Here is a 144,179-nt window from a genome sequence, read left to right as displayed (position 1 = left end):
GCACTAGCGATAATGACCTTAGGTTCGAAACGAATCCGCGGTCACGGGATGGTAAACGTATGTTCTCGCACAGTTCAAGTCTAACTCTTTGTTAACTAGATGTGTGGTATTCACTGGTTGTAAGGCGGCACTGTCATTCGTCGATGAGATCGTACCAAAGAATGCCTCTCCGTCTCGACGATGTCGTCGAGGAAAACTATATTGGGTGGGTCTAAGGATATGAGATCCTCGGATTCGTCAAAGAAAGCTTTCGTTCCAAAGGAGAGGGAAATTAGCGCTATTGCTAATTGGTCGATCTCCATATCGGCGTTTTGAAAGAGATGCTGGCCGCCCTTGAGGGGAGGTTGTTGACGGGGGGCAACGCTCGTGGAGGATAGGTTTCTCCTATCTTCCCGTAGTTGCAACAAAGTCTATTTGACGGACTTCGCTTGACTAAATCTTAAGATCTATAGCGGGTCCTCACGTTAGCTAAACATACGCCGCAAAGGCATGCCGACACCCGGCGATCATCTTACCCGGAGGACAAAATCTGCGTGTGGCGGGCCGCGGGATAGAAACTATTGAAGTATTTACTGCCACGTGTCGCTACGACCATTTCTTTTAAGGAGAGGTATAGAGTTACTCTGTGCCTTTGTTAGATAAAACGTTCATCCCTTTGACCGCGGCTACGTTCGGCGACTGATTGTCGCCTCGAGCCCAAGCTCATGATCATAAATCTCGAAGAATCGGAGCGGCATTTGTTTAATCTAAGTTACAGAGTTGCGGTATTCCCGCGAATCCAAGGAGGAGCTCCGGCGTTCTTTCATCTCCGACATATATATATATATATATATATATATGTATGTATGAAGGGTTGTCCTTTGACGTAGCCGGTCGTCGTATAATCACACTGTATCCTTCCGAGTGTATGCGATTCGTATCATAATAAACTTGCCGATGTCGTCGTAAAATCGCCAAACGTATGACTGATATCCGGATTTCTAAAACTTCACCGTGGCGTGCGCTCTCCTTCTTTGCCTCGGTTAGTGAAAATCCACCGAATGCTGCCCGCTGACGATGCGCTGTCTGCGGTGGGTAAATATTACCTCGCAAAGTCACTATCACTATTCGACGAGGGGAGTCTTAACTGGCCCTCCACGGAGGCCCTCTCCCCCACTCCTTGGTTACCCAGGTAGCCCGCACGGTGGCGCTTCGGTCGCGCGACCCAAGATGGCCTCCGCTCTGTCCCTAACCTCACTTTTCACACACAGCACTTTCTATCACTTCTCTCGCTTTTATTCCAGCGAGCTCCACTATTCCTTATATTCTCACTCATTCCAGAGCACTAGAACTTCACTTTCATGCACTTTTCCGCCCGAATTCTTTAATTAACCCAGATATTTCGGTTATGCCTACGGAGCAACGTGCACGCGTCCGTTCTGCTTGCCGCCATCTTTTGATCGCCCGGCTACATCACTCTTGGCTTGGTCATCGTCTCGTATTCTGTCACCTGCTTTGCGCGTCGATCGGAGGTAAGGTGTCCAGGTTTGCTGAAGATGGAAGGGCCGTTCCGTGTTCGTTGTAGCGGTAAGTCCAGCTTGCACAGTCTTAGATTCGCGATGATGGAAGTCTCTCGGTAGTGCTATCACGGTCATACCTCTGTTTCGCTGTCGGTCACGTCGGGATCACCAGTTTGAGGTGGTATTTGTTGTCCGTGATAGTTGTACTTGTTGGGCCTCGTCCGGAGTAATTGTCGCTAGGGGCTGTAGATGTCACAGCTGGGGTACTGCTGATTTTTCCTCCGTTATTTGGTGCGTGGAAGAAAAATCGGACTCCGGTCGCCGGGATTCGAACCCCGGTTCCAAACGTTCGTAACCTAAAGCGCTAACCACTGCGCTGCCGTTGTCCGACACTAGTTAGTGTCGAGTGGTGATATTTGGCTTGTCGAGTGCCACCACAATTCTACCTAATATTATAGTCAGCTATAACTCAACGGTACAATTTAAGCTTTAATTTAAAATGAATTTTATAAATCCCAGGATCATGTCGAGCGTCTTGTTCAGCGGGTTATGGAGCGGACAAAAAGCGTCGCGAATGCATTCCATGTCCACCCGGATGTGCTACCTGCTCCATGTCAACCTGCACAAGTTGCGATGAAGGCTGGAGCTTGAACGAAGAAAGCCTCTGCGCTCCTGAACATCGTGATCGTTGTAATACATCGGAATATTACGAAAATGGCCACTGCAAGCAGTGCCATACTTCATGTAAAACTTGCGCTGGACCTGGTGAAGATCATTGTGTCTCCTGTCAAACATCGCTGCTCCTTCAAGGGAAACGCTGTGTGTATCAGTGCGACGATGGTTATTATTCAATGGCGCAGCCCTCTAGACCCGTCTGCGTACCTTGCATACTTGCAAAACGTGCGTGTCTCGACTGAACTGCACTGCTTGTCAAGATGGATTGCAGCTCCAGAGTGGAGAGTGCAGGTCCTCTTGTGCTCAGGGGTAAGTTTGCTTTAGAAAAATCAAATATTTTTCCTGTTTTCTTTTACCTTTCGTTTCTGGTCTATTCGTTGAGTTTTTATTTTGTTATATATTAGTTTTTGGATAAGGAATTAGCAACTGAGAGATGATCTTCTATCTATCTAAAACGTTTTTACTAAATTATCATAGAACTTGAAATATTTCAACCCCTTCCTTACAGAGAAATCTAAAATTCTAAAAACTTCTACGAACTTATATAACATGAACGTCGATAAATGCATGAAACGAAAGATCTTGTTTCAACGCAGATATTACAGCGATCGAGGTTAGTGCGCGAAATGCTACCTGTCGTGTAAAACGTGTTCCGGACCCAGAAGAGATCAATGCGTGATCTGCCCTCGTGGTTGGCAACTAGCAGCGGGCGAGTGTCATTCGGAGTGTCCCGAAGGATTCTTCAAATCTAACTTCGGCTGCCAGAAGTGTCACCATTACTATCGTACTTGCAAAGGTATATAAGAGAAATACCAGCGTGTTTCGGTTTTTTCAAACATGACAAAAAAATTCTCATGAGATATCATGGTTAATTTTGTGTATTAAACAATTGAAATTTATATATGTAAATTTTCATGAAAATTGATAAAAAGCAAAAATTAAGAAAAGTATATCAATTTTTATCGTAATTTTTAAACTGCACTTAAAAGTGAATCTTTTAAGAAGATTTATAAGTTAAAAATTGTTAACTGTTATATAAATACTGTATTCTATAGTTGGATATTATCTTTAGCCATTCATTTCTCATTAATTTATGTACTTTACCAATGTACGTGTACTATGTATCATCATAAATCAGTTAAAATGTCTGCATATTTATGAGCAGTAGTATATCTCATATAAGTGTGTCTGTGTGAAAGAAAGATTAACGCGTGAATGCATTACAGGAGAAGGGCCGATGGAATGTACTTCTTACCCACCCCATTCGATGCTAAAGGGTGGCCTCTGTATGGAATGTCTTGGAGCGCAATACTACGATCCCCTGACGCAGTTCTGTAAAAATTGCCTTTCCGATTGTGGAAGATGTACTGGTCCAGGAAAATTTAGTTACGCGGCGTGTTCGCAACCATTGCATCTGAATAAGTTGAACAATCAGTGCGTTCCTTGCTGCATGGGTAACGAGAAGGGGGCGCTGGCTGAAGAGTGCTGTCTTTGTGATCCGGAAACTGGCAAGAGAAATTAGTCATTATTGGACTGAGGAATATTAAATAACTTGAGAACATAAATTTTCTAAGGTTTAAATTCATGAATATAATTTCGAAATCAGAAAAAAATTCCATGAATGTACGCACTACAATATTAATAATAGCCTAGTACAATTGTGGTAAGGAATTAGTAAAAAATCAAATTCAATTTTGAATTGTTTTACAGAATTTTATTTCGCTCAATATGGATTTAATCAGCGTTAATCAGTTAATCAATGTTTTTCTAAACGTTAATACAGGTGGCTGCAGGAATAGCTCACCAGCTGGTAAAAGAAGAGTGCCAGGAACAGAATTTGCCTCGGCTGACACAGCTATTTCTGAAGTGTATGCAAACTACGAAAGAACGACCGATAAAAGCGATTCGGCTTCGCTGGCGATAACAGCGACTACGACTATAGCTGTCGCCATTTGTCTCATATCTGTTGCTCTGTTCGCTACCATATTCGTCGCTCTTCAGGTATGTACCTGATTTATGTTATGCGAAAGTTCAAATCTATCTCTTTATACAACCAATCTATCTATTATATTATTTTCATTCTTAATTCTTGACCAAATGCCTTTCCATTAAATCGATCCTCTAAACCAATCAATTATGAAAAAGCATCTAAAGTATTAATCATATGCTATTTTATAGTTCTTAAAAATACGTTATAAAAACAGCTCTTGCTGTATTGGAGAACAAACAAAAATCGAAAACAAATTAATAAACGATTTTAATCTTACATTTAAAATATTATTATCCGTTTTGCCATCAAAGAACCGAAATTATAAATATGCTCTTCAATTTGTAGGCAGTTTGCTGGTGAGTGCCGAAGCGTGCAGACCTGTGTCCAGTGCCCTGCGAAGTTCACATAACAGCACGTGACCATCCAGTTGCTGCTAAGTGCCGAAACGTGCAGACGTGTGTCCAGTGCCCTGTGAAGTTCACAAAACTCCACGTGACGCCCATCTGTCGAAAGCGAATCCAACAAACCTAGCTAAGGGTTAACAGCCTCTCGACTAGTTCTTTCATACTGAATTAACTAGCTCGATGATGGCTCTAACATTCCAAACAGACTCTCCGGAGCTAAATAACACCGCCGTTTTTCCTCCCCCGTGGCAAGGGGGCAACACATCTCTCCTGGTAAACGACCATCACTCAAAAAAACGCAAGCTGGAACCAACCAAGACAAATGTGAATATGAGTCAAGCTAAACCACCAGCCAGCCAGGTGACCACCTTCAATAGATTCTCAATACTGGAGATTACGGAAGACACCATGAATACAACCGAAACGGTAAATAATCTCCATACCCAAAAAATTTCCCCTCCCCCGCCAATATTCATTGACGACGTAATCGACATACAGTCAATGATAAGGACCATTGAAACAGATATCAGCAAAGAGGACTACAAGTTAAAAATTAACAACAACCACGTGAAAGTTCTGCCGACCCACGCAGATGCCTATAGAAAGTTAACTAAGTTGCTAAAAACTTTGAACGCAAAATTCCACACATATCAGCTCAAACAAGAAAGACCCTTTCGTGTGGTGCTACGTAATATCCACCACTCAGTCGATCTAGACGAACTAAAGTTCGAACTTCAAACACTTGGCCACGAGGTAACCAACATCGGCAACATTAGACATAGAGTCACAAAAAATCCCCTATCGCTATTCTTCGTAGATTTAAAACGAAAAGCAAATAACAAAGAAATCTACAACGTCAACCGGCTGATGAACTCCATAGTTAAGTTCGAGCCACCTCTTGTAAAGAAAGAAATAGTACAATGTAAAAGATGCCAAAGGTACGGCCACACGCAGAAATACTGCAATCATAACTTCCGGTGCGTAAAATGTGCAGGTAATCACCCCAATGACCAATGCACTAAATCCCCTGAAACCCCCGCTAAGTGCATCCACTGTCAAGGAGAGCATCCTGCGAACTACAAAGGATGCTCAGCCTATAAAACGCTACATAATATCAAGTATCCAAAACAGAGAACCAAGGAGATTACCATACAGGAACCAAGACCCCAAAAACTCACCACACCATCAGTATCCTATGCGCAGGCAACACAAGGAAACGTAAACAACTCGAAAACCCACAGTGAACACACAGAAAATAGTGCTCCCACCCCACAAAACACAGATAACTTCACCAGACTCGAAAAACTTATCGAGAAGCAATCTGAGCAAATTAACAACTTGCTGTCACTTCTCACACTCTTCATGGACAAATTCATACGCACAGAAGCAAAATAAAACCAATGCGAATAGCTCTGTGGAACGCCAACGGTCTAGCTCAGCACAAATTTGAACTAGAACTATTCTTAAAACAACAGCAAATAGACGTGATGCTCATATCCGAAACCCACTTCACCGACAAAAACTACCTCAAAATACACGGCTACAACTTCTACCACACCCAACACCCCAGCGGAAAGGCCCACGGCGGCACCGGAATCATCATCAAATCCAGCATTAAGCATTACGAGCTTCCATCATTCCAGAAAGACTACCTTCGAGCCACAAGCGTAGCAATAGAAGACCGCCATGGTACAATCACCACTTCAGCTGTATACTGCCCTCCCAGACACTCCATCGCCAAAGAAGACTTTGATAACTTCCTGGACACCCTGAACAATAGAATCATAGCTGGAGGAGACTATAACGCCAAACACACCCAATAGGGCAGCAGACTGGTTACAGTAAGAGGCAAAAACCTCCTCAACAGCATAATAACCAACAACCTCAACTACCTTACCACATACGAACCCACACACTGGCCCACCGACACAAACAAAATACCCGATCTCCTTGATTTCCTCATAACTAAAAATATCTCGTCAAGACACGTCCAAATCAATTCCTCGACTGATCTCTCTTCTAACCATTCCCCCGTGATAGTAACAGTCAGTTCAACTATCATCGAGAATACACCTAATGGCTCCATTCATAACCAACACACCAACTGGCAGCTCTTTAGAGAAATCTTCTCACACACAACTTCAGCCTCAACTTCACTAAAAACCAATGAAGAAATCGGAGCAGCCACGGAATACCTAAACAGGAGCATATTAAACGCTATTCGCTTCTCCACACCGGCAAAAACGTCCATCAGCAAACACGAATATCCCCAGTACATATTAAAAAAAATAGCAGAAAAACGTAGACTAAGAAGAATATGGCAGACCCATAGAACACCGGAGGACAAACGCAAACTAAACAACGCAACTAGAAAACTATCCAAAACCATAAAAAACTACAATAATGACTGTTTTCACAAATATCTCGCCAGCTTGTCCCCCGCAGCCGACTCCAACTACTCACTATGGAAAGCCTCCAAGAAACTCACGCGCCCCCCACAAATAATACCTCCAATCCGCAAGGTGGATGGGCGCGTAGCCTTATAGAAAAAACCAACCTATTTGCCAAACACTTGTCTGAAGTATTCAAACCCCATTCCTCCATAGCTGCTGCGGACGTTACCGAATACCTGCACACTCCCTTCCAAATGTCCCCTCCTATTGAACCCTTCACTTCTGCAGAGATCATAGAAGCAATCAGTCGCCTAAACTCCAAGAAAGCAGTAGGTAACGACCTAATAGGAAATAAAGCATCCAGGAACTTCCCATAAAAGGGATTGCACTCATCGCATCAATCTTTAACGCTATCCTCCGCTTTGAACACTTTCCCAAGGCTTGGAAAATCTCACTGATCACCCTCATCCCTAAACCCGGTAAACCAATATATGAAACCAGCTCCTATCGCTCAATCAGTCTTTTACCTACTCTGTCTAAACTATTCGAGAGGATGCTCACGAATCGTCTCCTTCCACTCCTAGAAGAATTGAAAACACTCCCAGATCAACAATTCGGCTTCCGAAAACAACACTCAACAGTTGAGCAAATCCACCGCATAACCCACATGATCAGCCAATCCCTTGAAAAGAAAAAATACTGCTCAGCGGTATTCCTAGACATCCAACAGGCATTCGACAAAGTATGGCATGAAGGGCTACTATACAAGCTTAAAAAGATCCTACCCCACCCATACTACTCCATCTTAAAATCCTACCTAACCAACAGACAATTCATAGTTAAATGCCTAGGCGCCACTTCCGCAACATTCCCAATAGAATCCGGCATACATCAAGGTAGTGTATCGGACCCCTACTGTTCTCCATCTACACTGCCGACTTACCTATATCAAACGAGGTAACAATAGCAACATTTGCCGACGACACAGCACTATTAGCTACCCACGCAGACCCGGCAATTGCCTCATCCACTCTCCAGCGAAGTCTCGACTCCATGGAAAAGTGGTTCCAAAAATGGGGCTTCAAAATAAACGAAAAAAAAAATCCTCTCATGTAACCTTCACGCTCCGAAAACAAACCTGCCCCCAGGTCACCATTAACAACACAATAATCCCAAGCAAGGACTCCGTAAGATACCTGGGCATGACCCTGGACAGGAGGCTAACTTGGAAAAAACATATCTCAGAAAAAACAAAGCAATTAAAGGAAAAACTAAGAAAATTCTATTGGCTCACGGGCCGACGTTCCAAACTAAACATACAGAACAAAATAACCCTCTACAAGGCCGTAATAAAACCTGTCTGGACCTACGGAATCCAACTATGGGGAACAGCAAGTAATTCCAACATTGAAATACTCCAACGCTTCCAATCGAAAACGCTAAGATCCCTATTAAATGCACCCTGGTATGTTACCAACGAAACTATCCACCGTGACCTCAAGATACCTACAGTCAAAGATGAAATACACAAGTCCAAAAGCAGATATAATACAAGAGTCAACAACCACCACAACCCACTACTGGACACGACGGACCAGATCCGCAGACTAAAAAGAAAATACCCTCTAGATTAAATCCTTAGTTTCTACTAGAACCAACAATATAAAACTATTATAATCCATGTCATTGTATCACGCCAAACTAAGTTACTGAAAATTCTCAACGAGAATTGATTGTGAATATTCTAATAAAAAAAAAAAAAAAAACGTTGTACCATATAATGTTGTACTACATTACGTTATGCGTTATATCGTAATAGTATTTGACGTTATACGTTATAACGTTCTACTACATGACGTTATACGTTATAACGTTCTACTACATGACGTTATACCTTATAACGTTATGCTACATAATGTTATACGTTTTATCGTAGTTGTATTTTCGAGCTATCGCGGGGAGACGCGATCGTTAGATTACGCGTCAACGGGAGTCGTAAATTCTCGTTACGATTAGAATATTCGACACCTCGAATAGTTCACTCCTGCTCGGACAGCCCAGGAGGACGGACGTGTCTAGACGGTCGTCCTCTCCAGGTATAAGTGAATAGGGAAAAAGTGCTGGAAAGTGATAGTGAGGAGGAAATAAAATAGCAATGCAGATACCAACTATAAACATGGCAACAAAGGGGGAAACATATTATATAAAAAACAAACAAATTAACATGGAGACAGAAGAAACAAAAGAGCATCGGGGACAGGAAGAAAGCAATTCAGAATATGAAAGATACTATCAGGACGAAAGCTGGAAACTAGCGAAGGCTAGCAAAAAACGCAAAACAACTACAGACATAAGTGCCATAGGAAACCCAGCTACAGAAAAGCAGCGATGGCTGCAAGAATTACCATTAAGCAACTCCTTCAGCTCACTAACAGAAGAAATAGACGCTGACCCCATAAATAAAACCACAATCCAAACAAATCATATTACAAAACCACCACCAATCTTTGTTGAGGCCCAAATAATAGACCCGCTCATCGATCTACTAAATAATCTAGACGAGAAAAACAACTACACAATAAAACAAACAAAATTGGAACAAGTAAAAATACAAACAAACACCCCAGAAACATTTAGGAAAGTTATAAAAGCATTAAAAGAAAAAAATGCTATTTACCACACGTATCAGCTTAAAACTGAAAGGAGCTATAAAATTGTCATAAGAGGATTGCATCCTAAAACGAACATACATAAACTAAGCGATGAGTTAGCAAAAATTGGTCATCAAACAAGAACAATAAACAATATAACAAGATTCAACATAAAGCAACCATTACCACTATTCTTAATAGAACTGGAACCCAGAAACAATAACAAGGAAATATATGATATCAAACAAATACTAAACACAATAGTAACAGTGGAACCACCACGACACAAAAAATTTTCTTAGTAGAATTTTCTTAGTTTTTCCTTTAATTGCTTTGTTTTTTCTGAGATATGTTTTTTCCAAGTTAGCCTCCTGTCCAGGGTCATGCCCAGGTATCTTACGGAGTCCTTGCTTGGGATTATTGTGTTGTTAATGGTGACCTGGGGGCAGGTTTGTTTTCGGAGCGTGAAGGTTACATGAGAGGATTTTTTTTTTCGTTTATTTTGAAGCCCCATTTTTGGAACCACTTTTCCATGGAGTCGAGACTTCGCTGGAGAGTGGATGAGGCAATTGCCGGGTCTGCGTGGGTAGCTAATAGTGCTGTGTCGTCGGCAAATGTTGCTATTGTTACCTCGTTTGATATAGGTAAGTCGGCAGTGTAGATGGAGAACAGTAGGGGTCCGATACACTACCTTGATGTATGCCGGATTCTATTGGGAATGTTGCGGAAGTGGCGCCTAGGCATTTAACTATGAATTGTCTGTTGGTTAGGTAGGATTTTAAGATGGAGTAGTATGGGTGGGGTAGGATCTTTTTAAGCTTGTATAGTAGCCCTTCATGCCATACTTTGTCGAATGCCTGTTGGATGTCTAGGAATACCGCTGAGCAGTATTTTTTCTTTTCAAGGGATTGGCTGATCATGTGGGTTATGCGGTGGATTTGCTCAACTGTTGAGTGTTGTTTTCGGAAGCCGAATTGTTGATCTGGGAGTGTTTTCAATTCTTCTAGGAGTGGAAGGAGACGATTCGTGAGCATCCTCTCGAATAGTTTAGACAGAGTAGGTAAAAGACTGATTGAGCGATAGGAGCTGGTTTCATATATTGGTTTACCGGGTTTAGGGATGAGGGTGATCAGTGAGATTTTCCAAGCCTTGGGAAAGTGTTCAAAGCGGAGGATAGCGTTAAAGATTGATGCGATGAGTGCAATCCCTTTTATGGGAAGTTCCTGGATGCTTTATTTCCTATTAGGTCGTTACCTACTGCTTTCTTGGAGTTTAGGCGACTGATTGCTTCTATGATCTCTGCAGAAGTGAAGGGTTCAATAGGAGGGGACATTTGGAAGGGAGTGTGCAGGTATTCGGTAACGTCCGCAGCAGCTATGGAGGAATGGGGTTTGAATACTTCAGACAAGTGTTTGGCAAATAGGTTGGTTTTTTCTATAAGGCTACGCGCCCATCCACCTTGCGGATTGGAGGTATTATTTGTGGGGGGCGCGTGAGTTTCTTGGAGGCTTTCCATAGTGAGTAGTTGGAGTCGGCTGCGGGGGACAAGCTGGCGAGATATTTGTGAAAACAGTCATTATTGTAGTTTTTTATGGTTTTGGATAGTTTTCTAGTTGCGTTGTTTAGTTTGCGTTTGTCCTCCGGTGTTCTATGGGTCTGCCATATTCTTCTTAGTCTACGTTTTTCTGCTATTTTTTTTAATATGTACTGGGGATATTCGTGTTTGCTGATGGACGTTTTTGCCGGTGTGGAGAAGCGAATAGCGTTTAATATGCTCCTGTTTAGGTATTCCGTGGCTGCTCCGATTTCTTCATTGGTTTTTAGTGAAGTTGAGGCTGAAGTTGTGTGTGAGAAGATTTCTCTAAAGAGCTGCCAGTTGGTGTGTTGGTTATGAATGGAGCCATTAGGTGTATTCTCGATGATAGTTGAACTGACTGTTACTATCACGGGGGAATGGTTAGAAGAGAGATCAGTCGAGGAATTGATTTGGACGTGTCTTGACGAGATATTTTTAGTTATGAGGAAATCAAGGAGATCGGGTATTTTGTTTGTGTCGGTGGGCCAGTGTGTGGGTTCGTATGTGGTAAGGTAGTTGAGGTTGTTGGTTATTATGCTGTTGAGGAGGTTTTTGCCTCTTACTGTAACCAGTCTGCTGCCCTATTGGGTGTGTTTGGCGTTATAGTCTCCTCCAGCTATGATTCTATTGTTCAGGGTGTCCAGGAAGTTATCAAAGTCTTCTTTGGCGATGGAGTGTCTGGGAGGGCAGTATACAGCTGAAGTGGTGATTGTACCATGGCGGTCTTCTATTGCTACGCTTGTGGCTCGAAGGTAGTCTTTCTGGAATGATGGAAGCTCGTAATGCTTAATGCTGGATTTGATGATGATTCCGGTGCCGCCGTGGGCCTTTCCGCTGGGGTGTTGGGTGTGGTAGAAGTTGTAGCCGTGTATTTTGAGGTAGTTTTTGTCGGTGAAGTGGGTTTCGGATATGAGCATCACGTCTATTTGCTGTTGTTTTAAGAATAGTTCTAGTTCAAATTTGTGCTGAGCTAGACCGTTGGCGTTCCACAGAGCTATTCGCATTGGTTTTATTTTGCTTCTGTGCGTATGAATTTGTCCATGAAGAGTGTGAGAAGTGACAGCAAGTTGTTAATTTGCTCAGATTGCTTCTCGATAAGTTTTTCGAGTCTGGTGAAGTTATCTGTGTTTTGTGGGGTGGGAGCACTATTTTCTGTGTGTTCACTGTGGGTTTTCGAGTTGTTTACGTTTCCTTGTGTTGCCTGCGCATAGGATACTGATGGTGTGGTGAGTTTTTGGGGTCTTGGTTCCTGTATGGTAATCTCCTTGGTTCTCTGTTTTGGATACTTGATATTATGTAGCGTTTTATAGGCTGAGCATCCTTTGTAGTTCGCAGGATGCTCTCCTTGACAGTGGATGCACTTAGCGGGGGTTTCAGGGGATTTAGTGCATTGGTCATTGGGGTGATTACCTGCACATTTTACGCACCGGAAGTTATGATTGCAGTATTTCTGCGTGTGGCCGTACCTTTGGCATCTTTTACATTGTACTATTTCTTTCTTTACAAGAGGTGGCTCGAACTTAACTATGGAGTTCATCAGCCGGTTGACGTTGTAGATTTCTTTGTTATTTGCTTTTCGTTTTAAATCTACGAAGAATAGCGATAGGGGATTTTTTGTGACTCTATGTCTAATGTTGCCGATGTTGGTTACCTCGTGGCCAAGTGTTTGAAGTTCGAACTTTAGTTCGTCTAGATCGACTGAGTGGTGGATATTACGTAGCACCACACGAAAGGGTCTTTCTTGTTTGAGCTGATATGTGTGGAATTTTGCGTTCAAAGTTTTTAGCAACTTAGTTAACTTTCTATAGGCATCTGCGTGGGTCGGCAGAACTTTCACGTGGTTGTTGTTAATTTTTAACTTGTAGTCCTCTTTGCTGATATCTGTTTCAATGGTCCTTATCATTGACTGTATGTCGATTACGTCGTCAATGAATATTGGCGGGGGAGGGGAAATTTTTTGGGTATGGAGATTATTTACCGTTTCGGTTGTATTCATGGTGTCTTCCGTAATCTCCAGTATTGAGAATCTATTGAAGGTGGTCACCTGGCTGGCTGGTGGTTTAGCTTGACTCATATTCACATTTGTCTTGGTTGGTTCCAGCTTGCGTTTTTTTGAGTGATGGTCGTTTACCAGGAGAGATGTGTTGCCCCCTTGCCACGGGGGAGGAAAAACGGCGGTGTTATTTAGCTCCGGAGAGTCTGTTTGGAATGTTAGAGCCATCATCGAGCTAGTTAATTCAGTATGAAAGAACTAGTCGAGAGGCTGTTAACCCTTAGCTAGGTTTGTTGGATTCGCTTTCGACAGATGGGCGTCACGTGGAGTTTTGTGAACTTCACAGGACACTGGACACACGTCTGCACGTTTCGGCACTTAGCAGCAACTGGATGGTCACGTGCTGTTATGTGAACTTCGCAGGGCACTGGACACAGGTCTGCACGCTTCGGCACTCACCAGCAAACTGCCTACAAATTGAAGAGCATATTTATAATTTCGGTTCTTTGATGGCAAAACGGATAATAATATTTTAAATGTAAGATTAAAATCGTTTATTAATTTGTTTTCGATTTTTGTTTGTTCTCCAATACAGCAAGAGCTGTTTTTATAACGTATTTTTAAGAACTATAAAATAGCATATGATTAATACTTTAGATGCTTTTTCATAATTGATTGGTTTAGAGGATCGATTTAATGGAAAGGCATTTGGTCAAGAATTAAGAATGAAAATAATATAATAGATAGATTGGTTGTATAAAGAGATAGATTTGAACTTTCGCATAACATAAATCAGGTACATACCTGAAGAGCGACGAATATGGTAGCGAACAGAGCAACAGATATGAGACAAATGGCGACAGCTATAGTCGTAGTCGCTGTTATCGCCAGCGAAGCCGAATCGCTTTTATCGGTCGTTCTTTCGTAGTTTGCATACACTTCAGAAATAGCTGTGTCAGCCGAGGCAAATTCTGTTCCTGGCACTCTTCTTTTACCAGCTGGTGAGCTATTCCTGCAGCCACCTGTATTAACGTTTAGAAAAACATTGATTAACTGATTAACGCTGATTAAATCCATATTGAGCGAAATAAAATTCTGTAAAACAATTCAAAATTGAATTTGATTTTTTACTAATTCCTTACCACAATTGTACTAGGCTATTATTAATATTGTAGTGCGTACATTCATGGAATTTTTTTCTGATTTCGAAATTATATTCATGAATTTAAACCTTAGAAAATTTATGTTCTCAAGTTATTTAATATTCCTCAGTCCAATAATGACTAATTTCTCTTGCCAGTTTCCGGATCACAAAGACAGCACTCTTCAGCCAGCGCCCCCTTCTCGTTACCCATGCAGCAAGGAACGCACTGATTGTTCAACTTATTCAGATGCAATGGTTGCGAACACGCCGCGTAACTAAATTTTCCTGGACCAGTACATCTTCCACAATCGGAAAGGCAATTTTTACAGAACTGCGTCAGGGGATCGTAGTATTGCGCTCCAAGACATTCCATACAGAGGCCACCCTTTAGCATCGAATGGGGTGGGTAAGAAGTACATTCCATCGGCCCTTCTCCTGTAATGCATTCACGCGTTAATCTTTCTTTCACACAGACACACTTATATGAGATATACTACTGCTCATAAATATGCAGACATTTTAACTGATTTATGATGATACATAGTACACGTACATTGGTAAAGTACATAAATTAATGAGAAATGAATGGCTAAAGATAATATCCAACTATAGAATACAGTATTTATATAACAGTTAACAATTTTTAACTTATAAATCTTCTTAAAAGATTCACTTTTAAGTGCAGTTTAAAAATTACGATAAAAATTGATATACTTTTCTTAATTTTTGCTTTTTATCAATTTTCATGAAAATTTACATATATAAATTTCAATTGTTTAATACACAAAATTAACCATGATATCTCATGAGAATTTTTTTGTCATGTTTGAAAAAACCGAAACACGCTGGTATTTCTCTTATATACCTTTGCAAGTACGATAGTAATGGTGACACTTCTGGCAGCCGAAGTTAGATTTGAAGAATCCTTCGGGACACTCCGAATGACACTCGCCCGCTGCTAGTTGCCAACCACGAGGGCAGATCACGCATTGATCTCTTCTGGGTCCGGAACACGTTTTACACGACAGGTAGCATTTCGCGCACTAACCTCGATCGCTGTAATATCTGCGTTGAAACAAGATCTTTCGTTTCATGCATTTATCGACGTTCATGTTATATAAGTTCGTAGAAGTTTTTAGAATTTTAGATTTCTCTGTAAGGAAGGGGTTGAAATATTTCAAGTTCTATGATAATTTAGTAAAAACGTTTTAGATAGATAGAAGATCATCTCTCAGTTGCTAATTCCTTATCCAAAAACTAATATATAACAAAATAAAAACTCAACGAATAGACCAGAAACGAAAGGTAAAAGAAAACAGGAAAAATATTTGATTTTTCTAAAGCAAACTTACCCCTGAGCACAAGAGGACCTGCACTCTCCACTCTGGAGCTGCAATCCATCTTGACAAGCAGTGCAGTTCAGTCGAGACACGCACGTTTTGCAAGTATGCAAGGTACGCAGACGGGTCTAGAGGGCTGCGCCATTGAATAATAACCATCGTCGCACTGATACACACAGCGTTTCCCTTGAAGGAGCAGCGATGTTTGACAGGAGACACAATGATCTTCACCAGGTCCAGCGCAAGTTTTACATGAAGTATGGCACTGCTTGCAGTGGCCATTTTCGTAATATTCCGATGTATTACAACGATCACGATGTTCAGGAGCGCAGAGGCTTTCTTCGTTCAAGCTCCAGCCTTCATCGCAACTTGTGCAGGTTGACATGGAGCAGGTAGCACATCCGGGTGGACATGGAATGCATTCGCGACGCTTTTTGTCCGCTCCATAACCCGCTGAACAAGACGCTCGACATGATCCTGGGATTTATAAAATTCATTTTAAATTAAAGCTTAAATTGTACCGTTGAGTTATAGCTGACTATAATATTAGGTAGAATTGTGGTGGCACTCGACAAGCCAAATATCACCACTCGACACTAACTAGTGTCGGACAACGGCAGCGCAGTGGTTAGCGCTTTAGGTTACGAACGTTTGGAACCGGGGTTCGAATCCCGGCGACCGGAGTCCGATTTTTCTTCCACGCACCAAATAACGGAGGAAAAATCAGCAGTACCCCAGCTGTGACATCTACAGCCCCTAGCGACAATTACTCCGGACGAGGCCCAACAAGTACAACTATCACGGACAACAAATACCACCTCAAACTGGTGATCCCGACGTGACCGACAGCGAAACAGAGGTATGACCGTGATAGCACTACCGAGAGACTTCCATCATCGCGAATCTAAGACTGTGCAAGCTGGACTTACCGCTACAACGAACACGGAACGGCCCTTCCATCTTCAGCAAACCTGGACACCTTACCTCCGATCGACGCGCAAAGCAGGTGACAGAATACGAGACGATGACCAAGCCAAGAGTGATGTAGCCGGGCGATCAAAAGATGGCGGCAAGCAGAACGGACGCGTGCACGTTGCTCCGTAGGCATAACCGAAATATCTGGGTTAATTAAAGAATTCGGGCGGAAAAGTGCATGAAAGTGAAGTTCTAGTGCTCTGGAATGAGTGAGAATATAAGGAATAGTGGAGCTCGCTGGAATAAAAGCGAGAGAAGTGATAGAAAGTGCTGTGTGTGAAAAGTGAGGTTAGGGACAGAGCGGAGGCCATCTTGGGTCGCGCGACCGAAGCGCCACCGTGCGGGCTACCTGGGTAACCAAGGAGTGGGGGAGAGGGCCTCCGTGGAGGGCCAGTTAAGACTCCCCTCGTCGAATAGTGATAGTGACTTTGCGAGGTAATATTTACCCTCCGCAGACAGCGCATCGTCAGCGGGCAGGATTCGGTGGATTTTCACTAACCGAGGCAAAGAAGGAGAGCGCACGCCACGGTGAAGTTTTAGAAATCCGGATATCAGTCATACGTTTGGCGATTTTACGACGACATCGGCAAGTTTATTATGATACGAATCGCATACACTCGGAAGGATACAGTGTGATTATACGACGACCGGCTACGTCAAAGGACAACCCTTCATACATACATATATATATATATATATATATGTCGGAGATGATAGAACGCCGGAGCTCCTCCTTGGATTCGCGGGAATACCGCAACTCTGTAACTTAGATTAAACAAATGCCGCTCCGATTCTTCGAGATTTATGATCATGAGCTTGGGCTCGAGGCGACAATCAGTCGCCGAACGTAGCCGCGGTCAAAGGGATGAACGTTTTATCTAACAAAGGCACAGAGTAACTCTATACCTCTCCTTAAAAGAAATGGTCGTAGCGACACGTGGCAGTAAATACTTCAATAGTTTCTATCCCGCGGCCCGCCACACGCAGATTTTGTCCTCCGGGTAAGATGATCGCCGGGTGTCGGCATGCCTTTGCGGCGTATGTTTAGCTAACGTGAGGACCCGCTATAGATCTTAAGATTTAGTCAAGCGAAGTCCGTCAAATAGACTTTGTTGCAACTACGGGAAGATAGGAGAAACCTATCCTCCACGAGCGTTGCCCCCCGTCAACAACCTCCCCTCAAGGGCGGCCAGCATCTCTTTCAAAACGCCGATATGGAGATCGACCAATTAGCAATAGCGCTAATTTCCCTCTCCTTTGGAACGAAAGCTTTCTTTGACGAATCCGAGGATCTCATATCCTTAGACCCACCCAATATAGTTTTCCTCGACGACATCGTCGAGACGGAGAGGCATTCTTTGGTACGATCTCATCGACGAATGACAGTGCCGCCTTACAACCAGTGAATACCACACATCTAGTTAACAGAGAGTTAGACTTGAACTGTGCGAGAACATACGTTTACCATCCCGTGACCGCGGATTCGTTTCGAACCTAAGGTCATTATCGCTAGTGCTACGAGTGCTTAATCTTGTTAATAAGCCCGTGCTAATAAACTCTCCGTTGTATCACGACAATGGCTAATTCTAATGAAAATTCATTAAACGCCCATCTCCATAATCCTGACTTCAATCCGACATATATATAAAACAATATGGACAAGTTTTATAAGGTAAATAAACTTACGGCTCAGGGGGTTTCGGAGCTTCCAGGCCCCGTCGGTGATTCGAGTAGCGTCCCAGGCTCGACCCGACGGTCACCCAACGACTGGACGAACGGCGAGGGGAAGGTCGATCCCAGGGCCTCCCCTCGTTCGGTAAACACGACCGGAGACCAAGAAACACCCGCAGTTGTCACGGAGGAAAAGATGTGCAAGAAAACCACAAGAAGATACCTTGAATTTGACGAAGATATCGCGGGAATCATCGAGGAAGTCGAGATGCCGAGGCAGGCAAGCAAGGAAAAGACTCCACCCAGCGAAAAGGCGACCCGAATCGCCAAGGAAAAATTCTTGAAAGGTGACAAGATCACCAGATATATGAGAAAGTCTCCAGTGGAGGAGAGCGCGTGCAGGACAACGAGAAGCCTGGCCAGGAGCCAGCCGATGGCAACGAGGGACGAGGCAGCCAGCACCTCGGAGCTAGACACACCGGCGGAAATGTCGGACAGCGGCAGCATCAAGGGAATGTCTCGGGAGGAAGGCCATGGCGAACAGAGCAACGGCCGAGATCAAAAGCAATGACGAGGACAGTATCGTCATCAAAATGAGCGAATGGAAGGCGATGACGGAAATCATCACAGAAGTCTTCCGCGAAATCCAAGGTATAGGTAACAGACTTTACCTCATGAGCAAAAAGGATGCCGACATCAAGAAAAGGAGGGACGCTATCAGTAAAAAAGCGATCAAGCTCCACTCGATGCTGGACGAGATGAGGCTCAAGAAGAACGCTAGGATAGTCACGGCCACCAGGATGACCACCCCTCCGGGGAGGAGCGAGGAGAAGGAAGGAAAAAGGAAGGAGATATCGCCCATCGAAGGGAAAGGAGACACCAAGAGAAAGAGACCAACGACCGTGGAGGCCTCCTACGCAGGAGCCTGTGCCGGCAACAGCTCGGCAAAAGCGACTACGGACCGCACGGACAGCGATGTAAGGGAAGACTGGATCCCTGTCCGCGGAAGGAGAGGAAAAAGAACGGACACCCCGGCGGTGGACAGGAAGGCGAACGCAGGAAGGGCGGCATTGGACAAGCCAAAGAGGCCGGAGGGACCGAAGAGGGTACGTAACAATCCCGAAGCCATCCTCGTCAAAGTAGGACAAGACAAGGAGTGGATCCAGGTCTACAAAGATTTGATGGAGGCAAGGGAGACCCTAAAAGAGAGCAGCGGAATTAGAAGGACCAGAACAGGAGACATTCTGATCGAGCTGAAAGCAGGTAGCAACGCCAAAAAGACCGCGGCGGATATGAACACGGCGCTACGAGGCAAGGTGAGAGCACTACCAATGCGCGACAAGACCTCCGTGGAGATCAGGGATATAGACCCGCTCGTAAGCAAGGAAGAACTAGCCAAGGAGCTAGTAATGCAACTAGGCATAAGCGACATCACCGAGGTTGAAGTAAAAACCCTAAGAATGGCGCCGTGGGGCACCCAATCGGCAATAGTGACGATACCGAAAGCCTATCTGGCCAAAGAGGGGGCGAGTCGGAAGATCAGAACCGGCTTGACGATAGCCTCGATAAAGGCACTACCCAATGTGGTAAAGTGCTTCAGGTGCCACACGTTCGGGCATATCGCAAACAAATGCACGGCGATAAGCCCTGGAAAGGAGATTTGCAGGAAGTGTGCAGCCAAAGACCACACGATAGCTGCCTGTGTCAACGCACCCTGCTGCTCCATCTGCAGCAAGGAGAAAGGAGTGAATCTTGACCACGTAACCGGATCCCTGGCTTGTCCAGAATATAGAAGGCTGTTGAAAACGAAAAAATGAGGATATTGCAGATAAACCTCAACAGATGCAAGCTGGCACAGGACATGATGCACCAATGCGCGATCGAACTTAGGCCGGATATAATAATAATATCCGAGCCGAACAGGCAGCTATCGCACTGGTTTAATGACACCAAAGGAGACGCCTCGATATGGGTCACACTCCTCAATGGCAAACCTCCTGATGAAACAACAGAGGTCAAGAACGACGGGATAGTGGGCGTCCGCGTCGGCGACGTCTTCTGCTTCAGCGGATACTGTTCGCCCAACATAAATAAACTAGCATACTCCAAGAACATAGACACGCTGTCAACTATGACGAAGAACGTTGCTAGAAGACACGACAAGGTCGTCGTGGCCGGAGACTTCAACGCAAAGTCAACCTGTTGGGGAGGATCGACCACAGACAAGAGAGGGAGAGTCTTAATGGAGGCATTAAGCGGCCAACGGGTGTTTCCAGTGAGGCTCAAGGAAAAGTACACCTTCTTCATGAACGGGAAGACGAGTTTCCCCGACATAATAAGTGTGTCTAACAAGGTCAGCGAGACACACGCCGGAAGCGCGGTCTTGGACAAATACTCGGCCTCGGACCATCTGTACGTGCTCCACAGGTTTAAGGCGAGGAAGACTCGGACCGTATCGAAGTTCTACAGGTACGTGACCAAGGACATGTCGCCGGAGGAGTTCCTGAGCAGATTCGACGACGCACTGAAGAAGGAGGACCTCAACGCGGCTACCGGAGCGGATGGGGCCAAGTTCTTGCAAAAGAGCATCGAAGGTACGTGCGAAGGGATGCTAAGGAAGGCGAACTGTGCGGCGAGCCGCAAGTACGCGAACTACTGGTGGAACCCGATGATCGCGGAACTTAGAGCGCAGACGCACAAAGCGCTCAGGAAGGTGACGAGAGAAAGGAAGAAAAATGCCGGCAACACCGAGCCCCTCGTCAACGCCTACAAGGAGATCCGAAGGCAATTAAAAAAGGAGATCGCCCGCAGCAAAAAAACTGCTTGGGTAGGATACTGCAAGATACTGGAGAGCGACCCATGGGGCAAACCCTATCGCACGGTCATGAAGAGATGTAAAAGCAAGGGACCAACCAACGACATGCCGATCGACATGGTGAAGGCAGTCCTACAGAGGCTATTCACCATGGGACACGGACCCTCCCATTACGAAGGCCGCGAAGAGGCAGAGACCGAAGAAGAAGGAGACATCAGCCTTAGCGTCGCCATCGGTGAAGACGATGTCGTCGATGCCGCCGGAAGAATGAACACCAAGAAGGCTGCAGGAGTCGATGGCGTGCCGGGCGAGATCGCGAAGCTGATAGCGAGTCGCAGGAGCGAGCTCGTGACAAGGGCGTTCAACGGCATCACCAAATCAGGAAGGATCCCAGACTGCTGGAAGACGGCCAGAGTAATACTGCTAAGGAAACCGGGAAAGGATCCCAGTCTCCCTAACGCGTACCGGCCGATAAGCATACTCCCAACCATGAGCAAGATCTGGGAAAAATGCTTTAAGAAGATCATCGAGAGATGCATCGGAATGGACCCGTTCCATCGGAGGCAATATGGCTTCAGAAAGAAGAGGAGTACGGTAGATGCCATCACGCAGGTGATGAAGTTTGCCAACATCTGCAAACAGAAGAAGGTAATATGCGTGATGATCGCCCTGGACATTAGCAATGCCTTCAATTCGCTCAGCTGCATATACGAGGAATTTGACAGGAGGAAGCTGCCATGGAAGGTCAAAAGGCTAATCGGCAGTTACCTATCTGGAAGGAAGATCATCGTGAGCAACCAGCACGACACGGTGGAGCACGAGGTGGCGGCGAGAGTTCCGCAGGGATCCATCCTCGGACCATTCCTGTGGAACTTGTTATACGACCGGTTGCTCGAGAGACTCGACAACATGCCAACGGTCAGAGCAACCGCCTTTCGCAGACGACCTGGCCATCACGTGTTCCGTCGGGAGGAACGAAGAGGCCTCCGCCAAGGTCAACACGATGCTAAGGATCGCCAACGATTGGTGCACGAGTGTCGGGCTCACACTGGCGAGAGAAAAGACGGAAGTCATGCTCATCACAAGGTTGCGAGTGCCGAGAGTGGTGAAACTCAGGTTGGGCTCTTCGGACATCGAAACGGTCGATCGCATCAAGTATCTCGGAGTCATCATCGACACCAGTCGGAGGTTCGGTGCGCATATCGAGATGGTGTGTAATAGAGCCGACAAGTTAATAGCAGCCCTCAGGGGAATAGTACCCAACATCAACGAACCGCCCAGCTTGGCTCGTAGGCTCTACTACAATGTGTGGGACTCCATCGTAACTTACGGAGCACCGGTGTGGGCTAGAGCAGCGAATACCGATAAGAACAGGAAAAAGCTGAAACGAGCACAACGAACGGCCCTGTGCATAACAACGACGGCATACCGTACCGTCTCCCACGCGGCACTTTGCGTGTTGACCGGGAATCTCCCGATTTACATAAAGATAAAGATGCTCGGAGAGACCTACGAGAGGAACAAGGTCCATGAGTCCAGGATTGGCGCGGATGACGGCTGCAAGCTGAAGGAGGAACTGGAGGCGATTCGCAAGAAGGCCCAAGAGGAGTGGCAGAAGGAATGGAACAGCTACAAAAAGGAGAATGTCACAAAGAAATTAATACCGAGTGCGCTGCTATTTACCAAAAAGAAGATGGACATCGATCACCACACCATGCAGCTTCTAACCGGGCATGGGAGCTTCGGTGTCTATAGGAAGAGGATTGGCAAGGACAGCGACAGCAACTGTCTCGACTGTGGAGACCCTAACGACGATGCAGAGCACGCCCTCTTCGCGTGCCCGAAGTGAAAGGACAGAAGGATCGAGCTGGAGAACGCTCTTGGCGAGAAGATAGGCGTGGACAATCTGATCGCCACGGTGACCGCCAAGAACGAGAGCTGGAATAAATTCAGGCAATTCTGCAAGACCGTCATGTGTCACAGGAGGGTGACAGCGAGGGCCTGGGAAGAGGCAAGGAGGAGAACGAGTGAAACAACAACTACGCGGAGCAATGAAGGCAAGAATACAAAAGAACGAAAAACCGCAGAAGGAGATCAGCCCAGTATCCTGAACTGGCTGAGAAGATGACATGAGCAGTAACTGCCCGAAGAGGTAGATACAACGGGGCGCGAAAGGACAACCCTGATGACTGCCGACAGGTTTTACCGGGGTTGTCTGCCCTCAAAGCGGAGGAAGAAGGAGGAGGGGTTTTTAGTGGGTATGGCAACGACATCCGACCGACTCCCACATAACCCAGTGACGCGGGTTACGGGGCATGCGTAATAGCATTTTCCCCTCCTCACGCAAAAAAAAAAAGAGTGATGTAGCCATCGCAAAGTTCATGGGCATCACCACCAGCACGTCATACTAAAGAGAGGAACAGAGTCCTACGACCGTACACGGAACGCCCTGCACCGTACCGAGAGGTATCCATGACCATATCGAAGACATCGCACAACATCTGCAAGGATAGGACAACAATCGGCTGACGCTTTACCACGTTAAGATCTATAATGTTATCTCTGGTAAGGGGGTATTGTAGCGGCACTCGACAACAAATACCGCTACTCGACACTAACTAAGCAACCAACTCTAGGTTTCGAACGTTCGGGACCCGGGTTCGATTCCCGGCGCCCGTGATCCTATTTTTCTTCCACGCATCAAAATGGAAGAATAATTAGCATTAGCCCAGCAGCGACATCTACAGCCGGCAATTACTACTATCACGGACAACATATACCACCTCTACAATACTAATTAAGAATAATATTAAAATAACCATTGATGTTGATGATGACCTCTATAATTCCACCTTAATCATTTCAGAAACTTTAAAAATTACTAATTGCTTCAAATGATAAGCTTCTACCTTACGTATATGCTGTATAAATTTAGACGAGTATAATAGTGTATATATGAACATTACGAATATGGAACATGTAAGTGATATTACAAAAAGACAAGATATTACAAAAAAAATATAAATATTTATTAGGCTTATATACAGCTAATATTTAATAGGTTTATATACAACATATTTGTACACAATTTTTTAGTTTCATATTGTATTGGACGGTATCATTGCAGTCTTTTACTTTTGAATGGCGGGTGCAGACTGACTGCCCGATTTGGAATCTCGTATAGAAGCACTACGTCTTCGCTTTAGTTCTTCTTGATGTCTATTCTTAGCTTCCTTTTGCCGTTGTGCTAACAGCTTCGCATATTCTGCTGCTTGTTGCTTGCGAGCCAAGCAACGCTTCGTCTTTAGAGCCAGTCTATGCCTCTTTCTCTATATAAACATATTTTTATTTTACTATAAACTCCATACTTTTGGAAAATTTTAACTGAAACAAAACAACAATATAAATATAGATACATATATGTACAAACCTGGAGTGTAAGTGGGGTAATAAGACGTTGAATTTTAGGGGCTTTCGACCGCTGTGGTTTGCCCTCTTTTTGAATTGGTCGTTTCACAACGAATCGACGGACATCATCTTCCTTCGATAAGTTAAATAGTTTGCGAATTTTGCTCGCTCTCTTGGGTCCTAAACGGCGTGGGACTTCCTTGTCAGTTAAATCCGGGATATCCTGTAAGAATTTAATCAACTTATACATTAAATGCTTCTTAGCATTAAAAATGTTCTTTAACACGTTCACGTGGGCGTTGCAATTTGTATTTCTCGCCGTGGGGCAGCACTCGTATGGATTATTATTTGAAGGCCACATGCAATTCATAGATAGCTGTTATACGAGTGTGCCCTTGGTTGAAGAAAAAAACTTTGGCAGAAAAAAACATTTATTTGTGGTACTGTAAAAATAAACAAAAAATGTTTACCGCCACAAACGATACAAAAACAAAAACGGGGCCACATTGTGAGTTTTGAAAATCGTAGCAGAGTTAAATTTTTTAAATGGATTGACAAAAGACCAGTTTATATGTTTACTACTTCCAAGAATCACATGTGTACAATTATTCAAGGAAAAAATGATGAAGTAAAGTCTGATATTTTTTTATAACGATGCAAAAAGGGGTGATGACTTATCCTATCAAATGACATCGTACTGTAGTTATTTACGGAAAACCGTTAAATGGTACAAAAAAATTATTATACAATTAATATGAAGGACTTGACTCATAATTCCGTGGTACATATATCAATGATAATGTAATAAAGATATTAATATTTTGCAATTTAGAGAAAAAATTATTGTTCATCTTTGACCAATAATCACCACATTGCAGAAATGGCTATTGAAAAGCAAATACCTTCACAAAATGTTCACATTTTCTCCATTCACATAAAGGATCTGTAAGAAAGTCAAGAAAAAGAAGTAAGGAACGTTATAAATGCTTATATAAAAAAAATTAGAGATTATGCCATGAAAAAAAACTAAAAAAATTACGATATACTGCAATCATTGTGAGAGCCAGCCAGCACTTTGTTTCAAGTGCGTTTAAAAATTGCAAATAGAAATAAATAAACAATTAAGGTAAGGTAATTATAATATTGAATTGCTGTGTTTACTATCGAATTTTTGTTTTGTATGTTTATAATATTGAGATGAAATAAAATAAATCCTACTTCTTTTTCATTTAATAGACGTCAAATTTCCATTTAAATTTTCAAATATTTCAAATGGCGATTTTTTCTAGTTACTAAACGAACTACATTTTTGATGGTACGCACCATCTGATAGAACATTCAAGTGTGAGTCAAGTGTGAGTCAAGTGTACGCTGCCTGATGCGAGACTCAAGCGCGAGCCACCGGTGATACGCGCCGGCGTGAACGTGTTAATAACTTAACTCACTGATCATTACATCCACAGATATGTTGACTTTTAGTGTATCGCTTGTACACTGAGAAAAAGTGTAAATTACATAACACAGTCTCCCAAATCAAAACACGATAGTTAATCTTCCATGTTTACGATAGTATCATAAGATAATAAGACAATTCTAAGATACACCCTGAAACATGGATAATAGATAGAAAGTACAGTCAAATTAATACCTTTTCTCCTTTTTTGACAATGACGAGAGCGAGTACTGAAAGGTTGGAATCGACTATGCATCCACGGACAGATTTACGTTTACGCTCACCATCACGTCTAGGTCTGTAGCATGAATGTCCTTTTGAGAGCAATAAACGTACGCGCCCTAGTTACAGGAATTTTTAAAAAATTAAAATCAAACGAAATTAGAATAAAAAATGCTTGTGTTACCATTAGTCAGAACGCCCTGTTTCATAGGAAATCCTTGTTTATCATTGCCGCCGGAGATACGAACGACATATCCCTTCCATTCGTTACCGAGAGCATCAGCCTCTACTTCTGCGCCCATACGCTTTTCATAAAAAATTCTCAGCTTATGTTCATCGGAGATTTCAAACAGTTTTTGACATCCTGTTGCAGGATACGATACGTTCAACTAAAAAACACAAATATTATACAGCATATGCAAAGATTTATCAGCTTTTGCCAGTTTATTTAATGTACGTAATCAAACAAAAATGTTATATATACATAGCCATATAAAGCTTTATTAAAAAGTTAAAACAAAAATTCAAAATACAAGGGGACTAGTAAGAAACTCGTTATCACTATGCTATAAAATAACAGTAGATACAGCACCTTGTAATAAGGCTTCAATTGATTTATACTTATGAAGCATTTTTTGCTTGATAATAGCCATAAAATATATTCACAAAGGTTGGCTGTTTATACTTGTAGAGTGAAATATAGGTTAAACGTCTAAGACATTTTAATGAGGTTATGCTTACTTTCGTAGTATAATAATGAAAATTGTAAATCTTAATGCTCTATATGAAGAAAATTTAGCCTCTTGCCTTATGATTTAAGTTCCAATAGTGTGTGCCATAAACAACAAGATCAGTCACATGTCAAACCAATTTATGATTTGGCTGAGTGTTCGTGTCTTTTTGTAAATGCATGTGTACAGGCACAATTAATTTTACTTTGCAGGATGTTTGATAAATAAATACTACCAACTGATCATTGAACAAGTAAGATTTATTATCTTGAAGTCAATAATAAATCTAATAAATCAATAACATTTTTATTACAATTTCTAAAAAAACATATTTTAAATTATGAACGTCTTGAAAAAATTTACAAAAATTTAATAATCTTCAATCGTGTGATATCTTTCAAAGCGTATTGGTACATGTAATGCAACTTTACATCTTTTGCACTCTCACGTTGTTTCACTACGTTTTTTATGTTTTGTGCATGCTTTACAAGCTCTTGGTGGCTTTGATTTCGATGGTGTTGGATCTATATGCTTGGGAAAATGACCCCAATGTTTTCCATGCAGTCTCTTTGGTAAATCTCCATTCGATAATCGTCCTTTTCGTATATATTCTGGTAATGGTACATTTTTTTAGTAATGATTGGGCTATTTCAATTCTATATTCAGCATAAGTCTGTTTTTTGTGAGTATTTATTTTGTTGAATAAAATGTACGAGTTAAACAGAGCAATATCAAAGCGGTAAAAGAAAACTTTTCGGTATCCTTTCATACATTTCCTCATCACAGGGAAGCATGCTAGCATTCGGTCTTGCCGGTCAATTCCTATCATTCTGCTATTTTGTGTTTTGAAGAAAGAATATAAATGTCTCGTATATCCTTCCATTTTAATGCCATTATTCCATTGCAGCTTCTCATTATATATTCACCCTTTTTTAATTTTACTTTATAAAAATCTTTTGGCATATTATTTCTGTTCCAGTGCACTGTTCCAACAACATTAGTTTTATTGTTAATTAAAGTTTTAAACAGTTTTGGAGAACAATTGTTTAAATATAAAGTATGTCCTTTATGTAATATTGACTGTGATAGCTCTTTGACAACACTTTCAAATGCACTGTTACCAGAATTTATTTTATCACTACCAGTGTATATTTTAAGGTCATAGCAATAACCTGATTTTGACTCACATAATTTATAAAATTTTATACCAAATCTTACCCCTTCTGATGGATTAAATTGTTTATAGGATAAGCGTCCCTTATATTTCATCAATGATTCATTGATAGTAATGTTCTCTTGCATTGTATATACTTCTTTAAATCTTTGATTCAAAAAGTTTATCACAGGTTTTATTTTACATAATTTATCTGTATTGTTAGCCAAATTGTTATCTGCAAAATGCAAACATTTAGTTATTTGCAGAAATCTTTTGAACGGCATTGTTTTTCAGAAAATTGGAGTTTTTATAACTGCTTTCTTAGACCAATTCATTTGAATTGTTGGTTTTTTAACTTCAGCCATTATTATACATAGTGCAAAATATATTTTGATTTCACCACAGTCTATAGGAAACCAAGTTTTATCTATTTTTAGTCTTTTATTTTCATTGTTCATTATTTGGTTTGCGTATCGATTCGTCTCCATGACAATATTTTCCCAAAATATATTATCAAATATTATATTAAAAAAGTCTAATTCTTTTTTGTTTTCACCTAACTGACTCAAAATTGCCACTTTTATGCCAGGAATTTCTGTATAATTCCAGATTTTTGGATCATTAGTTTCTTCTTTCCAAATCCATAGCTCTGATTGTTGATGATTACTGTGGTCTTCATCGTCGGTATCATCTTCAATAATCAGTCGCTTACAACGTTTTCGTACAGGAAGTGAAATATCACTACTGTCACTATCATTATTTAAAATATCTATCAAATCACTTTTTGCAATGTTAGCTGAATTTACAATGTTCCCAACAACGCTTAATATTCTTTTTGAAGTCATTTTTGAGAATAAATTTCTAATATTTTTCAAGAAAATATATTTGCATATCCGAATGCGGCCAAGAAAATTAGTAAGTATTTGTCGCGTGTAGCCCCAAGAACGTACCACGTCTTTCACACGTATTATTTACTTTTGGTCCGAATGACTTACCATGTCTCTCACACGTGTTATTTATATTTGGCCCGATCGACGTACCATATCTCTCGCACGATATTGTAGGATAAGGGGTTAAGTATTCTACATTTGGATATGACTTGCTTCATGCTACTTATGCCGAAGATAAATGAAATAAGTCTTATTTTAACATTGGTTAGGTATACAGATAAACGAATGTTTCATAAATTATATATATCTAAAATTACTTATAGCATTTCAATATATAAATTTTTATAGTAACTGTTTGTAATATTTGTTAGATTTTGAAATTATTATTGGATACGTACCTTCATTGTGAGAAGTATCAAGCAATGCAGCGAGCTATAAACAGAAAGACCGTATATCGCACAAGCGGACACTGAATGCGTAGTAGAGTGCGTGCACCGGATATCCGGTTTAAGTCCAATGAAATTTTAAAGCGAAAATAGCAATAAACAAACTCCTTATAAATCTGTAAACAAATCATATTGATACTTATGTTTTCATAGAAATTATAGCTTAAATTTTTAGTAGTAAATTAATTCATCAACGAATTACATTTCTCTGACAAACAGATGTGAAGAAAATTAATAACATTTCTTTCAAATATTTCAAATCACTAATGTATATGTACATATTTTATTATATAGAAAATATATAAACGCAAGAAGAAACATTATTGTTTCTTTATCTTTAAAAGATAAGTAAATATTGAAACATATTCTATCAACAGTATTATTTATACTGTTGTCTATTAGAAAGAACTAGTTTTTAGTTCTGGGATAGCTCTTTGGAAATATTAGAATTTTTGCTTAAATACATGAGTAAATAACATTATCATAATAGGTTGATCATACCTTATACGATATATGAATAATGGATAAATAAATCTAGACTAGAATCGCGTTTTACGAGTAATAAGGTGGTTTACACTATAACAATAACTGTCATTTTGTAGAAAGAGACGAAAGCAGGAGGGGGGCAGCGTTCTGAAATGCCGACTTGCGGGCGTGTGTGACATTTTGATGTAGAGTGTCTTTGATGATTTTCGTCATGTATTGATTTAATACATAGATATTTCCGAAAAAAGTTAAGTTTAGTCGATCTTTTCAGAGGAAAACAAATAACAATGAGCTATTTGAATTTAATGTAAAACATTGAATATATTAATTTTTTGTAGGAAGATGGATGTCGCAGTGATAGAAGTCCTTCAACAAGCGGGTAGTCAGGATCCCACTATTTTGAAACCAGCTGAACAAACTCTAAAACAATGGGAAACTGAAAGGGGATTCTACACTGCGTTATATGTAAGTTGCATGAATAAATGTAAAATAAATTTGATTAGATTGTAAGGAGGTAAAAATTTATTCCTGATCATTTTTATTTTAACTAGCATATATAAGCATATACTATTTGCTTATGTACGTAAGATTATTTTAGGTTATTTATTTTCATTACTAACGAAAGTCTAATTATTATATTGTGAGTAAAATATTAATAATTATTTCAGAATGTGTTTTCTAATCATTCCTTGAGTATCAATATTAGATGGATGGCTATTTTATGTTTCAAAAATGGTGTTGATAAATATTGGAGAAAAAATGCTCCAAAGTAAGTATTCTTTAACGCAATCAAATTTGGCTAATAGTATTAACATCTTAATGTAAATTAATTAATAAATAACATGCATTATTACTACAGTGGAATTGCAGATGACGAAAAGGAATTTCTTAGACAACGTTTAATAGTAAACTTTGAAGAACCTGTAAATCAGTTAGCTATCCAATTGGCAGCTCTCATTGCTAAAATTGCAAGGTAATTGATATTGATTAAATAATTTGCGTTTATTTTTCTCTCTGATTCATAAAATAAGTTAAACGAAATAATGTTGTGCAGATATGATTGGCCTAGAGAATGGCGGTCATTAATTCCAACCTTATTGGATGTTATAAGAGGACAAAATCCTTTGGCCCAGCATCGGGCACTGTTAATATTACATCATGTTGTTAAGTGTTTAGCCTCTAAACGTTTAGTTCCTGACAGACGACTCTTCCAAGAATTAACCAGTAGTGTGTTCAGTTTTATTCTGAATGTGTGGAATACTTACACAGAATCTTTTCTTATAATGGCATCAAATGGGGCAGACACAAATCAGATACAGGAAGCTTTGGAAAAAGCGTTACTTCTATTGAGAATTCTTAGAACACTTATTGTAAATGGGTTTAATAAACCTTCAGAATCCCATGATGCTATGTCATTCTTGGAAATTGTTTTTGAACGTGCAAGAACTTGTCTTGAATGTCGTTAGTATATTTCTCCTCTGATACTACCCTTAATATCAGTTATATATTTGTCTCTCTTAATAATGATTTTTATATAATTCTAGGAAAGACATTAATTTCAAGAGGTATACAGATGGAAGTATGCGATAAATTTATAATTCATTTAACTAAAGTATTAATAGGAGTATTAGAAATGCATCCATTTTGCTATGTAGAACTAATACCAACATCATTAGAATTTTCTGTTTTTTATTGTTTCACTGAAGCTGGTCAAGCCCTAGCTTTTGAAAGATTTGTTATACAGTGTTTAAATTTAATGAAAGGCATTTTATTATCTACATACTATAAACCAGCTAAAGTTCTCAAAGGTATATATGATGGATAATGGTATTTTGTAAATTTATGGGTGTGATTTATTAAGCTTGAAAATTTGTTAATACAGATACGAAAAATCCTTTAACGTTGAGAGCAAATCAATTGAGACAAGAATTTTTCACACCTGAAACATTAGCAGAAATTTGTTCAAGGCTGGTAACACATTATTTTCTTTTAACACCTGCTGAATTGGAATTATGGGATACAGATCCAGAAAGTTTTGGTAAATATTTGTATACATACATACATATATATATATATTATGTATATATATAAACATTGTACGTACATATATATATGTATGTAGAATGTTTTATATTTCTTATTTATACTGTTTTCAGTTGTCGATGATGGCGGTGAATCATGGAAATATAGCTTAAGGGTAAATATTTTATAGCCAACTATTTACAAATATTTATAAATGTATTATAATTGTAAAATTATACATTTTTATTTACTTTATAATTAATATTTTATTTTCTTTAGCCTTGTACGGAGTGTCTGTTTGTAGTAATTTTCCATCATTTTGGAGAAGTTCTTGTACCAGTTTTAGTTGAATTAATGCAAAGACATCATCAACCAGTTGACCCGAATAATTTGCATGCTATTCTAGTAAAAGATGCAGTATATAATGCAGTTGGTTTGGCTGCATTTGATTTATACGATGAGGTAAGAACAAAATATCACAAAAAAATCAGTGTAAATAGTCAGTCATCCAGTTTATCACGCTTCTATTTACTAGGTAAATTTTGATCAATGGTTTTCAACTACCTTAAAAGAAGAGTTGAAAATTCGAAGTAACAATTATAGAATTATTAGAAGACGAGTATGTTGGCTTATTGGGCGCTGGACAAGTAAGTAAAGTGCAGCTTTTTAAACAAGTAAGATTTATTATGTAATAATCTTGTATTGTAATAAAATTGCAGCTGTTAAGTTAAGTACAGAGTTAAGACCAGAATTATACAAACTTATGGTTGAAGTTTTGAGTCCTGAAGAAGATCTGGGTGTTCGCTTAGCAGCAAGCGATGCTTTAAAACTTGCGATAGATGATTTTCAATTTAATCCGGAAGAATTCTCGCCATATTTAGAACCAGCATTCTCTTTATTATTTTCGCTCCTAAAAGAAGTAAAAGAATGTGATACCAAGGTATGTATGTATATACTGTTATATGTTACTTTTAAAATATTGTTGTAGTTCGCAAAAACATATTTTAAATAATTTTCAGATGTATGTGTTATACGTGTTATCATTTATGATTGAACGTGCTGGTAGTGAAATAAACCCACTTGTTGGAGCCCTCAGTTCATATTTGCCAGCACTTTGGCAAGAATGTGAAGAACATAATATGCTAAGATGTGCTATAATTTCAACACTTGTACATCTGGAAAAGGTACATATTTTTTATATTGTTTAATGAATTAAACTATATTAATATAAATCAAATTATTAATTTTGATATTGATAAATCAAATATATAACTCAATGATTTTATTAAAAATTTTAAATAATAGATAATATTTGAATTATTTTTTAGGCTTTAGGTTCTGAAAGCGTCCTTATAGAACCACTAGTAGTAGGTGTTATTGCATTAAGTTGTGACGTCAATCAAAATTGTCACGTTTATTTGTTAGAAGATGGCTTGCGATTATGGTTAGCTTTACTGCAAAATGCAGCTGCGCCAACATTGGCTATAATGGAACTGGCTAAAAATTTGCCTGCTGTATTAGGTTAGTAAATAATTCTATTTGACTATGATTCTTATAAACATGCAGAAAACTTGATAATCTTTATATTTTTCAGAAAAATCATTTGAACATTTAAAATTATGTTTGTATATAGTTCAAGCATATGTAATATTAAGTCCCCAAGAATTTTTAAGTCAAAGAGGAGCGATTATAATCGAAACACTTAGGTCACTTTTAGGAGATTTGAACTCGGAAGGAGTTGTAATGATAATGACAGTGTTTGAACTATGTTTATGTGCTTCACCTCGGCAAGGTGCAGAACTTATTAAACCTGTTTTAATAACTATATTTGAGTGAGTATCGTTGCTTCAGTATGTTATAACAAGTTATGCACATTAATATTTATTTAAATTTTGATAGAAATATGTATAAGGAAGAAGAAGTTACGATGACGATGACTATGTATTTATCTATCGTGGCAAGAGTTTTATGGTTTTACAAAGATATTTTTATACAGGTATTAACATTTCATATATTGTATTTATGTATTTGTCAATTTGTTAATATAATTTGTGTAAGCATTAAAATAATCATTTAGGTAATAAGCGAATTAACCAGAAAAATGGGTGGGAACGAAGTTAGAGAAGAAGTTGTATTGGGAGAAATAATACGTATATGGGTTAATCGAATGCCATATATTCCTCTACTAGAAAGACGTAAATTATTAGCTCTTGCACTTTGTTCACTTCTTGGACCTGATAGTCCTCCCTGCGTTCTTCATTATTTTCCACTAATAATATCTAATATCGTCGGAACTCTCAATGACATCACTAAACTTGACGACATAAAATGCGAAAATATTGGATATGCCATTGAGTACGTAGAAATTATTCGTACAATACATATAATTGCAATAAAAATCATACTGTTATAAAAGTTAGCATTTTTACTTATTTTAGATCTTTGTCAATTAGTGCGCAGTCTAGTCCATCTCAGCATGACGATGAAGAATATGGAAATAAACACGAACAGCGAAAAAGAAGACTTGATTTTAGTGATCCTTTGCCTAGTATATCTTTGAAAGATACATTACAAAATCAGGTAAAGAGATAGTTCACTTTTAGTTACAATTATGTACCTATTGTATGTTAGAAACCTCAATTATGTATTTGTTATATATTAAAAATCTTTGTTTTTATTTCAGTTACTTACTTTACGCAGATTAATTGGAGATAACCAGTTCAATCAATTGATGTTAACCCTTCACCCAGAAATTGATAAAGAACTTAAACTTTACGTATCTTTATGAAAAAGGAGAAAGTCTAATTGAAAGAGAAGAAAAACAAAATATTATGTTAAACGCCACATTACGTGTAAAAAAAAGCTTTACGGCGCTCTATTATAAAACGGCACTATTTTATTGTATTATATTAGCTGTTTCACTGTACTAATAATGTTGATAATAAAAGACTTGACATTTCAAAATTCTATCTTATTCATTTGTTTAAAGTATATATATAAGTTCTAATAATTGAAGTGTTCCCGCAGTAAGGTAATGCTATACTTAAATTATATTTATTACAAAGGAAAGAAAGACTTTCATATACAAATAGTTATTTGATTTTGAGCTGGTTTACTCAAATTATTACAAATACTATAATTTAAGTAGTATAATTATAGCAATTGATTGTGAAGAATTATATTCTAATAATCCAATAATCTGCAGTTAAGGATATAATAGTACTATAATCATATTTATTCTATTCCAAAAATTATTAAATTTCGTAATATATATAAGAATGAATATTTAAGTAGAAATAGGCATTTTTAATTCATAATTTTTCCCGCTTCTTGGTAGTTATGATTAAGAGCAATCTAGCGTTGCTGCTGCAAATTACAAACAGCTGTCGTCTATGTCAAATCGTAGCTGGGGGTTTGCCCATTTCCAGTTTCAAATAGTTCTCTGTTCTCACTAAATTGAGGCAAGGTGAGTACTCTAAAACAAATTACATTCATTATTACCCTTAAAATAACTAATTTTCAAGTTTTGTGCAAAAGAATGTTTGAATCAGAATCTTTATTCAATACACGGATGTACTCTAGATAATATTCGATTGGTCGGTGTACTTGTTTGACATATTCATTGATTTTATCCGTTTTTTTGTACATTCAATAAACAATTCAATAAACACATGTATAATGATATTGCGACTTCATAAATTACAAAATAGGTTTAAAGCGAAAACAAATGTTAAGTAGACGCCATGTTCATTTTTGGTTACTTACAGTAACATCTGTGATTGATGGCGTGGTATCATTGTTATTATCGTTTTAAATTTCGGTGAAATATTTAAATTGCAGACAATACACAAAACACGTAAGATTAAATTGTAAAAAATTATATACAAGTCTATGTATTTTTTTGATTACAACAAAAACATTGACAATGTTACTGGTTCTATAAAATAGTTTTCACGCTGAATATCTAATAACAAGATATGTACATATGTAAGTAAGTACATTATACATATAGAAATATACTTTCTAGTCGCTAATAACTGATTAATTATGAATGACTTAATATTTGTTGATGATCGTAGTATACGATGCGCATTCAAAGTATATACAGAGTGTTTCAGTAATAATGTACAATCGGCATGAAGGCGATTCCACATGAAAAATGAATTAAAAATATAGATTAAAATTTGTTCATATAGTGTTTCCTTTTCGATAAAATCAAATTTGGAGATTTGGTTCGTATATGTGATTTGGCTAATTCATGACTGAGTACAAATAGGCAATCAGCAGGACATTATCCTGTATGCATAGATAAGTAAAAAATGTAGAATAAAATGTCGTCGTAAAGGTTTCGTTTTCAAGAAAATAGAGTTTGTATGTGCTTAGTTAAGAATTTATCTGACACTTGATAAATTTTCAAATTCCATTTTCTCGGAAACGAAACGTTACGTGAGCAAAACTAGTTCTTCGAATGCTTCGAATCTTTTTTTCACGTAGAATCTTTCCCTTGCCGATTGTACTATGATTACTAGGACACCCTGTAGCTCTCGCTCTTGGAATCTTCATTGGGCAAAAACAGATGTCATTCATTTCATTCTTTTTATGTAAAATCTTTATATTTTTTAACACTAACTTTTTTTAACATTAGTATCCTACTTCTAAAATCAGTATAAGGAGGCTATTTATCAAAATAGCAAAATAAAATAGCAAAATAGCAATAAAATGTCATTAGTAAAAAAAAAAAAGAAAACTATGATACGTTGGCATGAATATTCGTATATATGAATTGAAAATTTGCTATCTATTATTTTTGTACAATTTTAGATCTTTCGATGGAATTAATTATAGATACGTACAGGTTTATCTTTGTTAGCATAGATTCTGATAAACGATAAATTGTTATAAGTGACATAACATAGGTTTGTTTTTTAATCTGTATACATATTTATTGTTTACTTAGTAAAGCGACAATCTCAAGAGATAAAATAAATACATATATCGTAGATAGGTTAGTTTTTTCTTTATAATTAATTTCTTTATAACCTTGCAAAGAAATTAATTATAAAATGAATATCGTGTCCTAACAACATCTATAATGATACCATATTCATGATAGAATGATAAAGCTATATGGTTGATACAATTGTAAACAAATCAATTGCATAATAAGAAAATGATATTCAATTTTTTTAAATAAAATTCATGATCGCGGAGCTATATTTTTAACAAAATAGAAAAATGTTATTTGAACATAAAGAATTAACAGAAAATTGCAGAGATATTTCACGTTTCGTTGCGATATCATTGTTTCCTTTTCCGTGTTTATTTTACGAACGTTAAAGAGAGTTCATAATGGAAAGCTGCTCTAGAAAAATGAAAGTAAAAGTTATTTCAATTTTGGTAGATTAATATTGTCTCCTGCTGAACCGGCATATATTTTTAGAACTATTTTCAAGAGACCCGCGTGGGGGTGGTTTGTATAGCGGATGCATACTCAGTATAGGGGGCGTACAAAGCGACAGAATGTTATCGAATGATAGCAGTACCATGACTTAATCGTATTTCTCTTATGATTCTTCGCTGACCAAATGTTTGAGATTTACGAAATTTTAACATTTAATTTTCTCACTTATAGATGACACTTTTATTTTACTTTTTACCGAAGTTATAATTATTGTTCTTATATTAAGGTAATAGTAATTCGAAGAATGAGTTCATGATAAATATCATGATAAATATTCATTTGGGACTGCGATAAAAATATTTCGTATCGCTTCTTTGCCCTTTCTTTGCCAGTGAGAGTCATGAGTTTTCAAACAAATATACTTTCTCGCGCCTCTTTCGTTGCATGTAACACCGTGGCCTTTTCATGTAAAATCCTTTGAATCCCCGAGGTGCTAGTGCTGGTCCTAACGAAGAACACCAATATTGCGTATTGCATTATAGACATACCAGAAAAATTAATTGAAATTAAATAGGTATTAGATAGTGTTTTTCTCATGGATTTGTATATAACTATTCCGTTTTCGTCTATTTCATATTAAAATATATTCTTTTACCAAATATTATCAATCTGAAAAACTAACAAAAATGGACTTATCACATTTTTTCCTGTGGTTTTTATTTGGAATATATTTTTAGCAATAGAAATGCTCAAGCTTGTTCACTGAGTATCAAAAATCTTGTTAGTATTTGTTTACTTCTCATTGATTATATATAGTTACATTAATCACTGTAATAGATTAGCGATAATTGAAATTATAGATTCAGTTTTATCATTTTTGGAAACAATTGGTTAGTTAAAAAAATTGTAGCAAAATGTTTTAAATTATTTCTTATAAAAGAAGTGTAAATATCAAAGTATGATCTAGCATAGTATTTGATAACGAAAAATAGGAACGAGTTGTAAAATAAAAATTTCGCTATATTATAAAAACGGAAGAAAACGGCAATGTTTCTAACTAAAGATCGATTTTTTCGCATTTTCATAATTTTTCGTTATAATTGGAATTGAACATTTTGTAGTGCATTTCTTTTTTTCGCGACATTGTGAGTAGGAGGAAAGGCAAAACTAGTGTTGTAGATATATAATGTGATGGCGCGAAGTTTCGAGTCAATAGCCTGTTTATAAAAAGATTTCAAAAATTGTAAACCATAAGAATTGTAATAAGATATTATTGTTTTTTGGAAAGCAAAAACGTCAAATTCTCATATCGAAGTAAACGTTGAATTGTATTTTACAATATGCCATTTTTCTATAATAAATTTTTTCTGTCTACCTAAATAATAAAAGCTTTCAACATCAACTTCTTACACGTTTTTCGAAATCTGATTCTGAGGTATCCCATACACAGCAGGAGATTCACGTTGATTTACATCACTTATATAGTTGAGGCAAAAACAGAAAGGAAGAAAATATAGTAAATATGGGCAAATATATGTTGGCAAGATATTATACCTCGACGAATGTTCAAACTGGATCAATAAGAAACAGCGCAAAATCTAACAAAAACTTGTAAGCTACGTGTATTTTCTGCTCGATAAAATCATTCTAAGTAGAGGCTCGTATTCAATTAGTTGACTTGTTGTTTCTGTTGCATAGTTTCGACATATGTTATGCCGTATAACCTTTATTAATAATCTTCAAAGTTAACCAAAGTTGAAATTCCCATCAGACAAATATGGGAAATTCGTACAAAATGATGATTCGTACAAATTATACTTATGATTCTAGGTCTAACTTTTTAGTTTATGTAACAAATTGTGTAAATAAAATTATATTTGTTAAGTGTCTTCACAATGAACATAAAGTAACAAAGATAACTAAAAAATGTAGAATAAAATGTCGTTGTAAAGGTTTCGTAAAGTAAAATTCAAAAGTTTAAATATAGCGCTCAAATTAACGGCAAATTAAATCTCTTCTTTTCTTGATTTTAGCTCTTTGGCTGGATAAGCTGTATATATTATACAATATTAACCCCGGATCTAAACTAAAAACGAAAATATTGAAAATCATCCAGTATTTTGGATTCACAGGCAGTGTAGTTGTCATATGTCCAATATGTTTATTAAACACATCTTACACACTATATACTATCTTCATCTAAGTGGCTTAGTCTATATTTTTCGTGATAATATATGTAAGTTATTTCCATTATCATCATGTTTGTTTTAGTTTCTTTATTCATCAATTTTCGTCTTTCAACTATTATTGCCAAAAGATTAAACGATTTTTAATGAACAATGGTTCGGAATACAATACTTCACATAGTGTTTTTATTCTGTATAATCCCAAGACTTACAAACAGAATTTCCTGCTTAAACCTAAATGTTAATACGGGACTGATTGGCAATGATTTTAAAAATACAATGTAAATAGATACTGTTAATATGTTTATTCGTGTAACTTACCTACCTTACCTATGCAATCTTCAATGTTACTTTCCTATTTTGCTTATTTCACAAAGGGTCAAACCTAACCTAATCTAATTTTTATCCAGTATTACTCTATTAATTCCACAGAAACATCGTTTTTTGTTTTCTACCTATTATTTCCAATGTCTTTCTACTTTGTTTGTTTTACAAGCAATCAAACATAACCTAATCTAATTTATACCTAACATTACTATGCGTGGAATTAATGAATCGAGTCAAAATGAACACTATTCTTCGCTTCGTTTCCACGACCCTCAGCGCCACTTTTCTTTGCTGCCTTCGCAAGCGACAAAAATGCGTGGCTGATCCCGTAAGGGGTTGCGATTAGACGGTGCATGGGCGTAAGTCTAGCGACACGCAGCTGCTTGCAGAAAAAGCTGTAGAAAGAAAAAAAGCGTGTGCACTTGGAACTCATTGGAAGTCCAGGAAAACCCACGGAGATGAGAAAACAGGTTGAAGGAAGGAACGAAAAGGGAATAAGGGAAAGTGTAGTGAATACAAAAGCTTGAGATAATTACGACAAAGTGGAAATAGGAATCGCAAACGAGACAAGTAGTGGGGATACGATGTAGCGAATGTTGAACAGAGATATTCATGTAATTTTTGTGCATGTGACAAGAATAGACAATGCGCGTGGAAAGGGAAGGCATGAGAGTGAGGGTAGAGGGAGTTGGCAAGCGTAAGCGTGAAAGAGTGGGGGAAGTAGAAAGAGATGGAGAATGCGATATACTCTACCATGTTGGTTTGAGAGAGACAGATTGATTTTGGTCGCTGGGTATCGATCGTCGCGTTGAAAACTACCCCTCGAGTCGGAGGCGCAGTGTGCAAAACCGACTACGTACGAGTCGGTGGTGCTCGTGGTGATCGCGGTCCACGCGGATCTCTACGCTTTAGGCTCCTAGAGTTTTCACTTGCGTGTTCATCGCGATTTCCTCAGTTGTGGACTATCCACGGCACAGATCATCAACGGTTTTAAAAGTGCCGTAAGGACGTGTATAAGGTGAGATGTCTGCTCTATCGTTGTATTTGCATCTGTTAAGAATCTTTCAGAAGTTCGATCTATCGTTAGTCCGTGTATTATACTCGATATACGTTGCTTCTTTGGTCCGAGTGTCTTTTATTTGTAGAAAGGAAACAAATTATTCTGGAATGTTTAGAGTTTAGAGCAATCGCCAGTCGTTTGGTTTTCTTGATGCTCTTTGCACGAATTTTGGCTCATTGGTCATTTTCTGACCAATTTTGCTTGCGGATAGTTAAGAACATATTTTATTGCTTTCTTCGTGTTTTCAACATTATCACGATGGTTAACTTCCAGATTGCGAATGACCTCTGTAGCTCAAATCTCAGAAAACTGAAGTTCCCTTCATTCGATTTCAAATATATAGTATTAACTTTTCGTATTTTAATTTTAATTTTACTTTTGTTGTATTTTAATCTTAGTATTAATTGCTCATATTTTAATTTTAATATTAATTATTATTTCGGAACACATTGTATGACATAACTTTACTTATAAGGTAGAGGATACTAAAAGAGACATATTTTTGACATATTTTTACATATCTTGAAAGATGAGAAAAATGCTAGATTTTAGCTAAATGAATAGAATTTTGGGTGTTTTTAACACTGTCACAAATAAAGGTGAACATAGAGCGGAGACCAGCGCTGTCATGTCAGCACGGGGTCAATTGGAAGGGAATTTAGTTCTATGTAACATCAGTGTACACTTGTATTATTCTTGATGTTAACTGTTAGCAGTCATTATTAGCCCGTTATTAAATGCATAGGTGAATTCTTTTCCCTCCAATGCAACCTTTGCCCTTATTCGTCTGACACTTGTTCTGTTCTCCTCGAAGAAGCGCGCGGCTTATTAAGAGGGACGCCACTCGTTAATTCCTCTTTATGAACGTGACACTCTATTTTTGGAGTCACGGAGTTGCTCCATGACGGAAAGGCCTTATAAGAATCTTGCTAGGACTAAAATGTATGATGTAATTTTTTATGAAAATTTGCGTCAGGATTAGCGATGAGCCTGAACACACTGCGAGTAGCACATTCATCGATTAGATTCGAACTCTGTATAAGTGTATTAGGTTATATAGAAAGTTGATAGCATTTCTATTATATGAATTTCTATAGAATAGTGGAACGTTCGAACAAATATTGTTTTTAGTTGGATAGTTTTTGGTTAACGAGAATTAAAGAGAAATGTCGAAAATTTGTTAATGAAACAGCTTTCTTTTTTGAAGTGAGACAACGTTGAGATTTGTATATCCAAGAAGTGTTGAATCGTAGCTAGCATGTTCACCTCTCATTTGTCTCATTCAACAAATATGGCAGTGTCTCGTTATTGTTTATCATGGTCTTTATAAATCTTATTCAAAAGAAATAGATGAAAAATGAAATACACCAGAAGGCTATAGAAGTTATATGATGAGATTTATTAGTCAAGACGAATAATTTTTTATGCCGACACTCATTGGTAAAGCTACAGATTGTAAAAGGATTAATTCTAGATAAATTTTTTTTAACATTCAGTATGAACTTTTGGTACAATCTGGTATTAATTGTCTAATTAAACAGATAATAGACCTTTCAGATTTACTTATGTTTTCGAAAGTGTCCTAGTACTTATGAATTTATATTTAGTTTCAATTTTATATCGTGTAAGTTTATTTCTGTGATCATTATATTTCTAAATTGTTCCTTTGTTCCATTTCCTCCAAATAGTTTCTCCAAAATAGTAATTGTTTTGTAAAATGATGAATATATTATGATACAGTTATTATTATATTTTCATATCCATGCAAATATATGCAATATTGGAAAGTATACATTACAAGTATGTTCAAACATTGATCAATGAGGTTCGAACACTCCACATCTTGAAAGAAACTACTTTCAACTAGACTCGAACCTAAACGCATCAGATTCGCATCTTCTACAAGTACTTTAGCAAATAAAAATAATAGAGTAGTCCCAAGTAGAATCGATCGAACTGATCGAATAAATTCGATACTATACGATCGCCTTTCCGGAAACTCTCCAATCGCTTAAAGTCATTTTTTAAATACTTACAAGTGCAAAATGTTCAAATAAAATTTATACGAATTCCATATATCATCTACAATTCTATAGATTTTTTCTTTTTTTAGAAAAATTCAACAAGATGATAATGTCTTTCTGATTCTTGTAATTCGATTGCTGATATTGAACTATTCGTTTCGAGTACTCGTTCCAGAGTTCGAAGCCAGCTTGTAAGGATTAAATATTTGGCAAGTAGAATTAATGAAATGTTGTATGTTACAAGTATTATTCGAATTCTATGAAATTATTTATAGGATTTATAAGTTACATATGTATATATAATATTGAATTTGATGCTATCACTAGTGTACAGTCAGTTTCATCCATGAATTTTTATTTTATTATTTCAAACTTGCTTTCATCTCAGCAAAAAGAAAAGATTTCTTTATTTTTTTAGAAGATGTTTATCTTAAGATAATAATATTCTTTTTGTATTTTGTTCACACTTGAGATATTTTTTAACATCAGAAGAATACAATTAAGTTGAAAATGATTAAAATGCAATAGGATTGTTTAGAATTTTCACTTGAAAAAAATTCGTGAATATTTCTCAAACGTTACTAAACATATATGCAAAAAGCCAATGCAGAAAGTGTTCCAATTTCTTGAAAAAAAAAATCTCAAAAAATATCTGAAACGAGGTAGGTATTCTAAAACAGAATACCCTCGTTTAAATATTTTCGTAATTTCTTAATCATTTCTGATGAAATATTTTCGTCACACTGACTCTGTATACGCGTGTGTGAAATATTGGAAAGGATTAACATGTACATGTGTGTCGGCATTTATTACATCAGAAGTAAGTCAGGATGCTGGAAAACGTGGTCGATCGATAACATTGAAAATCATCCGTCCGTGGATGGCCGGATCTGGCGAGCAACCAACCAACTAGTCATAAATTCAAACCCTTCCTCTCTTCGTTTTTCGAAAATTTGCTGCGATCGTTTCGCGACACACGCATCGATTATCCTTTTTTCTCTTTTTTCTGCTTGCAGGCTTCCTGCTTATTTCTGTCTAGAGAGAGAATAAAAGTATCATCATCACCACCATGGCGTTCGCAGGCTTAAAAAAACAGATTAACAAAGCAAATCAGGTGAGTGTATAACTTTATTTAATATTTGTTTATATCGCATTTCTCATGGTACAATCAAAAAGGGGGCTGATTTTATGTGAAAAAATAAATCAGGAGTAGACAATAAAATTTATTTATATTCCACCTCATTTTTGATAAAACTGAATTTGAAAGTTTGCTTAATAACGTAAATTTGTTTATTTATCGTCTGGGTACGAGTAAATATAACCAGCAAGAGGTTATTCCACGTGGAAAAATAAATGAAAAATATAGAATACATATAATATTTTCGAATCTAAGGCTTTGTTTTCAAGAAAATAGAGTTTTAACATGTTTAATTAACTTGAATATGAATTTAATTTTTGTTAACCACTTTATTATAACATTCTATATCTCATTGTACTATAATCAGCAGTCATGATCGGTTTGAATGTTGAAATTTTTATTACGTTTCGCGATTCCTCATCGGTGACCTTTTATCAACGAGAATTTTATTACAACCGTAATTTTCATGAAACGAACAGGAATACTTTATAATTTAATAACGTAGTAAAATACTGTGGAATGAAAAATTGAACGTAAAATTTAATATATTCAAATATTAAACAGAACTCTATGTTACAATGTTACAAATTAGACAATTTTTCGATTCAAAAAGAATTTCAAGTCTTTAGCACAGGTTCCCAATTTTGTACAACACTGAACACGCAATGGAGTCAGTTGAACATATTATCATAATTAGCAGTTTTGTTTTAATACGCGGACCACCAGTGACCGATTCAGAATCAGAGTTGATCACTTTTTATTTGGAAAAGAAATAATAGACGAAAAGATCAAGTATTTGAGATCAAGTATCACTAAATAAAATAATAAGAAAGTTTATTTGAAAATAAAACCATTTGCAAATAAATTCCAAAATCGTATTTGAAATGATTTATTTATGAATTTGAATTATTTCTAAATAATTTATTTACCAAATATTTGATTGTTTCAAATAATAATAAGAGATAAAGGATAACGAATAATTGTTTTTCGTGTAGAAGGGATGTTAATTACTTTATATGCTGATATTTAACACTGTCCTTTGAAAATCATTTCGTGATCCACACTTTTGGAATCTATGGAATAGCATGTTACTTATGTGTCGGTGTTCAATGTCTCTTGTAATGTAATTACGGTATGCTATGAATATGAGAGGTGAAGTCGCGTTATCCTCGCCTACGCACGGTTAACTGACCGAGATTCGTGGAGTTTTTTGAGGCCAGATTTTCAAGCTTACTTCGTCACCGGGGAATCACCGCTGTCCCTTTGTAGTCGCACGTATATCGCTGACTTTTACTAGGTCACGCTGCGATTTCAATTGCATTTCACCGTTTGATAAATCATTATTATGCACGTATTATGATTTCGAAGACATTGCATATTTCGGTATTACAATGACAAAGAGGCGAGTAGAATATTTCTTTTTGTTAAACTGGGGTTTGGATATCTATCTAATATATATTTTTTTATTTCAATTTATAATTAATACATATAAACATACATACGTAAATGAATGGAATTCCTTTCTTTCTCTTTGCTAAATTGAGATTTTAAAATTAAATTTTTTTTAAATCTAGAGATTTTAATATATTCCTTTATTGTATTTTTTATATTCAGTTCTTGAAGTATAATTTTTGGTGGTAAGGTATACATTAAACATATTTTCGAATTATTGGATCATCACTTTCTCCTTTCCTTTACTGCTTTATAGTTTTGTAATAAGTCAGAGTGATATTCGTGAAATTATATGGATTGGAAATTATACGGATACAATGCAACAAAGTTTCATCTTATATAATTATCGAACGAAATGTAAATTGATCGTAATGCGGTAACTAACGACACGGATAGATTTTAAAATGCACTATTGAGGTTTCAAATGCAGGTTCAAATGCTATTTTCACTTTAATTCTCGATAATATTTTACAAAGTACTTTTAACAATTTGTTCCACTGGAACATATCGTTATTTATGAAAACTGTCCATAGAAGCATTAGTTATAATATGTAAACATTAGAAAAAGAGAAAGTTTACGCAATTTTTAGTTAATAAATAACATCATACAACTACGTTAACAACATTTACAATTGTTATAATTAATACAATTAATAAAAGAATTTTTAACTATCTTCTTTTTGAAAAATTTCAAAACATAATAATCTTTTAAATTTAATTTTTATTTATATTCGTTGTAACTTCAAATATTCAATTTTTGCTTAAATAATATTATGTTAGTTATTTATATAATAATACTATATTTTATATGTTTACCATAATGTAATAAATTATTATTATAAAGTTTCCACTTGAAATAGTACCACGGAATATATCTTATTAAACTTATTCATTAGAATAAAAGATAATACTCTTTTATAGAATTGAAAGATTATCTACGATCAATTATACAATTTATTTCATGCATTCATAATAATCTATTGATTCTTAATCGATTTTAACAGAAAACTGAAACAAGCGAGTTGTTCTTGGAACAATACGAAGAACATAACAAACAGTACATTAAATCAGTCTTGCAGTGTAATTTGTATCGTTATATCGTTCCTTAATGATCAATTTACCGGAATCCTAAACTGCTTAACGGGTAGTCCTTGTCGATAATTAGTTTTACCGTTATACATGGTTTTATCGTAAAATAATTTTGTATACGTTCACGTCCAACGAAATATTTTATAGAAATACTTTAATTAAATATTATTAGTATATTTTATTAATAATAATAATATTAAAGATACATTCACAAAGATCAAAAGCATACATTAGTTTAACTTCATTGAATTTCTACATCAGAAATATTTAAATTTTTACAAAATTCGATTCAAACATTTTTAATGTGGAAATTTGATGAAGTTAAACTGATATTGCTGACTGAATTCAATTCAGCCAACAGATAAAAAATATGGAATTTTCAACGCAGATCGAAATACAATATTTATTTCTTTCCTGAAACTCAATTTGCCTGGTTTACTATCGATAATAATTTATATTTGTTCTTTTCCAATAAACTTTTCCCTTTTCTATTTCTTAGAGTAATTACGATATTATTTTACTTATACTTGCTAAATTTTTCTTCATTGACGATTAAAAATGAATAAATATTCGAGGTAATTTACTTTTGTATATCGATTTCTCTCTGTTATATCATTAGACTCCACTTGAGTTTGATTCTATCTTCTCGAAGCTTATTATTGTTATTTTTCATTTTTCAAATATACAACATTAATATGAATTAATTCGTTAAACCTCTAGTTCGTAATCGTAAAAGGTCAATATTAAATAAAGGTAAAGTATGGCCATAGAGAAAGTGACTAAGAATAATTACGATTTCATATTGATCGACGTTCCAACCATTAGTACAGTGTTTTGACCCGTGAACAGGAGTCTCGTTCGTCATAATGCGCCTTGAGTGGAACAATTAATTCTTATTTAGGCTAACACTTATTAAATTCGAGATGGAAACGTGTTCATAGTTGTATATGGTTAAAGATAAACTTTCTCAAACCAGGAAAAGTATTGCAAGGAACAATAATTGGACAAATATAATCCTATATAATTTTTCAAAAATTATAATATTTTAATCATTACAAATTATATTATATAAAAGGATTTGCTTTGCAATGAGTGATATTCATAGGTATGTTTAAATAAATGAAATACTACTGTACTTAAACATGTACATTATGGTATTTTCAGTTGCAGTCACTAACTATTATAGAACCATTTGTATACAGTTCTTTTCTCAGTGTTTCAGTGTCAAACAATTTATTTCTGTGTAATTACAAAGAAAATATTCATTGAAAAATTAATTGAAATCGTTATATCGCGAAACAGATGAATGTAATTATTTTGTTATACATATGTATAGTGTAGAATGAAAGAGAGAATTTATGGCAAGATTGTTCTATGAAGTAATGCAAATAGCGGACGATTTCAATGAAGTTCTCCGTGTATTTTATACGGGGAAGACCTTAATTCAAATTTACCGGCTTTTTAAACGAGCCTGGGAAATGATACTCGAGGTTGCTAGAACGACTTTTATTTCAATCATAGAAAGACAATATCCAATTCATGAAAATTTATATTCGCCAACCAAGGGCGTAAATGTATTTTTATCCTTTTGAAGTCGCAGTTCTGAAAGTTCATCATGGCACGGTTTTTGTTAATGTATTAATTAACTTTTAGAGTTACTGTTTATTACTCACTTATTGTTCTTAATGTTCAACAAAAGAAAAGAATAATTTTAAATATACTACAGAAAATTGCAAAATAAAATTATCCTGTAATCTTAAATAATTTAGGTTTGTCAGTTTATTTTTTTTATATACTAATTACAAATATCAAAGTATTATTTTTATAATTAAAAAATCAGGAACTATATAATGGTTTATTTGTTGCGTCAAAGAATCAAATGCTTGTAATAAAAAGAATATGAAAAGAATTCTAATGATTCTCTTTTAGAAATAAACAATCTAAAATATTAGGTATGGTATAAATTATGTAAAATTTACAAAATGTTTACTTTTATTATAGATATAACATAGCTTTACATATTAATTTTGACATGCGTGTAACTATTATTTAGTTTTGGGTTTTACGTAATCGATTTCGTAGCAGTTGCATTTAAAATTTTATCTACGAATATTTTAACTACGAATATTATAGAAACGGTGTAATGTAAATTTTGCATGAATTACACATTTACTCAAAGTATCGCAATTATTGCATATAGGTAATAATAATTGCGTTGGCAAGTGCTATTGATAATAGATGCTCATTTGCCCTTTATAAACATGAAATATGTAAACTAAGCTATAATTATATTTTAATTCTTAATTGTGTTATGTTATATATTAACCATATATTATATATATAAAATAATTATTATATTATTATTATTATTATTATATAAAAATAAGTATATATTAACGTCTGAAATTATTGTGTTTATTTTGTGTTTGATTACGTATTAATAATGTAGTTCCTTCGAGGAAAGAGATTGGAACAAACCAGCTATCTGTACATCTGTTAATTTCTTCAGTGGTCGAGGTTACATTTTTATCTTATCCTAACCCTTTCTTTTTATCCAAAGTGAATATTCGTGGCGAATAGAGGAAATATACTTGCAGTCATGTGCGCTTTAAAGAGAAGGTTATAAGGAAGGATATGAGGAAGATTTCTTCGTACTTAACGTCAATGTATTTCGTCCTTCGTAAACGAAGAAGATTTACAAGAAATGAACTCGTTTGCGCACGATCGAAATATTATTAATACTATTTTAAATATTATTAATACTAAATATTATTAATACTATTATTATTAATACTATTTATAATGACAAGTTATAAAAGCTGCCAGTATCAATAAGAATTTATCCGTGCACAACAATAACAAACTTGATAACAAAACAAATGAAATTTCATAAGCGGAGTTGAAAAATTATAAGTTATCTGTTTTTATTTTTTGTTATTCTTTACTACTTGAAATTTGTACGTTAGCTTAACGTTATTTATATTGTATCCTAATTCTAAAAAAAAAACTGTTTAACAATAAACGTACAAAAGCCACATTCGCAGCCATGTGCGCTGTAAGGAAAGGTTGAACACGAGTAACTGTATTTACCGAATAATTCCTTGAAACCGGATTTTCATGGTAACCATTCTCAGAATATTTCATCGGCAGTTGTAACGTCGCGAGCATTACAATATAATCGGTGCATAAATTCGAATCAAACAGTATGTAATATTGCAACTACCGGATGTGGGTCAGATCTACTCTAGGACAACGTGTAATCGGCAACGGTGCGCTACCTATGTTTCTGCGTGCGATGCCGCTCCACAAGTAGGTCACTGTTAAATATAGGTCACGGTCGTATGGGACTTTCGTCAAATAATCGTGTTGCCTGGCTTTTACACTTTTCAAGGATCCCGACATAGTGTTGCTCTCGTCTGTAACTTCCGACTCAATTACAGACGACTCGATATTCGCGATTATCTTAGATTTGCTATATTAAGTTACGCGATCACTTAATAGAAATAAACGATTTTCAACTTAGCTTTAAACCGAAAGCTTCTATAATTATAAGATTAAAAGTTAATAACGGTGAAGTGGTTTTAGTTTTTTAGACTTCCTGCAAACATGGATATGATATTATTTATTTCCAGAGTTATCTCGGGATAACTTCATAAAAATGAGAGACTTTTAACTTATTCATTATGCAAATGAATCTCACATATAAAAATACAAGAATAGAAATGCTACCTATAAATTATGAATTGTTCAATAGGAAAAGAATTAAAGTACACATGTGATTAACAACACTCTTGCGATGTTGTTTGAAATTCTATTATATTCATTATATAGAATAGTAGAATGAAGATAATTTCGAATTAAACAGAGCTGAACAAAAACGAGAAGAGAAAGAAAGATTGTGGGTGGGTTCGCGATGCGATATTCGTTGTTATTATGTAAAATGAATTGCTTTCATTTCGCGTTTCAAACATTGTAGACGATTCATCTTCCTCGAGAAAAGATGTGTAGAATATTTTGCTTGTTATTGCGAAAGGGCGCGTAGTAATGTTTGCAATCCTCATTCATACGTTCCCGTTTCATTGAAATTACTTGCATGTTTCTCAAATGAAAAGAATTAAGCCACCGTGATAATCTTTATTCATATATGCAAAGTAAGAGAGAAGATCAAGGAATGGCACGAAATGTATTTATTAAGAAAATCTTCTCGAACTTTTAGATGGATTAAAATAAATGAAGTAAATAACGAATGAAATAGAAATTATATTTGTATAATCATTTGAATAAATAATAAAAATATTTCACTTCCGTAATGTTCAACTTTGAAACGATATATTTAAGGGATAAAAAGATATAACCGCTCTAGAAAGCTCGTTTGTAGACCGGATATGATGGACAACCGGAAACTGGCCCGTCTGTCGTCATAAAAGAGAGCATCGTAGAAATCTCGAGCACATATATAGTGATAGTCGATTGGTCAATGTTGGTTAATTGCTCGTAAACCGAGATGATCTTGAAAGATGAAACGAGATTTCCTATGAACGAGAGATACCCGTAGGTCAGAGGCGAGGGCAAAGGATATATGCAGTATGGTAAGATGTTTGAAAAGAGAAGAAAATACCACTGCCAGAACCGATAGGCTCTCCGGATCAATAATACCCGTTGTCAATTGATCTAAAGTGATGTATACCTCTGAAATCTTGGCAACTAGTACGAAGGAACTCTCGACCGATATTTAACCATTTTTATCATGCAATTATCACCGCATAATAATCAATAATCAATATTAAACAAAGATATTTGAAACTATTAATTCATTACATAATCAAAGTCTATGCTATATGAGTTATTGATATAACTGTTTCCATTTTAGATTTATCTAATCGTCATATTATACAAATACATTTTGTATCGTATCTGTATAATACAAATATCTCCACTGTTTTTATTATCGAACAAAAGTTCTTGAATAACATTAACATAAACTTGCATATTCAAATGTATAACGTTGCGAGCAATAGAACACAATAATAAAAAGCAAGAGATTGAAATCTATTGAAATCTATCGCGCGATTAAATTGACGTACTTCCTTCTCCTCAAATAGCAAAGGTGAATTTAACGAGCAAAAATCGAATAAAATGAAAAGCATGTCTATATAATATGAGATATGAAAATACAAGAAAAACAAAACAATGAGTATTTATTTTTTAGTGAACGGTTACAAACCGAAAATGTTCATGTTAGATAATGTTAAATATTTGATATGCTAGTTAAAAATAAGAATTGCGGATCATTCACCTGGTCGAAACGAAAAATGACCTCACTCTTCCTACTTTCACTATTTCTGATTAATAGAGATAAGTTTGCGTTACGTCAAGAATAATACAACTTTTAACAAAAATATTATAAAGTTGATTAATTTTAATAAATTGATAAGTGTAAAAAATATGCTAAATGTAATTTCTATAAATCCAACTGCTTTTTCTAACCAGTTACAATTTTAGGCAGAAAATTGATACGAAAGTTACAGTTTGAAAATTAAACAGACTAAATTAAGCTAAATTAAATCAACTAAGTTTAACAAATTGTAAAGTACATCATTGAGGTTTCAGATATGATTGGAGACACATTATGAAGATTTTAAATGCAGTTTTAAGTATATCATGAAGAAGATAATTATTGTTCTTCATAACTTTGTTATTGCTTTAGAAATTCATTTAACCAACTTATCCGGCTCGTTTATGTACAATCAATTTCCTGAAACATAATTAATAGAGAAAATATGAAAGAGAGCGTGATAATTAAAGTAGAAATTATACTACTTATTAAAGCAGCGTTAAAAAGATGGGAAATAATACAAAAATTTGTTTTTTTTTTAATATTTTCTTTTTATAGATTATGAAAATAAAAATAAATGTTTGAAAATAATAAGGAATTGATTGACATTACGTTCAACTTACAAGAGTAAAAAATTTGTGATTTTTACGAAAAATAAGTAATATAAATTCTCTTGTATTATTTAGTAATCAACATGAATTAACGAGTATTATTCAAGAAATTAAAAATATGCGCAAATAATATTCAGTTCCTGCATAATTATAATCAGTTCAAAGAAGTTCTTTTTTATTTTTAATCAAATGTTCGTTTATACATTTAATAAAAATATGCAATAATGAGTATACATATATGACATGCATTAATGTTGCCGGTTATTATATAATTTATTATATAATACATTAAATAATGTATTATATAATAAAAGTGTAAATAAAAGTGTAGTAAACATTCATAGAATGAAGTTAATAAAAGAAAAATTTTATTAAATGTGTCAGAGAATATTTACGTAATATACGTAATTATAAGGAAACAAGACCGAGAGGAGGCGAAGATCGTGAAACTTGATTAAGTTAATGAAAAACTCGTTATTAATTTACCTATTAAAAAATTACTAAATTATAAAATTTCAAGTATTCCATCTTTTACATATAAAGTTAAAAACAATAAAAATTTCTCTAATAAAGACATTAAAGAAGTGTGTTTCATAACTTCTTTAAATTCCATTTATCAGTAATTAGTAGTCGACATTATTTATTGTGAAATTAATAATTTGCAGTGATGGTCACATGTAAGTCAAATGTAATTTGCATTTATTTCAGTAACGATAAATACAAATGTACTTTGCATTTATTTAAGTAACTCTGCATTACACCGTTATTTATAAGTTCCAAGCACATTATTGCAGACGTATTTTAAGAGTCGTTTCCTTTAATTATTTACGGTAAAACCAAGGATTACTTTCAGAAAAATAGTTACGCTCATCCATTCATGCTTTTGCATTATGATCTCTTTTGTGAATTATTATAAAAAACACTAAAGATTTGTCATGATACGAGACATTTTTCATTCATATAAATTTTATAATAGATAAATCTGTAATCTTATAGACATTTTCGAGTTATAAAGGCTCGTCTGTATCCATAAAAACATATATTTAATCCCAGAAACAGATAAAAAGTTAGAGTTAGAAACATAGAATTTTAAAATTATTCCTGTGGTCTTCAGTTCGAAAAGCAAATAACAACATTTGTTATTTTCGCGTGTACCTGCAGATTTTAAGGTTTTTATGTTTCATGAATTTGAAGGCTTCCTGAATAAACAAAATGTAATCTTGTCACGATTTTCGAATTACCACGGATCGACTGTGCTTAACTCTTAACTGGTATTATTGGATCACAGGCAACCATAACAATTTGGAATTAGATTATTGAATTTGAAGAATGTAAAATATAAAATAAAATTAGATATGCTAAGTTTCAGCAATTTAACATAAGTTACAATAGTTGTACATACATAATCCAACAATACTATTTGAAGGGTAAAATTATAATGTTTAATCTTATTATTTAATTCTAATGAAATTTGTATTTTCAGTATATGACAGAGAAGATGGGCGGAGCGGAAGGAACCAAGCTCGACGTTGACTTCATGGATATGGAGAGGGTGAGTACACGTTTCTACATTTTTAAGGTTTCCGGAAAGTGTTCTTGTTGCATCGCCTTTAACCTTCGATCAATCTTCTCGCCAATGAAACCTTCTTGATGAAATTTGTTCGCATCTCTTTTACTTCAAATAAATGAACTCCTTATGTACTTTAAAATATTATGTAGAAATAGAATTTAGGGAAAAGAAAATAAGAAAACGAAATAAAAGTAGAAATTTGATAATGTAATATCATTTAAGCTAACGTACAGTAGGATATAATTTTGATCGTAGAAAACGGATGTCACGTATGAGCTGGTAGAGGAGTTACAAATGAAAACGAAAGAGTTCCTTCAGCCAAATCCAACTGCAAGAGCGAAGATGGCCGCGGTCAAGGGCATCAGTAAGCTCAGCGGTCAGGCAAAAGCCTCGACTTACCCCCAACCAGAAGGTGTTCTCGGCGATTGCATGCTTATTTATGGAAAGAAATTGGGAGAGGATAGTATTTTCGGTACGTTTATTCAGTTCATATAGTTAGACTTAATTAATAATTAATTGTTATTTTAAAACATTCATATTCACCTTCTATCATCAAAAAGCTGTGCCGCTACTTTAATTTTCGGAGGACATTTGCATCTCAACCCATAACTTTCGTAACTGCATACCTAACGAAGAAACTAGTAGAACAGACGCATAAATTATGCATCTAAGTACAAGTAAACATTCGGCTCATTAATCTTTCCTAATTTCTGTTCACAGCTCAGGCTCTGGTTGAAATGGGCGAGGCAATGAAGCAGATGGCGGACGTGAAATATTCTCTGGACGACAACATTAAACAAAACTTCCTGGAGCCTCTGCATCATTTGCAGACCAAAGACTTGAAAGAAGTGATGGTAGGTTGGTTACTAAAAAAAGTTGGCTTTTCTTCTTGACTCGTTGAGTAGCGTTGTCCCAGTTTAACGCGACAAGAATACGCGACGAGACAGAAAGAAAGAAAGAGGGGAAAAGTGCATGTATTCGTGAACGGGAATTGATATCCCTTTTTGTTTTCAGCATCACCGGAAAAAGCTTCAGGGACGAAGGCTGGACTTCGATTGCAAGCGGAGACGTCAAGCGAAAGGTATACTTGGACGCGAGTTGACTTTATCTCTCTCTGCGATATTTATTGATTTATTTAAGCACAACACATTGGGGCCGTGCACATTGTGTCCTTGCACACCTTGTACATACATCATGTCCTTGTACAAAAACTCGATGCGTGTCGTTTGCAATTATACGCACGTAGAGTGGCTCACAAAAGCGTTCGAACACTTCTGAAAAACTTTTATGGACATACTATACTTGTTACATATTTTGAAATTTCATTGGTATTGTGGTAAGATAATAGTATGATTTACGTTGGTAAAATATAAAACAGATATACAGTGGCTACACAAAGTATTTACACGTCATTGTATTTATTATTGCATTTACTTACTAATTAATTAGATTCGATTTCGTCATGTTATATTTTATATGGTAATAACAATTTATGACTAAGAAGGAATATTTTAATATATGACAGATAAAAGTTCTGTGTTATGATAGCCATATCTCACTACAGTATTAATGCAATTTCAAACAGTTCTGTATAACACACATAATACATTCATAGAAGATTTCTATAAATATTCAAATAGTTTCATGGGCCACTCTACTAAAAATAAAGATAACATGTAAAGATAAAATCTAAAATCGGACAAGAAATGCAGCTTTATTAAATGATTTATGCGTGTTCTTCCTTCATTTTCAGTTCATTGTCTTAGTTTACAGCCATTCCATTCGCACGTTCTGCTGCATGTGCACTTTGTCATAGATAAATTATAGTTGGTTGATGTTACCATGATAATTTTCTATTTGTTTATATGGGGTGTTTCATCGAGTTAAAATGCAGATCATTTATTGCAGATGATCTTAATGCGTATGAAGGTCCATATTTATTTGCAAATTATCAATCATTGAGTTTTTCAGTTTAGTATGAGAGAAAAATATTTGTTTTCCGTTTGTTTGTCTGCATTCTTAATAATTAGCAACTGGAAAAAGATCAGCCAGTCCTCATTTTGGAAGTCCAGTGAAGTCTTCTTCACCATACACTGGTACGTGATTTCCCTATGTGCAATAGTTATTAAATTCCTCACTTTATTTCCAATTTTTTAGATTTAGTTGCTTTTTTTAGGAACATATAGAATAATCAACACTTTAATTATTTCCCTTTAAATCCATAATCATTATGTTACATTATGTTCATATAAATAACAATCCAAGTTATGATCTTTCTTTTTTCATCTTTGATGTATCTTTGTATATTTTTTTTCTAAAATAAATGTATGTAGATTTATATCATAGTAATTCACAATCGTTTCAGATGATTATATAAAAAATACTAAGTATAACAAATATAAATATATTCAGAAGTGCACTAAAGGTACTGCGAATGTTGAATGTGTTGTACTTATTCTGTATATATTTTCTAGTGAAACTTCAATATCTGTATTATAAATGCTTGTGTTTCGAGAAAGAAGGAATGTACACGATCAAAGCACTTAGGCGTTTCGTATGGTTTAATTTCGCTAACTTTTACTCCTTGTTGTGTGTATATCTTATAATGTATCAAACGTAGGCATTTAAGCAACCCTGTAGTACAATTTTTAATACCTTTACCGGCGCAAACTTTGCGAGCAGGTTCTCACGTTTCAGACGACGAGATTCGTCAAGCAGAAGAGAAATTTGCAGAGAGTCTCCATCTGGCACAATTAGGCATGTTCAACCTTTTGGAGAATGATGTAAGTAAAAAACTAATTGAATGTGTATTAATTTTAACTTGAACAAGTTCTTACATAGAGAGATACTAAATCCTTCATGGAAGAATTGAGCAATTAATGATCAAACTCAAGGATGTTTGCTTATCATTGTTATATTGCTATATTGTTACTTTTCATTGCTTTCTCCTTAGGTTGAACAAGTGGCACAGTTGGCAACATTCAGTGAAGGTCTCCTGGAGTACCATCAGCAGTGTACTGAGATTCTAAGAACACTAACAGAGACACTTTTGGAGAAGTACGTACTGATACAGTATACATACCTCACCAGATTTAGAACATCTTTTATTTTTTATGATTCTTTACAAGAAAATATATAGAATATAAATGTTAATTAATAAATTGTTAAATTATGGCAATTTATATAACATAATTTTCACTTTCTTTATTGCTCTAAAAAGAATTTTGATTCTTTGTGTAATTTAATGTGACTATATTATGTACACGGTATATGAATACTATTGTTAAAGATCATCACAGTGCGACATTATACTTCTGGATCAGTGGAGGTTTGAAATTCGAAGTTAAAACCAATTTTGTAGCAACTTCTTTAACGAAACTCTATCGATCCAAAGATGTAGAATCGCACTGTAGTGGTTTTTAACAATATCTATACATCTTTTACTTTATTATATGAATTTTTGTTTAATTTCTATAATTTTAAGGTTCCTAATAACATTACTTTATGCTATTGTATTTTTATATTTAATCACAGGAAAGACGAGGCAGCGAACAAACCAAAAATGGAATTTATACCGAAGACATTGGCCGATTTACACGTCGATGCATTACCTACATCGGATGCTATGAACGGTGGGAACTTCTCCTTCCACGGTAAAACACATTCACACATATGTTCACATCCAAAATAATGACTCTTGCGGGTGGATTGGCTGTCTGTTTCTTGTTTCCTCTGTCATGCAACATTTCTACGTGTCCTGCAACTATACACTATAGTCGTATACATTGTACTCTTTCCTGATTGAGTTTCCCTCGCCATTACTCTGACTGCCAACGGACATTAAGTTTTTGTTATCTTTTGCACTCAAAGGAATATATTACATACACACTAAAATATGACATAATAGTAAGATATAAAAGTCGATGAAATCATATTTGAACTTCAATATGGAGATTGATCTTTTTTTTATTGTGGTTTCACCGAGATTGTAATAGAACTAACAAATTGAATAACAGAATTTTCCTGCAGTTTCATATTAATTTTGATAAATAATATTATATAATGTCTCTGGGTTTAGCATTTCGTTTTTTCAAATGCTAGAAAGTTATTCTGTATAAATATATATGTCGGAGATGTAGGGACATCGGGCCTTTCTTTAGGAAGATCCCCAATACTTGGGCTCGAGGTGACATAACTGGTCGCCGAACGTAGTCACGGTCACGGGATAAACGATATGTCTAACAGAGAAAGTACCGATGTTGAGGGACACGCTGTATTAATAATCAAGCCCCGGTCAGGGGCAATGTTGGTTTTACGCGGGACTGCCTAGTAACGGCGCTTGGAAATTTGTTGATATTCCCGATCAATATGTAATTGACAAATGTGGCCGTATCTGTCTTTTATTTTACAATCACCTTGGAGAGTTTACTGTTATCGACTTGGCAGTCAGTCTGAAAGTAACTCAGTGTTTGAGTTAACGCGTCTGCGTGCTACAAAATGTATTCTATTGTACAAAGAATTTACCCGTTGACCGTGGATTCGTTATTGAGCCCAGGAACAATGTCAATAGCTTTTGTTATACTTATTAATTATTACGCGCCTGAAATTTCTAACGAAAACCTGACATATATATATAAATAAGGTGAAATTGCTTCACTTATTATTATTGCTTCACTTAATTAAACATTTAACACGATTACTTACCTATCATCTTAAATGCATTTTATTTTACTGTTTCGAAGCTAAGCATTAACTTTTTTGTATTTTTGATACTTTGAGAAATAACTGTACGCAAGTATGAACTATGTATATATTGACTCACCAACGTAATTTCACGAAACTCATCTCTAACACATTCATTACACGTTATCCGACTGTTCTGTGTGTATACTCTCGTATACCTGAATGTCTGTCCTTTTGACACAATGTAGGGGCAAGTCGAGCCGGGTCTCCGATTCATGGGGATGGGAAGCGCTCGCAGCTCGAGCTATTTCCAGCCGGAAACCCGCCACAATCTGCCAATGGTAAATTTTGCATGGGGTTGGTTTCTCCTATCGTAGGTTTCAATCGATCGATTAATTATTCAATTTCAATTCTATCGCTTTTCGTGCACCGCAAACAGGGCAAGAAAGTAATTACTATTTTGCTTCTTGTGTATTTTCTATCAATGTATTCTAATTTAGCCATTTAACGATCATTAAGTATATACATGCATGTTTATGTAATGGTTGTACATTTCTTTTTGTGTGTGCTGTTATGGAATATTTTGTTTTTCTTAATTTTATAAGATATAGTGATTCACAATAAAACTTGAATGTCAAGGCCGTTATGTTGTTTACTATAATATTATATATATTATAATATATAATATATAATATATTATATTATATATATAATATAATATAATATTTATTGGATTGTTGTAGATTTCTCTATAAAAATTATATAAAAAGTCTGCTTAGAACCAATAGAAATCTAATTTTCTAATTTAATTTTCACTGCATATATAGATCTCAGACATTATCGTATTTATATATTAATGTGATTCACTATACTTCATAATTTTATCTAGATTTTAGCGAGAACAGCTGTTTAAGTTGATCATCAGATATTACCATACATTTAGTTTTGCATTATGTTTTATTTTATTGAAGGTAAAATTCAAATTATTTAGATACTGTAGTGCTCTAATTTAAGACTGTCACAGCAAGCGTAATATTTTGTTGCATTATTTATTTATATCTAATATAATTCTAAAATTCTTGATGGTTTCTAGCTTCACCCTTGCCATCTCCGAGCAAATCGCCAGCCAGGACTCCGATGACAAGACAACCTTGCTGCACAGCTTTGTACGATTTCGAGGCAGAAAATCCTGGAGAACTCGGCTTTAAAGTAAATATAACACAATTTTCCATTTCTGATTCTTTCTTTGTTTGAGTAATCTGAATTGGTAAATGTATTTAATTAAATAGTTTGTAACTTAATTTTTTGTTATCGTAATTGAGGCATTAAAAATAAAAGTGAACTAACATAGAAACATACTCAAGTGTAAATCACAGATTTTAATGAAGCTTATATAGTATGATGTAGTTCTTGAAAAAGTATTTGACACATATCTTTTTATGTACTGATATTCATGTTGAAAGAGTGAAAACAGCTCCCGAAGTTGGATGTTGGAAACATATTTGACGGAATATCTCCGAAGCTATTAGGTTTAGAAAAATTGTTCAAATGTAAAAAAAAATGTTTTTAAACAAGTAATGTATCTAACAACGGTGTATTATATTTCAGGAAAACGATACGATCACTTTGACCAAGAAGATTGACGAGAACTGGTTCGAGGGTAGCCTGAACGGTCGTACGGGTTATTTCCCAGTAACTTACGTGCAAGTCGTAGTGCCATTACCTTAAGGAGACGCGGTGCGTCTCGAAACCAAAGACCCTGCATTCGTTCATCAGCGTTTACCACGAGAATTACCTTAAATTAACAAACAATTAGCCTAAAAATCTCTCTTTCAAGATTACTCTCTTCTCTACTGAAATCACTTATTGCGTTATGGTTCGCTTATTCGAAACGGATGAATCCTCAAGTTCTACTCTATTTACTTATTTTATTTCTTTCCTTTTGTCCCCAGGGATAGCTCTATACGCATGTTAATGTACATATATAATGTTATAGTGTCTTTTATCGACGTAAGGACCTTCGCGCGCGCAGATACATATATATATAACACATGACTTACAGTACTACAATTAAGTATGAATACACGTATACACGTACACGAGATATACATGTACACACAATATTATACATCATGAAGTACCTACGATGGCAGTCCACTGTCAAGGGCGGCTCTTTTCTCACTTTTTAATGTCGCCTTATGTGTCATCGATTTAATATCATTAATTTCTCACCAAAGTTTTATTGCACAAAGACATCAGAGCGCCAAGACTGCATTGAAATTTTTCGAAATACTTTTTACCTCAAGTATTTTCCCGTTCATTCGATCAACAATCATATACTCGTTTAGTAGACATAGAACAAAATAATATTGCCTATTAAGTGATCTGCTCGGAATCGATTTTTCAATCATAAATATTTAAATCACTCGATACATCACGTTCATATTTCATGATTTCATTGAACGTTCATGTTTTCATGTTGTATATTTTTTTCCATACATTTGTTATTTGTTCATGATGTTCTCAAGTGCATTGTTCCTAATATAAGGGGAGAGAGAGAGAGAGAGAGAGAGAGAGAGAGAAAGAGAGAGAGAAATAATTGAAATCATGTCATCCATCTTGCGTTGGTCCGCACGGCGCAGCAAAGAAGAAGCCACATAATTCGTATTATTAATATGGATTCGTATGTTGTATAGTAATTCCTTTTCATTCCTCTATCATTTTTTCAACGTTTATCTCGTATCATTTGTCATTTTTTTTTAATCATTTAGGTGACACTGACTAGAGAGTTAGAATTTAGTTAAGCGACCTTCAAAATGGCGGCGAACCTCTTCCACGAAGTCGTCGATTAATATTTAATGAATAATTAGAGATATTCCATGTTTTTCATTCTGACTGTTTCGAGTCGTGACGCAGAATATGATTAACTATGTATTTCTGTCAGTCAGCATTTCTAATTCATTTAAAACTCGTTAATTCTGAGTTCCTTCTGTGTTATATACTCAAATTGTCTTCTTTTTTTTAAGATTTTAGTTCTTGTTAAGTGTAACTTTTTAGCAAATTAATTCGAATGACTAGTAAAACGCAATACTTTCGGAAGAAAATAGATTTTACTTTATTAAGTATTTTTAAGATTAGATATTTTAATTTCTATCCTTCCTGGACTTTGTACGAGAGTTCAACCGCCAGAACAATGAAAGTAATTAAGGAACTTGGTTATTTGTTGCCACGTGGATTTTAGGTAAAAAATCTTCAAACAAAATATTTGCTAAGCATAATATTATGATAATGTTAGAGTATATAACTTACATATTATATACATATACAATATATATACATATATGTTGTCGATGACGGCGACAACAGTGATGACTACGACGATGGCATTATTATTACTGGTACTCGTATATTTTTCCATTTACTGTTACAATGAAAACATTTTCCATGATGAAAAACGTTCTTGGCCTTACCTTATATTTTTAACTGTTCCAATATAGTTTCATATAGTTGGTATTTTATGAATTATAACAGTTCGCTAAGAACAACGTTCCAATGTGAGTGCGTTCCATGATTAAAAATTTTATGACTAGGATCTTTCCTAATGTAGAGATTATAACAGATTACAAAATTTCAAATCCGCATATAATTTACGATAGCTTATGTAAATTCATATTTTTATGTGTATATGGATATGAGGACTTCTTTCATCCTCTAAATATTGTCGTCGACACTTTGAATATTTTGTATACTTTTTCATTACATACATTTCCTACAAATGCATAAGGTCTGCAATCTAATTATTAACCATTTAATGTACATATTCATGATACACATTTCATTTAATTTAACCAATATTAAAATTTAATCTATATAAATTTTTATAATATAACTAATTTCACTGTTTATTTTATGAGCGAAATGAAAAGATTAACAATTATTACCTGTTGATGTTTTCCTGAACTCGTTTTGGTTGTCATGATGATAAAAAGGAAAAAGAGAATCCTAACTTCAAGAAAGATATAAATTATAACACGTTTTATTTCTTGAAGATACAAGATATAAGAATCGAGGAGAAATGAATTGTGACGTTGTTCTTACAATGTTTAAAATTCTTAAGAACGAAACCTATAGTTTGACTTGCCACTTGGAAAATCGTTCCGAGTTATCAGCTGATGTATTTGAATACCACACTACTATCGTCATCAGCGTTCAGTCATTGCGAAGATGAAACAGAAAGAGAAAAAAAGAAAACGAAGAAGAAGAGACATTCATATAATTTTATCTATTGTAATTCATCATAAGTCGCATAAAATCTTTTCTGACAAAAAAAAAAAAAAAAAAAAAATCGAAGTGTTATCGATGTTGTGCAATATTAAAATTTTAACGTCATGCTGTTTAAGTCACGATCGCTGGATCAGTGTTTCTCAAAGGCACGATTGAAGAAAAGGGAAAAGATAAATCTGATAATAGATAAAAAAAATGCCTTCGATGTTAGATATCAATGATCTTTCGAATGAAAGCGTAATCTTATTACGTATTTCTTCTTTCGAGCAATAGAGAAACAAAACTCTCGTTCTTTGTGATTTTTGTCTTCGGCAGAGCAAAACGACGCGAAAGAACGTAACAATTGTAGCGACTAGGTGCCATACAGAGAATGTATTCGTAATTATAATTGCCGAAAATGTGACAGCTTATAGCTACAAAACCACAGGTTGTGATAGCCTTATGTTCTTTCGAGCGTTAGCCGCTGCTAGAGAATTTCGTCAATTAATAAAAATACGCGAATTAGTGAGGCGTGAGTTTCATCTTCCAAGCGTTGTCGAGAATCGTTGAGAGATATATAGTTAGATAAAATCATGATTGGGAAGGTTGGGAATCCTGTAACTTGCGTCCACATGCAAACGATAGCAATATAAGTATCCTCCTGGAACGAGAGACATATCATCGAGGTTATCTTTTTGCGGTTTGAGAAACACTGCACTGGTACATACATACATACATATGTACGTTTAAAAAAAGAGTATCATGAGGGATTTATTCTCATTGAGTGATAATTATTGTTGCCCTCGCGGACCTGTAACAACAATCTCTGTCAACTGGGAATTATAATACGATCGACGATCGTCGAGGAAAATAAAAGGAGAACGAGATGAAACGATCTATGAATAACTAAAAATAACAGATCGGTATCTTACTCTATAAATGTTGGCTATTGTTAAATGTTGAATATTGTTCTGCGGAGGGCTTGCCTCCTTTTCGAACGATGTAGCACGCTCGAAGCTTCGAATTGACTATTCATTTTAAAGAATTATTTTAGCAGTTTTATAGTGATTATTAGACTGCGAATATTTATGTATTGAATTTATATTATATATTTATGGAAATCTCAAAGTGCAAAATTACATAAAATATTCGAAGTATAGTGAAACAGATCTTTGCTTAGATTTTATTTTCTTAATTATATTAAAAAGAGTGTAAATGCTTACAGTCTAGTAATCGTTATTCTTGTTTTTCTTTTTTTTACCTTTCTTAATGGCGACGAAGAAGCATTTTATATATATAAGTACATATGTATGCGTATGTTTTCTAGGTTATATTTCTTATAGAAATGCGTTATTTGTAATATGTATATGTAGGTAGATTTATGATTTTAGAGTGTTCTGAAAATTCGTAGCGAAAGTTAAGAAAAATTTAACTGGAATTGGAATTTTTGCAATCTATAATTTCACGAATTTATTTTTAAAAAATAGTAATGGGTTTCCTCAAATAGGTTTTACTGCCTTCTAGAGTATTTCACTTTTTTATTTTTCGAATAAGCTTTACAAAGAGCGCAATAAATAACAATGAGACTATACCATATTCAGTGAATGAGACAAAGGTGAATCTATCAGTTACGACTCAAAATTTCTTGAATGTATGAGATTTAACATCGTTTCAATGAAAAAAGGAAACTTATTTTATTAACGTATTTTCGGTGTTCCTCCTTAATTTTCAGCGAACGTTTCATTATTCAATAGAAATCTATAATAAAAATGCTACGAACTTTTTGAAAAAAACATTATTTCAAGTAGCGTATTTTATGTAGAGGTTAACTTATTTTCGAACGCATAAATTTCGTTCGGAACGGCAAGCTCTCCGCATTTTAATTGTAATCTAACTATTTCGGGGTCGGGCCGACATTGAATCTATCGCCCCCCGCAGTCACTGAGCATCCTTGGTCTGGAAAACTCGAATTACAGACGCTATCCTTTTTTCTTCTTATCTTATATAGTTTAGCTTTTCATTGTTCTTTTATAACCCACGGTTCTTTATTCGAAACTCTTCCTTTCGAATTTCTCGTGATTCTGGTCCACTTATATTTTGTAAGCGTCAAAATGTTTGGAATCCATCGAGAAACACGAAAGAAAGAGGGATATTTTTCTTCCTTTGTTCTTTTTGTAGGTTATGTTTTTTAAGTTTCTTGTCTCTGATCTCGTTTTCTTGTTAATTTGTTTGGTTGTCCTTGACAAAGTGCGAAGAGACGACCAGTGGATGCAACGCAGTGATACTTTCAGACAATACATTACAAATAATTACACTTATATTAATAAATTAATCTATTATGATTATTGAACTTCGATCGAAGAGGAATATACGATATGTACTCGATTTCGATCAATGCTAAATAATTATTATCACTAATTAAGAAATAAAGTGTGCTCTATGTCATGCTACCTTCGGTCTTCAATGATTTCTTAGATCTTTCATTTTTTACATTTTAAAGTAGTTTATTAAACATCTAATAACACTTAATATACTCTATAATTCATTTCAATAAATATTCTATATATTTTCTAACTATTTATTCTATTTATTTCAATCAGTACAATTAAATGCTTTTTTTTTAACTGCTTCATAATTGAACTTCATTTACAGAAAACCTAAAGAGTACTGTTAACTAATTTATTCTCAAGTAAAATATAGTAAATATATTGCATAATGGAAATAAATATATTACGTTAAAAACATAATGATGTATACTAAAAAGTAATGTATAATAAAAGTTTAATTAATTTTAACACTAGATTTACCGACATTTCGATTGCGTTAAATTGATATGTATCCGAAGAGATATACCACAAAAGTGCAAAACGAGAAAGCTTTGAAGAAAATGAATTTCGATATATATTTATCTCGTTAAATGGATAAGTCAGAACAAATGGTAGAAGAAAAATGTAAACGGTTCGTGTAATTTTCCTCATGGAATTCAAAATGCATCAAAATGACGGGTCCCCTAAAATATTTAGTTAAATATTTTACTAAATTAAATTTTAGTTATTTTAACTAATTTAATATTTTTTATTATTTATTAAAATTTGTTACAATTTTTTATTCGCAATACATACATGATAAAATATACAAAAATATACCTCCATTTTATAATACTTTTACTATTTTTTACTTTCCAATAGATACAACCAACAAATATAAAAACAATAGTTCTTCATCTCAACAGTCACATTAATTATTTCATTTATATCAAATATCATTCTTAACCTCATTTCATACACATTTAAAATTTAAAAAAAAGTAGTAACAATCGTAAAAAGAAAGAAGGCTTGCTTATCTTTGGGAAGGTGGTTAGGCGTGATTCTGCAGATCATTTGCAGAGTTAACCAAGCCTGCGACATGATTTACTGGGCATAAAAGCTGCATCCATAATGCATATCTGCCCTTCGGTGGACATAATTGTATATGATATTACCCGAGGGAGCACGGTTCTTCCCGGTAACAAGGCATACCATCAACTCAAAAAGAACCCTCATAAAGCATCCTCTCCACGTGGCGTCGCTTCCACATGCTAGTTCGCGCCGCAAGATCGAGCCTCTATTCGCGTTTTCTTGAGCTGCGTTATTATCTGGCTACCGCAAACTCAGCTTGTCCTGAAGTTAACCGCGGAAAATACAGCCTTTTCATGCCCAATTACAGAGCTAGTTTTTCTTTATGTGCTTCTGGTCGTGGAATTTTTTTCACCAGCGTTTAGCAAGCTGAAAAGTCTCAAGATGAATCTCAGGATATATTAAAGGATTTAAGTTATGTGTGAAATAATAGGTAGGTTAATTTCATATTTATTTCAAGTTTTATTAAATTAGAACTTTTTATACAAGATGTTTCAAAAGTAGGCTTTTTTTATTTTGTTAGGTTATGGTATTCATCGAAAGGGATAAAGAAATGTTTAATTAATATACACAGAACATAAAATCGATCAACGAAATAGTAGTTTTTACATTTATAAAAGTTGATAAGTTGATATTTATGGATTACACAATATGGATTGATATACTTTAAGTAAACTACCGTCCAGAAGCATGTAATTTAATTATAAAATTTTTACAGGTCGAGATAATTATTCTGAATTTTGTATCTATTTTATACGAGTCATTTTCAATAATTTTAGATTAGCTTAGGTTCCTTTTGTAATGCTTTTAAATAGGTTTTACAAATATTTACATTTTTATTTTGAATGAACGTAAGAACTGAAAAAGAACGTAAGAACAAAAAATAAAAAAGAAAGAGGGAAAGGAAGAGTTCCAGAAATTTGCAAAAAATAAATATCTTTAATCTCATCGAGAATGCCATTTTAATTTGATATTTCAATTGACAACGGTTTGACAAAACAACATCCTTCTGAATACCATTCATTGTTCCTCTTCTACAGTTTAAGAAATATTCGTTCAGGGACGCTTTTCTTCGAGGGAAAAGTCGAATTACTTTCTGGCAGATACAATACCCGCTGCTTGTTCGCATCCCGTAACAGGAGGGTCGTTTTTATTAATGCATGCGAGAGGGGGCACGTAAGCGGCTTACCTCGTGCAATTAAAATGTTTCTTTAAATACTCAGCTTGTCGACTTTATTGTAGATGACTGAAAGTTGTGTTTAAATCCTTGCTTGTTATACTGGTTTCCGATACATTCTTCGCCTCTGCACGAGGGCTATAGGTAGAAACATCATGTTTTTCCTCTCTTCTCTTTTCCAATATAGTTTATGATTCAAAGTTCGCAACATTCGCTTGCATAATGTTTTTTATAATATTAAATGAAACGATTATATTTAAACATATTTTTGCATTTGTTATGACACATTTTGTCATATGGTAGAATTATTTATAAGAATTAATGCAACGCGACGATTTAAATTATAATGGGTTAAGTTAACCCCTTAAACTACGATTTACGTTCGAGAATTTTGGGCCGAAAACGTAAACAAGCTCGCGTAGCCTTCGAGCTATTCGCACGACTTGTGTAGTACGTACTACGGGCTATGCCCGTAATATTTACGTTTGGTCCGATCATCTACTACGGGCTATGCTCGTAATATTTACGTTTGGTCCGATCATTGTACTACGGGCTATGCCCGTAGTTGTAGGTTAAGGGGTTAACATATAACGTAACATTGCTATTACTATTGTCATCACTTTAATTGTTTCATTATGCAAACATTTAAGATTGAAAGTCGGCAATGTATTGGACAAAATTACTTCAAAATTTCTGCATCATGTAAGAATCGAAGTCACCTTTATCGATCTCATTGTGAGTGGATTCTATTTTGTGTATTATTCATACGATATTGACAATTGAAAATTTAACGATACCAGTTAACAGTTAAGAAAAATGTAGTATTCATCAAATAGATAATCAATCTGTATATTTTTTTTTTATTGTTGGAAAAGAAGCAAGTGGAATTTCGTGAAGTATCTCTATCGATTATAGTCGATCGCAAACGGGCAATATCAATAATAGGCATCGTTGAAGAAACACCGTCTGCGGCTAATGTTCCGGCAAATTGGCTTCGCGAACGAAGACACCGTTGCCTCTCGGGAGGAATCTACAAGTACGACTGGCTTTTCTCGCGCTGACTTCTCCCGTAACTACCTCACGTTCCGACAATACGTGCTCATGTGCCACTGTAAAGGGTCATCTAGATTTTGAAACCGGAAGTATTTGTAAAGGTTTGTTTCGTTCAGGAACACGGAGTGTCCTGCAGAATGTATTACAAACTATTATATACATAAAAAGGAAACGTGGAATTGACGGTTCATTAGGATTTATATTAGCATTAGATATGTATATTATGCAAATTTTGTATAATTACTATTGAAATATTTTTTTAGTTTTTAATGGCTATCATTTTTATAATTGAATATAAAATTCTGAATATTAAATGCTATATTTTATATTTAATTTATTTTAGTATTATAAAATGTATGTGATATTTTTGAAAGCCAGGAACATTAATTCTTCTGAAACCGTATTTAATTAAAATGGAATTAAAATGATTTATATATGTCGGATTAATGTAAAAATTCAAGTACCTTCATTTTCATTATACAAACTATGAATAATAATTAAATTTACAAGCATAGAGTCAATTAAACTCAAGAACTTAATTTCGAATAAAGCGATTAATCTTATTTTTTTATTATTTTTTATTATCTTAATTACTTACGCAAGAAGTATTAAAAAACATACTTTATACTTTCCTATAAATAAACATTTTAGAAGAAAACTACAATTTTCAAATTTCGTATTTGAAAAAATATATAATATGACTGTTGCACAAACTTCTTTTCTAAACGTTAAAGGTAACTCTCCTCTGCATGTAAGTAGTACATACGATCGCGTATATTTTATGAAAAGACGATTGAGTTCTTCATATTTCTGTTGCCGATACGCTTACGAAAATAGTATCGTGAGTACCATATGTGGTCGAAATCTGAAATTTTGCTGACGATCGTCCAGGGACTACAAGCTGTATCTGTTAAGGGTTTCTGCTCATTGGAGCGTCCTCGTGTAAGCGGGAGTGCTCCCCGAGGATTTCACAGCCAGGATACATCCAACGACCAAAATTACACCGTGCATTCTACTATACACCAGTTTCTCCAGTAATCGAAAGAGATTTGTTTTTTTCTGGTTAGTCTAATGTATCTTTGTATTTGTTACATTTACGTGATTGCTTCGTACTTTTGGTTTTCTGCTTTATAATTTAATTTAACTTTGCTGTATATTATATAATATCTTATCATTAATTATATATCTATATTGATATTTTTATATAAAGATTTCCGAAATTAAAAGTGGCATAGATACCATGGAAATATTCTATTTTGTTTCTTTTACGTCTTTTTATTATATGCAAAACAGTTAAAAATTGTTGTGCACGTCAAAATTTTGGAGTTTTAATGTTAACTCATCTCCTCATCTCTCACAATTTATAGGTTAGGAACAAAAAACAAATCGATGAAATAAAACACGATTTATGAATAAATAAAGCATAATCAACATACACCAGTGATCAGAACTTTTATTGTTATTCGGATTACACATAGTGTTTCCATATGCTGCCGCTTACACTTGTTATGTACTTTATCAACAATACGTTTCGTACCACCTACACGGCATCCTTTACAGCTGTGTTGCGTATACACCGGTATTCTACGAGATAAAAAGCAGAGGAAATTACTTTCATCGAATACCGTACCTCACGATACGACATAATAACACAGATTCTCCTCATTGACTGTAATATTTCATGTATAGGTAATTCATTTCCTTTATATGTAGATTCGTAGCTGAAGACCACATGAGATAAATGATAAACAATAAAAGACGAAAACAACCAGTTGAATCTGAAGATAAAAACAGATGATAAATAGTTGAATTTTGATAATTTGAGTCTCAAGGTGAGCACGGAAGAACTAAAATCTTCTCAGAAGCAATTAAAGGGGTGAATTAAAAACAGGGTGATTAGAATTTTAATTCTTAAATAGTATTGTTCTATAAAGTTTAGGTTATTTCATTTTATTTTGTATTTCATGTTCTCTACAAAACTAGAAAATAAACTAGTAGTGAAACTAGTAATAAAGTGAAATTAAATTAAAAATTCCAAAGTTAAGTAACCTAATCCTAAATTGTTATGGTCCCAAATGGTTTAAGTATACCAGTTATGAGTTAAAATTGCCATGAAACGCGAATAATATAACTTATCATGTTTTATCCCTATGGTCTTCAATTCCAAAAGTGTCAATGAAGAGAATCTGTTGATATTTTCATGTTAACTTTCAGGAACATCCGCTCCATACGTATTTTCGCTATCTTTTTTATCGGACAAGCGATCGCAACGACTAACCATTCGCTCGAGAGGCTAATAACCGTAAGAAGTACCTATATTGCACAGCATATCAACTCGCGCAGAGAAGCCAATTTCAAGCTGCATTAGCTCCTCGGTGCACTAAGTAAAGTAATTATTACAATGTAAAGGAATCCTCGAATGCATGTTTGTGCATGTATGTATGCTTAGTGAATCGTACTTAACCCTGGAATTCATATCAATGATCGTGAAATCAAAATATGTTTCGTTGCAGAAGTGCTTCAGTTCCGTAGTATGAATATGTTAGGTAGACATTAATTAAGCTCATATTGCCACATAAATAAAATAATGTGCATGAAATATACAATGGCAAGCACAGGTTAGATTCTTATATTAAATTTTCCTTAATTTATTTTATAATTATTTACTCGAAATAAAAATTTGAACATTGTTCTTTATTTAGGTACAACGTTTGAAAGTATAAGAAATTTTGTATCATAGAAATAAATTCTTTCGTAATACAATTTATAATTGAATTATATAATAATATATAGTTGAATTTACGAGTAAAATTTCTATATTTATACACTTGTCATTGTATATATGTATAATCATTATTGAATTAATGCTGGACAGATTGATTAGACAAAAGCTAAAAATGCTGGAATATCTTTGTAACAGACAATGATAAAAATTGTCAAAGATAGTTTTTGATATGAATTCTGTTTTTCTCTGTAATTTCTCTGTAATTAGTTAACGTCAAAGAATAATTTATTTTAATTCCAGGGAGAAGTATAATCGAGTATTGATCGTCCTTTCCACAATCAAGTTTCTGTTATCGTATTTGAAGTTCGTGACTAACTGCATTTTTCCTGCCATTTACACACGTACGTACAGTTCAATTGTTCGTAAAATTACAAAGTTTTGTAATACAACCAATTCTCTATGTGCACAAAACTTGATGATTATACGCATTCATATAGTTCACCATAAGAATCGAAAATAAATATCTCTAGATACGTACAAGTTTTGAGCGAAGTTCTTTATGTATATGTATCTATATCGTGGAAATTAGTTACACGAATATTTATAATAGTGTTTCTTGTGCGAGCGTAATTGATCTACAAAATTAATTCTGAGCGTAAGAACGAGGACGACGATCAAATCTTTTTTGTGTTTTTTTCGTGTCTTCGTGCATTTCGTGAGTTTGCTCAATAATAAAAAATACGTAACATTTTTATCCACACTACTCGATTAAGACTAGTTTTGCTACGTCTCCGCGGTGAAAATTGAATGAGATTCGCCTGGTGAAAAATTGCGTCGATGGAAAAATCGAGAGATTAGAAAGTGAAATGATTATTTAAAATAAGGATCTCCATCGTCTAACTTTCTGGGCCTTCGTGCGCAATAATTTATCAATTAATAAATATAATGAATTGTATTGATCAATTCTTACTTTTATTAATTTTAACTTTACCATCGAGAAATTTTGAAATTAATTATAATTATTACTAGATATAGTTTCATTTGTAAGTTAGACATTTCATTTATGGCTTATAAAAGCCAACGTACTTTAAATGAAAATTTTTCAAGTATATTGTTATAGAAAAATCCTGGATATTTGACATTTATTTTTTTAACTTAAAATTTATAAATTCCTAATTTTCTCATTGTACACTTACAAAAAGACAAAAAGGTAGAAGAGAGCCATCAGATCAACGCGCTTTAAACTAATTGGAATTCACCGGATCCGAAGCTGAATGCCGACGGAGACCCCTAATTTACAGTGTCTTTTTGAATTACTCTCTACCTCATTCCCTCTCTTTTCCTCTTCTACTCGTCCGTTCTCTCTTTTCCTCTTCTTTTTCTTTCCATCTTTTCTCTCTCTCTCTCTCTCTCTCTCTCTCTCTCTTCCTCTCTCTCTTTAACCTCCATCCCTCACACTACTTCTCTTCATCCTCTTTCAGCTGCTACTGCATCTCGTGTCGATTAATTAGTGGGCGCAGACGGGCTATGAATCTGGCCGTAAAATATTCCTCGTGGATGGCAAGCGGAACAATCCGCACTCGTTCTCTCATTCGGCTCACTTCCTGCAATCATCATTGTTGAAAATTAACAAAATTCCGCTCCGCGTGCAAAGCCAAATCAAAGGAAACAAACAAAATCGAAAAACCGTTTCATTTATTCATTTAGATTGAATGGGTAATGAACCGGGCGAATAGTCCCCGGCGAAATTGAAAAGTTAGTCGAGCAAGTTGGGCGCGATTAAAGGTGAGCTCTTTCGATCGGTTCCGTCATATCGATTGGTATCTTTCTCTTTCTCCTATTTTTTTCTATGAAAAATTTAGTATAAGAGCAATGTAGTTTTAAAAATAAAAAATAATTATGTTTTGTGGCAGATTAGAATCATAGTACATATTGTGAGTCAAAGATAGTATTAGATTGTGGTAAGTCGATTGTTGTTTTTTGGAACTTGATCATCGCTAAGAAATTGAGTATTTTTAATGGGAAAAATATCACGATGGATGTGCATATACAGGTTGAATCTAGTAACTGGCTTGAACTATAACTTTGTTCCTATTGCAAATGGAACAAAATTGAGGCAAATTTTGCATCGTTTGTCAAGTTCTATCATCATGCAGTGCGATTTTTTCAGAAGTGTCTCGGTGTAGTTGCAAGGTACAATTACGCTTTTTTTAAAGGGAACTCTACGATTTTATTTGCATTAATTGATTCCTCGTGAATCATTGCGAACAAAAAAATATTAGGACAAATTTACAAAGAATTGTTTTGTCTGCAACAAATGCTCAGACGTTCCACCATTGCATTCTGAACATTTCCTCGCTCGTTTCTCTGTCTTTCCCATTACATTGTACGGAATTTTTTATTACATTTCATGGAACATTATTGGATAGTTGTAAATACGGCAAATTATATTCTGTAGGGATTCGATATAATAGACAAAAGCTTTCTCTTCAAGAAGTCTACGTTAGTCAAAGCATTTTCGTTTGTTATCGATGATCTCATGTTGGCATTCATATATAAGGTACATCGATTATCTCGTTATTTTCAGCTTACGGTTGTTTTCAATGCCGTGATTCCTGCTCCAGTCGAAGTATTACATGCCTTCATATAAGTAAACGTATGCAACACACATATACATAATATTCTAAACATATTTTTCATTGATTATTTCTGTATCTTTATCTCTGTGTTTTTTCTATGTTTACACGTTAGTATTAATGTTTGAAGAGAAAAACTGCAAGAGAAAAGAAAAAAATATAATGTATACAAAAAAATATATACAATTATGTTATGTACATGCTAAATTATATAATATTAAATTATATAAATTATATACATAATAGTAAAAATATATAAGGAATCAAACCCGATAATTCCATAATCTTTTATATTAAAGAAAATTAGTTGCAACGATCTCTATAATTTAAACAAAGTTGTAGACTGTATTTAGACATTTTTTTAGAAACAAGGAAGGAATTCGTTTCTAACGGAAGGAAAGTTTAAACTTGATTGCATCGTGCCATACTTGAACTCGAGAAGCGAAAATGCGCAAGCGTCGTCGGAAATCACGCCTCCTCGTCGAGAGAGGAGTTCACCCTCAACCCCTTTTCCTGTTATTACCAACTCCAAGATCCACCCCCGCGTCTGATATCGAGGCAACCCTCCGTTCTCAGTTAACACTCTGGTCGCGACTAATTACTCTAATTAATTGAAACTCCCGAGCTTCCTTTGCACCACTCGTGCCACGCTAATTACTAATTGCTAATAACAGAGGAGAAACATAGTCCAAAATACCAAGCAGATTAAACGTTTACCAAAGCGATGTTTATCATTTATATTATTTAGCTGTCGAATGGTAATTATTTTACAGAATTGTCTCTAAACGACGATATTTGGATATAATTTCTATTGCTTAGTTGTCGAATGGTAATTATTTTGGAAGATTTTCTCTAAGTGGCAAGCGATAACGTTAGAGATGTTAGGCAGCAATTTCGTTCCTGCTTGGTTTCTGGAGTTGGTTGGAAATAATCATAATGATGCATTGGAATTCTTGAAAATACGTCGAGGATATTTCCATGGATTTTAGTAGGAATTATTTTCGGGTTAAATAGTTGATAATTGATGTTATATGTAATTTGTATTTGTATATTATATATTTTACTATCGACTGTTGAAATTAAATAAATGAATTTATATATATCTTTCCTAGATAAATTCAGTTAACATGATTACTGCATATATTTTTACTTACAACATTATTACTTATAAATTATAAAGATTATACTGTTGACAGAACATTTTATAAGTAAAAATAAACAATATCTATTTGGTATTATGTGACTATATATATATTACATACCTTTTATTACATTGAGATGCCGGTAAAAGCTATTCCCTTGCCAGGTGTCGGGACTTCTTGCAGGTTGAAGTTCTGGTTTAACGTCACGCATAGCTGCTGTCTCCTCTGCTATCTTTTCAGCTTCTCGTTCCTAAGACAGAATCAATCGGAATATCGATTTTAGTTTTTCGAAATATTTTCACATTAATAAGTAGCAAAGTGTTCATTTTAGTAAATGTTTTTTACAAATATGAAAAACGTATTACATTTAGGGCGCTCAGTAAACCTATTACAAAGCACTATCTCCGTTATTTTTAATATGGTGAAATGCTTAAGGAATGAATTGTTTTGTTCGAAGAAACATCCTATGATGCGAAACATTTTGTTCGTAGTCAAATTTTTCGAGATTTGGAATAATCTAGATGTTTCCGTAATTTGTAAAGATGAAATCTTCTATTTTTTTTATATATCCTTATCTTATCATTCCCTGTCTTTCGTACACAAAGTTATACAAAATTCTATGTAATTAAAGTATTTCTCCAATTATTACTATATTACTATATTGTTACGAACACATACGACAAAAGGACGTTTATTTTTCAATTGTTCAGAAGGTTTAACCACTTGAACCATAGTAATCGGATTTAAAAATCGAAGAATGATGTTAAACTTCAGCCATAAACACGTGTCCAGACGTGACGTTCACTTTTTACCGTTAATGACAAGTGACTGAATGGAATAAGGACAGCTAACGTGAACATGACCATCCAATCATCATGAACGACCACTCAGTTATGCAACGATGGCCACAATCCTGTTGATGTGTTGTGACCAACGTTGGTTTACTCGACGATCTATAATCTAAAACGCAGCTACCTGTACAAGCGGGACGCGGTACTTTATTTAATGTTTCCGCCGATAGCAATCGTCAAATTACTTAAATTAATTTAATCCCTCGACACGGCGCCGATCAATTCGCGTGAATTATTCCTGGTTCCGGAAGTTGTCGTCCCTTTTTACTATATGCCACCATTTTCGCGTTTTGGAAATGGTTGGATATAAAGTAGTAGTTAGTGTCAATGTGCTATTTTTTGTATTTTTCATTATTATCATTTGTAATTCAATTATCCTAATGTAAGATATAGTCTATGCATAGTTTTTTGCGTAATTTAAGTTCATTTAAAAATTATTTCAGGGAACATTTCAGTAGCTGCTATAGTACATTTATTTTATGTTTGTCATACGACAAATGAAATAATAATTCGATTTTATTTACTCATATTTTCGAACAATAATAATTAATTGTAACTAATGATTCATTTGACATTATTTATTTATATTTCGAAACAATAAATGAACTAATAATTCACGTTAGTAAAAAGTACAAGGCTGAGACTTTTTAAAAATACAACCTCGCGTGTCGAATGCCTAGTATTCATAGTTTTCGCGTGCTTCGTGTCACGAAACGAACGGAGATCAGGGTATACGCTGATTTTTAAATAATGTCTGTCACGCGGCTGTTTCATAGAACTGATTTAATCACTGAATCATATCAGAAAAATCGATGACACATAATGTGTTGCAAGCAAACCTGCTGTATAATTTCAGAGCATCGACTTTTCTGACTAACATCAGATACTAATCGTACATTTTACTTAAATAAGACATTCGATTGGGAAACGTGTTTTTATGCCCAGTTCTAATTTAGTAAATTGAAAACATAACATATTGGCCGTTCTATTGTTCTAATGTTAATTATTGCTTGGCAATATCAAATATTGGTGTATTAAATGTAGATAATTGTACATGTACATGAAAAATTATTATTAATTAATATATTTTATATCTTATTATAAAATTGATTATACAAAGAAACTTTAAAAGAGATACAATCTGAAAAACATTTATCAAGTAATAAAATAAAGATAGAAGTCGATTATTAGATGCGCGCACGTATAGTAGAAATGAACAAACATAATTTTAATTGCACTTAATATTTATTATATTCTTGCACGCTCAAATCTTTATTGTAGCTATCGTAAAAACAATGAAATATTGATTTATCTTTACAATACAATACTGTATTAAATGAGGATCGTAAAATTGCAGGAGAAATAACAAAATTTATGACGGTTGATATTAAAAGCCTTAAATGAACGAACTCGTATATCGAGGAAAATGTATAATCAATTAATTTTAATCAGTTAATATTTCACATTTGTTAGCACCATTTCTCTTTTATGAAGCAAAAGGTTAATAATAACGCTTCGCTATAATGTAGGAAGATTGGAAACATTATCGGAGAATATAATAAAATGTTTAATTTCAGCTACTTAATATTTATTAATGTTGTATTTTTAAATTCCTATATTTATCTTATAAAAACTTGCCTATTTCAATTATATTTTACGTATTATCTTACATGCCCTTTATCACACAGAAGATAAATGAAAAGTAACATTTTTACTGGAAAATAAATTATTTTCTATTTCCTATATTCATTTTCTCTTGCATCATTTCTTTGAAAATTTTAAAGAAAGCTAATATAAATAATAGTACTATGCAAATAACGATAAGATCAGTTTTCCACCATAGATTCTTATAATATGGTTTTTACAAAGATGACTCATTGAACGTTAAAAGAGGCTTCTTAATTAAAATTTTTAATTCCATTTTGTCGTTCATTGGTCGTTATTCGATACTATAATAGATCAGGACGAGTAAGGCGCCGATAAAATTTTCATGGTGTTTGGGATTTCAAGTAATTACGTTTTGTGTACACAGGAGCTTGAGACGCGCTAGGGGCATAAGAGGGTCGATTTATCTATTGTGAAATAATTCAACGAGTCGAAACATTAGAAAGGGTAGATTTTAATCGACAGACGTTGCTCCAAAACATATTCCTTGTGACTTCTTTTCATTTATTATTGTATTTATAGATTATTTGTTATTTAATTTCTTTTTCCAATTTTTATAATGTTTAGCCTGTATCTCATGAAAATTGAGATAATCCTTAAATAAACTGACAAAATACCTACATTCAAAATTTAGCCTAATTTAAAGGAAAATCCGAAGTTACAGTTGTAAGATATTTATTGCAAGTTTATAGCTGTTTATCCTAGTTTGCTAGATGAGATACACCTTAACGAAAATTCCTGTAGCGTCATAGGGGAATCAATAAATCTATCATCATCGTCGTTTATTACTGCAATGAGGTCGCTGCTCGACTATTTTCAATATTTCGAGAAATTTCTATTTGCTAGAAAATTCCTCGCAATACTATAGAGGTTCCGTGGAGCGTGCATTAATGGCAACATGAAGGTTGTTAACAGACAGCGGTGACCAATCTCTCGCGGATCACAAAGTAAATGTAATCGACGTGGCTTCCGTGGCGGTGTTACGTGACAACATAATCGTTCTACGGCCGAGTTGAATATTTCATTAGAGACTGATGGAGGCATCACGCTTTGCAATCGGTTTTGCCTGTTCGATATCTAGAATCGTGCATCTCTGCGATTGCTGTGACGCGCTCCACGTTACATTTTGAGCCATGATTCTCACGATGCCATGCGGATTGCGAAATTCACATGTTCCGCGCGATTTTACTTCTAATCTCCACTGGTAATTTGTACCGTTTAACTGTCTGGGGCGCAAAAAAAAAGACAAAAAAGAAAAAAAACCATAGTCACACAGAAAATTTATTTATGACTACGATCGTTTTGGATGTATCGTGGACACGTATTGACCAAATCAGTAAGTAAGTAAATACATGCGTTTACCTGTGCTTCCATCAAATATGCATTAGTTATACCTATGGCGAGATGAAGTCGATGGTGTTACTGTGTTTCGACCTTATATTTTAAGGAGGGATGAGAAACATTCCACTTTGAATGTATAAGTAGCTACCAAAGCAAGGGGGCTCTTTATTCCATTATGCATCAAAGAGTTAATTAGATTGCGGATTTTTATGTATTTATAGAGAATTTTAAAATTGCACAAAGTGTACATATATAGGCAATATGAAAAGTTACTTAAATTACTGAAAGTATAATGATTACAATATTCGGTAGATAATCTTTCACGATATTTTACAAGAAAAGCTAGTTTGCGCCAATACTTTTGTTCACCATCGTATTTGTGTACAAATTTCCTAATTTCTGTACTCTAGTGTTAAGGATATTCGTTTCTCTGCAACTATTCATCGCACGAAACACATTGTATCCAATAATTAAATTATGGGTGTTTATACAAATGCATATTTTTATCAATTCATGTACAAAGATTGGATCTAAAGAGAAATATCTTCCACTCTGTAAACGTTATATGTAATTAGTACTGTGAATATTTTTCCTATTTTCGAATAATATGGGTATTTTATAAATTTTCATGTATTTAAATTTCCTATGATTGCACAAACATCGGCAGTCTAACAATAGTAGTACACGCGTAAATTCGCATAATGGTAACGGAACAGAGCTTGCTAGCGTGATCGGCGAGAAGTATGGTTTGGGAATGCGTATGGCAACGAACAGGTGTTCGATGGAGTAAGGTACCCTATGTATCCTTACAATTGGCACATATGTTGTTCATAACATCCGTGCAACCTCGTTGTATGCGCGAGCAAATCTGAGCGATGAACTGGCTTTTCGTGACCGATCGATTCGTTACGATAATTTACGGATTTCAACACCGTATGCTCCATAATCAATAGAAATGATCGACCTCAGTATCATCCTTTTTATTAACTTTAGAACTAATTATATTAGGAAATGTAGAAAATTATTAGATGTAGAAATATAAAAGGCATAGGAAATTATTTATGGTATTTACTATAAAATAGTAGACGTAATAGCGTGATACTTTGTTATATTCTTTTGGAATGCTTTTCACGTACAAGCCAAAGATAAATAACTGCGTTTTATCATCGTAGGAGTTGCGCATTGAAGACGCAACGAATGACATAGTGTTTCGTTTTTTTCTCCAACTTCCCTGCACGTTCTCACATAACCCCTTGGGTAAATTGTCCGAATAATAGATCTTGGACAAGAAACAAAGGGTGAGGTTAGAAAAAGTAGAGACGATTGCGAAAATTCAAGGTGTACGAGCCAAGCTACGTATCTTAGCAGATTACCTTGTTATTATATCGCTTGTACGTGATAAGCATAGCTGCCATCAGTACTTTTACAGGCATTGGAGAGTTTCAAAAAATTTGAGAAGGATTCGTAGGAGAGAAATAAGATAAAACCGAAAAGTAAATAATACGGTATCCATAGATGAAGATAAAGAAGTATGATAAAAATGTATTGATTTTTGGAGAAAATTTTGTGAACATCTATAGCGTAATATTGGCAAACTGATCAATTATTTCTTAATAAATAAATATCTGCCATTAATTATATATATCATGTAAAATATTTAACATGAAAGAATTAAATATTTAAAAATTAAACAATCCAATTAAAACGTAAATCAGATTATTGTAGCCATCTATGATCCAAAGATACTATTTAACAGTTAAAGCAAACACTTAAAGTAAAGATTTCTTCAATGAAAAAAAAAATATAGAGATGGGCCAGTTACATGTTAGCAGCGAATACGAGATACGTTCTTTTTTCAAATAATCCAAATTTGCTCGAGTAGATATGGAAAACGATCTCATAGTTTCTTTTATTACATTTACATCCCTTGAATCTTCAAAAATAACGAAACATATTTGAAACCTATTATGTTTGCGTAAAATTCGCCATTTATATTATACAGTTTTATATCAATTCCATTATTCAAGAGCTGATATTTATTAAATAATTATCATAAGAAAATTATCATATATAATAACCACTCTACAACACACTTGAGACCTTCTCTGGAAGGATCTTTATCCCAAGAAAGGCGAAGAACCGAGCAATTCAAATCCTTATTATATGTCCTAGAAGAGGAAAATAGGCAAATGTCAGAGAGCGATTTTAGGCGAACTCTGTGCAATTATTCAGTAATTTAGTACGAGAACTTCACCGTATTTAGTACTATTACCAAGGAGGAAATTAGTATTTTTATTTATGCGAGTACCTAGAAGGCGTTGTGTACTTTGCAAGAACTTAAACACGATACTATATGGAAGACTATTTCCATCATGATGAAAGCTTATTATTAAAATTTACTGACAGAACTCAGTCTTCCCTCAGCCCGCCCAGTTTCCGAAAAAATACTCCGCAAAAACCTTTTACAAAAATGAACACCCCTATCACAACGTAACTCACCTCTATCTTTCCATCTCTTTCTGTATCAATTAAACTCGCCGTAGTTAGATGAGAATTTAATCGTTCAGGCAATCCTTTTCGTACAACCAATCGCAAAAACTGCTTTGTAGTACTACACACTGACACGCAATTTGATTGCGCGACAATCGGTTCGTCCCTCTAAAAAACGTCTCTATTCTCCCCTTTGCGTATCCATATTGGTCGAAACTTTTGCTTCTACGTTTACTGGCTAACAAAAATCCATTGCTGTACAGAAACGAACAACCAATGTAGAGAGTAGAGAGAGTAGGAGGAGGAAACAGGGTGAAAGAGGTGGAGGAAGGTGGAACGAGGGGGATGTTGGCGCACGCTACGATTGTTTCTCCGTAATCCTTTATTGGATCAACGGGGCTGAAACAATTGAGCGAGCCATAACGCGAGGATGGGCTGCTGGTACAGGGGCAGACGAGCGTGTTGAGTTTTCGGTCTGGCGATGCCGATGGGCCTCACTTCGTGTAAAGCGTTGCAAGCAAGGGTGGAGACGAGATAGAGGGGGTGTATAAGCGAGGCTGGGCTCCGATGATGGGGGCGGGAAAGGATTTCTACCTACTTTGCTCCGGTTGAACGGAGTTACAAATGGGAGAACGCGGAACTCATCCGCGAGAGGGGATTCTCAACTGGTGCTTTTCTATGTTTTTGGCTTGCCGTTAGATGGATCGGTTGGCTAATTCTAAGATTCGTCTTCGTCTGGTGATTTATAAGTCTGCTACTGTTTCGTGGCTACGTAATTGGTTAGGTTGGGTTGTTATATAGTAAAGTGTTTATAAAATTTTGTCCTATGTTATTATTAATATTAATTCTGTTCAATAACAATCTAACAAATATCCAAGTAATAGACATTGGTTACTTCTAACGAATCGTTAACTATTTCCTATGTAGGTTTTCGATATAATGAAATTTTAAACTGTCTAAAATTATTCGTTACGTTCCATGTCCTTTAAAAAGAAGAAGAAAAAGACGAAGAACAGCAAGCAGAACGGTAAAAGACGTAGATATATTTAGGCGATTGGTAAAATGAAGGGAGAATCTTTCTGTCGAGGGGGTTAAAATAATGGGACATAAGTGCGATTTGTACAAGTTCGGATCGGGAATGTGAGCCGCTCGTCGCGTGCAAAGTTAGTACGCAATCGTGTTAGTCGAATCACTTCCAGTCGGTCGATCTTGACCAAATTCATAGCGTGTTGCGGAATTATGCCGGGGAATTGATTATGCTGCCTATAATGTCGGCTTTATTCGAGAGCGTTGTCCGACCGATCTCGCGCCACCGGGATTCCCTTCGTCCGCGTTACTTCTGTTTCACTGAGGAATTTTTTAATTTCATCCACTCGTTGATTCATACCATTTTACTACGTCCGCATTTAGTTATAATTCTTGTATGTTTTATTTAAATTTATTATAATAATTATATTTATTTCGGATATTTTTTAATTATTTTTGTTACAATTTCGAACTTTGTAATGTAATTTTGCGAATAATATAATTCTCTTTAATCCTACATATACATATATTTCGCTGATGCTTAAGAATGATTTATTTCGGGTATTTTTAAATTATTTCTTTTACAATTTCGGACTTTGTGGAATAATTTTAGTAAATATAATTTGAACGCCATATTAGATTGGCATAAATTGATATTTTCTTGACAAACGAATTCCATTAAAAATTTTTTTTTTTAGAATGATATTTTAAATTAAAAAACAGTGATTATGTCGCTCAGAGATGTAGAAACAAATTTTACAATTATTAAGCCTATGGTATTAAGAAAATTTACTGATGTCGGGAAACATGTAAGTATTGTAATTTTAATAAATATTGAAAATTTAATTTTGTTCAAATTTTGCCAATGTAAGATATACCTACCTACTTTGATTTTAAACAGATTTTATTTTTATTTAAAAGCCAAAGATGAATTGTTAAAAAAATGAAAGTGTTTTTTCAAATTTTCTTTAACAACTCGTTATTTAATATCATTATATAAATTCCAAATCTTTTATTTATTAATTTAACTTGCAATACATATATAAAAAATTTTATATGAAATACAACGGATACTTCCGGGAATGATAAAAATCATATTATTATAGAAAACGTCTTTATAAATTGCTATGGAAGTAGAGACATTAGACTGACATATTAAGCAGATGTCATGGTCACTTTTTATGCAAATATAAGTTGATCATGATAGAACCTTCATTGCATGTCGGCACAAAACGCAGCCGCCATTAAAGTAACAGTAATAAATTAGATGATTAATAGTCTGCATAAATGTTCATTTTATCCACAGAAAAATATCGATGATTATCGTTATCCAGTAATATTTCTTCGTTAGTTGTATATCTAATGAAAGTAATTTTAGAGCATAACGAGTAGCTAATAAAATAGCTTAGTATGAATTAAAATTAATATTATAAATAAAACATGTGTTATTTGGTAATTATAATTATTTATTATTCGCAACTATTCTTATAGACTAAAAAAATACAGAAATATGTGAAACTAAAATTACACAAGCAACTTCACAAATTCTTCAAAATTCAATATCATTATCAAAAAGAGGAAAACATAATTAACGAGAAGCGTAAAAATTTCCATATAGGAATAATCTTTCCTTTTAAAATATATCCAAAAAATTATGAAAATGAATCGTTTGCGTTGGAAAGAAGAGAATAATGACATTTTAATTCGAGGGACGAGTAGTAGCATATGGAAATGTAAATTACGCGAGTGTAGTGGCCGCCGCTTATCGTGGTGGAACATTATTTGTAGATTCTCAATTTCGCATGGGAGTTATGAAATAATTTTTCCCTGAAACCCTCTTATTCAGACAGCTGTACTGTGAACACAGCACCAGGGGTTAACGAGTTTCATCCTCGATGCACCAAAATTTCGTCGCCTTTTCATCGATGCTCGCCCAAATACATTTTATTTTTCGACAGTGTTCAATGCGGCCGGATCATGTTTTTTACATACCGATCGGCAATTTCCAATCGATTCGAGCCTAGTGGAATGGAAAATTAGAAAGAATAGCGCTAGTGTTTACGGATAAGACAATATTTTTATCCATTAAATTGCCATTCAAAGCTTAAGTTCGAAATTTTTAATTAAGCATTCAACATTAGCCAGCAATTAGCCAAGTTTAAGTAAATTCGACAAATTTTCAAACCCAATTTTCTCGGAAATGAATCGTCGTGTGAACAAATCTTATATCTTTGACTTATATTTTTCACGTAGAATCGCTCCCTTGCTGATTGTATTATGATTACTGAAACATCCTATATATCTTATATTTATTACATTTACCTTTCAAACGGAAAAAGAGCAAACGAAACAAGCTGAATAGTGGAACTCCTTTGAAAAAACCCTATTCGTGGTGAAAATTATTCAGCGTTAGGGCACGTGGCATGCAATTACACGCGTCGCCTGCATGAAACGAGGCTACATACATATTCTCGTGTATATTCTCGTTGGTCTAATGCGATTTGCGCGAGATGCCTGTGGAGAAATGTCATCGTGGGACGAAACGAAGGTCCGCTATGGAAGTTGTGGGCGGTGACTGTTGATTTAATTATAATCGTCAGCTCCGCCCAGCACCCTTCAATTCAATCCAACTTCCACCCTTTATTTTCCCCTCTGCTCTGGTTCACTCAGTGTTTCTACCTTTTCCCTTACCATTTCAAAATGTTTTCACCGAAAGTCTTCATCTTTTGAACGCTACACTTTGTTTAAAAGGAAGGGATCTGTCTCGATTAACTTTTCATTGCGATGGTTAATTTGCATTAAAAGTAGCTATGTAGTAATTTAAAAGAGCATTTGATGTGAGTTTTGTGAGATGATTTTTAGTGAAAGGTTTATTTAATTCCAGTACTTTTCCAAAAGAAAATCTTTCTTAACTGATCCTATATGTAATACAGTTAATTTAAATTTCTAAAGGTGAAGATATGTGTAATTAATAATTTTCTCAAACATCTTATTTCAAGTTTACTTTGTTGTAATAGATATCTGCTGTTATTTCATGATTTGCTGTCTAAGAGTGTTCTTCGTTGTTTCATTTGAATAAATAGAATTATATTACTTTACCACTAAATAAAGTAAACTAAACTAACTAAATAAAGTGTTAGTCTTTCAATAAATGTAAGAAATATATATGCCAATATTTATGGTCGCTATTGTTATGTACATACAGTAAATTATTTTTTTCAATTGTATTACCTACTACTCTCTTGGATTAATGTGTTTCACAAATGTTTGAGATGAAGCGATTTTGAACGATGTAAAGCGATAGGTACTTGAACGTAGCAGGTTCGTATCAAGTGAAATGTTACCGGGTTAACCTATCTTAGAAGATGCTCGTGAGTAGATATAACGTACGTACATTCGTGCGATATAGTCAATTTAATCACAGAGTCCCGAAGGGTTTCATAGTATATAAGGTCAAACGTTGGCATTTCATTTTAAGCAGGGAGAAACTTTGATGATGCTCAACGATTGTTAAAAATGCCAGCTGGACCTTCTTAATTAACGTTTGCCAAAGATAAGATGTAACACGTGATATCCTAAGTATTTAGTATGTTTAAACAATTAAGAAAATATATATAATTATTCGTTAATTTTCCTTCTTTTACTTGGTGTTTGGTGTTTGCTTTACTTGAAAAGCATTACACTAGCATTGCTTGATATGAAAACATATTTTTTCGCATAAAACCATTTATTTTAACATTTTTCATCGCAATCTACATGTTTAAACTATAATTGCTTATTTATATGTTGTCAACGTGTGGTATATTTTAAAACATTTCCAACACAAAGAAATAGGTTTCTGTTACACGTTTCTCAAAAGTACATAGTTGCTTTTTTCCCTCCTGGAAAAGTTTTCTTTCATATGAAGTTACAAGACATGCATATTTTCCTTTAATCCATCCTCTTCTGAGGTTGATATCCCTGACGTTTCGCCTTCGTCAAAGTTGGCAACTAGTAACATATTTGTCGAATAAATTTTAAATGAGTAAATTTGTAATATTACGTAAATCTGTTTTTCTATTTTATCAAGCTAAATCTTGTTTTTTGTCTATATATGTTTAATTATTCTGACTGAGAGCCAATCACTCTAATCATTTGTTTATCTATTTTTTACCTATATATATCTTCATCACGATTTACAAGTTACAAAAGAAAGGAAAGCTGACTGACTAAACGACTGACTAAAAAAAAAAAATCGTTCTTTGTAGTAACATTTTATTAATGTTTTATAAATATACATTTTTACAAAATATTCGTAGTTAGGTTTTCAACCAATTCTCGCATTATCGTTATCCCAATTTGGTTATTTACGACAACAAGTCAATTTCTTTTACTCGAAGAGTGAGACGGCATCACATAATAAGAATTCCAAAGAAGTCTGTATAACAGTTGGCGCCCCTTCGAAAATCTAATGGCTCTCCAGACGGTCGAAGCGCAATTAAAAGTTGCGGTCGAAACTAACTAAACCAGCCGAAGTTTGATTTAAACGTTTCCTGGCTGCTGTTCCTCTTCCTGCTTCTACGTGACACCATTTAATTGCATTTAAATGGATGTTGGAGAAGATCTGCGAATGTCTTCGTGTGTTTCCTCTTTAACGAAAACCCGATGCGAGGAGAATTGACGCGAACTAGGGATGTTCGTTAATCACGATCGACCAAAAGGATCTTAATTGACCAGAGGAACATCGCGAAGCGATAATCGCCTCGTCCTTATTTCGTGGCGTTCGAATACATTAAACGTTTCTCGCTTCACTTTTATCCTCATTACTATCTGAATGAATCTATTGCGACGGCTTTTGGAAAGAAATTGCGTACTTTTCCTCGGGGTAGTCACATTTTGCTTGGAAATTTACTTTCCTATACTTCCTTTCCCTTTAACCCTGCTACGATCGTTTTAATTTTGATATTTCGATCTTGTTGTTAGCTCAACGGACAGATAACAATTCTTTCATACGATACGATCGCAAGTAAAGTAAGAGTAAAGTTTGAAACAAATCTGAAAACGGTAAAAGTTTCCAAGATATTTACTGTAAGCATAGTGAGCTGTTGTACACAACTAACCACCACCTTAACCATACTACAGATGTGTGGCGAAAATGAAAATACCAAATCCCCGTGTAGATTCCTTTCCTCGACCGATCTGTCCAAGCGAGAAATAACTGCAAATAACGTTCGGGGATTACTTAGTTACCGTGATACACTTGTGGCCCTCACTCTGTGTGTCGCGCGATGCAGTAACTGGGTTTTCCACTTCTCCTCTTGTCCGTGTGGGTACCTTTGTGACTGATATATCTATGGCTACGTGAACCAACATATACACATTCGATGTCGTCGAGATGAGAAGAGAGGAAGGGAGAGAGAGAGAGATAGAGATAGAGAGAGAGAGAGAGAGAGAGATTTTGGTGAGTCTCTTCACAAAGTACGGATCTGTCCCACTCGACACCAACAAGGGGGAATTGAAAAGCTGCCTGGCAATCCGGATAGCTTATCTCGGTCGAACCCTAACCTTCTTGTATCTGCCTCTTTTTTCATGTCTTCCTCTCTGTTACTCATTTCTCCACCCTTCATTTAACTCTCATGGATAATTATTGCTAATTGTTAATACTTCTTTTAGATGAGAGTAAGAGGGAACGACGAGTTGAGATTATAGAGTTGTCTCATTAATACGGCTTCGAGAGGAACGTTTTGGTATGAATATGATGTCGCTCGAGGCTTCCGGGTTAAATCCGTATACTAGAGGAATTGCATGAATATTGTGCAAAATACATATAATTATACAATTTGCAATAAATTATAATTAGAATAAGAAGTAGCATATACGTCTTTCGTGTATATGATATTTAGAATGAGATCTAAATGTAGAGTAATATTATCTAGAAGCCGACAGGCTCGATTACAGTAGATTGCTGGCTACAACTCGGTTTAATTCGATTAACTTGGTGCAAACTTGTTTGCTAGGTATCACGTAACTCCGAGTTATCTCGTTTTTCGTTTACAGAAGGGGACGGCGTTCACGGGTGGAGCTACTCTTTTTTTTTGCTAACACAAATATACTCCGTTATTAAACGATCAGAATATATAGCTTTATTCACTACTCAATGATTAAAGATCCTCGCTGACGCTCTAATGTATTACTTTCTGAAACAATGTTTTCTGAGAAAACATAGTACATACACTCTTTTTAAATACGTTGGTGGAGGTATTAATAGAATGATCGGATAGTCGAATGACTTTCATTTAGAAGAGTACCCAGTATATTTTTGGTTTCGATATGATAAATGGATATTACGTCTATGTTCACTAAGTAGTCGCAATCTTAATTTTAGTTTTATCAAGTTTAGTCTAGTTACATACTTTTACGGGCCTGTGTATAACCAGCGTTTGCAGAAAAAATCCACAAGATTAATAACGAATTATAGAGGATAAACAGGAAACTTGTTTTCTCAAAGTGGGCTCGTGCTATTTTGCAATTCCTGCTTTCGATTACTTTCGTGATTTCCTTAATATGATAATTAATTTCCGATGTGCTCGACTCGCAAAACGACAGTAGTCAAGTTGCATGACACTCCATGCATAACGCCAACATAACATCGCGGTCGTTCATTTAATTATATCGCTGGCATAAGTGTATCTACACGCTGTGAGCATATTATGTCCAGTCGATCGCGCGAGCCCGTTAGTTCGTATGGTTACGGAGTATTTACTGACACAATAATTATCGCAATTGACGGGGGCAGCCGCACGAGCAGTCAGACCGCAGAGCAAATTCTAGGGACGTCGAGTAGTATTACGTGGCAGGAAACTCTCACCCTCTTTGCTCTATTCTCTCTCTCTCTCTCTCTTTCTCTCTCAGATTTACTTGGTTCGACAGCTTGTATCGACGGTAACGAGAGGGCACAGGACTCCTGTATACCGATCATTAATATTGGACCGAGTTCTGGCTATGTCAAAGGGGACGCTCCTTCGAATCCGATATTCAAGGTGTTAATGGTGTTTGAACTGAAGGAATGGTGAAGGGAGAACTTACGAATCGGGCAGCTTGTTACTCGTAAAAGATTGCTGAAATTTGTGTGATTCGACGGAAGTGTTCATTGAGGTTTGTAATATATTATGGGAAAAGTATCTTTGATTAATATAGAAGAAAGATATGGTAAGTATCTATACACTTTGTCGATTTTAATGAAATTTTAATGTGACACAATTGAAAATAAATCTGTTACGTCCAAAGATGTAAGTCATTGAAGAATATCCGATAGATGAAGCCTGACTTCGAAGACAAAGGTTTCTATTAAATAAAAATTCTAGAAACATAGTGATATTAGTAGCATTAACGATAAGAAGGGTAGTTCGCTTTGTGTTCGCACGTAACTACAGAAACATATGTAAGAAACAAGATGGTAGATAAACTAATTTCACTCGCATTGCTTTTTAACCCTATATTTCGTGTGGATGGGCCACGTGCAGAAGTACCTACTCGAATTAGGACGTGATTGTTGCGAATTACCGATCACGAGTTTGTGTACACCATAAGGGTTAGTCGACATATTTTCAGGAAAGACTTGTAGAGTGCCAAGTGTTTGCGGACCTATCGGTGCTGATAATGGGTGACGATGGGACCTTTCGTAACTTCGTTATGCTTGAAGGGTATAACAATGGCCACGTGCCTGTCGTTCGAAAACATTGTACTGCCACGCTTTCGATTCTAATACTGGGTTAATGGAGTCTCCATTAATTAATACAATGCTTGAAACTACGTCCACGAATGTCCTTAATATATTGGTTTCTATTTTATTCTCTATTTTTGTTTAAGACCGATGATAGATAATCGAGTCATTAATATAAAGAGCATCGATGAGATTAGGTCTTCTTTTAATTTGTCGATTTTGTTTCTTAGGAACGATATTGGAAAACTGATTCGTTCTCTGATCTGTAAATAATCCTAGCACATAAATAATTTCGAAATAAATTGTAATCTATTTGTAATTAATTTATGCGCTGAATAATCGTACGATGAATAATAAAATTCAGCAATGTCGAATTGTTCAAATTCGAAATTTACTCTTTGCATCCATAAATAATTCTAATGCTTTCTTGTTGATTTTAAGTTCTCTAAAGAATTTGAAAACGGCAGAACGTATCATTTATTTTCATTGTAGACGAAGATTTTTTATTTGATTAATTATCTTTGAGATCTATATTAACTACCCATTATAAATAATCACTCACCGTTTCTCGAGGAGGACTCCAACACTGTGGCGAATTACGACCACTATGACTACTGGTAGCTGAATTTGAAACGGAATGAAGATTCTGTGCAGTAATGTTTAAAGGTGTCACTGGATCGTCTTCTGTTGTCTCTATATCCACTTCGTCGTCAGAATTATCTTCTTTTTGAGATACCGAGGTATCCGATGGTTGTTCTTGAGTCACCGATTCAACTATCGGTGGCCCACGAATTACAGGACGAAAGGCAGACTGATGCAATGATGGATTCACCGTTGGCATAAGCGGTTCTGTTGGATTGGAACCGCTTATTGGCGGTGGTAGAGGACCTTAAAGAAAAGAAAAATGTTATGTTACGCTAAGTGTTATGTTAGCTTTATGAAGAATATTAATTATTACGTTAATAGAAAATACAATGATTAGAAATATTTCTGACAAATCTATATGAATAAGTCTCTGAGAAAAAGCTATATGTGGTTGGAAGGCATTTGATTTGTCATTGATGGAATAATTCTAGAATAATGTGAATTAATGTAGTAGAATAATGTAGAGAAAAAGATGAAGAAAAACATTTGACGATAAATCCATAAAGATTTGTAAAAAATCAAAATGTAATATTATTAAAAAATAATGGGAAAAGTAAACGTTCAAAAATAAAAAGTCCGAAAATCAAATAACAATACAATTTTACTAACATGTCATCTGAATGCATAATTGAATTTTCCAATTCTTATATGAAAAGTTCTTCTACGTAAAAATTAAAAACTCAATAACTTTTCTCCCTTCCACGTTCTTCAAATGTGTATAAAACGTCTCAAAGAAGCAGCGCCTCTTTTATATGATATTTTATAGAAATAGGTACACACAAAATATACTACACAAATATATAGGTACAGTTGTACATATATTGTGAGTAATCCTGGCAATGAATTCAAAACATTAACTAACGATATTTGTTCGCAGCAACGGTTAAGCTAATCCTCTAAATAGCTTGTGCATTTACGGCTAAAATTCGTTAGTATCACTGGTAACTTTTGCACGCCACTCGAATTAATGGTCGGTTCTCTTTGCACGAGAAATTTTGTCTGCTATTAGTTAAAACAATTTTAAGTGATTAATACTAACTCTGACAAGAAAATGGAAATAGCCATGTTAAATCGATCGCGCGAATACACATATGTATGACTGCATAGTGGAACGTGCATTAATAATTATTATCAAAGACCATTACCTTACACGCGTGGGAACATGATCGTTGCACCGATTAATAATTTTCGTAGCACTCTTCACATTCACATATTCCCTGTAATTATACTAATGAACTCTGCTTCCGCAATGTAATTTCTGCTCGCGACGCGTGTAATCTGCCATATTACGCATTACAATCTGCCTAAACTGCGTTATTAACTATAGAAACGCAAATCTATAGAATTTGGGCTAATTTAAATATAATAAAATATACACGTTCTAGTAAAATATGTCAAATTAAAATATTCCACAGAAATACACCAGTCAAATATACTAAGTGTAATGAAATATATCGTTAAAACGCTTAATTAAATGCACCGAAGATAATAGATCAAATGCAATATCAATGCCAAAAAGCAAATCTCCAAGATATCACGAACTCACCAGGAAAGAGCACTGGTCCTCTCTTAGCGAGCCACGGGAGAGCGTAGGGTGAAAATGGAAAACCGGGTGTCTTGGCGGCAGCAACAGCGGCAGCCTGTTGATGTTGATGCCACACATAGTCCATCACCAAGCTCCTAGACAACGGCAAAGGTAATTCCGGAAATGGAGGGACACGTGGATGCGTGGGCGACGGCACGAGGGTTGGAATTTGCGCCGTAGGCGATGATCTCGGCTGCTTTGCAGGACTTGGCGACTCCCTTGACGTTGGATTATTAAGTAATCGCTTTCTAGTGCCGCCGTTGAACATTGCTTTCACATCCTCCCACGCGTGCACCACCTCGTCCGGCGGATTTCCGGAAAGTTTCATGTGACGACGCCAGGAATTGAAGTTCGCCGCGTCCGGTTGCACGTACTTGTCCGATGGGCCGATTCGGTGTGAATGGAAGATGAACTTGTTGGGGGAGAAGAAGAGGCCACAGTAGGCGCACTTGATGCATTTCGCACGCGAACTGTTATAGCGAGCTGGTAGAAACGCGCCTCGACAGCCCCAGGCGCATTCGTGGTGCACCGAGAAAGCGAAGTCTTCTGGTAATCTTGAAGAAAACAGAGTGTCATTGAATAGCGATGCGGCGATTCTAAATGTGAGAAATTTAGATTCTATGTGTTGGAAGAAAATGTATAGTTCGATATGTACCAAAATGATTAGGTTTAAATAGGTTTAAAATTGTGCATATTTTCAATAGTCGTAAAATAAAAAATTCGTTGCTTTGTCGATTTTGATAGTTCTAGCGTTAAAAATCTTTATATGTTAAGTTAAGGAATTTATTATATTATATGTTTTTATGTCAAAGGAGACACCTTTACATGTTAAAACACATTCTATGAAGTGAAGCAATATGATTCCTAACAATTTTGTGAGATAGCTTGATAAAAGTAAACCAACCTAGGCGGCGCATTGTCGCCGAGGAACGATTTGCAGAGACGCTCGGCTTCCCTTCGCGTAATCATGCCGCATCTTCTGGAGGAAACGGGCATAGCGCCGGCTCGACGGAGGATTTCTAACTGGACGGGAGTGCATTGCACGCAGGTGATGCCCAAAGCTACCCTGCGATTGTGGATCTCGTTGTAACTGAACTGCTTCAGCAACGTGTTGCTTATCTGAGCCAAACATAGCCTTTCTTGACCCTCGATCACCAGGGACACGATGTGAATGCCATAGAGAGATACAGTGCCCACCTGCAACTCCTGATGGTTTAGGTTCACAACGTGGTTCTTCGATGTTAAGAACGATACTATACGAGATACGAACTACAAAGAAAGAAGTAAACAAGATGAAAATTATAAACCAAAGTAAATGTATCTTCAGATTTTATTTTAATCTTTATAATTCTATATACGATCCTTGTATAATAATAATTTACAATTAATTAGCCAACATTGAGCGAGACAAACACGACAATAAAGAAATATGCAATGTTATTTCGTTTGTAAAGTGTTTCATTTTCCCTATCCCAATAAATAATACCATATAATAATATGTAATAATAATTCCCTTGATTTCGCAGAAATTTCACTATATTTTAATTTCTACAATTTCATATATAATCGAAATCTCATATAATGACAACTTACAATTAATTGGCTAACGCTGAGACAAAGAAATAACGTTACTTTGTTTCGGAATATCGCGTTTTATCTGCCCTATCCAAATAAATAATATACAATAATAATTCCTTTGGCTTCGGAAAAATTGTTCAAAAATAATACTAAAACCTTCTACAATAATAATTCACAATTAATTGGCCAATACTGGGACAAACGCGTCGCCAAAGAAATAATGCGTTTTATCTTCAAATAAACGCGGATAATTCGTGATCGCGGAACGTTCACCGGAAACAATTATAAAATAAAATCCCATAATATAAAAACACATGCGATACCTGATTGGATTTCGAATGCGACTGTGGCTGCGGCGATTGTGCTGATTTTTGGGGCGCGGTTATCGGCGGCATCGATAATACCGCCGGCCCATCCATTCTACTGCAACAAAAATAAAAACAGAAGAATATTCCTGAAATAACAATCGAGTTCAGTTTTTACAGGCACTCATCATTTCGCAAAGCCCACTTGATAAATTATTTTCTCTTTGTCTCTCATACATGTATATATACGTACACGCTAATGAATGCTTTTCGAATTACACCGATCGGTTTAAATTCTGTAATATTTTTCAATATGAATGTAATAATACTATTGTTCAATGGAAAAATGTAATATGAAACGCCGTATGTTATTATTGTTCTGTATTGTTGGCATTATTGTATGATATTATTGCGCTTCAGTTGTTTCCGTTTTGTGTTTCCATTGTAATTATACTTATTACGCTCTATTGATCATCTGACTGACCAATGAACATCATTAAATGCAATTTAGATTGATGAAATTATTTTTGTCATGTTCTGACTATTTTGTGGCTGTTTAACCTGTTTATAACACTACATTGCGTTTTATAATTATAAATTCACCTAACAATTCTTTACGTTGTGGTTATTATCACGAAAAATGAAATACGCCATGTTTGAAATCGTATTGAGACACGATCGTAATTGAGCCTCGCAGAAGCCAAATCGATCAACTCCACTTTTTATTAATTAAATACATAAAAAAGTACATCATCGCATTCTTTCAGTTATTTCCTACAATTTCCCCATTGCTAATACCGATATGTGACAAACTTTTCCGTCGCGACGTACGAAATTCAGAATTCCTCAAACACTGCTTTATCTCCAAGCAAAGGTGGCCTCGTCGAAAAGAAATCAGTGACAAAATATAAAAAGTACAGAAGAGGAAGAAGAAGAAAATACGATGGGAGAACGAGTCGCATCGGGTTCCTTATCCTCTTACACTCTTTTCTCTCACTCAGAAGATGGAGATCTGAAATAAGTGCTCGAGTGCTACCAGCAGAGCCTCTTTCCATTAGTTTAACGCGCGGCGAAGATTTCATTTCATTGAGCCCGTGAATTTTTCATGAGAGGCCGTCCGCCTACCAAATAAACCGGTGAAAAAAGGACCCCAAAAATAAAAACAGAGATAGAGAGAGAGAAGTAGAGGGAGAGAGAGAGAGAAGCAACCAGAGAGACGCGATGTAGATATAACAAAGAAAAAAGAGAAATAGAGGGAACGATCTGATTTTGCGCAGTCAGGATAGAAAGAGAAAGAATGATCGATTCAACCAACAGACAGAAACGAGAGAGTAAACCAACGACAACCAGAATGCTATAGAAACTAGAGAGAGATAGAGGGAACCCTCGATGTTGATTTTAATTGAAAACGCCTCCATGAAGGTATAGCGTGTATACCGCTACACGTACAACGGTGCACGCAGATAAAACCCATTTACAAGCGGGCATAGCCCTGACGTAGAAGCACAGAGAGCGCCAGTGCTCCAGCAAACGTCCCCGGGGACCGTAGAACGAGGGGGTAATTCAATTTGACACCCCCACCCACGCTTAAACAAGCCAGCACCCATCCAGCCCTCAACTCTCTTCCTCTGTCTTTCTTCCTGTCCTCTATATACGAGATATATACTGCTCTTTGTCTATGTTTCTTTCTTTTCCCTCTTTCTTTTCTTCTGTTCTCTATATTTGTCCTCTTCTTCCATTTTGGTCTCTGGATATATATGTTGTATCTGTATTTCACTCTATTTTTACCATCTTCCTCGTCCTTTCCTTCTGTTCTTCATGTATATATACATATATATATATATACACACACAGTATTACTTGTACCTTTTCTAGCATGATGGCAGAGGTTGTCTCTCTCCGTCGCGCAAATTAAATTCTCATCCACCGTGAAACAATGCCAGTACCCGAGTCGGAACAACCCCCTACTTCCAGTTCAGCTACCTCCCTCTCTTCAGTTCACCTGCACGGTTGGAAACGTTGCAACCCTCCACGACTGCAATCCCCTCTTCTCTATAGAGAAGACTCGGATGCCGTTGGTCAGCGGTTCGACAGATCGGACTCGAATCGACCGCATTAATTACTCGCTACTTACAATTAGTACAAACTAGAAACGGCCGCGTACGTTCTACTAATGGTCGTGGCGTTTGTTCTCCCTACTTAGTGGCACATTCATTAGCTAATTGAATCGCGATCAAGAGAAGCGAGTCTTGCTGTAGGTTTTTTCTTGGCGGCAGAAATTATATCCGAATGGAGATTGAACAAGCGAAAGCTCTTGGATAAGAAGAGACGTTGTCCATCTTTTCAAATTGATCGATATAAGTTACGCTCGATAGGTTAGTTCCAAGATTTTGGAAATATTTCTAATGTAAGCAATTTCGAACTTCTGAATAGAAGCACAAGATAAAAATATGGTAGAAATAAAATAAGGACCTGAAATAATTAAGACCTGTGTTTGACGATATCACTAAAAGTGCCTACAATTAATTTATACGGTCGTCATTATGCGTATTCCAAATTTCAATTGAGATTTTGATCAAACATTTCCAAGTTTTCTCATTTATCGAGTTTCTTTTGCGACTCTTAGCTTTTATAAATTTATACCTTGCACGAATGCAACAAATCGCGATTGGTTAACCATTTGCTTTATAATGAATTATCGCACTTTATATGAAACCAAAAACTCTTCTAACATTTATGAACTACAGTGTATGCGTATTCAAATACACTTCGTTACCTAACCAATAAGATTCCTAAAAAAATAATAATAATAATTTCTGCACAATGAAACCGTGATTGAGACTGAGGTTGCATCCTAACAGAAAAATCAGGATAGAGATAGAAATAAGACAAGAGTAGAGAGACAGGAGTCGAAAGGTATAGCAAGAGGTTGCAGAGGCAAAAGCGAAAGAGAGAGAGAGAAGATGGATAGACGAAATGAGAGCACGATGTAGTCATAATGGAAGCGCAGAGATTTAACAACGTTACAATGAACGAACAAGCTTACCCCGACCCCGTCTCTGGACCCTCGGAAGCCTGCCGCCGCGCCGCCTCCAGAAGCCCGAGGATCGCAGATTGAATTGTAAAATAACCGAGAGGGGAACAATGCGCCTCGGTACAACATTGTGTTTGCATTTAAATAATCCGCGAGCCCGCGGGTACGCTTATCCTCGCGACTTCGTTCGCCGACTACTACCCTCCACTGCATACAACCATCCCTTATCTTGTATCGTGTCCATTTGTCTCACGTGCACTCTGCTTTTGCGTACTTATTTCTCCGTGGAAACGGGAAACATTATTCCATACAGTTACAAACAAGCGTATATATGATGGAAAGAGGTAAACAGAGGAGAAAGAGATTTTTCACTGGCTATGACATGGTACAAAAAAATAGTAAGATCGGATCCTCGTTGTTGTGTGGGAAACCTGTACGGAAGTTTATATTTAAGGCTCTGGGTCTATAACTTTTTAATTTGTGGCACGTAGGTTCGTTAGGCCAGCAGGGAATTAGAAAGGGAGCAATTAATATAGAAGAGATATTAAACGAAGTAGGAAAGGACAGAGCTGTGGGTGAGGAAATTGGGAAAAAAGGAAAATGAAAGGCAAACAAAGAGAGAGGATGTGCAGTTAAGTAGGTAAATTAGGCAATTAGATAAACATTTATAACAGATAATAGGTATATGTGGTTAATAGTCAGATAGATGATAGATAGTAAATGCGTAATAGCAAAATAAAGATAAAATGAGGTTTTGTATGTAGGTGATTAGAGGATAGTGAATCAAAATTGTATTTATTGTATTTTAGAATACGTTTACGATGAACATAAAATAACTGAAATAGAATTCAAAAGTTCATACATAGTGCTCAAATTAATGATAAAACAAAATCTCTGATATTCGCAGATTGCTTGTATATATAGTTTATGTAACAATCTATCTATTCGGTTACTTTATTAGCCGATAATAATAGTATGTTACTGATAAGTAGCATAAGTATACGATTTTATCGAATAAAGACGAAAAATCACATTGACCATTGCAATGAATAAACCTGATTATTTCTTATTTAAAAAATGAGAAAATTGTGGTGAGACAATAAGCTCGCAGACAAACGGCAGTTTCAAATAAAAAATTCGTAAAACGTAATCAGCAAATAAATATAAAATACCTAAATCAATCGACATAACTACTAGATTATTAATTATATATTTCAATTCAATATTAAATGCTTTTATTTTAATACGAGCACGAGACTGTTTTTGTCTTACATCAGGTTTCTTTTGCAAGCCATTCGTTAATATAAAAACATCTATATTAAGATTCAAAGAACAGCTCGCTACAGTTGAAGGATTTACCCGTCGCAGCAGCGTAACAAATTGCGTCTCTTTTGTAGTCAGAAATATTTACGTTATCCTAAACGGGATGCATTTTAATTCCTCTTTACAGACGTCAAACGATGACTCGTTGCTTCGACAATCTCCCAAGAAGATTACGTAATTTAAACAAGTGCTGTCTGTTATATTCCGCGTACCTAATGAAAAATACGAGAATAATAGGAGAGAAAGAACGAAGTTCCGATAACTGGACACTCACAAATTTTAGATATTTAAAAATTGCCCCCTACAGTCTTTAAAAAGAATGAAACAACCAGCCCGTAATCTTTGCAACCATCTAACAACGGTTAAATATCTGTTAGAGGAAATTTGCCTCGACTTTTAGTGCATTATCTTTTTTCCATAAAAATGCTATAAAGACGTTATCATATTAAATATATCCCTGATTTATGAAAATTATATAACTATATCTTGGTGCGTAAAATTTGATAGATTTATCGTTCATTTTTAGAAGATTTATGACCCTAACGAGTAGTTATCTTAGTTAAAGTTCAAAAGAATCATAAAAGGTGAACATGTTATGTTCTTTCCTGTATTTGCTGTTCATATATAAATCGAACGAAAAGCATGATTGGTATGCACACGAGAAGATGGCGGACATATTTCTCGACGATGCAGATGGTTCGATGTCTCGACGAAAAAAGAAGCAATCGTTTACGAGTAGCCAAGCGAAAAATTACTGGAACACGGCGGAACTTTAGTAACTCGTGAAATTGCTCCCAGATGCTTGTAATATCGGCGAAACTTTTTCCCTGGGTCACCTGAGCCCCGAAGGCGTTCAACTAATATTAATTCGGACCCTCTAAAACAGGTTGTTGTTTTCAAGATCTTTCGCGAGTTAAATCCAAAGCGATGCACGGCTAATCTCTGGGCAAACAGTTTATGGTGTTTGCTTGGCTATGCAACGTACTATGGGGAAACCAAGCCCCCTTTCTGCTGGATGTAAGCCCTCGATGTCCCGCGGGACCAGTTTACCCCCGTCTCGTGAATCGGCTATCAATTTACTTAGAAACAGCCGTGAAGTGTCAGGCTACAGATTTTTATAGCGCTTTGCGTATTCTTTGAGTTGGTTAGAATCGTTGTTAAAGGAAAACAAAAAGATCGAAATTTTACAATAACGTATAGTTGGTATAAATTTATTTAAAAACTGCCTTGAAAGTGTTCAGCTGCAAATTTTTATAGCGCTTTGAGTATCCTTTGAGTTGAGTCTTATTTAACGATTACCAGTATCATATTTAATAAGTAGTGTTTATATAGAGAATGAGATTTTGATTTTTCATATTTTGTGTTAATGATGCTTTTGATTTAGTTTGAAAGTATTGAATGTTAGAAGGTACAATCTTTTTACTTCCAATTTATAAAAAGTATCTAAAATATAATGAAAATAAAATAGTTTGAAATACAAATCATATTTTAATCCCCATAGGCGTTGATATTAGTTTTGCCAATAGCATTTACATATTTTGAATAATTGCGAAAAATGAGAAATTAAAACCCGACAGCTTTGGTTTGATTAATCATTTCCACATTTCCAAACGTATGTATCTCGCCTGTTTCTTATGACAATTTTAGTAAATCAATTTAGTTAGACTTCTCTAAAAGTCATAGAAAAGGTACATGTTTTACCAAACTTTGGAAGAGTTTGACTTAATTAGTTCTAAAAGAAATTGTCAAATATTCTTCACATTTGTAGAAATATTTTTTTATGGGTTTTGTAGGAATTTAACTAAATTGGTTTGTAAAAATCGTTATAGGAAGCACGCGAGGTTTGCGAATTTAAAAATTATTAAATAAACCAAAGCTAACCGGTTTTAGTTTTTAATTTTTAGTTTCCCGTTTTGTAATTTCAGAAAAATTTGATAATTTTCGTTAACTAATTCACGCACTCTGTCAAAACCGACAAATATCCACAAATCCGAGCCAAATACAAATCAACCCAACGAAACTCCATTCAAAGCACGTGCATCTCACACTTGAGTCTGCACAATCAACTCCTTCCACACTATCACCAATCTCACATATCTAAAATGCGGATATTCATGCAAATTCATATTTTTATGAATTTAAAGTAGATTTATTTTACTTGTTAAATATTGTAATGAATATCACAATTTGGATTTTATACATTTTTGCATTCTATGTGCATTCTGTGCGCTATTGAACTTTTAATTTTACAGTGGTCCGCGAATATTCCTATTCCAATTGCACTCTTGTATCAGTAATTAAAAGAATTTCTCATACTACAAGGAAAACCTTGACATAAGATCGAAACGAAGAATCACGCACATCAATAATGATCCTATTATATTTTTTTGAAACCGGAGATATTCTTTTAATAATAAAAAGATCACGCATGGAAAATAATAGAATTATATTTCTCATAAACGTATAAAAATTTACAGTCTATTAACATGTACTTCTGTCTACTAAAAACTCAATCAATTAAAGAAATACCTGTTTAATCAAGCCTTCCAAATCTCTTCCTTCGCCGATCACTGATCCTGAGTCACGTATAATCCGGCCACGAAAATCCCGCAATCGAAAATCAACCCTCTTTACCTATTTCTCTCTCTTGCAATTTGTCAAACCGTTGTATTTCGAAATATCGCGTTCACACGAATCTACATAACAATTTCTTTCTAACTTACTGATATGCGTTTCTTCATAGTAACTAAATCTACTAATATGTTTCTGACCAGCTCGTCAAACCATAAGGGAATATAAGTTTCACGATAAAACGCAACGTCGCGGAAGATCGAAGAAGTCTTTAGGGATCACCACGAAAATTTCCTAGGATCGTTCCTGCAATAATTCGATCTGTAGAAAATATTTCTCTTTTCACCTCGCTGAACCACGAAGAAACGGAGATCCCACGAAAAAGTGGAACGGACGCGGAAGATCAAGGAGCGCGTTAGGGATGACTACGAGCGACTGTCCGCGTCCAGCATTTCGCTACACTTTCCGAAACGTTCTCGTCGTCTCTTTCCTTCGCTGTAACTTGTTCCTTCGTCGCACGTAGAGAAAAGAGAGAAAGATACAAGGGTAGGTTGAACGTAAAAGACAGAGATAGAAGAGAGTAGCGAAGAACCGCCCCCGAATGAGCTCGTCGCGTAACAACCAACCCCATAGCGACGATAACGGGGATGAAGGCGGAGCTTGGGGTAACTTGGCCGACGGGGGTGGCTGGCTCGCCTCAGGGGTAACTACAAACACGTACTTACCGAACATTATGATCATACTCGAACTCGAGCCACGCACACAGAAAGGACTTCCGAATGAGTGAGGGAGACATGATAAACGTGCACTCAAGGAGACTGTGTTTTCCAAAATGATATTTATTCTTTTTAAAATTCTTTTTAAAAATGATCGAACGAGATTTGTGTTGGAATAGTTTTTCTGATTTTTTGCGAGAGTTATAATTTTGAAAAAATTTGGTTTTATGATTATTAAACTGCAAATGTTTATACATTTATGAGTAGCATTGAAAACGCAAAAATACGCAGTATATACATGTAGTATACGAAAGTGTGTATGTAAAATACCTAAAATTCAGTGCTCGTTGTAATATTTGATATGTAAAGCAATTTTATATTTTTGTTACGTTTTTTTAACTAACTTCATAGAAGTATAAACTCGCATTAAACCGACTCGCATTACTGACCGCGGTAGGAAATTTAAAAGCTCAAAAATATACAGAAATATGTGAAATATCTAAAATAAAATACTCGTTATAATATTCAATGCATGTCCATTAAGATACGAAATTACATAAATATCCATGGTTTAATTGCGTAAAAGTCTCTATCTTCAAAAATAAATACGAAAATCGTATTTCTTTTGGTGCTCTCAGATGCCCGTATGTAGAGCACGAGCAACCTTTCACGCTTAGTCGGAGCAACCATAACGGAATATCATTTTTTAACCATCGACTATACCCAGTGTGTTCACAGTAACGTCACTGGTGACATTAATAAAATAATGCAGTCACGGATTTCAGGACACTCGAATGCACGGGGCTGGTTGAGAGAAACCAGGGGGATGTGAAACTGAGACGCGACCTTATGTTCGTATATCGTCGCTCTCGTCTCTCTTTCTAGGCGTGTCGAGAGTGAAAGGACGCGTGTCAGAGCGAGAAGGAATAATATAATTGGCAGGGGTCCGCAACAATATTTATTACACGTAGGGGTAGGAAAAATTCTAATGACCAACTGGGGTATAAACTGCACCAGCCTCTTTGCGGTTCGTTAAACGATATTTCGTTAGAGGGACTACGCCAGTTACTTGCAAAGATGCGCACTGACCTTTCTTCTATTCTTTTCCGTATTTCTTGTTTTTCTTTTTATTCAGTTTTTGATACATACTTATACAGTGGCTCGATAAAGTATTCGTACACTTATCACGGAAAACTGTCATGTGTGCACTGTGCATATTAAGTGGAACATTTTGAAATTTCATTAGCATTATAACGAGACGCGACTGTCACGATTGCATTAGCAAAATTTGAAGCCAGTATGAACATGTATATAGAAGTTATATTAGGTGAAAAATTGATATGCTGTATAAATAGCATATAATAAATGTTAAAGATAGACTGAATACTGAGAGTTATTAATATTGCGGCTAATTAATCGTTTAAATGCTTTTGTCATGTGTGCGAAAAACGTATATACTTGCATTAAATAAGGTAAATGTTGAATAAGTGCAGGAAAATCGGGACCCAAGCCGGGAATCTATACAAACATTTTCTCATACTTTAGATATTTTATATATTTTTGCACAACACATTCGTTCTGTGGATTTTCGCATTTTCATAAAAATCCGCAATCTACCACTCTACAATCATAAATTTTCATTCTCTTAGGTCGCTAATAATCCGTGAAAACGATTCTTACGGCTTTAAATAATGGAGAAAGGAAAGTACAGTGGCAAATCAAACGTGTAGCTATAATTACGCACCAACAGTGCAGCCTATAAACCACCATTAACGCTTTGTATCCTTAAAAACGTATCCGAGCAACAGCGAATTACTCACGACTACCACTTATCTTCGGTATCGCGATTGGTTTTTAACAGCATTCAGCCGGATTTGATCGGTATCGTGAAACCCTCTGAAAGCCTCGTGTCTCGTACAAATCAGCCGCACGTTTAGCTGGTACAAGAAGCTGGCTTTAATACCCGACACACAGCCTCATCAAAGCGATCCTTTCAGTACCGATAGGCCACCAAGGGCTACAGTTAACCGTTCCATCTTCTTTTGTCCGGGACCTAGTTTGTGGTAGACTAGCCTCTACACGTTTACCAATAAGTATCTATGTTTCACCAAACAGAAGATTAATTCAGTATAGTTTCATCGTTTGTGAAAGATATTTGTACATATAATTGAGCGATTAACCCTCCTTTGACGTTTTATGTTAAAGTCTTGCTTTAGTTTCGAGATGAATATTGACAAAAATTTGAATATTTCACGATCCAAGGATCAACGGAAGGAAAGTTTCGAAATTATAAAGTTTCCATATTTGAGCGTCCCAGAAGCCAAATTGATTGATCATTAATCGATACTAGAAATACTAAAAATGAGCAAAAGGAAAAAGAAAGAGAAACGAATAAATATCAAGATTACAAAATCACCGTCTCTGCGTTAAAAAACAAAAGTCTGCATTTTTCTCCGATAAACTCTTCGAAAGTCTAAGATCTTTAAGAAGGTGATTCTAAAAATATAGTAAAGCTACGTCATCCACAATTTTGTTCTCGTCTACTTGTACGTCGTACTTGCGATACGGCATTAGCATAACGAGTTTCGATTTCGAGATCGTTTGTTCGGAGGTGACGATGCGTGACTAATTTCTGCACGAGGGTTGCACGACGTCACGAGACGCGCAGGTTTCATAGTCAAAACGCCTTGTTACATATGGGAAACGTCGACGACTAGAGACACCATTTCAACCGTGTAACCGTGCAAGTATCGCTGCGGGCACGCTGGCATACTGCACAGTCAATTAGTTTAATAGGCCAACAGTTGTTACACGACTAGAGAAAGCAAGGGTGTCCCCACGTCCACTGTCACGCCCCTGAAGAATCCTATTACCGCCAATTGATCGATTTATCCGCGAAATCCCTTGCATTCTCTTTGATTTCTTCACTTTCGCTTGTAATCAGAAACTAAGAACAACAGTTATTTTTTAAATTTTTACGCAAAAAGTTATTGAACAAAAATTAATTTCTATTTAATTCCATTATCGATAATGATTACCAACAACCGAAGAATTTTCCGACCGCCGATAGCCGTTGCCCGTGGTTAAAGTAATTTCTGTCATCCATAACGGCTACCAGTAACCGACAAAATTTTGGTGATTTTTAAGTCATTCTTGACCAAAATCATTTGAATCAAGATGCCAATTCTGCAACTCTTGAAATTTTCCATATAACCCTTATAAATTATATATATATATATATATAATATAAATAAAAATATATAAATTATTTATATTATATATATATTTAGTTATATAAATATATATAATATAAATAAATTATATATAATATAAATATCCCTGATTACATACATCCTTGGTACATCTCCGCAAGATAAAAAATGTCTCTCGTATATTCATATATTTTCATCTTACAAATCGAAAAAGCCAAATCCAAGAAATCCATGAGGTCGAGAAAATAGAGAGGAATCTCTGCAACATGGAACTAACGCGAAAGGTCTACAGCATACGATAGAATACGTCTTAACAGGAAGCGAGATTTTAATTAAAGGGGAGACAGCAGAGGTTCGTTGCGCGCAAAGCGTTATGCATAATGTTATTCGGCGTATCTACTGTAATAAGTGTAATCCGCGCACCCCCGATCCTCTCGACACTAATAGTCCACGGATAATACAGATTATAACCCCCTTCCGTTCCTTCCCAATGAAACTACCCTTCGAGCTTGAAAGCCAAACCTGCTTGTCTGAACTGAACGTGTTTGCTGCTCGAATAGCAATCTGAAACAATTCCGAAGCAATCGTATAAGGTATCGTCGTGGTCAGCACTCTTCCTCCTCTGAAATCGATTCGCGATTATTCGTCTGTTTCCACGATCGCAAATTTCTCTCTCTTCCGTGGCCAGATTGCATATAGTGATTATGGTTTTCGAGATGATACTTTCTTTGTCTTACCTTTCTTTTTTCATTTTTTGATAGATAGAAATTTTGTTCTTTTCTTTTATATTAATATTGATGGCGGTAAAAATTCGTTATATCTTACAGAGTAGGGTACGATTATTGGAGTCAAAATGATGTCCGGGTTAAACTAATTCAAGAAATTGATAATTCTAACGACGAATTAACTCGCCTTCTTGGATTCCATTTTTTCAGTTGTGTTTGTGAAAATATGAATGTGTACAAAGGTCATTGCACGTAATAGATATTTCAAATAATATCTATGTAAATCTAACTTAAATGGCGCTAATAAATAATGTAAGTGTGCGTGTTAATATCTTGACTAATTTAAACTATTAGCAGTTTACTAATTATGGTTAGGTTACTTATAATTGCGTAATTTGAAAATATCCAATTCGGAAAGGTGTATAATAGGAGAACACAGGGAGGCAACCCTCGGTTAAGTGTTAACTGTGCCAACAAACCCTGTTCCTTTCGCAACCCCTTACAACGTGGCAAAATACACGATGACCCTTTCCACCCTATGAACACTCGAACCTCAAGAGAGCTCGCCACTCAAACGATCGTAAACAAACTTCTGATCTCGTTTTAAACGTTTTCCACGCGTGCGAATCAACCGTCGACTAGCGAATCACTGCAAACATTTCCTTCTTCTTAAAATATGAACTTTATATCCGCACAACAGGTTTCTTCCTTTTCGGACTTGTTAAAAAAAGCATTTATATGGAAAATCTGTTTCATTTCGATTAAAGAATATTAAAGAAAAAGGTATAGGATATGTATCAGGTTGTTCGAAAAGTATGTAACAAAATTTAAGGAGAAGTACATAAAAAAATGTCAAATGAAGATAATAATATCTTATAGAAGAGGAAAGAGAAGACTTCGCATTTAACGTTAATATTTATTTTTAGTAATTTAAATTTTACTTATATTTCAATCTAAATTTTTTAAAACGTAGTATTGTATGAAACACGACGAAAGCACAATAGAAAAACTGAAAATATCTTTTAAACGAATCACATATTTTCACATACAAGTACTTCAGTGTTTCTTTCTAGAAAAAAAAGACTCATTTGGTATATAAAAAAAATCTCTGAGAAATTAGAGTTATTAGAAATGAACTTCTTCTATTTGTATCCATTATGATAATAATAGTTTTTTAAATTATTTATTAGTAGAAGGTTTGTGAATTTATGAGTAGAAACCAGCAATATCTTTGCAGTATGATAACAAAAAATTAAGCTCCGTAGTTTAAACTGCATGATACTGGGCTATTGATCTGATCCAATGCATACCAAATTTTGTAAAAAGTAATTTCATGTGAAGGCCATAGTGTGCTCATCACTGATATAACATCTCTACACGACAATTGACGTAAGTTCATTCATGTTCTCATTTAATCATTCATAACAATCATTAAGCTAAATATAATAATAGAGTAAGATAAATTTCATAATAATTTAATAAATACTGTAATTGCATTTGCTACGTGCACGTTTTATCATAATTGAAAGTAATATAGGATAGAAAGAGAGTTTGGGAAAATAGTTAGCCGCAATTAGGCTAGGTATTTACTATTTCAAGGTTTTGTTCGTGGTTGCTCGTAAAGGCTATAATAGGTATCGTCTACAATAGAATATAACCATCGGTGGTAAATTATGTGGGGCACGTGTCCTGGCATAAGTATAAAGAGATTGAGCCAAGCTTTTGTTCGACCCGTTTTCGACCACGTCTCGAAAACGTGTCGAGTCGAGGCATGGACATAAACGTCTCAATAATGGCTTTATTATGCGCTCATTTATACACGTTTTCGGAGAAATATCAAATAAATATGCCTGTCAGGGGAATTTGTTATTTTCTTTTACAATACATATGTATTATAGGTTTATTTGAATATTTTGTTAATGCTCTTTTGATTCTTTGAATTTGCTTAATATCTTTTTATTTTATTCTTTTTTTTAGTATGTAACATGTATAAATTGACGTGTATTATATGTCATTAGAATAATATTAATTTGTGAAATTAAAAAACTTTTATTTCTTTTTTGTCATAGATACAAAACTTTGTAGAGTATTATACTAGTATTTGTAAAGTATTATACTAGATATGAAAATTGATAGAAATATTTAATATAAAAAAAAATGTTTTTTGTACATTATGTTGAAACAGATTTTGAAATATAAATTATACTTTACAAACGCTTTCCGGAAACATTCGTTTTATTAAAAATAAGATATGGTATAATTTTCGATACCCATAATATTTAGAAATTAAATATATGAAGCCCTTCGTTAACTTCTAATCAATATGACGCTACAGAGTTTTTCTATTCATTGTCTCAAATTGATTGATATTGATACGATTGTCTCCTGTCCTTTTTTTCCAATATTCTTTGTCATATGATGATACATTTTCATGTTATGGAGTTACCTGCCGTTTAAAACGAGGGCAACTGTTAATAATGTTGAGAATTTGAATATAATATATATTTAATTTATTGCTGATATAAGATAATTTACCACCAGTTGTATATAATACTTCTGAATTTATCGACCGAAGGAAAGAGTGCATCATATTGATAGAGTGTAGGTAATTCAGACTTCGTTTGCCATCAGTCAATTTAAAAAAAAAATGGTACGTACATTAGTGACACTGATTAAGAACAGAGTGACATGTAATGCTTTTTCGTGTCCAACATTTTAGGGGTTACCTGACTCTTTTACCAGTTTTATGTCAAATGCGACATTACCGATTTAGTGGTTTGAATTAAAACTAGTCTTGTATGGTACGCATCCCACGATATTTTTACGATATTACACGGCGTCCCACGACGAGTTATCAGTTTATAGCTTAATTGTTATAAATTAATAGTATAGATGTTGTAAATTGATTGTTTAAACTTTATAAATTAATGGCTTAAGTGTTATAAATTATTAGCGTGAATATTATAAATTAATAATTAAATAGTTAAGTTGTGCTGTACACAATACATTGACTAATTTTGTTAATGGTGATACTTGTTTGGTCGGTAAGTACCATAGAAGCTAGTTTACCGCATATTGGTAAATACCTATTGCATCTAACGATAACTTAATGGTGACATTTGCATAATACATTTGTACTTACAAATTAAACACATTAATTACATTTATTTTATATTTTAAAATTTAATGGTATTTTAAATAAATTGAATTAAAAAAAATTATTTTACATTCGTAGACTTTCATGCTTTATCGAGTTCAGTCGATAAGTACCATAAGACGTAAGTGATTTGTTCTTAGTACTTGGTCAAGAAATGTATCTACAATAACACGTACTTAGTTTCCTAATTATGAAGTTTGTTAAGAATGTATGCATTAGGGGTTAATAAAAGTACAAAATAAATGTTTTTAAAAATATTGTACATATTTTTTCTGTGTCCTTTACGCTGATTACATATTTGACGTAAAATTTGACAGTGTATCTCGAACCAGGAACAGCATCATAACCATCTTTTACCGGCCGAATTAACAAGATAAAGGAATAACATTTCCACAATTGTTACAGGAATGTTTTTACACATTCTCATAACGATAACCTGAGAAATATGTTTTTCGAGTTTTGAAACAAGTGTGTTATACCCATTTGTAGAAAGAAAGACCAATCGGAACTGTGCGTTCCTTGTAATTGTCTACATTACTACATTATCTTCGACATCTCTTCTTTGCCATCAATGAACACAGATCTGGTAAGATAAATCGGAAGAGGTTTAGATCGTTTATTGCAAGGTGATAATGACTGTTTTGACAGCGGCTCGCGCTTCGACCATCATAAACCGTTCTGAATGATGCCTCTTCCAGCCCCATTGTCGTCGACACCGATTGGAATCAATATTTACACTCAAGCCCGTGTAAGCCATGGATTACCAGAGGCTCAACCGATCCTTCCAACCCTTTCTCGATTGAGTCAGCACAGTCAGCGACCGTTCACTGAGAAATTTTGCTTGAAAAGGGTCCCGTACACGCTTTCGTTGTTAAACAGTCTTTTTCGAAGCAACTCAAAACTGTATCCTCGGTTGAGGCCAGTTTGAACGATATATCAAGTAGTCTTTTTCAAAAGTACTCAAAACGATCAAAGGCCACTGCTATGCTTTTGAACGATTTTTCACGCCTTTGAAAAGGGGTCCTCAATCCAGAAGTTAGGTTAAGTCCTCTCATTGTTGGGTATTTATACGGGCCGAGCATCGAACAATACGAAATTTCGTCGATCGTTATTGTAGCGTGTTCAACTGGATGACGATCGCGATGCATCGGTGCACGCGCGTGAAAGCTGCCCTATTCGAGCCGTGGATAATTCGGAATTGGATTATCGCGGCCGATCTGGGAATCCACGATCGTTCTTTAATCAAATAGATGTAAGGTAGGGAGAATGATACTGGTTTGTTTCTTTCTAGTGGGAAGATAGAAACAGAGATTTTTGGAATTTGTATTTGAAGCTGTCTCGTATTGAAATTTTAGCTGATATTTTTAATTGGACACTAATACTTTATAATAGAAAATACTTTATAATTGCTTCAATAATTTATTACATAACAATAGATAAAAATCTAGATACAGTTGCAAACAAATATCACATACTTTTAACAGCCACGCGCAGATAATGGATCAGTACTTTCTTCTAAAAACTACATAAATCGTTTCTCACAAAACTTACTTTCTAACAAAATTTCCCGCGTTAAAACTTAAACGAAATATTCTTCGCCGCCGTAAACGCTTTGAAAATCACAAAGAATTTCTTTCGCAAGATGCAAATACAATTTGTACAAATACATAACCACTAACCTCACTGCCAAATCTCTAAAAACACTCTTAAAAAATAGAATAGAAAATAAAGAAGCTTAAGAAAAGTCCTCATCTACCTTTGATCATATCAACCTCCACGCTATTACCATTCATCTGCATCGGCACATCCACGTTAATCGGCGCACCAGTGAAACCTATCCTCGCTTTCGGCGCAAGTCCGGTGAACTCCGGAAGATTCTCCATTTCGTACATCTGCATGTGTTGAGCGAAAGAATCTGCGTGAAGTCGCGTCGCCATTATTCCGAATCCTTTCGAAATCAGAGATAAAACGTAACGATTATTTTTACAATTTTTACGAGAACATCATCGAGTAAATATCAATTTTCGTTTAAATGGAAGATTGCGGTTTAAGTAGCAGAATATCGGTTAAGGTACCGTAAAGATGATAGATAGAAATGAAAACGAAATACTTTGTATTTCTTTCGAGTGAAGTGTTTCCTTCTCTACGGTATAAGTGTGATGTTCGCACTACGGTGATTTTTGACCGTTAATGGCTAATTTGGATTATAATAATTGCGATGCTTGCCTTCAACGAGAGCTAAGAAGATGCCACCAACGGTAGCGCTGCCTATCATCGATACAAATCCGGTTCTCGCGGCCAAAACGCCTCCAGTCAGCGCTCCGCTCAATATGGAATTCCACGGATCTTCTTTACGACGACAGCGGATCAAGGTGCACTCGATAGCAGAGAAAAGGCCGCCCCAGACAGCAAAGTTGCCGGAGATTTGAGGAACACGGTTTTTTACTGTCGTTAGGCCGCCGTGGAGGCGTCGTTGGAATCCCGATGGTGCGTTTCGGAAACCGATAGCGCTCTGCTCGAAGAGAAAAATGATTAGCTCTCAGCTGGTATACTGCATGTTCCACATAATTAGGACAAAACATCATTGGACAAAATTAAATGAACAAAAGTAACACATATATCCATTCTAGAAGTGACCGCGCTTTAAAGATTTTAAGGTTGCAATTATTCTTTTAAATAGATTTATACAAAGTTCTGTATAGATTAATCGATGTTTTGATTCTTTAAACGAAAATAATAGGATACTTGTATCTAGAAATGTGTAGTTTATATTTTTAGAATTTCATCAAATTGAACGAAAGACAAGGAAAGTATAAACACGAAAGCATCGCGTTACCCCTTCTCCTTTTTCATGTTTGCAGTATTTTATAATTCCTCTTTTACCCTTTTACTCTTTCTTTCTTTTCTTTTCCACTGTTCTTACATACATTTTCATTCATTTTTACATTACATTTTCAAACTGGTTTTAAATTCTGTTAATAATCATGCCAGTTATGACTCATAATACTGTTAATGAAATTTCAGGATATATTATATACTACACGCATAATATATACATACAAGAATCCTGTGGTAAGCGTTCAGATAGTCAGTGAGCCATTGTATATATATATATATAAATGACTTACTTGAAAAAGTGTACCACAAATGGCGCCCATGGTGAAGGCACCTCCGCAATCATCCACTATTCTCCAGGGACACGGTTCACGATTATATTCCATGTTGTCAATTACTTACAAGTTGTCTTTGAGACAATAATGGTAAGCATAACCGATCAGTACTATTCTCAACAATATTTCTTCATAAATTTATCGCTCATGTTTTACCTTCTATTACGTCTGTAACGCTATGTATTATAAACCAAAATCTATTCACAAGTCTTCTTATAATGGTTATAAAAAGAGTATTAATATAATTGTAAAATATTTTTACAAGATTATCGTGAAGTTAGCCTACCACACCCTACTATCGTAAATCACTTGAAACTATTAATGAATGTTATCGATTTCTACCGGCTATTAATTTGCATCCATCTCTGACATATATATAATATTAATATAATAATAATAATAATATATAATATTATATATATAATAATATTATTATTATATATTAATATTATAACATTAATATAATTAATAATAGTAATAATAATAATAATATTATTATTATATTATATATTAATATTATATACATGTTGATGTTAGAGTTGAAGATACATAGACAGCATCAGGTCCTATATTTCATTTTCATAAAATCTTTCTTTGTTATATGAAAGTTCTACCAAACAATATGGAATTTAATATACTTGGACCTAATTAATTAATACGTAAATGTTACAATAAATCCAACGACGTGTCGACATCTTTTGTAATCATCGTAAACCTTCCCATGATAAGCAGTTTGCGGATGTTCGTGCTAAGCAGAAATTTGTTTTATCCATTAAACGTTATAACAAGCGTTACCTATACTTTGAATGTTTTATATAGTTTTGCATATTCTATGCATTCCTGCAACATTAAGTATAAATGCGTAAAAATCCGCTATCTGATAACAAGTGCCCGAATACTTTTATGAGCCATAATATTTTCACGTAACACTTGTTCGGTAGAACTTGGCTTACTCAACGAAGGGGTTAAGTTTGGTAAAAGCTCAGCAGGGAGCAAATAGTACGTGAGCATCCTAAGTGAATAATAAACATCTCAGTGGGGCTAGACACTCGGGGTTGCGCGTTTAAGGTGGCCATATTGGTCTCTTAGCCTCCGGCTTCGGTTCTTATTTATCCGACTAGCGTTCATCGTGGCGACCCTCCTTGTACAAATGATTATTCGGCTATTATACGATGATTACCCAATGGTACGTGGGTGTAACACGAGAAATAAGTGTGCAGTTTCATGTCGCCACGGGGTCCAATGACAGACTGAATAAATCCATCGAGTGTTACCGCGTATTTAACGCCGCGAAACACATGTTCGTACATCTGTACGTATAAGTATTCTTTTCGGTGTCGCTTCCCTCCAGTTGCTTTCGTAAATAATTATTTTTGGTTCGTAATATTGTCCTTAGCTTATTAACGTAATTTGACTCGACTTTCTCTTTCAGTGATAAAACGAGGTATATATGAGTTATAGTTAATATTGACCAATAATTAATTCGTTTTAATTTCGGTAAAGACCGAAAAAGATCATTTAAAGTTACCTGAAGATACGTGAAAAAATCATAGTACATATACATATAGTACATATGCAAAACTTATCTATTTGAAACACCCAATTAATTTAATCATTTCACAATTCAAAATTTCGCTACAATTTTAAGTAGATATATAGAATAAGGATTGTCCGAAGAAGGAAAGCACAGTACATGCATGGCCAGGCTTTCCGCTACTCTTTTTCAAATTGAATCTCACGAGCCGACGTGGTTTATGGCATGCAAATTGGGTTCGACCTCCTCTGCTACCCTTTCTGCCAAATCCTAATCCAATCCGCTTCTACGTAGTCTACCTACCCTACACTTTTGTACGAAACACCAACCTGAAAAGCATAAGCACCTTACTACCAACCTTCATATGACAACTGTTTCCACGAATTTTTCGTATTTTAACGTCATTTGTACCGCTGCTCTTCAATCATAACTTTGCATCGGAATGCTCGCATAGAAATGCATTTTCGAATTACCTCTATGTAATAAGATAAATTTATACAAATATTTTAATTCACTTACTTTCGTTTTACTTACTTACTTTTTCTTATCTTTTACGAGAAAAATGTAAATATTACACACATCCTGTTATCCGATCGCTATACACACAAGTACTATCTACCGTTCTTTGTATAAAAATTCCCAATTCAATTTCAATACTTTTCGCACAAAAATATACAAATTCTTATGTGCAAATGAATATAAGAATATTCCAATTCACAACAGAAATGAAAAATCGCGAAACAACCAACGACTTCCGAGAAAGGATGAAGCTAACAATAAGAATCTATAAGGGATAACGAACAAAGGAATCTATATGACAATAAGGAATAATAATTTGCAGTAGACATCGGGATATCAAGATCGAGAGACATCGATATTATCGGACAGCTGTCGCGTGGCGTGGTGGTTGTCTCCGTGGCCGGAGTCGGCAACAAAGGGGATCCCCTGTTTTGTTAATCGTTCTCCATAATGGAAACTGAAAGGGGTCCTTGTGACGAGTCGCGACGTAATGTTAAATATGTACGTGTAAACGGTCGTATCGCGGGGTGCGGCCAAACCACGCATAGTATTCTTTGTAATAGAATATGAGATTGAAGTATTAGGTATAACATGAAGTATTAGCGATTAAATGACTGGTGGACTTGTGTGGACGAGTACGAGGTTATCGATGAAGATATCGAGAATAATAGAAAACGCAAACTTTTTTTACTCTGACCTATATCAATCCTATAAATAGTATCGTTACATTATCGATGACTGTAATAATTTACGTTTGATTACTAAAATACACTTCTGTTCTGTACTCTAGACTCTCCGTGATAAAGATTTTAACATAAGATTTAAAGGCTTTATCGTAAATATCGTGATATTAATTAAAACACAACAGAGAGACGTTTAATTAAGGAATCGATGGGAAATCATGTAAAACAATAATACGCTTCGTGATTTACGTGTGTGGAGACACGGCACCCTATTTCTAACTTAACCAACCGCTTAAGCACCTCGCACGAACGACAAAAGGGTTTCATCCCTGAAACTCCTGGACGTACTGATAGATTACACAAATGCTCTTTGCGGGAACAACATCGGGAGGGTTGCAACATCAACGGGATCCCATCGACAGCGGTTACCCTAAAATATTCATTTGAAACTTCGCTGACGTTGGCGACATTTGGACGTTAACCATGACAGTAGAGTAGCTTTGATCTTGTATTCCTGATTGTCGATCGGAAAGGACCGTGATTTTTTCAAATCCCTTGCATCGATCTTTCTGATAGCTAATCGTCCATCCTAGTATTTATGTCGACTGTAATAATATGTCGAGTTCTGTTATCAAACACTGTTAGTAGAAATAATTCGTGTCTTGAGATTAATATTATTTCGAACAGGCTCTATTTCGAGAGTGACTGTCAATTGATATCGTCTATTTTTAACGACTTACATTTTTGAAAAACGATTGTTAATTAGTATTATTTTTAACAATGTTACGTAAAACTCATGGCGGTCTATGAAATTGTTATTCTCCACAGATTTTGGCTATGTACGTTGACACGGTTCACTAACTGAAGCCTCTGCTATGGTCCATATTTAGGGAACCTAGGAAAACACTCGACTTGTTGCAACAGCCGTCCACAACCCTGTCTATGTTTCAGATCGTTCTGAATACCATTGTGTTCCTGGGCCTGGTCCACTAATAATAACGTGTATCTACGCCGACGGTGTCATGATTCTTTCGAATAAGCAACTCTTCGTTTCACAGAATCAGGGCTACGCACATTTTATTTGAAATGAAGATAATATGGAAGCCATACAAAACTGTGTTGAATAAGGTTCTAAGTCTATAAAGTAACTTTTTCTTTTTTATGAAACAAATTACGTAATAAATATTATATCTATTAAATTTGTTCGAAATGAGCGTAAACTAAAAATGAATTCAAAAGAGAAACTTAATGATTCGCTGTAGCCTTTTTGTACGTATTTTGCAATAAATTATTATTGACAAACATTTCTACAGAGTGAAAAGTAATCGCTAAACGGTCGCTGGCTTTTTTTTAAATTAGTTATAGACGGTTATGGGTTTCCTCTGAGGAGCAACAACCTCGTGTAAAGATGAATGTGTCATGCTTGGAAATGAAAGCAAATTACCGTCGTCTTCAAATTGAAAATGATTGCTACTCTACAGATGAGTATTAGTTTCTAGCGGATAATCTTGGAAATAATTTCGGGATAATTAGAAATTGCTAGGATTGCACGCTACTAGAAGAATTTTTTGAATTCAATAAGAGATTTTGTTGCGCGGTTATTTAGAATTAGTATATGGAAGATATCGTACAATGGTTTTAACTATTTCTTAGATAATGCACGTTTTTATACAATCTTAAGCCTTCATCGCTATAATTAAAGAGATAGAATCTAAGCAAAGATATCTTTCACCTACTAAATATTACGCTTGTCGCTGTACTTCCAATATTCTATATAATTTCGCATCTTTTAGTTTTCCATAAATGTATAAACATCCGCGAGCTAATCATATTAAATTTGCAAATAAGAAGGAACGAATTTTATTTATACTATTAACGGTCGATGCATTTTTTTGGAACTCTTTGACGCTTTGTTTCCACCGATCCGAGAAACTTAAAATTTGAATCAGTTAAAATCCAAAAAGGGGGACGAACCAACACTTCCGACCACGTTTAAATCAAAATTTTCGCGCGAAGGCGCGCCAGAACCCAAGCGGAAGTCCTCGAGATCTTTCGAACCACCTTCTTGATTTCGTTGTCGACGATGTCCGCTGAAACGTGACCGCTTGGCCGTGTAACAGGATTAGAGGAAGGGGGACAGATTAAATTTCGAGATATTTAGCCGGACCGCTGCACCCGTCTACTCTTTCTGCTAGTATGGCGATGTCCATCGAAGGGAATAGTAGGATTTTCGGCAATATTTTGGGTGTTTAGCCTTTGTCGCGGAACACTGACCATTGTCGCGTGAAATGATGGGCGTGGAGTTACCGCGTGAAAAGAGGAACCAGCCACCTTCTTCTGTCCTTTCCCTCCATTCTCTTCGCCCGTGTCCCTTACGCGCCTCTTTTTCGAACCACAAAGGGCCTGTGGCCCGATACTTAATTTGCGCTGCACGCGTTCCGATGACTCTCGAATTTGCCATACTTTTGCGGCCTTTTCGAACGTTTGAGTTCTATGGCGTTGGGCTGATTGTCGAGGAAGCGGTCTTTGAATTGTAATGTTGGTATAGTACTATGGGCAGCCATAATGGAAGCCATCAACACGTGTATCGTGCATTTTCACTTCTTACAGTGCTGCATTTGACAAATAGTTTTCATATATATAATACTTTCGAAACTTTATACATATTTATGTTTATCCGACGTTCGATTCAGAAAGTGGGATAATTCGAAAAACGCGTTGTTCGAATTGTCACTGTAAGCATGTTACAGAGGCAACAATACGACTGATTATGAAAATTTTACTCTTTTATCTTCGTAATTTGGTCGGTGAAGGATGGTTATGACACTCTTCTTGTGTGTGATTCGACCGAGAACGTGCAATTTTATATAGGATACCTCTATCGATTGACTTGATAGCGAAAACCTTCACGTATTATCGTAATTTAATTAAAATAATAATTTTCGAATTTCACAAAGTTTGAGAAGGCTTTCTCCATATCATTAAATAATCATTTTCCAAATATTTTGAGTGTAACGTATAAATTTGACCAGGAACTTTATTCTTTCCTTGAAGCATTCACCCTCGAAAACTCTATTACGTCTATCACGTCTCGTTAAATCTCGAAAGGCCACAGATGTAAACAGAAATGGCATCCCGTGGAGCGATTCCCTTCTTCCTTCGCTTCCGCTTTCAAGTGGCGATTCGTTATTTCATCGTTGCGCGCGTCATCGCCTTCTCGAGGGTACTCCGTGTTCTCGAGTGCTTCACTCTCGACAGTTTCACGCCTTGAAAACGAACTACTAATCGATGTTAATAGCGTTTCTTTCGGGCTTTTTCGAGTACGCGTGCTGGCAGTTTCGCTTTCTTCAAGATGTTTGGTAAATATCTGTATTGATCGTTGAAGGGTTAAAGGATTTTAACAGATGAAATTTCTTTCGGAGATTGGGTTGGACTGCATAGATTAAAAATGATATTATAGAAGGACTCGTTACAAAGTGGCAGATATGTTCCGATGTGTGTAATTAGATTACAGATTTATGTAAATTCATATTTCTAAGTTGTGTAAAGCATTATTTCACGTGCTGAGTCCTATAAACGGTACTATACTTTAGATATTTGATGTATCTTTGCAGAACATGTGCATTTCTCTACCTTCAAATTTTCTCTAAACGCATAAAAATCCGCGGTTGATATATGTATAATATAACATGTAACACACACACCCATATATATACTACGTATACATTAGATATAACATGTTACGAGTAAAACACTTCAAAATCCATTAAACTCCCATACAACTTGTCACAATTTGCCACATAACCATTTACCTACATTATCCCCAAAAGAAGATCCAAGAATCTCGTGAAATCTCATGCCGGGAAACAGGGAAGCCCCCGACGGGACTGGCACGATAGAGTTTATAAATTATGAATATTTAAGCAGAGAGCGAGACAGCGAGCGCAGCGTTCTCTGAAACGATATTTTCCTATCTCGGTGCAATAACGTCGCGCAACGTAAAAGGGATGCTTAGGAAACAGGATGGTACACGTCACTAAAACGGTAGCATCCCTTTGAGAGCCAGCGTCAAAGCTAATGGACCTTCTCTCTTCTCCACAAGGTTCTATCGTGTTTCTCTTCGCCTTGTACCGTTTTCTCTCTTCCTTTTCTCTTCGGTACACAGGGTGTTCCAGTAATCGTCGTAGAATCGACAAGAGGCCATCTTAATGTGAAGAAATACACCGAAGACATAGAATACAATTTCTTCATATGGCGCTTCGTTGTCGAGAAAATCGAATTTGAAAATTTATTTAGCGCATGCGAATTTGGATATAGGTAATAGTGCATAATCGACGAGAGATTGTTAGGTGTAGAAAGACAAGAGAGACGAACGAATCGTTGTATGGGTATGTGTGCAATGTAAATGTATATGTAAATGTAAAGTTCACCTGCTCTGTGCCGCGAGGCCGAAAATTCAGTAAACTTGACTAATTGGCAGGAGGTTGTTCTAAATGCGAAAATAGGCAAAAAACGTAGAGTAACATTCTCTCGTTTGGGGCTTCATTTTCAAGATAATAGAGTTTGGACGTGTTTAGCTAAGAATTGACACAGAATTATACCTGAATAATTTTCAAATTTCATTCTCTTCGTAAACGAAGCGTCCTATGAAACGTTTGATTCTACCTTTTTCGACTTACTTTCACCGGAAGAGTAACCTCTTCTCAATTATTCGTTTCTATCCAGTCCGGAACTAGCCAAGTCTAAGTACGCTTTCAAACTTGATTTTTTCGGAAACGAAACGTCAAATGAAAAAAAATTATTCTACATCTTCGACTTACCTTTCATATAGAACTACCCCTGTCTTATCTGTATCATCAATACTGAAACACCCTGTATTCTCTATATGGTTCTTCATTTTCCAGGCTGGCTCTCTTTCTCTCTCTCTCTCTCTCTCTCTCTCTCTTTCTCTCTCTCTCTCGTTATAAAGGGCGTCACGGGGGCCGAGGCCAGAAGCCCTGCTAATGTTTAGTAGCAGTTGATTGCAAGCTCGTTAGAATATGCATAAAGCACCGTTGTTAAATGCTCTTTCTCTTTGCGTGGTGTGCTGGAGTGAATTTAATGGATGCGTGGTGCTATTCCTGAGCCGTGTCTGAGCACGCGTGCAGCCGCAGAAATGTTGCTGGTGTCGCTCGATTTGGTTCAGAGTAGGATTTTCAACGGAATGGAGGATGTGGGAGGGAGTGAAGTTAATTATGCGAAGGGAGGATGGTGGTTGTATGGGAAATAATATCTGTAGTTATAAGACGTTAAAGGGAATTGGAATATTGTTCGGGAGAATTGAATGGGTTGCGAGGAGGATGAGATGGAAAATGGGAGTTTAAGGAGGAAGTTGTACCTAGTATAGCTTTGTGAAATATCTGCTTGCCTCGAGACATTCAAAAGTGTTAGAACATCTCCTGTTTTCAGTAAAACTTCGAACAAACACTTTTTAATAAAATTGCTGGTATACTTGCTTTATCGTAGAAAATATCAAGTTGAACGAATAATGAAAATATAATTCATCTCTAATATTTTCTAGTTTTCCAGCAAATACATATAACTGTTTCGTGAGTTTGATGCGTTCTGTTAGCCAATCTGACTGGTATCGCAATGGTATGTAAACTATTCAAAGTTTAGTATTATCTACATCCCATTTCTTTTATTCACAGAAACGCGAATTCGTAGTAAAAATTCGTAGTTTAATTAGAATGATACACTAACTATACTTTTAATTCTAAGTAGAATATTATGTATTGAATTTCATTCACGCGTTGTTATTTGGATTCTCGACGATTTCAAAAGCTCGTTTCCGTTGCCTGGAAATCTTCAAGTTTGGTTTATCGGATCCTACGTTTTCGCGAGCGTTTAGAGGGAGTTTGAAAACCGATTAGGAGTGTATTTTGAAGCATCAAAACTAACAGATACCTTGTGCAGTCCGGCTACACGAAACTCGACCGTCCATGCCTCGAAGTTGCTTGGTCGCCTCTCTACCACGACATTTATTAACCTTGCCATCGAAGTTACTCGGTATCTATCTGTTCTGCCCCTGGATTACATACCTGGAGTATTGGCAAAGCAGAGATTAACTACTATGTGTTTTAACAAAGTTACAAATAGCTCACCATCTAACGATAAAATTCATTGTCCCAAATCGTGTTCCATTATATTCCAGATTTTAAATGATATCGTTGCGTGATTTATTTGGAAATTGTCCAAGATGAAGAGAAAAATAAGTGTTTATGATACTTGTATTATAGCACTATAAAGAAGAACGACATTCTTATGCAGTCAGTTATAAAGGCCTAAATACATCCTTGAAATATAAAATATTACAACAAAGACATTAGATGTACGAAATTTTCTGATGCACCAAGGTACATATTATTAAATTGTTACACAATTTATTCGGTTTTAGCTTTATTAAGGAAAAGAAAGCCTCGTAATATCTGATGTAATTTTATGCCGAAATTACCAACAATGTTTCAACCTTTTTAATATTCGTATTCTGTATTATGTTATTCGTATCTGATTTACAATAGTTCAAACATACGCTTATTTGGAAATAAGTAGAAATATTCATCGAAGGAATGCTTACTTAAATATCGCCCTAATATGCTCTGTCTAGAGAAGTACCAACATACTCTATGCAGAAAAGATAAATTAAAGGAAGAACACGAATCGGCAACAACCGCGAGGAAAGAAATGGGAGAAGCTGTCAATCGAGCGCCATACATCTGCCACTTACCCGGCCTCGATCGTTACAGTACCTTTTTTCCCACAATGACGCTCCATTTCGTCACAATTATCGCCATTATTCGCCGCGAGAAGAGCATTTTAGCCACGCTACACAATGGACCGGTATCTATATACATTCAGCCGATGCTTGCTATATCTACACTTAGCTAACACACACACGCACACACACAGGCGCGCTCATAAGAATTATTCACATACGTATCGCGCGAGTTGGAGCCGAAGCAAGGGCAAAAATCGTGCGGCGATCTTCTTTCGTGGATCGTCTCTCGTTTTATTGTGTTTTGACAGCAGGTTTCGTGTGGCCACCGTTGCTTTCTTCACGACAAATGATACTGTTTCCTTGGCTACTGCCTTGAGATCTTATCCGAACGAGTTTTTTGCCGCGAAAATAACAATACGGACACTTGAATGATTCCTATTTCACAATCGTATCTGATCGGTCCTAATATAGAGTTACTGGAACATCGGGATGAGATAAATGGGATGTTGGATTTGTTAACAAATTCTTCCTTTCGTGAAGTAGGTTTTGTCGCGAAGGTAAACGGTGACAGTTCGCTGTTTGAACGAATGACCATTCTTCGTTAAATTCCGATTTCATTCGATGCATATGCTGCTTCCAATTGACACGAGTCGGTATTTCCGTGGACGATACATCGAAACGGAAGAACGCGGGAACGCGACAGTAGTAGGGGCGATATCAACGAATCATGAAGAGGTGGGGGGCAGTGAAGGGGGCAGAAGGGTGAAACGAGGGTCGCGGAGGGGCGCGAAACTGTTATTTGCAATGAAACGCAACAATTGCAATCGGAGTCGATGCACGCCGTGTCAGCGAGTTCTGTAAACGCGCCATATTGCAGCTGGGCCGCTCGTGAAAAATAGTGTTTTTGTGCAAGCCGAAACGGCAGATATGAAACCAGCATGGCGGATGCTTACAAATAGTTGCAGGGCGGCGCCTCCATATAAATGCGCGTACCGGTTCATTTTTCTCTCTCTTTCTGCGCCTCTCTCTTTCTTTTTCTCTCTCTCTCTCTCTCTCTCTCTCTCACTCTCTCTAGTTCTGTGTCTTTTGTTGTAGCGTTCGTATGTAAAGACGAAAAGGATCTTGTGAATGAGGGACCGTGTTCGTTGCTACGAGTAAGTGGAGGGAATTCTGAAAAGTGGCCCTCCCCTTTTTGAATTAGGTACCTAACACAGTGACTAAATAGGTGATTTGGAAGTTGGAAGTTTGGTCGAAGTTATGGAGCAATGATTTCTCTGCTGGGAATACGAGAATCGATTAAAATTTGTTTGTCACAAAGAGTACATACGGTATACAAGTAGGCACCCTCTCGGATATTCAGCAATCATAAATATACGAATACATTTCATATAATATAGAATAGTTGTTATCTCCACGTACAGTGGTGTGATAAGTTATCATCAAAATAGATTCTTTGTTTTATATTCCAAACGTGATACCTAAAAAAGTCTTAACTAACATTAAGTATGGGAAACATACGTAATCGTATTCATCAAATTCTAGATTTATCAGTTTTTCATTCAGGTACGAAACAAATTATGTAACCCTAATTGTATTTATCAAATGTCTTCGTAATGAACATGAAATAACAAAAATAGAAGTCTACAGTGCAGTTGTCATATACTCATTCGCAACAGTTTATTTACTATAATTATTACTATTTATTATTTAATATTTTCGCAACTCATTTGTTAATTTACATTAATATTACATGGTGCAAATATATTATTACAGTATTACGCAGCAAAATCAACTTCGAGTAACTACTTATAGACTCGACTTTTTGTTACAATTACGGAGGAAAGAAAAAAAGTACCTTTACCATTAGTAAGAATTATGTAATGAAACACTCCCTAGCTGAGTATGAAGATTAATACATAAGTAAAGAACGTTACGTGTTCAGATCCGTTCTAAAGGAACGGAAGTAACAACGTGTGAAAGGAAGAAAGTGTTTCTGAACAGGTAGGTACTTCCGTAGCTATAAGAAATGTTCTTGGTTTAGAAAGTATCTTAGTTTCTACTATAGCTTTAAGAATCATATAAAAACATTTATTGCAATTTCATGTAGCTGATTATAATTACGATAATATTCGGTAGTTTTTCATAGCAAATGTAGAAAGTTGAAAAATTTCGACAAGTCGAAAATTATAATCAGACTGTGGAAATTTATATAAATTCATATTTTTGTGAATTTAGTTAAAGCAATTATATTTGTTTTACACCTGAAGTTTTCTTTAATTCGCGATAACGATAAAATCACATCGTACATTCCATGCTACAACCTAAACTCCTTGTATAGTAAAAATCTATCACAATACCAGTCACTCACACAATTTCATCCGAAACCTCTTCCCACGACATAATCGTACAACAAAACTTCGCTGCTCATCCAGACAATATGTCGTAACTAGATCGCAGATTTTTACGAATTTATGAAAAATTTAAAATCACAAAATTGCAGGGAACGTGTATAGTGCGCTAAAATGTGTAAAATATTCATGGTACAGTACTGGCTACAATATCTATTACATGAATTAATCATGTCGCTATAAAGCTAATTATAGTTTCTTTCTTCCTTCTTTTATCATTAATAAGACATTATTCCAACTTACGACTTTATCGATGAAATTATATGCGTGGTTCCTGTTGAAATTCTTTCTTTTTTTTTGGACGATAATAATATCAAATAAATCTTGATCGCTGTCTTGAGTGAATTTCGTGTCAAGAGTGTCACAAGTCAGAACGGCAGTATGTAATAAGGAACAAAGGAGGATAGTGTAATAAACGGAAGTATACTTACCCCATACTTGGGTCCTTTGCTACTCAAAACACATCGTCTCGTCTCTCCAGCTGGACTTCGATCGGCAATGATATCGAGCTTCGTATCGAAAGATAAGAGAACCGGGCAGCATCGGCGAGTCGCGCCGCCGCCCCCGCAACAGATACGAAGCTCAGGATCAATATCCATGGTGGTAGGTGTGGCGGGATGGCAGAGGGTTCCATCTTCGACCGTCCTCTCTGTGCTTATTGGTCGGAGGATCGTTTCACGGGTTCAGGTCTCGGCATACAAAGCCCGCACTCTATTCCGGGTAAACGGGCGGAGCTTGTCGTCTCTCCCCTAGCACCTAGTGGGGAGAAGCCATCGGTGCTCTCCTGGCAGACGGCCGAATCGTAAATCATGACCAGTCGGTCGCTCGAAGCGCATCGTGACAAACAGCCTGAAAACCTACGGAAAACATCGGTCGCGATCGATCCACACTCCGTACCGATCTTTAATTTCGTTTTTCACTTATTCCAATACCACTGTGCTTCGTCGAACTCAAGCTCAAAATTTATTCGTGCTTGCGACATTACGAACTATCGTACCAGTGACACCTATTAAATGTAAAGATATTTCATAAAAATTCCCGTTATTGACATATGAATTATTATTAAGACACTGAATGAAGACTGTGAAGTTTCATGATTGTGGTAGTGATCTAGGATCCTAGACAATTGGTTTCTCAAGAAACGACCATGTGCAGCAACGAGAGCCCACCGCCAGCCAAGGAGCCTCTAGCCGTCGGTCTGGGCAACCCCATGACAGGCTTCTTGCCTGGACTGGAACACTATAGACTTCAATTATACCACTACGCAATGGCTGAGAGACTGAGGCTGGCTCAGCAGCTGCATCCCCAACATCCAGGCGTGGGGCATCCTCCATCCAGTGCTCCAACACATCTAGGGATGGGCCCAGGGTTTCCTGCGCCGCTACCATTATATCCGGCTGCAGCGGCTGCTGCCGGATATCCTAGTCGGTTAGCTCTGTCCATGGCTCTTCTTCATCCTCATCATCAGCGGATACCGGAAGAGCCCAAACCTCAACATAGTTACATTGGCCTTATCGCCATGGCGATCTTATCTTCGCCAGAGAAGAAACTCGTACTATCGGATATCTACCAGCATATATTAGAACACTATCCTTACTTTAGAACACGGGGACCAGGCTGGAGGAACTCAATAAGACACAATTTGTCACTGAATGACTGTTTCGTTAAATCAGGAAGAAGTGCTAATGGAAAAGGTCATTATTGGGCTATACATCCAGCGAATCTAGAAGACTTTCGACGGGGAGATTTCAGGAGACGCAAGGCTCAGAGGAAGGTGAGAAGGCACATGGGTCTAGCCGTCGACGAGGAGCCAGATAGTCCAAGCCCACCTCCGTTACCAGCCACGCCACCTCCTCCAGCTACTTTAGGACCCCCAGTGGCTTCTCAGCCCATGCCGGGAATCTGGACGCCGCATCACCATCATCCACACCATCAACAGCAACAACAGCAGCAACAAACGTTCCAGAGTCAAACTCTGAGGCAGTCATCGACTTTTCAACCTTCGAGGAAGAGACAGTTCGACGTCGCGAGTCTCCTTGCGCCTGATGACCAGCATCAGATAGAGTCCGATCTCAGGCCACAGAAGGCAAGGAGGTTTAGTTGCAGTGAGGATGAGTTACATGATCTTCAGGAGCCTGATCAGGATGAGGAGGATGTTGATGTGGATGTTGTGGCTGAGACAAATGCTCTGCCGTCGCCCAACACGCCGTCGGCCAGTCCTGAGGCTAAGGTCATCTCGACGGCTGGTCACTGGACCAATCAGGGCATTCAGAGTGGGCAGATTTCGGGACTTCATATTCAGAGCCATCTGCAAGCGAGGAATTATTACGTGCCGGCGACCTCCAGCAATGGGTCCAACGTTTAATGGAAGATTTCGCGTTTATTACTCGAGTTCTTTCTGGTTCGAGACTAATTACAAACTGTTCGAGGTGGTTGGAGGATTGTGAAGGTGAACGATGCTGGGAGTAAGCGACGTGTAGAGGTGGATAAAGAGGTGATGGATAAGAGGTCGGGAATTCTTTTGATGGACGGCTTTTGGCCTTCTTTTATATTGTTTAGAGGGTTGGTATTTGGGAAGTTTTGAGGCACAGTGGTCCACGAACGAAATTTAGAATAAAATTTAACTAGATGATACGAGAAAGGGAACGATTGTGGACTGTGAATTGTGGATTTTTATGCAAGCTCGTTATTTTCACGAGTACAGCAGCGCCTTGATTATTTGAACTTACTACTAATTTATACTGTTTAATCTGTGCATAATCGAATAACTTTATTTTCATATCAAGGAGAATTATTTATTTGATTACGATTATGTTTTTACTTTAGTAACTATTTTATGAATGTTGATATTAGATAGAAATAAAAGCTTTCGAATAGAAGTGTCATAATTTCATCCAATTTCTATTTTTGTTTTGCAATTTTTGTTGTCAGAGAACATTCCTAAATTTTTCACTAGTCGTGATGTTCGAATAATCGAAGTTCTGCTGTACAAGAAGTATGGAACTGAAATAGATATTTGTTTTATCTATAAAAAATTAGAAAATATTTGAAAATTTAAAATATGATCTAAAATTATATTTTTATTTTAGATACATTGTATATTTTTGTGTATTGATGTATTATTTATATTTTTGCACTTTAAAATGTTGGGTAAATGAATAAAAATCCATAATTTAATAATAATCTTTAGTTTACAGATTCTTTAGGGCGATTTTCCAATAAATTTAACGATCTTTGTATTAATAAATTTTGATAAGTTAAAAATAAACCAAAGGATAGAAAATTAATCATTTTAGTCTGTAGGATAAATTTTAGTTATCTATAAAGAAGCAATAATTAAAGATATTTAATCGCGAGAACAAAAATTTACTGAATTAATCAAATTTTGAATTGTCTGATTTTAAAGTTATATCGATATTCAACTCTCGAATGTCGAGTGTGATAATAAAATTCATTAAAAAGTCCCTACTCCAATATCTTTTCAACGTATAAGAGTCATTAGTAGAAAAATTCGGAATTATTTCACCCGAGTATGTTATATATTTTAAGATTCTGACTCGAGTAAATCCAATTTATTTTTAGAGCACAAAATTAGTTAGTATAAAGATCCAAAATTATTTTAATTTTATGCTCCAAGAATCTAAGTCATGAAATTTCGATTTTGGTCCAATGTGCGTCTCTAAACTAAGCTGGTGCTAATTAGTCGTGCCAAATTGCGAAATTGTTTTAGTTCCTTCGACTATGCCAATTCGATCCTTCACCTTGTAATTAGATTAATATTTATCTAATTGTCTTTGTAAATATACGTATGGCGGTTTTTGTTTACTTGGAAGTATGCGGCGCAATATGTTATTTTCGCGTATTTTTGGATAAAACGAACGAATTTCCCACTTCTCCATTAATTGGCTGTTCGAACTGATGTCCCGTCGCTTCCGGTACGAATCACGATGTATCTTTCAGTTCGAGTCCGGTACTTGAATCCACGTATCGTGCAACACGTGTTAGGGGAGAGTCTATGTGTACTATATAAATATAAATGTATAAGAATACGTGTAGTCGGAGATTTTGAGCTTAGAATTCCATTATTCGCGAATGAACATCAAGATGGACGATTAAAAGATATCGTACTTACTTCCTTATAGATATACGTTAAAGTCACTCAAAAGTTTCAGCACTTCTCACCTTTTCTGTAAAATTGTGAGACCTGAATTCTTTTTATTAAATTAATAAGTAAGTTAGTCATATATTTTTATCAGTCGATATAAAACTACGTGGTATTTATGGACAGGGGGGGGGGTCGTAAAGTAACTGGAGGTGGTATTTATAAAGTATTTTTAAATCAAGTATTTAATTTAAACGTTCTTTACTTCCAGTCCTAAAATCTCCTCGTTAAGCTGCAGTTCATTGTCATAGAGGGTAAAATTATCAAAAAACTTCTCAAAATACAAGAATAATAACGAACGTACATTAATTATAAATATTTGCGTTGATAGTGGAATTCTAGCTTGGGAACTAAGAAATTTGTGTAAATAGAAGAAGGATGCCGTAAAATAGAAGATAATATGTCTCTATACGTAATTTCATACGTTTTTCCGTAACTATGAAATTCCAATGTGGGGCATTACATCAGACTGAAAAGCAGACCCGCCTGTTCAAAGTGTAATATACGAACGTTCGAAGGTTTACCGATAGTCTCGTCTTTATTATAATCCATATATCGTCTCGAACGATATACACGATATATGAAGAATATTATTCTGTGCAACTTCTCGCCCCTTCTGTATGTATGTATATGTACCTATGTATACGTGCCTACGTATAATTGAGATGTATCACAATTAACATACAAACAAACACAAACACATGCAGACGCGAATAAATATAAATTGAACATACACGAACACGAACCATGATAGACAGATAGATCGCGGTTCTTACGATTCGTTCGTAAATGAAAAATGGCAAATGACTAAATGGAAAGAAATATAGACGGTTTTTTAAAGATTACCTCAAATAACACAGATACGTGGTCGATCTGTCTCTCTTGATTCTCAGCGCGGAACTGCCGCATCTCGATGCAATTGAAGCTGAATAAAGTTTCTGTTCCCATGAATTCTCGATTCGTTTTATTCTTCACCTGCCACAATTTCAACGTGGTTCGACAATTTTTAGTTTTAGACAAGAAAGGAAATCTGTACAGGACTGTATGGTTAAGGTTCTAGGTTGATAACTTTTTTAGGTGGAAACAAGTGTTCATTAAGACAATTTTCTAATTTGAATTTCGCTAACGCAAGAGAACATTTGAGAAATTTGAATCAAGTAGTCTGAAGAATCTTCTTCCCTTTGTAAGAAAGTTAAATTGATTCCAGTTCAATTCGGCGGGAAAGAGATATACTTGTTATGAACGAGTGCTATGACCAAAAATATTGCAAAGTTTTATTGCTCTATTTTGTGTTTAAGACAAAATAAAAGATTTGAAAACAAAGCACAAGCAGTAAGCATAATAATATATAAGAAGCGTACAAATATCTTGACATAGATAATATGTATAGTCCATTAGAAGGTTGAAGATATCACGCATAATGATTTGAACTATGAATTCAGTGAACTTTGGCTAATAATAATAATCTAACTCTGCACGTACATATTTCAAACAAATGCAGGAATATAACTATCTTTACACAATTGATGAATCTCTCTCTCTCTCTCTCTCTCTCTCTCTCGATATAAAGTTATCAGTTTTTACAATGCAATAGATCGGTTACTGAAATCACATGTTAATTCGTTATCAACTAAACAAATGTTCATTTACTAAAACAAATCTTTTATCGGTTAATGTAAACTCTTTAAAAGCAATAAAATCGAAATGAAGATAAGAATAAAAATACTAATAACTACATGAATTATACGATATGATATTATTGAATGTTATTCACTATCCAATAAACAAAAAAATGATATTAAGTGAATACGAGTGATGACCATAATTACCAGGAGCAAAGTTGCTTTCAATCATAATTCTTGACAATAATTATACCTGAGTATAAAATAATTAATAATAGACGTGTATACGCGGCTTTGGGTCCGATAGGATTAAAATCACGTTACGATAAATTAATCCAGAAATATCGAATATAATTATTCACTAATAGAATAAAAATACTGTTATTTCAAAAGAATTATTCCTAATTACCAGACACTTCATGTTTTTAATCTTGTTCCAGCATCTCGGAAGCATTTACATATTTCGAACACGCGTTGGGAAACTAACAGCGTTGCTAATCCTTCAACACACGAGAATATCCGTGAATCCTTATCGTGTTCTTACGTGCATCGACTAAATGGCCACGATAGAAGCGTTTGTTGTTACGACAAGTAAAGTGCATAGCCACATTGGCCACTCAGGATTTTCCATCGGTGCACAAATGTACACGGAATGTTTGTGTCAACTTTTCGCATTTTTCTGCGTGTCATGGAACCCGTTTGAGAAAAAGGCGGGAAAAATAACGAAGGTATTCGTGTTAAGAGCGGGATTGCACGCGGTTTGTTTTTCGAGGCATTTCTATCGGCGGCGGCTTAAAATCATCGATGATTCGTTCCCGTCAGAAAACAACATCCAGCACACGATTCAATACACTTTGAGGCTGTTTAACGATTTAACGATTAATTATGCAGAACGTTTCGTATATGCGTTTTGATGTTGACTCGACTGAAACGTGTTTAGTACATCTTTTATCATTAGCTTCATTCGAAGATCGGAAACTCCAAGGAATAACGTGTCTTTGAAAGAGACAAATTATTTGGGAACTTTTAAATACAATTATTGGAAGGCTGTTTTGTCAATAATAATCTTATATTATATTATAAATATTCTCCATCGAGGGTTACGTATAAATGAAAAACTCTGCCTTTTAAATAATTTCGACTAAAGTATACCTGAAATAACAAATTTTCACGATAACACAGTATTACCGACTACTTGGACATTTTGAAAAATAAAACATTCCGGATATTATTATTAAAAATAATTTGTTATATTTATCTCTCGACTAATGTCTTCTCTACTACTACTTTTTTCTTTCACTTGTATCGTAGAATAATTCAAGCTGTGACATACTTCATGAACTCTTGTTTTATCAATCAGTTTTTTCTTCAAATCATCGCTTCAATTTTTCAGATTGCAGAACGACACAAATGGAATAGATAAATATTATTTACATTCACTTAAATCATAAAGTGCGTCGATGTGCTTAGTATATCTATGTATACTTGTGCACAGTGATGACTAGTCGATCGTTCATTTGCTTATTGCACATATTATACTTTCAATTATTGCAACGTAACTTCTTTAGATAATCGTATCAGTGCTTTAAGTTCGATAAGGGGACGCGAAAATCATATGACAAAATGTTTTAACATACAAATAAGACAGAAGCGATGTTCGAAACGATTTGCTAAAAACCTGTCTTATCTAATAATATACTCGAATGTAAAATATAAGTGGAACACTTAACAAAGACCTGGTTTACGATTATCATGGTACAATACCAGTGAGATGACGAATTATTAGTATTATATTTTGTAAAAAATATTACATATATCAAAGTTTCTATATATTACGTACATATTATGTTTCGAATTTTTAATTGAAAATATATATACCTTGCAAAAGATCATTCAAATCAAAAATATAAATGTGTACGTTGTAAATTCACTGAAACGTTCATTAAAAATTATGAATTATTAAACTAAATAATATGATATGAAATTTTTATTCTAAGTTTATCAAAATAATATAATATGAAATTTCTATTAAAAATCATGAAATATTTACGAAAATTGAATTTGAGATTCGATCGTGAATCTATATCGGTATACCTACGAGACAAAAATAAACGAGATATTTTTTAATTTTCTTTATATTTTTATATGAAATTTTATAAAAAGAATTTATTATTATAATGCACGTTAAGTAGATATAATCGGGTTTAAAATCGATAAAAATCGATGCTATTTTGCAGGTGTTTGGTAATGATAATGCGACGATAATATTAGGCCGTGCTTAAAGCGTGCTTTCAAGAATATAATCATTTTGTTCGGTGCAGCTTTTAGCCGAGTTTTTGATTTTAACGGTTCGCTATTAAAAGTTTTGCGAACAATTTAGCCGACGGAATCGTGTTCAAGATACAGCGTTAAAATTCGTAATTAACCGAGCTGCGGCGTTCTCGACGTGCTAAATATGAATCTCAGCTGCCATTTGAATTTTCACGGGAAATCGAATTCAAACGCTTCGACGATTCCACAAAACTTGTAAAATTTTAACAATATCCTACTTACCATATTTTATGATAATATTCAAATGTACTTGGAATATTCGAAATTTATATGCAAAGCTAGAAGAAGTTTGTCTAATCGAAATTTAGAATGAAATAACAACAAATACGATAGAGAAATTAATAATACGAATGCCGATATCGATTAAAATAATAATCGAGAGATACGCTAAATATAAATGAGAAGAAATTGAACGTTACATCAGCGTAGCCTTAAAAATGATTTAAATCTTCTTATTAAATCATTGAGAAAAGAATTTCAGCAACCTGTCCAAGGATACGATATCTTCAAAATCGAGGATTATAATATTCGTGCAGGGGGATTTGATTGAAAAAATTGAGAGGCTGAGGGGATGAGTGGTCGAATCAGGGATAAGGCAAAATATTTTTTCCCTTATAATAATAATAGGAGAAGATTTTAATGCCAGAAGTATTATAATATATAATAAAAATATTACATACTATTTTTTTTAAATATAATACAAATAACAATAGTGAAGGAAAATATTTCTAAAATATCTCTAACAATGTATAAGGCTATACGACACGATTTCGATCTATCATGCTGAACAAAGAAGCATTGAGAAAACTGCATTTCTTTTCCATCTGTCTCCCGGTTCGTGATTTCGTTTTATGGTCAGCGTTACGCTACGTCATTATTTGTTAAATATTCAAAAACTCGGAACGATAGTTCGCTTAGTGGGTTCGGAACAACAAACCAGAGCAACGTTTGCATAGTTACAATGGGCTTTCCGGCAAGCAAACGCATCTGACTGTTTTTCTAACACCCTGTTCGTGGTATAGAATCTTCTGGGAACGTAAAGAACTAGTTCGAAATGGATACAAGGAAGAATTTTCACATGACCTACGTCAAATTTTAGTTTAGTGGAAACTTAAGAACAAAGTAAAAATTTTGAAGGAAAGGTATTACTTGATGTATAACTACTACGTAAAGTTATAATTCTTCCAAATTTAACGATAGAAGGTAAAATATGTCTAAAGTATAGAAATTTTCAATTAATTTTTCTATTTGAAATGTTGTCTTGCCTATATTATTGTATCATAACTTACAAAGCACGTTCTGAAGATTTGTATTTAACGTCTTATGGTTAACCACTGTTATTAATTTCTCTTCTATAAAAGATTATTTAACAAGTTTTAAACAGATCAATCTTTTTAAAAAATTATAAAGTTCAACCTATTATAGTATTTGATCAAACGGTGAAAAGCTTGAAATTCACAAACCTATATATAAAACCACATGAAATCACAAATATTTGCCATTAATCGAATTTTTCCAATTTTTTATACCGGATTGTTAATACAGAGTTGTTAATTATTTTTCAGAAAAACATTCCTCCGAAGAGAGATTATTTCTTTAAAAAATCGCTAATATCATTTGAATCACTATTATTAACGATATTTTAAGGGATGTGTAACTACTACATAGTCGACATTCCAAGTTGCTGAGATTTATTCACGTTGAAATATTTTCAGAATCTTAGAGAAACGAACAACATCCTGTCCCGTGTCCGTGTCGTTTGTGATTGTCGGAAGCAATATTTAACAAATTGCTTTCGTTTCCATCGCGGGGCTTCCCTCCTTTGTGCCAGTGTACTATTGAGGATTAGGTTGTCGCTCGCAATACGATCGTTTAAGGTTTCATTTGATGAATCGAGAGACAATGGAACACTTTGTCACAGGAACTGGTAAATCTTGCATTGTTGCTGGCAAAGAACTGGCAGGAAAATCAGAATACTGAAGTACCGCCTGATATTGTCACGTAAACATTTCTATGTTATAATGAATATTTAATGAATCCCTCATAAACGAATATTTGACGAATTATTTACCAGAATCACAGGTTATTTAACGTTGAAAAGGAAATCGGCTTGTAGAATGTTATATATCTACTATTCCATCGAACGTGCACGATGCACCTCACATAACGATCAGATCCATTGTGAGCGAAACAGTTAAAAACCGTCCAAGGAAAACAGATTATCTTATGGATTTTCAAACAGCTTAGAACTAATATCTTTCTCGTTAGGGAAGATTTATTCAGCATTATTTGCGATAAGATCAGACAACATCAGTGATACACGAACCAAGTGTTTAAACTATTGTCTAATCCTGAGATGTAATTTTTATAAAAAACAAATTATTTATTAAAATTCTGTATATAGAAATCTGTGTATTTAATTTATCACAAGAAAATGCAGACATATTTCGTCATAAAATATAATATAAAATGTCAGCATAGAGTGACTCATTGTCGTTATGCAAACGATAGCATTCGTTATAATATCTGATAGATAAAAACAATTCTTTATTTAGGTGGAATTTTCATAATTATATTCGTGTAAATATGAATGTCATAATATTACATACAATATTGACTATATAAATTCCGTACAGTGTAAGGTCACACATAAAGTAATAATTGTTAGAAGTTCTAATAATTTCTCAGGTGGCCCGCCATTTCATTTCTCATAAATATCCTAATATGTGTTTATGAATTCAAATTTTCACTTTATACAATCCCACCATCGATAATACCTAACCACAAAAATTCAGGAACTTCCACAAATTCTTCTCATGCTGTGCTTCCCTGATTCCTCGACAAACAGGAAGACAACTGTCAAACCTGCTCCATTTTCACGTCTTTCAGCCAACAGCTCAACCTTTTAAAAATCGACAGAAAGATCGCAAGTATGAGATAAAAAGTAGGAAAATCGGATGGAAATCAGCGTAGGTTCGCGATGCGTATCGTCGCCGGACGTATTTAGATCAGATTGCCGGATCGACCGCGTCCGTTCGCGTTGTTTGCTACACGCTTGCAACGCGTCATGCATATACATGCACATAACCGATGATGCAGCCGGAGCTGGAGCGTATGCATGTGGCGAAACTGGCTACGATGCGACCCGTGTCATACACACCGGATGCACGGTGGTACACGTATGCACACGGAGTAGAATACACACACACCTGTACACATGCATATACGCGCGCGCACAAATACGTATAGAGTGATTCTAAAATCGGGCTGCAACTGGGATTGATGCGTGAATCTTAACGTAAGAAAAAGTGAGAAATTTAGAATAAGATTCCTTTAGAGGACGCTTCGTTCTGGGGAAAATGGAATTTGAAAATTTGTTTGGAAGGCTAAGATAGAGTTAGGTATTTGAATCGGAGAAGAATATTCGGGTCGGGTTAAGTAATTTTTATTGGAATTTTAGAATCATTGAACCTTACAAATTTGTTGCTTTGAAAAAGGTGGTACGAAAAAACGTTACACTTTTCGATTTATTTCTACACAAGAAGTCATCGTCTTCGCGACTATGATTTTGGTAGCACATTGTATACATATAGACCTATGTACACAGATACCTACACATATACGCAGGTATGTATGCGGACAGAGTTCGATCATAGATGATGAAGGTACAGTAGAGCAGAATCGGCCGGTGATCTTGTTACCTCGATAGTTGTTACTCTGCAAATGGATTTGCGGCTGCGTGGATTAGGATCGCCTATGCATCGAACCACTGACGCCAAGGATGCTTTCCGCTTCCCTCGTCGGAAGAGGCGGTATTGTGTTATCATTATGGAGTAGCCTTTGAATTAATCGAAGTACGTAGTTGGTTTGATCGTGTTGCTTGTTGATTATGAGGCTTTTTGATTGCGTTAATTGGGGGTGGGAAAATTGGTTACCCGTTAATTACTGTCATAGATGGAGGTTCCCTTGAGAGAAATTTGTAGCAAAGGTTATAGGAATCTTTCAGTAACTAAACAGACCGGCTTCACTTTTCGTTTTCTCAACTTTTTGGCTTGGATACGTGATTACGGTTCAATTTCTATGTAAAAAGAAAAAACCAACTGATTAATTCTTGCTCCTTAATAGACTGCGAATATTTATGCGAATTCATATCTTTATTAATATAATTAAGGAAATTGTCATCTCCTAAATATTATAGAAAGTACTATATCTTGCATATTTTCTATATTTTATCCTATTATTTATATATATTCTGTGGACTTTTGTGCTTTCCAATTTTCCATAAACGTATAAAAATCCGCAGTCTGCTCATTACGAAATATCGCGAGCCACTTTCCCATGAGACACGACCGAATGAATGCGAAGGGCCTCGGTCAACACTTTTGTCCCGCGGCACGCAGGTAAAATATTAGTCGATCCTTCGAGCGGCGAACAGGACGCGTAAAATGGGAACTCCCTGGCGGTTGGCTGCACGAACCAAAAGCCTTTGGAATTCCATGGCGTGAACTCGGTCTGGCCTTCCCTTCGTGTCAGGTGTTGCGCGATTCCAACGCCTAATAATCTATTTATAGCCGCCATTGTCAAAATTGGCTGTCCTGCAATGTATTTTTAGGATCGACCCACTCGGCAATTGACAAATAGATCGTGATTCAGGAATCGAGAGCGAAGATGTTTATCTGGCTATTTGCGCGTTTCCGGTGCACGAGAGGCGACACGCCGAACGTTTTACAAAAGAATCGTATCTTAAATGATGAATGATGAAACGAAAATGGAGCGGTGAGAAGGCAAATGGCTAGAACGAGATGGAAGGATACAGCGGAAAGAGGGTGGCGGTTAAACATTTGGTATTTTCTGGTCGAATGTGGGTTCTTGAAAATGAGGTGTGAGCTTTTGGAGAGATGAAAAGTTACTTCCGGTTAGTCGACGGTGGATGTTGAAGATTTTAGGAAGATTATTTTATTAATTATTCTGTTATCAGGTGTTTCATAATTAGTTTATTATTGAAGGATTTTGGAGTACGTTCGAAATACTAATCGTCACTGTGAACAAAGATATTGCGAAAAGTAAAATTCTTAATATCTTGTGTTTCGTTCTTTCTACAATAGCAAACATAAGCTTTGGAAGCGATATTACTTCGTTTTTTAATATATTTCGAACGAGATTTTGCTCGTTCTTTCTCAACGCAGTATATTGCAATAAGAATTTTAAATTGATGCAATATACAAGACGCGAGTTTGAAGCAGAATATGAAAGAAAGTCACAGGGAGTATTCAGCGACTGTTACTGTTACATAATCTCTCGCGTTTGCACTGAACGTTGCCATCAAATCACAATATTGTTAATTGGACGCGTTGAACTGTGGTGTTCACGCGTGCCGTGACTGCTTTTGTCGCTTACAGGCATTACCGTTCCCATCTCGCGCAATTATTTTTCCTCCAGAATGATTTTCGTAGCCTCGATACCTCCGAACAATTGAATCGTTCCGGACTTCCGATAGAATTGCCAGCGAAAGTCGAGAACCCCGCGGCGACAACAGCTGCATCCGCAGAATATTTCTTCGTCGCGAGATACAAATACACCAAACGTCGCGACAATGGCTTGAAAAACATTTCAAGGAACCTACCCAGCACTGTTGCAAACTACTTTATTATCGCTCGTTCGTCTCGAAATAATTTCACCCCGTGGATTTCATCGCGATTTTCGTTTATTTCAGATTGCCGGGCTAAGCGAAAATCTGTTCTGTTGGATTTGCGTCGAAAGAGGAGGAACAATATACGATTTGTATTGTAGTTGATCATGAAAGTAACGAATCAAATTTTGTATTTTTCAGGTTAGATTTGTGTTTAAAGAAACATACATTTCATGCTTTATGAAATTGTATTTTCGTATAAGTTTCGCACCTTATCATGTGGTATTTTGATGCGACATTCCTACAAAAGTAAAACGATTCGAAAATCGTGATTTTATTTCTATAAAAATTTCATTTAAATGCCACGCTCAGCTTCGCATCTTACTGTATACCGAAAACACGGAAAAGAGTAAAATAAAATAAAATACGAAACAAATAAAACAACAGAATCATTTGGGGCATTCAAAATCGATGAAACTATAACGAAATTAACTGGTTTGATCTGGTCGAATGGAATCGTGGAAATTTTGGGAAATCTGAACGCGGGCAGACACTGCTATACACCAAGCCGCTGTTAGCAAATATTTTCCAGCGACATTCGCATTATGAAACGGCGTCGTGTTTTGCGAGAATTCGGCTATTTTCTGTGCTGGGAGTACGAAGCGAGCCGCGGTATCGACGCCGTTTATTTATCTGTAGCCGGCGTTGGATCGCGCGAATCAATCAATAGCTGCGTTCAATTCGAAACGCGCATTTGTCGACACGACGATGCGTTGCCGTGTATCCTGTGTAGAACTTTTAACACAGGATGCACGGGGGTAGTCCGCACGCAGCCCGGTTTTCAAATTCGGGAAACCTTTGCACCGCCTATTATCGTCGCGTTAATGCACCCTCTAAAGGGGGCGCAACTTTCCATTTTTCCATTCGATCATGTGTGTTTCACGTATGTGTATATGTAAGCTATGGTGTTTTTTTGTATCGGAAAAATTTGGTGTATTTTTTCTTTCTACGTTTCAACGTCGCGTGAACTGTACATATATGGTTACTAGCGACCGATAATGAGGATTGAAAATGTTATTAGGTTTTGTTGTATAACATCGAACCGCTCGAAAAGGAGACTCATGTTTTATGATATGTAGCGTACGAAGCGATTGCACGTGGAATATTTGGAATTGATAAGTGATAATTATGTTATTTGCGGGATGTATGTGACCTTGAAATGTGTTTTAATGAAATACTTTATCTGCAACTTTTATCAGGCTGAAGTTAACTGGAAATTATTGAAATTATTTGAAAGTCGGAATTTTCGTTCTTTGACGACGTACTTTGAAATGGAATGCAATTTAAAACAGAAATGCAGGGTATTTGTTACTTTTTCGTGACGAGTGTAGTGCAATAACGTTTCACAGGCGAGTTATGCGGCTGATGAAATTGGTGACTGTAAGATAATGCACGCAGTTTCGCGCAGCGCCATTGCTGAACGCGATTTTCGCCATGTGGAGGAAATTTAGCATGGAACTATTGTTATGAAATTATGGCTAGCCTCGGTATAGCAACGGCTTATGAAAATAGAGTTTATTACGCGTGTATGTTCGCGTAACCGTGTAACAAAGCAGCCAAAACTTGTAAATATATCCTAAAACACGCTGAAACTTTTTTATCATCTTATTTCACACTCTCCGAATGAACCTTTTCATTTTTTTCTATTACATAATGATTAAATATCTTACTCTAAATAATACAATAGCAATAGAATTACATTTTCATCATATTTCATAAGACTTTAAATTTACCGTGGGTTAATTTTCACTAATAGTATCAATTAAGAGTTAACGCTTATTGTTAGTGGTTTATGGAGTTGCTATAGGTATTGTACTTTGTCTTTCATATAAACGAAATGCGTTATAAATATAAACGACGTTCTACTGTATACAATTTTATGTTATTTGTGTTATCGCCTAGTATGAAATTCTATAATATGTGATCATATATTATCATAAGATCGTTATACAGAACCACTTAAAATCATTACTTAGCATCATTAAAACCTAGTTTAGAATACTAAAGAGTCCTATATAGAGAAGGAACGATTCGAATTTTCCTGAACGATGGCAGGGAACGGGAAGTGGGCACTCGTGAGGTATTAAAGGACACTCGATTGGCCACCGTACTTAAGGGTGTAACCGAGCGCATGATCAGGGTCACGGCTGCTCTTCCTCGAGAACTCTCTTCCCGTCGGCCGGCCGAATAAATCGGAAACAAATTCGACATGGAAAGGCCTCCATGCTTCGAGGGCCGCCGGCAGGGATTGTCTCCTGCGACATAATGACATTCGGCCGTGCGTGAAGCTGCCTGGTTAGATTCAAAGTGGTCCATGGAAAGCGTCTCGAGAGGGCAACACGCCGCAGCCCGATTGTCCCGGACGACGCCTCTATGCAGCCTGAATTTCGAATTCGCGTAAACACCCCAGTGTATTAAGACGCTTACGTGTCCTGCCGTTGCGCTCTATTGGACATTCGAGAAAGAGGATGATGTACGACGATCATATGTCGTAGCTAGATTGCGGGCCTTTATGCATTTCCATATTTTTACAAATGCAACTAAAAAAATGGAACCTACATAGTGATATTTTTCTAACTCCTGGCATGAATATATATTGTAACAAATTGCACAATATTTTATGTATTTATATATTCTTGCATATCATATACAATTCTGTTCATTTCTATATCTTCGAGATTCGTAAATGCATAATGCATGATCACCGCAAATGCATAAACATCTGCAGTTTAGTCGTGGCGAGTCTTCGCGTGTCCATTTATCTAACCATCGATGTACTCGATGCAATGGAACTACAAAACAATTAACCTCGCGGACTCAAACCCGAGAAATCGATCTTGCAATCGATGAAAGGGTTCAAAAGCTTCATCTCGTCATACTCATATATAAGCTAGAACCGGGATACTGGTTACTCGAGACGTTTCAAAAAGCGAGCAAAAGATGAGAACGCCACTTGTACGAGATATTATATGCACACACAGGCAGCAGTTGCTTTTGCCGTATGTTTGCCATGCGGCTCCCGGTAGCCATGCAATCGAGGTGTCTTCCACGGTATTTCTTTACACACGCACGGCTTTCTTTGCTCCTCGAGCGTGTACTTTTCCACGCGCTCACCGGGATCGAGAGGTCGAACGTAACCGCGTGGCCGGCTAATGGACGCCACTCGAGACCACTTTGACCGCGGCAAACATCGACCACGTTTCTTGAAAACCCATCCGCGACTCTTGCCTCTCTTCTCTTCTCGCTTCCCTTACCTGCGACTTCTTGCTTCCTGCCTTGTGTACCGAAAACGCTCCACAATTACGCGAAGCTATATAGTGAATATAAAAAATATTGTCGCACATCCTTACTTTTGAGCGAAGCATTTTTGTTTTCATTAGACTCTATACGTTTCATTTTCATAGTCTCAGATTTGTTTTAAAAGAGACAAATTTCTGAAAGGGTTCATTCCATGCAGAAACGAAGTCGTACAGGTTCAAAGAATGTTCGAGGACATAAAGTAGCAAGGCTGCTGTAATACGCGTATTAGCTAGCTAAATGCTCGTTGTTCGACTTGTCCCGGGAGAGCAGAGGGTAAAATTTTGCCCGAAGGCCTGGCAACCATCTTCCCAAGGGACATGATCGGCACCTCGACTCTGAATCGGACTATCGAGTTTCGTTTAGGGTAACCTGACAAAACTAGCCGCCCTTAGGTTATTAAACTTATGTTCGTCGAAGATCAAAAACTTCGCGCTGCGAAAAATTCCAAGTCGAAGAAGGTTGAACTTTGAGAGTCAGCTCTTTCAAAGTCATACGCGGGTTCGTGAAAGTACGTGTAGAAACCCCTTCTATGAATATATCATTCGTATTATAAATGAAACACAGTGAGCGTTACAAAATAAATAAGAACAGTATTCATTTTTTCGTATTCACAGTTTGTCGAAGAGATCAAGTTTTTCAGAGAATGTCCAATAGACGCACGAATCAAATAACATTTCCAACGCAAACGTTTTAACGTTTTCCGCGAAGACTTTCAATACTTGTACAACGACCGTTATGAAAATAAATCATAGTTACATATTTAGCACGCTTCTGTAAAGAGAAGATATATAAATGTTATCAAATATGACACAATTCGCTTAGATCGGATTTCCCGTGTGGCATTTCTTGATCGATGCTGATTGCGTGGCTGTTACACGAGGAATAATTGATCAATCCAGATGTCATTGCACTGCCGCTGGAGAGCAATGTGTTCCACGATACTCGGAATCTTCTGAATGATTACCATTAATCTGACACGAAGTAATTACGCATCTGATAATCTCTGTGGTTTTTTTATTTATAGGTATCTGTGTCTTAATTACGTGGCTTGTGTATTTAGAAAAATTAAAGGGAGAATCTTAGACAGGTGAATGTAACGTTAAACTATAGTCGATGAGGTATACCTATTTCAATAGCAATTACAGCACATAATTATAGAATTTTCAAGATTTAAATAATACATTTTTATTTGGCTAAAATTATAAAAATCCGATTAAATTTTCATCAATTTTGTTACTTGTCGATGCAGATCTTGGTTATCTTAAATGTGTTACAAATATGTATGTTGCTTTTTAATGATAGTTTTCTTTATGGAATAAATTTCGTTATCAAGTTTAGATAAAGAGCCTTCTAAACAATAAAACAACCTCACAAACTTTAATAATTACCAAGTCTTTTACATTTACCTTTTAAAGAACCAATTTTATTGTGTCAGTTGTTTCTTAATAAAATTTCCAAGATGGTTTGTTTCTTTTCTTACCACTAGACTATGGTTGTTTCTGTAAATTCGTATTTTCATAAACTCGATTAAAGAAGTGGAATCCAAGCAAAAATTCAGTTCGCTTACTAAATATTACGACAAGTACTATACTTTGGATACTTTGTATATTTTTGCATATTATGCGCATTCTATGAATTTTGGCGCCCCTGGGTTTCTTACAAATTCATGAACATCCGCTATCTTCTGACCACATAATCGGTGTTTCGTACATGAAACATATATAATATAAGAAGAAAGAAGAAATATATAAGAAAATCTATAAAAATTGAAAGTTTTTCGTTAATGTCATAGTTACGAAACACAATGTATATCGTGAGTTCTAGTCTGGTAATCGCGGCTGATTCTACGGGGGTAAGAAATTAGTATTCAGGGGCGTATCCGCGAGCGTTTATTTTCCAAAGACCGGCAAATAGGTCTGTCTGATGGTGGTGGTGGGAAGCACCAAGGGTATTCCATCGTGCTACGTACTTTCTGCCTGAGCCGTTTTGCGAAAAGCACGACCCGGTGTAATGGGCATGTCGTCACAAACTGTTGGGACGCTTAACCGACACAGGCGTCGCGACAAAACGCGTCGTCTCGTCATTCCAAAGGGCAAGGCCGTCGAAGGGAAGAAGAAGGACGACAGAATATAGGAAAGGGATGGTGAAAGAGGGAGAGGATGAGGGATGAAACGGGAGACAGAGTCAGGGGCGGTGCATGTCGGGAGCAAACTACAGCCGCCATCTTGCACGTGAACGGAATTTCTAAGGGTATACAGCGATCACAGCGTGCCATCATCGACGACGTTGCTCCGACTTGTAACCTGCGACGGTACAGTAACTTACGAATGTATTTCAACTCTTTTGGAAACCTTTCGCGAATATATTATGCGCCTGTTGTATAAGTAGACTGCGGATTCTTATGCATTTATGTAAAATTTAAAGACACAAAAATTGCAGAAAATGCATAAAAATGTAATAAGATGTCCAAAGTACAGCGTTCACTTGTTATACTTTTTAATAGGTAAAACGAATTTTCATCCTCCTTCCTTCTTCCGAGTTATACGTCCTTCATTGTATCCACAAGAATATGAATTTCTGTAAAAATCTACTATCTACTTATCGCTATTTCTTGTTTCGTATCATTCTCTTAATCTAAGTTAAAATACTGTAATAATAATTCGTCTCCAACGATATCAAATATTCTGCCATCATGCCATTTCAAACATCAGATCGGTCAAATTATCTCAACCCAAAGCCAAAACTGAACCCTATACAGAACGTAACTGGCAAGCACGGCTCGTATTCAACGTATCCTTTATTTCACTCTATGCTTGAACGTGTTTCCCCGAAACAATAGCGAAACCGGCGACAGGCCACCCTTCGAAAACG

The 144,179-nt window shown here is 35.6% G+C and overlaps 6 protein-coding genes, 2 long non-coding RNA genes and 2 pseudogenes across 20 annotated transcripts; 4 read left to right on the top strand and 6 right to left on the bottom strand.

The window, feature by feature from the left end:
* Positions 1-1,535: 1,535 nt before the first annotated feature.
* Positions 1,536-4,524, top strand: LOC125385925 (annotated as a pseudogene).
* A 379-nt stretch (positions 4,525-4,903) lies between these two features.
* Positions 4,904-16,625, bottom strand: LOC125385924 (annotated as a pseudogene).
* A 7,508-nt stretch (positions 16,626-24,133) lies between these two features.
* On the bottom strand, positions 24,134-29,526 carry LOC100649524 (40S ribosomal protein S6). Its single transcript, XM_048410589.1, has 5 exons — positions 29,385-29,526; positions 26,394-26,598; positions 26,183-26,328; positions 24,557-24,757; positions 24,134-24,455 (listed from the first exon to the last, which is right to left on the bottom strand). The coding sequence occupies exons 1-5, from the start codon at positions 29,388-29,390 to the stop codon at positions 24,258-24,260; spliced, it is 756 nt and encodes a 251-aa protein (XP_048266546.1). The 5' UTR covers positions 29,391-29,526; the 3' UTR covers positions 24,134-24,257.
* A 489-nt stretch (positions 29,527-30,015) lies between these two features.
* LOC100652132 (importin-11) lies at positions 30,016-34,904 on the top strand. Of its 3 annotated transcripts, none has more exons than XM_048410579.1 (18): positions 30,016-30,165; positions 30,257-30,383; positions 30,587-30,687; positions 30,778-30,891; positions 30,973-31,379; positions 31,463-31,726; positions 31,801-31,956; positions 32,075-32,115; positions 32,220-32,402; positions 32,476-32,587; positions 32,660-32,880; positions 32,960-33,124; positions 33,269-33,461; positions 33,535-33,772; positions 33,840-33,936; positions 34,018-34,295; positions 34,394-34,520; positions 34,624-34,904. In XM_048410579.1, exons 2-18 carry the CDS (start codon positions 30,261-30,263, stop codon positions 34,726-34,728), a joined length of 2,925 nt encoding a protein of 974 aa, XP_048266536.1. In that variant the 5' UTR covers positions 30,016-30,165; positions 30,257-30,260; the 3' UTR covers positions 34,729-34,904. The 3 variants fall into 3 exon arrangements, with proteins under 3 accessions (XP_048266536.1, XP_048266535.1, XP_048266537.1); XM_048410578.1 differs by having other exon boundaries at positions 34,379-34,520; XM_048410580.1 differs by lacking the exon at positions 30,016-30,165 and having other exon boundaries at positions 30,789-30,891; positions 34,379-34,520.
* Positions 34,905-35,285: 381 nt separating this feature from the next.
* LOC100644028 (endophilin-A) lies at positions 35,286-65,529 on the top strand. 10 transcript variants are annotated; one of them, XM_012313528.3, is made up of 14 exons: positions 35,286-35,406; positions 43,955-44,052; positions 54,047-54,115; positions 54,389-54,605; positions 54,854-54,987; positions 55,148-55,214; positions 56,164-56,229; positions 56,816-56,916; positions 57,087-57,190; positions 57,668-57,786; positions 59,065-59,157; positions 59,256-59,264; positions 59,910-60,025; positions 60,425-65,529. In XM_012313528.3, exons 2-14 carry the CDS (start codon positions 44,008-44,010, stop codon positions 60,542-60,544), a joined length of 1,260 nt encoding a protein of 419 aa, XP_012168918.1. In that variant the 5' UTR covers positions 35,286-35,406; positions 43,955-44,007; the 3' UTR covers positions 60,545-65,529. The 10 variants fall into 10 exon arrangements, with proteins under 10 accessions (XP_012168918.1, XP_048266539.1, XP_012168919.1 ...); XM_048410582.1 differs by lacking the exon at positions 35,286-35,406 and adding an exon at positions 40,709-40,872 and having other exon boundaries at positions 56,831-56,916; XM_012313529.3 differs by lacking the exon at positions 35,286-35,406 and adding an exon at positions 40,709-40,872.
* LOC125386043 lies at positions 39,483-40,698 on the bottom strand. Its single transcript, XR_007225869.1, has 2 exons — positions 40,608-40,698; positions 39,483-40,249 (listed from the first exon to the last, which is right to left on the bottom strand). It is a non-coding gene; the product is annotated as an uncharacterized LOC125386043 (long non-coding RNA).
* Positions 59,178-60,425, bottom strand: LOC125386044. Its single transcript, XR_007225870.1, has 2 exons — positions 60,164-60,425; positions 59,178-60,075 (listed from the first exon to the last, which is right to left on the bottom strand). It is a non-coding gene; the product is annotated as an uncharacterized LOC125386044 (long non-coding RNA).
* A 6,669-nt stretch (positions 65,530-72,198) lies between the features above and the next one.
* On the bottom strand, positions 72,199-101,734 carry LOC100651577 (SKI family transcriptional corepressor 2). 2 transcript variants are annotated; one of them, XM_048409919.1, is made up of 7 exons: positions 101,282-101,734; positions 94,414-94,513; positions 93,417-93,709; positions 92,474-93,066; positions 90,845-91,170; positions 75,328-75,457; positions 72,199-73,033 (listed from the first exon to the last, which is right to left on the bottom strand). In XM_048409919.1, exons 2-7 carry the CDS (start codon positions 94,507-94,509, stop codon positions 72,933-72,935), a joined length of 1,539 nt encoding a protein of 512 aa, XP_048265876.1. In that variant the 5' UTR covers positions 94,510-94,513; positions 101,282-101,734; the 3' UTR covers positions 72,199-72,932. The 2 variants fall into 2 exon arrangements, with proteins under 2 accessions (XP_048265876.1, XP_048265875.1); XM_048409918.1 differs by having other exon boundaries at positions 72,200-73,033; positions 93,417-93,718.
* Positions 101,735-110,548: 8,814 nt separating this feature from the next.
* On the bottom strand, positions 110,549-124,920 carry LOC125385906 (probable mitochondrial import inner membrane translocase subunit Tim17 1). Its single transcript, XM_048409897.1, has 3 exons — positions 124,636-124,920; positions 111,360-111,645; positions 110,549-111,081 (listed from the first exon to the last, which is right to left on the bottom strand). Exons 1-3 carry the CDS (start codon positions 124,801-124,803, stop codon positions 110,882-110,884), a joined length of 654 nt encoding a protein of 217 aa, XP_048265854.1. The 5' UTR covers positions 124,804-124,920; the 3' UTR covers positions 110,549-110,881.
* A 99-nt stretch (positions 124,921-125,019) lies between these two features.
* Positions 125,020-129,317, top strand: LOC100643129 (fork head domain-containing protein FD4). Its single transcript, XM_003398850.4, has one exon. It carries the CDS (start codon positions 125,352-125,354, stop codon positions 126,567-126,569), a length of 1,218 nt encoding a protein of 405 aa, XP_003398898.1. The 5' UTR covers positions 125,020-125,351; the 3' UTR covers positions 126,570-129,317.
* The last annotated feature ends 14,862 nt before the right edge of the window (positions 129,318-144,179 follow it).

This window comes from Bombus terrestris, chromosome 11 (assembly GCF_910591885.1).
Source record: "Bombus terrestris chromosome 11, iyBomTerr1.2, whole genome shotgun sequence".
NCBI lineage: Eukaryota > Metazoa > Arthropoda > Insecta > Hymenoptera > Apidae > Bombus > Bombus terrestris.
The sequence above is the reverse complement of the archived record's forward strand: the minus strand, read 5'-3'. Positions and strand labels throughout refer to the sequence as shown.

Excerpts from the sequence above, each read along its gene's own strand:
- LOC100649524 (XM_048410589.1), bottom strand. Across the intron at positions 26,329-26,393 it reads ACAGGGCGTTCTGACTAATG|GGCGCGTACGTTTATTGCTC; the intron begins GTAACACAAGCA and ends TCCTGTAACTAG. Across the intron at positions 24,456-24,556 it reads TTACCCCACTTACACTCCAG|AGAAAGAGGCATAGACTGGC; the intron begins GTTTGTACATAT and ends ATGTTTATATAG.
- LOC100652132 (XM_048410578.1), top strand. The coding sequence starts at position 30,261 with ATGGATGTCGCAGTGATAGAAGTCCTTCAACAAGCGGGTAGTCAGGAT. Across the intron at positions 32,116-32,219 it reads CATGGAAATATAGCTTAAGG|CCTTGTACGGAGTGTCTGTT; the intron begins GTAAATATTTTA and ends TATTTTCTTTAG. Across the intron at positions 32,588-32,659 it reads GCTTATTGGGCGCTGGACAA|CTGTTAAGTTAAGTACAGAG; the intron begins GTAAGTAAAGTG and ends ATAAAATTGCAG.
- LOC100644028 (XM_012313528.3), top strand. The coding sequence starts at position 44,008 with ATGGCGTTCGCAGGCTTAAAAAAACAGATTAACAAAGCAAATCAG. Across the intron at positions 54,988-55,147 it reads AAGACTTGAAAGAAGTGATG|CATCACCGGAAAAAGCTTCA; the intron begins GTAGGTTGGTTA and ends TTTTGTTTTCAG. Across the intron at positions 56,230-56,815 it reads GTCTTCTTCACCATACACTG|GTTCTCACGTTTCAGACGAC; the intron begins GTACGTGATTTC and ends CTTTGCGAGCAG.
- LOC100651577 (XM_048409918.1), bottom strand. The coding sequence starts at position 94,509 with ATGGATGGGCCGGCGGTATTATCGATGCCGCCGATAACCGCGCCCCAA. Across the intron at positions 93,067-93,416 it reads GGCGACAATGCGCCGCCTAG|ATTACCAGAAGACTTCGCTT; the intron begins GTTGGTTTACTT and ends GTTTTCTTCAAG. Across the intron at positions 75,458-90,844 it reads GGAGTCCTCCTCGAGAAACG|GAACGAGAAGCTGAAAAGAT; the intron begins GTGAGTGATTAT and ends ATTCTGTCTTAG.
- LOC125385906 (XM_048409897.1), bottom strand. The coding sequence starts at position 124,803 with ATGGATATTGATCCTGAGCTTCGTATCTGTTGCGGGGGCGGCGGCGCG. Across the intron at positions 111,646-124,635 it reads GCAAAGGACCCAAGTATGGG|AGCGCTATCGGTTTCCGAAA; the intron begins GTAAGTATACTT and ends CTCTTCGAGCAG. Across the intron at positions 111,082-111,359 it reads CTTCTTAGCTCTCGTTGAAG|GATTCGGAATAATGGCGACG; the intron begins GCAAGCATCGCA and ends TGATTTCGAAAG.
- LOC100643129 (XM_003398850.4), top strand. The coding sequence starts at position 125,352 with ATGTGCAGCAACGAGAGCCCACCGCCAGCCAAGGAGCCTCTAGCCGTC.